This window comes from Patella vulgata, chromosome 6 (assembly GCF_932274485.2).
Source record: "Patella vulgata chromosome 6, xgPatVulg1.2, whole genome shotgun sequence".
Taxonomy (NCBI): Eukaryota; Metazoa; Mollusca; class Gastropoda; family Patellidae; genus Patella; species Patella vulgata.
This window is the reverse complement of record NC_065884.2, coordinates 30,553,970-30,698,148: the sequence shown is the minus strand read 5'-3', so window position 1 is coordinate 30,698,148 and position 144,179 is coordinate 30,553,970. Positions and strand designations below refer to the sequence as shown.

Genomic DNA, 144,179 nt, shown 5'->3' with positions numbered 1-144,179 from the left:
CAGCGGCTGCCAGGCAGGATACGCCCACATTTTCGCGAGATGGATAGAGAACAAGTTAAAAAGGAAGTGATTTTTCCTACAGTTAAGGGCCATAATTCAGAAAATTAAAATTCGATATGCGCAAATATCGCAAAGAACCGAGATCTTTGGGTTATAAACCTACATTTCAAGTTTCAACAAAATCGGATAAAAATTGTGACCTCTATAGGGTCCACAACCTTGATATACCATATTTTTACGCTATTTGAGAACGAAGGGCGGCCATTTTGTCTGTCAGTTTTGGGTCGATTTTCATGAAATTCGAACCCAGCCGTCCTTAGGGTGTAACGGTGATATAATAATACGATTTTTTAAACCGGATAAAAATTATGACCTCTATTGGGTCCACAAGCTAAAAACGCGATTTTTCGTACAACCAGGGGCCATAATTCATTAAGTTACGGTCCGATATGCGCGAATATCGAGAGGAACCGAGATCTTTGGGTTATAAACTTACATTTCAAGTTTCAACAAAATCGGATAAAAATTGTGACCTCTATAGGGTCCACAACCTTGATATACCATATTTTTACGCTATCTGAGAACGAAGGGCGGCCATTTTGTCTGTCAGTTTTGGGCCGATTTTAATGAAATTCGAACTCAACCATCCTTAGGGTGTAACGGTGATATAATAATACGTTTTGTTTTAATCGGATAAAAATTATGACCTCTATAGGGTCCACAAGCTAAAAACGCGATTTTTCGTACAATCAGGGGCCATAATTCAGGAAGTTGCGTTCCGATATGCGCAAATATCGAAAGGAACCGAGATCTTTGGTTATAAGCATACATTTCAAGTTTGAACCAAATCGGATAAAAATTGTGGCCTCTACAGTGTTCACAAGCTAAAAACGTGATTTTTCGTAAAATCAGGGGCCATAATCCATGAAGTTACAGTCCGATACATGCCAATATCGAAAGGAACCGAGATCTTAGGGTGATAACCCTATATTTCAAGTTTCATTGAAATCGGATAAAAATTGTGACCTGTAGACTGTTCACAAACAATTGTGGACGGACGGACGGACAGGGGCGACGACAATATACGTCCACATAAAAATGTGGGCGTATAAAAATGGGCATGCAAAAGGGGAGAAAAGAGAGAGAGAATTGATTTAAATAGACGAACTACGATGGTGAAATTTAATGGTGATCTGCCTCCGTATGTAATGTAAGCATATCCTTGTAGCAAGAATGGAGAACAACGTTGTTGGTTTTCAGTAACTTAAGCCAATATTCAATAATTCTATATTTTCTTATTAAAGATAGAGGTAATCTACCTAGTTCATAATAAATAAGTGTATTAGTTGTAGACAGTTTTACCCCAAGTATTCTTTTACAATATTTAGTATGGACCTTTTCAGTATCATCTCCAGGGCGGTATTCCATGTTTCGCCATAGTTTAATATGGAACCAATATATGTATCAAATAATGAAAGGCTTGTTTTTATATTGAAACTCTTTTCTTTTCTTAGTTTGTACACGATGACATACATTGAAAATTGTCCTAAATAAACAAAAAATCAATAGAATAATTAACGTGGTCTTTCGTGGGTGGTGTCCCATTTATGGGACGCACCTTCCTGGGTTATAGCTTGTGAGCGATTACCCATAAATAAGCTAATTGTTGTGTATTTGATAAAGTAAACAGTACATTAATTTGGCCAATGCAAAAGTTTTATTAATTTATAAATGCACAAAATATTACTCGCGTTCCATTCTTTGTATCTTTGGCGACATTCGTACGGCTTTAGGAAGTTGGCATTTTGGTAAAGGGAGGTAACTCCTTGGAGCTGAATTTGCCTTGGATTTATCAAGAACATATCTAGGCACATTCTTTTGATTAATAACTTCTCATTATATTACTATATTCAATTCATACTTTATGTTTTGGAACCATATCCCAAAGATTGGAAACTGCCCTTTAATGGGAGATAGCTACGCAATTCCTGGAATACGCCCACACAGCAGTTTAGTCTCAACTGTAGCTTATCCGATATTGAGCAAATTTTATAAGGATCTATAATTCTTGAAGAAAACAAATCTCTAGGTTTCATCCTCTTATGATCTATTGCTTCGAACCAAATTTGCTGCGGATTATGAATATCGCTAGGGATCGATGACCCCGATGCTTCAAGCCAAATATAAAAACGATCCATTAAAACTATTACCTTTATCGCGTTCACAAGGTTTTTCGGATAATGGAGCTTATCTCCGGAACACAATGTCGCAGAACAGTGAATATCGATAGAATTCACGCTCTCATGATCCTAAACATACATTATGCAAGAGCAAAATCTGATTATTGCAAGTCTTAATTTAGGCTTCAGATGTTATAGAAATTATAAATTAGATCTTTATTTAAACAACAAGCCCAAAATCAACTCTGTAGACCCACGGATGGCTCGGCTACAGCTCGGATTTAAATAGGATTTCACTTATTGATAAATTAAAATATGGCGCACCCTGGTGAGAATACGTCAGTTAGATCGAGGCTAAATGATAGAGTGTACTTAGCAAGGCCGCTGTAGAGCGTTTCCGCATGCCATTGAAAACTTTACTTGATAATCGAGATATGTAGGTGGAGTTAACGCCTGTCAATCAAACGTTCGGCCAAGGTGAAGGCACATTTCACTACCATTTCTAGTCAAATATTACAACGATGATAACTATGTTCAGAATAAAGTAATTTGACTGAAATTTTCAATATATTCTTCTTTCATCATCTACTTTTGAACTGTTATAGCAAGAATGACCAACTCTCTATACAAATCTCCCATAATGTATCTTTAATGTTTCCCACCAAATTTAAAAGAAATCCGTCAAACAATGTAGCCTCTATCGCGTTCACAAGTGAATTGTTGACGGACGACAGATCGACGGGCGACATAATACGCCCAAAATGAAATGTTGGCGTATAAAGATTTATCACATGGATATCTTTTTGTAAACCATTATTTTATAACTTCAGAAACTTAAATTAAATTAAAAGTTTGAAATAAATAGTTTTCATTCAGATGGGCATAATCTCACCCGGGTGAAAACTGAACATCTAAATAAAATCATTTTTCTTGCATGTGAAAACGTAATCACCTATGTGAAATTCAACTAGGTTACACAATCATAAATAAAGTTAAAATATCACCTAAGATTTTTTTCACAAAACTGAAATGTCGAAAAATATAAAATTAAATTCAAAATATAAATGAAACGATTTCACTCAAATATACTCTCACAGGTGAAAATAGCCTCCTCTCTGGTAAAATACAAATTGAAATGAAATTAAAATGGCTCTTCCCTGGGGAAGCTTTAAATGGTATACTTTTCATTGTAGTCCAGGAGCCAAACTCCAGTTTAAGCCTTACCGTGAAAAAATAGTCCACCTAATGTTTTTTGATGTGTAGATTCAGAATCCGGATGGCCGCCATAAGGCATTTTCAGGTTATTTCGTTGAGTATAATTCGTAACAAATTCTCTTGAACCCCGATTTGAAGGTGGTTTCCATAACAAATCTAACTGCTGAATCCAAAGGTGATGGCTAATTCCGCTAAGGGGGGGGGGGGGCAATTTAAAACGGTGGTTCATTTTGGCGGGGAAATCATAAAATCCGTTATATAGGTGTGTATTATATACTTCAGATATAACCATGCAAATTTGTTCCAACCAAACGGTGTTCCAATATGACGGCTATATTCAAAATGGCGGTCACATTTGGCGGGACATTTCGATGTTAGTAATATGATGGTATAATACGTTAAAACGTGTGTTTTCGGGGTCACCAAATTTATATTTGAATTGTGCTATGACGCAACGTAACACCAATATGGTTCCCAAATTCGACATAATATCTAAGTGTCGGAGACTATAGAAGAAAATAGTATGGTAAAACCATTCGTATCAAAGGACGGCAGAATGCGTGTTAATAAAAACAACTAGATCGATGACACTCTGCTCCCTGTACAAGAACAGTTACAAGAACATAAACTCTTCACAGTCAAACACAATCCACCATCGGATCATAATGACGTGGGCAAATGTTTCTAAATGTTAACTGGGAATTACATACAATTTAATAGCATAGCCATACATTCATTGTGGGGCTGGTGCTGTTTCTGGCTATTTTGGTTGCTCTAAAAAAAAAACAACATCTATCTAAGACTCAACAGTGAAGTCAGAATGTATGGAAAGTGCCATTTGACCCTCCAGCCTGTGGAAAAAATCAGAAACAAATGATTTTTGTTTTTTTGTAAGGAGGTGTGTACCTTGGGCATTTTTTTCTGATGGACGTTTTAGTTTTGGTATCCGACCTGTATATGAATGATGCTTGTAAAATCCCTTATCAAATTGTAAGTAACCATAAACACATTCAACACCATATTGATAAATATATATAAATGATTATATTATTAGCGCAACTATTAAGATCCACATTACTCAACTGATTTGGTAGGATGAACTGCCATTGAATGGATTGGTGATGGATTAGTTTTTGTTGACTTTGTTGTAGTCGGGTAAAGATAAGCCATATGGAGTGGATACTTAGAACAAATTGCAACAGAAATTCTCTCGACGGAATCTGGTAGAGGGGTCCCTGGAGGTCTCCCAAACAAAAAGAGAGGTTTTCAAGTAATTAGCATAAATCCAATATGGCCGCCATTGGCGCCTTAAAACTCCAATATCTCGGGAATGGTTGAGTTTGGAGGGTGTAAATGTATTACGGTTAGATAGGAAAGTGGTACAGATTGCCTAGAAAAACATAGCTAAATGACGTCCCTGTGACGTCACACCGTCATACGGAAAACAATTAGCATAAATCCAATATGACCGCCATTGAAACTTAAAACTCTGATATCTCGGGAATGGTTGAGGATGTAAATGTTTTACGAGTAGATAGGAAGGCGCTACCAATTAACCAGAAAAACAATGCCAGGTGATGTCCTTATGTCATAAGGTCATACGGCCAACAATTAGCATAAATCCAATATGGCTACCATTGGCACCTTAAAACTCCAATATCTCGGGAATGGTTGAGTGTGGAGGATGTAATTGTATTACAAGTAGATAGGAAAGTGCTACCAAAGAACTAGTAAAACAATGCCAGGTGATATCCCATCCCAATTTTTGGCTGCCTGTCTACAGCTAGCCCCGCCTGAGAACAGGCCCTAAGCTAATTACCCGACATTTTAATTCCTAGATCGACGATTTTAGTCATTTTAAGTTCGAGGTATTTATTTCTCTTCTATTGTCATATTGAATGAAATTAACTATGTTTATTTAGCCGCTGTGTGTATGAAAGATTTCAAACTAATCAAAGCCGAATCACAAAATAGTTCTCTAATTATTCAATATGGCGGCGCCCATAAAAGGTAATTTCACAGAGGCGGTTTTGTTTGCGAAGACAAATTTAGGAGTATCTAACCTTGTTTTGAAAGATAAACAGATTGAAACTCTAAAGACAGTTTACAATGGCAAAGAATGTATTGCAATATTACCCACTAGCACATATTATATATCGCTTTTACCGGATTGGCAGAAGTTGGCATTTTGCTAAAGACGTATGTTTACTCTGTTGTGTACACAAAGCTGTGGTGCAGTCGATAAGTCCCGCCCCAAAATGATCACGTGAGCGTTTTAAATGGCGGCTAACTGGGGCAGTGATCATAATGACGTATGACTTAGATGGATCGCTGCGTGCAGTTTGGTGATATCCTTGTGACCGCATAACGTCATACGGCCGACAATTAGCATATCTAACCATTAGTCACGAAATAGTCCCTTGACTCCTTTCCGCAGAGACTGAAAAGATTAATCCAAGTCACATGGGTAAAAGCTGTCGATAATCTGAGTGTCGTCTGCATAAGAATGATGTAATAGACTGTGTTGTGTAGAGAATAAACATAACGGGCCCTAGCGCCGAGCCTTGGGGAACTCCCCAATGCAGTTCAACAGTATCCGACTTAGCATCTGCAATGACATTTGATTTATTTCGATTGTTTAGGTATGAGGCGAACCATTTTAGACAAGGTCCTTGAATACCGTGTTGGGTCTTGAGACTCTCCAACATTAAATCAATGCTGCAGATAAATCCAGTAACACCAGACAAAACACTTTTCCCCAATCTACAGCGCAACGTATACCCTAAGTAATGCTGTTTCTGTACTATGAATTTGACTATATGCAGACTGAAATTTATCAAATAGAGAATTAGAAGATAAATTTTCTCGAAGTTTGAGGTTAACAGCCTTCTCCAATATTTTCGAGAGAAAGGAAAACTCGATACCGGCCGAAAGTTTTTAAGTATATTCGGATCTAAATTTTCTTTCTTCAGCAGAGGTCGAACAACTGCTTGTTTAAAGATGTCAGGAAAGAATCCACTTGTTATACTATTATTTATTATTGTTGTGATAACCGGGAGAAGAATATCTAAATGTTGAATAACTATACGAGTTGGTATAGTATCGTTTTTACAAGTTGTGGGCTTGGAGGAAATAATAATTTCAGAGATCTCCTTTTCGATTAAGGCTGTAAATTCAAGAAGTAGTTCAGCCCAGAAAGTAGTGTTATTATTAAAGGTGACTCACTGACTGCAGTAGAAATTTATAATTCAGATTGAATCTTTTCGATCTTGTTAACGAAAAATTTGTTAAATGAATCAGCCATGACTTTAGAATTTTCAAAGGCTGAACGCTGGTAGCTTTGTGTTGCATTCGTTACCAATCAATGAGAGCACGAATCTGTGAAACGATAATCACGTTTAGCTTGACTAATAACACTGATTGCCTTGTTTCTAGCATCGCCAAATATCTAACGACGAACTTCGTGATTTACGCCACTATCTCTCTGCACAACGAAAAGGCCCCTGAAGAATTTAATCAAACAGTTACAGTTTTATGGGTGGTTGGACCATGCCTCTCAAGAGAGGGTGTCATTATATAAAAGTGTAAGATCGTTTATCTGAGAGATGTACTCGCACACCAGCTTTATTTATTCCTTTCATTAATTAGAATGGAATCTTCATGCATTACAACCCAATCGAAAATGCGCGTAGCTTCAACTACGTGCTGTTTGAGCGACTGTGATTGAAGAAGGGCGATACACCTTTTAACATCTGACTTTGTAGAATTGTATAGAACTTGACCAATATACTCTTGAACATAGTGAGTACATAACAAAGTAGAGATATTGTTGATGGCATGCGCTTATCTAGCTTATGTTTTGGGCGTGGAGCAATATGGACGTCTTGACAATTAGAATGAATGTCTGAGTATGGGACTTGACTCAAATCGGGCAATAATGATTTTGTCTATGGTCTAATAGCGGAAAAGCTTTGTAATGCAACAATATATTCCCAGCATGGGGAAAATGTGATAAAAAGTGAAAAATATTTCCACAAAGGCGAATTTAGGTGTTTTGGGTTGATTTTTTCCCTGAAGTTATACTCAAATAGACCTTTGATCATGTTGTTTTCATGCCCTTGATCTTGTCATGCATGGTTTCTGATTTGTTGTTATTGCTTGTCTATATATAATTGCCCTATACATTTCTTACTGCCCTCCGTGGAAGCAGACGTAAAATACAACTAACTCACACACAATTTCTTACTATACTTGCTTGAAAACGTTGAGAGAATACTCTTCGAAACATCACCTAAAGAAATCAGTAATTGTTCTTCCATAAGTATGTGTTATAGTTTAAAATGTGAGAAGATGCAGCTACATTAGATTTAAATAAGTACCAATAGTAATTTGAAGGAAAAACTTCCGCCACCCTTACATGCGATATGGTGTGTCTTCAATACAATTGCAAAACTTAAACATCTGATTTACTTTTACTTCTTAAAATAAAAAATATAGTTATCTCCCTTTGTACAAGTTGGCTATTGCCAATACCAGATCGTTTGTGTGAATTATGAACTGATAACTGATTTTTCGATTGCAAACTGGTAAACAAGGGCGTAAAAAGTCGAAAATTAATAAGAAATGCAAAACCTAATTAAAGATTAATACAAATAATAAATAGTTGGGTCGTTGAAAAAGAATTCGCGGCTATTATAATAAAGAGTTTGATATAAAAACAGGGAACGAATAGTTCTCATGCATCGGGTGGGGGGGGGGAGGATAGTCTCGTGCAAATATTATCACTGGAGAACTCGGTTGGGTATAACTATGTAAACAGCAGGTCACATGTACATCGAAATTATATCACAGTATGCAATTGTATTTGAGGGTCAATTACACAAAATATAGACAACCCTATGTGCACTGTTTGCAGAGAATACACTATCACTAAGTTGATGGTAAAGTTTTTAGTGTATACTGTTTGGGATTGTGTAATGACTTACCAGAAACAATTGCTTAATTTAATTCTAGTTTTTCTGATTCTTCAAATCGTAGGTACGGATCAGCTATAGCAAAGATCTCTATGTTAAAGCTATATCTGTAATCCATTACCCGATACTATCACACATATAAAATCTAGGGAAGCTAGTGTTGTCCTATGAATACAGGGTAAAGTGATTTGAACGGTTATCTACTTAACCAAGAACATTCAAATTTTGTCTACTTTGTAAATACACAAGGTGTATTTTGTTAGTGGATTGTTTTATTGAATTACAAATGTTTCTGGAAAGCAATATTTATTATTTAATTCTAGCGTTATAACTTTTTACGGCTGAAAATCGTTAAAGAGGCCATCGATCCGGTTCCGATGTCATTGGAGTTAAACAATGGAAAAATAGAAACAACATCGATGGAAACATCGTTTATAATGTTGAAGCCCAAAACATACACAGCTTCATTCACATTGGTGATAGTTTATAGCTTTAACACTGACAGAGGTTTCAAGAGCGTAATTACAATTTCGCGGTGAATACTCAGTTATTACTATTTTATTTGCATTATGTTCTTTTTTAAATCTAAAGTCAAATCTATTTTAAAAAAAATAAATAATTATAATTTGTTTTTAGATTTATTTTTAAGCGAAATAAATATTGATATTTTTATGTTTCATAATGTACGTGTACTATTTAATCATGATCTATATTTTTTGTGTGAATTGTCTTAAAATCCCCTATTGAATCTTTTGTTCTAGCTGTTAGACAAAATAGTCGCTTTAAGCCACGCGAACAAACCCCCTATTAAAATGTAGCAACGAGGTTCCTAATCTAATATATCGCATGAATGACTCTAACGAAAGCATTATTACTTTGTGACATTTCATTGATGTAGTTCTAAACCATTCATTTCATATTGACAATGAATCAGTAGAACTGAAGACCTAGACGCATAAGATATTGAGGTAAAGGCTATTTTTTCACAATACAGGATATAAAAGACATGCATGCGGTAGATGTCTGTCAGAGAGAGAGAGAGAGAGATGGGTTTAACGTCCACTTGACACAAACTAGGTCATTTCGGGACTAACACATGGTTCAATTTTATTTCAAAAATTTACTTGCGCGTAGGGGTCTTTAGCAGTGGGAGGAAACCGGAGAAAACCTACGACATTGGACAGGCGACCCTACTTTCAAAAGAGAGATGGCCATTTCGTCGGACTAACATATGGTTCAGTTTCATTTCATTAATTTTCTTGCAAGTAGGTCTATAGCAGTGGGAGGAAACCGGAGGACCCGGAGAAAAATCACGAGGTTACACCACCGATTCTACTCCATCTCACGTACAAGCGGGGTATCGAAAACACACCACTTGACTCAATGACATACCTTATGATGCAACGCGCATGTGTTCACCCCCCGCCCCCCACCACCATATTTAGATGAAGTGGGTGGATTAAGAATATCTAAATATAAAACGGAATTAAATGTATAACTAGACGGACGGAAACTATAGCCCTATCTATTTACAAGTCTATCGAACATTATACATTTCTCGATGCGAGCATCGAAATTAGGATACGTGTTTAGAAGTTAGACAATGCGGCTAGCTTCATTAGGCCAGTCGGAGCAGATCAGTAGGACGTTAAACCCCATTTCATTCTATTTAATGAATTTTATAAATGCCAGTCAATAGAAGCATATAAATATCGTTCGTGGGATTAATATATGAATTAGTAAACATTATCATGGAATACATATTATCTATCGACTGGATGCCAGTCTAAACTGGTATAGTGACCGAGTCGTTGCGGTGACAATGATTGACACTGATCCCTGTAATAAGGTTAATGAAGTAATCTATGAACGAAAGTTATTAACAAACTGCATTGATAAAAATAAAACAGTAGAACAAAAAGTTGTTAGATAATTAACCCCTTATACGAGAATCACACAAAAAGAAAAAAACACAGCGCACAGACTTTCTATCGTAACTAGTACTAACCCTAAAATCAAATAGTAAGTGCAGATGGACAGCCACTACACACGAACAAAATACAATGGGATACACAAATTACACAGACATTGCAAGCACAAAACAACAGCCGTATATATCATTTTAAAGCTGTAACATTTGTTTGTGGATTATATAAACTTATTTAAAACCCTTTCTCTTGTTTTCAATCAAGAAGTTTATTGTCCCGAACTACGCAGGTATTAATTGGTACCTTTCACACTATTGCAGATGATGGAAGGGATAGGTCTTCAAGGAAAATATTAGTGCCAGTCATTATCACATATGTGATAGTACTGGTTAAACACGTTCCAAATATTATTTTATCACAGAGATCATTGCTACGATAGATGAGTAATCAATGTTTCAACAATCGGAAGTGACGAACGCAAAAAGAAAACACGAGTTATCCCTCTATATAACTGACTGAAGTGACGGGTGATAACAGATAAATGGACGAATTGTTGCTCACTAATAATTCCTTCGAAGATCAAAAGTTGTTGTATGAGACTGTGAAAGGATATCTGACAATTCATAAACAAAATTGACTATCACTAGATAAGAGAACATGAAAGAAAAATAGAAAAAGTCCTTGCATTAAGATGTTTTTAAAAGTATAGAATAAATAAACACCCGTGAATGTACCGACTGTTTCTATTTTTCTCGTGTTCACTTATCTAATGACATTCAATTATTTATTTGAATTGTCAGATATACTCTGAAAATACTTTTATACACGTAGCTTCGCTCTGTTTTGCAGAATATCAGGTATCTTGATCTAAACATTGAAATAGTTCGAGCGCTTAACCTCAGAAATCATAAAAAGACATTAACCACACCAACAAATATTGCAGCTCAAGAGGCCCCAATGTTTACATAGTATAGTACTATGTTTTATAAAATCTGCTCTAAACTGGTAGGTAATTATGTTCTGTTGCGAAACTATCCTGTGCCGCGATACCAAAAAGACATCTATATGACACTACGGCAATAGATGTGACACTACGGCCCGTGACACTATGATCAATTCCGAACTAACTTTGACTTCACGTTGTGCATTATGATCAATTAATTCTGGATCACTGTGTGTTTTTATAACTATGTTAATATATCAAATACAGCAAACTACTGCATATATGATAGTACATTATGAATTATTATAATATCTACAATCTGAGTTTAACAAACCTAGCACTCTGACCTAACGGCTAAAAAAACTACATATTGTCTCTAAAAAACCGTAACATTGGCATCTAAGCCGAAGAAGATGTGGGTATGATGTTCCCCTGAACATGTCTGAAAGGAAATTTATGTGTGTGTGTGTGAAATAGCTTTATTTAACGTCCGCTTCCACCGATGTGATATCGCAGACAATGACATGTTATATATACATAGTGAAAATATTTACAATGTGATTAGTGGAAAAAGGATAGGTCTTTATATATACTGAGCGCCATGGAAAACGCATCACCTTTTTTTCCCAAATATTTTATTACTAGGTGGTTTTGTATGTATAATATTATGCAATACTATGAACTATTGTTTCACACAATGCTCCCAAACGCAAAAACTATCGGCCCGTGTGCCAAAAAAAATTGCACGAGATGCACATGAAAAACCCAATATTCACGTGCAGCATTGTGTGTGAGCCCTTTAAAAGCATGTTTTCAACTTAATGTGCAGTACATGAACTGTGAAACGTCAATCTGTCGTAATTTGTTGCTGGACGTGTGAAGGAATCGAGCTAGAGATGCCGAGACTTACTGAAAATCAACGGAATGAAGCCATGGGAATGTCCAGGGCTGGCATGTCTACTCGTGCTATTCGTTTGGAAGACGCAGCAGTCTGCAAGACGTTCCCCAAGACGTCTCCACACACGTTGACGGCCATCAGCGTGATAAATATGAAAGCGACACTCAGCACTGAAGAGCACACCTTACCAGTCTACTCTTCTCTATGTCTGGTGTCCTTGAGCCCATATCAAACGCCGCTGACGGTGATGATATCTCCAACATAAGGTCATCGTGCGTTTGGGAGCATTGTGTGAAACAATAGTTCATAGTATTGCATAATATTATACATACAAAACCACCTAGTAATAAAATATTTGGGAAAAAAAGTGATGAGTTTTCCATGGCGCTCAGTATATTTAACCCCGCATTCATGACTAATCAAGTGGTGTTTTTAATGAACATATATTTAGCCCCAACTGCAACGGCGTTAAACGCCAAACCTCTTCCGTTTTAAAATTCCTGGCATGACCAGCTTTTAACGCTTCGGTTTAATAGAGATGATTTGTACCCGTGTCAGAGTGTAACAATAATCAATCGGTGTTTTGAAGAAAAAAAATGACAGTTTTCCTTATAGAATTATGAGGTGATTCACGTCTGCTTCATCCAGAAAGAACTATATAGTACCACATCTTATCTCGAGACACGCAGGGTCGAGAGGTGACGTTTCTTATCTAGTTAATGCTATGTTTGCACAAGGCAATAAAAGACAAGAAAGAACATAAATACAAAATAAAGAAACAAATATAAACTAGAACTCCGAAGGAGTACTGATGTGTTTCAGGTCACGTCAGGTCACGTCAACAATTAAGTTACACCATGAACTATTGCGTATAGTAGCATCCAATACCTATTAAAGTGGAAAAAACCTGTTATTTTGAACTCTTACACTCACACTTAAAGACCGAACCTTTTGATATTAATTGTTAGTAGACATCAAGGATTGTTGCCATTTGGAGTAGGTGCAAAACAAACAAAAACAAAAAAGTTTTCGAATATCGGAATCAAAATGACGACTGAATATTGATTTGAAGTTTTTTTTTTTTTAGTAAAAGTCTATTTTTAAAATGGAGAGAAATATTCATGTTCAGGAAAAATCGGAAGGCCTCGGTAATTTTCGGAAGTTTCCGGAAGCCGTCACAAAATGATTTAATACGCCTACCAAGTTTCAACTTGATACCCCAAATAGTGACGGAGAAATGACACCTTGAAAGTCGAACAAAATGACGAAGAAAACTTTCGCAAATCTTTGATGCTAATATTAATTGAGCGATTTTCCGAATTTAGAGCCCATATGGGATTCGTCAAAATAATCCAAAAATAAAAACTCGTTGAGAAATAACCGAGATATGGGCAATCTGAGATTATTTTTTATCCCATCCGTAAAACAGTTCCTGTTTGTGAAAAATGACCCAATTTATTTTTAATAAATAGACGCAAGTTATACTTCAAGACCATACTTTTTGATATTAATTGTTAGTAGACATGAGTGTCATCATATGTGCAAAGGTCGGGGTCATTGAAAGGTTAGGTCACCATCTAGAACGTGAAAAATCGAACAGAATTCAAAGTGAAACCGAAAGTAAACCAAAATCGAAATTCAAAAATCGGCTCCCTAAGGATGGTTGCCATTTCGAGTAGGTCCGAAACACGTAATAAAAACACTTACGAAAACAATACGTGTTTCGTCCGAAAGTCCCAAACACGTAATTATTCCGTAATCAATTGTTTTATTTAATTATGGGATAAGGAATCAGTCAAGCTTTAATGAATATACACGCCGGCTATATATAGGTTATATTAAGGAATAAACATTCCGAATATGCATTCGGTCACTATGACGTCACTGGAGTGGGGGGGAGATTAAAAGTAGTTTTTACGGGAGGTCTCTTTTAGCTGGATTACTTTTAATCAGATTGGTGTGAACTTGCCGTAAAGTGGATATCGTAACCATTAGCAATACGTACCGAAAGGTTTTCTCGCCCATCTTATGTGCAATTTAAACCATGCAAATCTAAGTTCAGGCATGTTCCTGTTGGGGAGCGAGTTCCTTGGTGAAAAGTGGGTCGGTTTAATGTATTTGGTATTTCTAGAGCTAATACATGTAATGCACTTTAACGGTATTTTGGGTGATATGTATCTAATGCAAACTTAATGAGAAATCATCAATGTGAAGTGAAAATATATTTGTTTCGTGATTTTATTGCCTCTATGGACGACAACATCATTTAAATACGTTTACCGAAGATTCGTGTAAAAGACAGCGGATACATCATAGCTGCATCCAAACTATTAGGCGAAATCTCGGTAAAATAGCGTGATTGGCCAATGGACTATCGGTATGCAAAATGCACGTGATGAACAGTGTTAACGATGTAGTAGACAGACATAATCAGGGAGATTGTATACGAGTCAATTAAATATATCTAGAACAATAGCCGAGAGAGACATGTTATATTTACCAATCATGTCAATATGACGCCCATAAAACTTTTTAAAGGTTTTAATAAGTTTAGTTCGCTAGTATCCCTGTAGTTGAAGCTTTGATGACAAATGCCTCGATCTACTTAAAAAATCAGAATAAAATGAACAAGCTCTCGCGTAACGAATTAGTTGAGACACAAACACTCCATAAGCTGGTGATATTGGAATGTTACTACTAATAAATGGAAAGTTAACAATCGGAAAGTCAAAGTCATCACGTTTATCGTACAATTTATTAACACTAAGTTTATGGCAATTGTCAAAATCGAGGCGAAGATCCAAGTAGAAAGCGTAATTTTCACTGACAGTAGTGTTTTTAATTTCGAGCTCATCAGGATATATGAATTCTACATAATTACTAAATTTTGGATTATTCAGTGATAGAACATCATCGATATATCGATAAGTGAAATTAAAATGTCTGACTAATCGTTTATTTGATTTTACGAGTGCCTGTATGTAATCGGCTTCGTAGGAATAGAGAAACAAATCAGCAAGCAAAGGTGCACAGTTGGTGCCCATGGGGATACCTACCACTTGCTGATAAATTTCCCCTCCAAATTCAACAAAGATATTATCAATTAAAAAATCCAACATCTGAATTATCTTGTTGGCGGTGAAAATATTTCTTGAAGATAGTGCGTACTAGCTAAAATCATTATCTAATGTATGGAACAAGAGATGTCATTAATGTAGACTTGGGGGAGGTTGAGAATTCATGTCAAGATGGAATTATATCGGATCTACGTCGGATCATGTTTGGACAAAAGCCATGAATAGAAATAAGATATTTTACTATTTGAATGTGATATATTACCCGCTACTTCAAAAGACGTGAAGTGTTCTAAATACAATCCACCCAAGTATCATAGTGGTATGCAGTAGTTCGAAAATAGCATGGGCATGGTAATTCAATGCCATTTAAATGAACATTAACTTCTCTGCAGATTCGAAAACAAAATCCACCCATCAGTTGTCAAATTCCATACACAGACATACAGTTTTTAACAAAATTCATTATTTCATCAGAGTAAAAGGTTTCCAAAAACACAAATACCTTGACAAAAGCGGAATCTTTCATTCGCAGGTATATCTAGAAAAATTCAAACAAAACAGGTTTTGTTATTCAGAATGAAAGATTGTAATACACAATGCTTAACAAACCAACCTTTTCCTTTGGAATAGGTGATTTCCATACCAAGATCAGCACACGTCTGAAGGTCATTTCCTTTGATTACAGTGTCATTTTGACCTTTCCCCACCTTACAAATGATAATCTATGGTAATCTGGGGTGTTGTCATGATACCTCACCTGAAAAGTTATTTAGTAAATACATAGAGAATCTCCTACCAGTCTTTTTTGATATAAAAAAGACGAGTAGGAGATTTTATTTATCACCCAATCCCTTCTTACATGCACAAATATACTGAAGTCCAAAAGAAAGTATACACACTAAAAATATGACTAAGTTTTGTTAAATCAAAAAAATGTGATAAAACTACACTGAACACGTCTCATGCGTCCAAACTCAATATTTCTCAGCAAATAAACGGCAAAACAAATGGACATTGTACCCAAATACCGCATACAATGGAAAAACGACTTTGTTTGAAACGGGACGAAATGAACAGTGTATACTTTCTTTTGGACTTCAGTATAGATAAATATAATTCTTTGCTGTAGATTTCACTTTTACTGAACATTACGGCGTAGTGATACATCATTTTTTGACAGCAATTCAACCATTGCAAAGTCCTTTATATTGACCCAGTGTTTTCATCAAGGTCAATTGAATAACAATAGTTCATTTTTAATTTTAAAAAATTACTTTTAATAAGAAATGGACTGTTCTTTGAAAAAAAAAAAAAAAGTAGTTCCTTTTCAACTGAACAATCAAATTCATGTAAGCGATATCTCGTCGCAGTAGATTATGAAACAAGCGATATCTACTGTAGAATGTATTATTGGGTGATAAAGTACGATTCCAATAAGAGGTAAAAATTCGTGTGATTGTAATTCCAAGGTCTTCAGAAACAGTCATTCTGTTATCTTGTGATAATAAAGTTAGATGTTTTAGTCAGATAAGAGGGTATAAATACACAGACCTTTGATTCAGGTTAGTGTGCAAATGCACACGGAATACAATCTCTAACTAACTGTTCAATATCATCGTCTAAGCTTGGCCACCATACATGCATTCTGGCGATAGACTTCATTTTAACTATTCCGACATGGACATCGTGTAATGTTTCCAATAGTTTTTCTGGAACGATGACCCTTATACCCCATAACAAACATCCTTCCTCGCTTGTTATTTCGTCCTTTTTTCTGTAATAAGGCAGTAATTCGTCAGGTATCTCTTTTTGATCTGGCCAACCATGTTTAGTAAAATAAAGAATTCGGGAAAACAATTTATCATGGGCGGTCTCTTGACTTAGTTGATTTGCTGTTACAGGTAAGGTGTTAATTTGAACACAATGTAAATTATAAGCTTCTCGACTCCATTGGTCGTTGTGATCTTCACAATTTTCTGTCAATGGCAATCTTGATAATCCATCAGCATTACCATTTTCCTTCGCTGTTCTGTACTTTATATCATACTGATACTTAATAGAGACTTTTGGCAAGCGGAATTTTCCCATCCGTATCACGTATCCGTATCGTATACGTGATACGTTGCGTCAATGTAGTTTTAGAGTTTTGGCAGATTTTCGCGTCGCGTACGTGTGCGTCGATCAGCTGAGCTTAGTTCTATTACAGCATGATGGCAGATATCTACCAAGATTATCATCATTAGAGCCGACAATATCCCGGAGGGAATGAAGTCACTCGACAGTCTCTGAGCTATTAAAAAAAAATAATGTCGAATCTTATTAAAAATCTTCGACTTCGAGTCGACTGTAATTTTTGGTTTCCTTAATGTATCATTTCAGAAAGTTTATACAGATTTGCAAGGTTCTGCCTCCCTAAATTTAACATGTAGATCAACCATCATGGTTAAAATCACATCAAATATACACAAAGATTTTTAAAAACGCTACGATACCATTTCAGTGTTATACGAGCCTTTTCCGTATGAAAGCTGTTCGTTACGTGCTGCCGTATTCGTGTGCCGTATCACGTATGAGAAATGCACACACATTGATGACGTCACACGCAAAATCCATACGGATACGCGATACGGACCAAAAATTTGCGCTTGCCAAAAGTCTCTAATAGCCCACCTCTGGATACGTGATGTAGCTAGAGCTGGTATACCCTTTTTAGGATTTAATAACAGTGAGAGTGGTTTATTATCTGTTAATAATGTAAATCGTAAACCATACACATTTTGATGGAATCTCTGTATACCAAAAATTATAGATAAAGCCTCTCTTTCAATTTGAGAATAATTTCTTTCGACTGCTGTAAGTGAACGTGACGCAAAAGCGACTGGTTTTTCTACACCATCAACTTCATGCGAAATTACTGCTCCAATTCCATATGGAGAAGCGTCTGTTGCTAAAATTATTCTTTTTTCAGGATCAAAGTGAACTAATAAATTGTCTGAAGCAATATTTTTTTTAAAGCTTCAAATGCTTTGGCACAATCTTCATTCCAAACAAACTGTACATTTTTAGTTAAAAGTTTATTAAGTGGAGCTGCAATCGTACTCATATTAGGTAAAAATTTCCGATAATAGTTTATTAAACCTAACCACGACTGTACTTCCGCAACGTTTTTCGGTTCAGGAGCATTCATAATTGCCTTTACTTTATCTGTAGATGGTCTTATACCATTAGCATCAATTTTAAAACCTAAATATTTAATGGAATGTTTCATGAAAACACACTTTTCTCTGTTTAACTTCAATCCATATTCATCTAAGCGTTTTAAAACTTGTCGTAGATTTTCTATATGTTCTTGATCGTTTCGTCCTGTAATAGTAATATCATCCATATAACAAATTGTACCCGGTAGACCTTGTAGTATCTTATCCATTACCTCTTGGAATATTGCTGGTGAAGATGACACTCCAAATGGTAGACGTGTATATTCGTATAGCCCTTTATGTGTACTTATAGTTACCAATTTTCTAGACTCATCATCCAACAAAATTTGTTGATAGGCCTGTGAGAGATCCAATTTTGTGAACTTTTCTCCACCATTTAACTGTGTAAACAGGTCTTCAGGTTTTGGCGTTACATACTCAGGTATTCTAACTTCAGGATTTATGGTAACTTTGAAATCACCGCAAATTCTGACAGTATTATTGGGTTTCAAAACTGGGACTATGGGTGTTCCGTAAGCTGAATACTTAACTTTTTGTAATACACCAATCTCCTCAAGTCGATCTAATTCGTCACTAAGCATCTCTTTTATAGCATAAGCTACCGGTCTAGGTTTAAAATAGGTTGGTCGTGAGTCTTTCATTTCAATATGAGCTTTTACACCTTTAACAGTACCTAATTTACCATTAAATAAAGAACTAAATTCGTCTAAAATTGGTGTTATCATATCTTCAGTATTTACATGTTTGATGGACTTCCAATTTATCATAATATCAACCATCCAATTTCTCCCAAACAATACAGGTCCATTTCCAGGAACAACGTATAAAATTAGACTTTTCTGTTGATTTTCGTACTGGACATTTACATAAATTTCACCAAGAACTTTCAATCTTTCATTTGTATAAGTTTTTAACACAACAGTAGATGGCTTTAACGATAAATCTTTAAAATGTTTTAGATACACAGTTTCAGGAAGTAATGAAACTGATGCTCCAGTATATACTTCCATAATAATATCCTTTCCCTCTATTTTTACAGGTATCTTTATTTCTTCTACTGTGTCATTTCTTACAGACTTTATACTAAATAATGGAAAATCTTCTCTTTCTTCTAGTTCTATGTCAGATTCTTCCATATACCTTATTTTGGAATTCTTCTTTTTCACTGGTATCGATTCTTCTTTCTTTGTTTTAGAATATGTACACATTCTACTTAAATGACCCAACCTTCTACAATTATGACATCGCTGATTTCGGTAATTACATACATTAGCGCTGTGCTTTGGTTTACCACATCTCCAACATTCAACTTGACTGTTTTCCATCTCTTATGGTTTCTTTTCGACACCATGGAAATTTCTCTGTCTAAAAACCTTGTGAATTTCTGATGTACTTTTGGAGCTGGATGATCCAGGAAATAATTCATCAGCTTGTTTTTCAGCAGTTTCCATACCAATAGAAATTTCTAAGGCTCTCTCTAAAGTTAAATCTGCTTCTGTCAACAATTTTCTCTGTACGACCTTTGACCTCAAACCACAAACAAAAATATCTCTTAGAGCTTGTGTCAGGAAATTTCCAAATTCACAAAATTCTGACAGTTTTCTTAGTTCAGCAACAAAACGTTGATATTTTCATCCTCTTTTTGTTTTCTATTGTAGAACTTAAATCTCGCTGCTATGACTAATGGTGTTGGATTGAGATGTCTTCTAACTAAGTCAAATAACTGTAGTAAAGTTTTCTCACTGGGCTTTTGTGGGGCAGATACTTTGCGAATTAAGCTGTATGTTTGAGTACCACATACACTTAAAAATATAGATTTCTTCTTCCTGTTATCTGTTATGTCGTTAGCAGCAAAGTAATGTTCCAATCTTTCAGTGTACTCACACCAGTTTGTTCCAAAACCGTATTCGTCTATGTGTCCAAATGTAGCGGCAGACATGTTTGAAATGTAAATTTACAGTTAATTTTCAGGTGAATTCAGCTTTTCTAAGCACTTTCAGACTGTTACTCTTTAAATAACAGTACCTCACCAGCTTTGATTTGACATTAAATTCCTTTATCCTCGTCGCCAATTTGTTCTATATAGGAATAACAAACTACGTCAGTTCGTTTTCATTGATGTTTTTTAATTCCCGGAAGTAAGGGAGAGGCTCATTGTTACAATAATAATAGGGAGCATTTATGGTTACAAACATTACAGAAACATTTTATAGGCCTATTTGAAATTAAATTTTAATGTCCCGAATTTATTATTATTTCGTAATAAAGGAGTTTGTTAATAACACATCGTAAATCAGAGAAGTTTTATATAGGAGCCAAGGGTATTTTATATTAGGGTAAAATCATTTTAATTTAGTAAGATAGATAGGCATTATCTAATAAGGAGTGTGACACTTTGACATAGTTTAAAAGTTGTATTAGTTTAAAAGTTGTTAAATACTTTTAAAATTCGACAATAATAAACAGTCTAGATTAATCGTTTGAGTCAGAAATATCACATGTTTGTGAAAATTCTCAACAGTTTCTGTTATCCAAAATACCATAAAACTACGAAATTCAAGCGATTTAGTTGGCATTCATGGTTGATGTAACTCCCATTTTTGTGTTATAGGTTTTAATCTTAAGTAGAAAGTTCCATGTGGACACAGTACGAACGGCTAACCGCTAGTTTTTCGGTGTAAAAGTGATGGAAATAGAAAAGGAAGTCGGATCAAACATGATCGCCATTTAGTTTATCGATACGCATTATTTCCATTGAAGCCACCGAATAAATCAAATGCCAGGGTCACGAAAGCGACATGCAAGTTCCTTCATTCGTTTCTTCATGGACCGTGTATAGATGGCCAGCAACGTCCACGAAGCCTTAAGAATTATGTACCGCTGCAGACCTGACAATCGTGACTAAAATAAAATTACCTCCCTTCGCGCAATTACCAGTATTAAGTTTAAAAGCAAAGAAACAGAAATCAATTCATAATATTTTTATTAATCTTGCCACTCTTTTTTTTCAAACTATACATAGATAGACTACTGATGATTGGGATGTGAATGTACCAGAACATCGTCCTTGTGTATTTCGGACACGTCCATGTAAATCAGAAAAAAACATGTCGAGTTTTCGTTAAAAACACTCCTACTAAAACACTCTTTTAATTATTACTTCTGCACAATTAATCATCATTCCGGAGAGTATTATACGTGAACTGTATTTTAATCATTTTAAAATCCTTCATACATACGGGAATTTGGATTATTAAGCAAAACCAAAATGTTTACATAAACTACGATAATATTGAAATGGATCATTTCACAATTTTCAACTGCTGCATTTGGAAATTTAAAAGTTCTAAACTGGAGAAATTCGTCACTACCGCATAGAAATACTTATCGGGTTGAAAAATTACCGTGTAACTATAAGAATACCGTAAAAACTAAGGTGGAGTTCGAGAAATTAATCTGTATAAAATCCAGCAATGTAAAGAATCACTTCGCTTGGTTTACCGTTGACATAGAGATCTCGTCGTGTCTCGCGCGAGTGGCATAGAATCCAACCAAAGGAACTCGGTGCCTGTCCATCTATACACGGCCCATGGTTTCTTTTAAGTTATGCTTGTGAATTAAAATTTTGATTATGGACGGGTCACCCCAACCTTAACAAAATTAAAGTGTTCTATTTTATCCACACGTATATAAACTAACAAATAACATTATTTACTCAGGCATGCTTACTCTTTCTAGAAAACATGGCACCACAGTTCACACAGCTAACCAATCTGATTAAAACACAGATCCTATTTCGTTTCGTTTTTTTATTGGTCTGTACTACACTAAGAGTGTGTGAAAAGCTTTATTTTAACGTCCGTTCCACCGAGGTGATATCGCAGACAATTACACGTTATAGATACATAGTGAAATATTAACAATGTGATTAGTGGAAAAAAGGATAATTAGGTTTCTATATATACGTACAGAAGACAATAGATAACAGGACGAGACATGAGATAACAGGTTCAAAGAATAAAGAAGTACCAGTAGACATTGACAAACAGACGAATTTGTGATAAACCAGACATGAATATGGACGAACATTTAGACAAGGACAAACATTTACATACATGCACGCAATACGGACATTTGACAAAACAGACATAAATTAGGACGAACATTTAGACATAGTATGTACATATATATATTTATGTCGTTTTCGTCGGTCTGGTCGATTTGTGCGGTTGAATGGCAGGGCGGTGCAACTCTTCCTTGGGGCTTGTTGGTGAGTGTATGACCTGGACCATTTTTCCTTCCATTTGGTTTTGTTGTCCGGTATGGTGGTTGATTTCGTCTTTATTTTGTTATTCGATCGTTCCTTTTGTTTATTGGTTCTCTGAAGGAAGAATCCAGCACCTGAAAAGAAAGAAAGAAAAAAAGAGGGTATCTGGTCTTATAATGGTTATGTTTCGTCTAGTAAGGCTTCGGTGAAGGGGGGGGGGAGAAAAAAATGGTAAAGTAAAAATAAAGATTAAAATAGGGTAAAGTAAAGAAAGGTAAAGTAATAAATTCAAAATGGCATTCTTAATCGTGTATTCACACGGCTGATCGTGTACATGTATATTTAAAAATGGTTTTAAAAAAGTTCTATATTTCAATTTCATTTGTAAGTACAATACAACATTATATACGAAATTACATGGATGTACAATCAATCGTTATTTAAGTATATATTTGATATAATAATATGGGGTGCAAGGTGGTCTGCGTTACCCTCTTTTGAGAACATTATTGCGCACCACCCTGCTTAGGTTAATTTAATTGGTTTGTGCAGGGCAGAACGTTTCCCTCGTGGGGACCTTTTTGCGTCCCGCCCTGCTCAATGTTTTAATTAGTTAGTTTAGTTGCCAGATGGGTTACGCTTCTCTCTAGGAGACATTGTTGCGTACGACCAGGTGCGCAGATCGCCAAAAATTAATGGTGGGGACAGACTAAAACGCACTCTGTTTTCATGTATATCATGTCCCCACCACTAAAAATATTGGTGGGGACGCGTCTCGGTGTCCCCACCGGGATCTGCGCCCATGCGTACGACCTTGCTTACGGATATCATTAAATTTGTTTTGTTAAGGTTTGATTAGTAGTGTAGGGCGGCTTACGTTACCCTCTAGGGAACCTTTTTGCGCTCCGCTCTACTGGGTGTATTTTAATTTAGTTTTATCATTATATGTGTTTGGTCATACCTATTTCCCCAATGAAATCCCAGACAAGCTGAGATGTCCAATATCTATCGTCTGGCGGTGGAGAAAGGAGAGAATTGAGACAAAGTGTTCTTCCCCTTCCTGTCAATTTGTCAGTCATTGATTGGCGTTCTTTCTTTAGTTCATCGTAGTCGATTAGTAGATGTGAAGTGGTTGCAATATGTCCACACGGGCATTTAATTGGTGTGTAGGCGTAGTCTCTTACTACATCTCTTGTTTTAAGCCTCGTGATGAGTTTGCATATTTTGATTGAAGGATGATTGATGTAAACCTTGTCTACAAGGCTACACTTAGATCTGGAAGAGTTGTTATATAACCTGCGTTCTGGATGGCGTGAGGGATTAGCCAATGAAACCCACCTGTTACGGTGACTTCTTGGCGTGCGATGCACGGAAATGTATGTAAACCACAAGAAACGTGAACACGGATTGATTAATCAGTGTCTGACGTCATAGGTCAAAAGTCGCTCGTACGACCCCTGGCGTGACCTTCCAGTACAACTGGTCAGATCTGTGTTTTAATCAGATTGCATAGCTAACAGTTATGTAGTACTTCTGTACCCAGTAACATTTGGCTTTCGAAATATAGGTCCAGATCACTGATCCAGTTGGATATAAGAAGTGACGGATGTTAGTACACGAGACAGGGCATGGTTACCGTTTCAACGAATACCGTACTATCTTTTCACCACATGCAGTCCTTCAAGATTTTGATATAAGACAAGATCTCGGAATGACGTTTACTGGGATTAGCTTTGTAAAATATACAAGTTCCCAATCAAATGCTTTGGTAGTGATATTGTATATATGGCAATTAATTCGGTGCATTCTCGTTGTAAAATAGACATCCAAGAACCTATTTTCATGTGTACTTTACCATACAAACTCTAAAGATAAAATTGATATTGTATAAATGATGTTTAATGAGATTCGTATTGTAAAATATGCTAATAATTCCTTTTTTTTAAGTGAAATAAAAAATAACCAACAAAATCTTGAAAATTACAAACGAAGGCAATGACACAGTCACCTGAAATTGTGCTTTTTGGAAATAATTGATATATAGCTACGAAGGTAATGTTACAGTCAACTGAAATTGTGCTCTTTGTAAAATAATTACATCAGATTTCTACAGTTGATTTATAAGGCCAATGAATGTTAAATAAATGACAGTCACTCAATTATCCTACTTTCTAACATCAGTGTTTCAACATTTATCACAGCAGATCTGTAAACAATCAACTATAAATAGTCATGTTGGACTACTCGATTCTAATTCATTAATATTATCGAATATGAGAAAATGTTTGTTTGGTTTTGAATCGTTAAAGTTCCTTGGAGATAAATCTATTACCTGTCTTTAGACTAGACACACATATTAATTATACCAATAAAGATATGCGTCGTTCCAAGTGCGTAATTGACCATTTGTTATACATAAAAGGCTAATAAAACTAGAAGATGTATGTATTATAGACTCTAAGCAAGAATTAAGACGAAGTAAAACAGTCATCAATAAAACCATACCGTAGAGTTGTAGGAAAAGTAAGATGTCAACAAAAAATATATCCACAATTTCGTATTCTTTCAAATTAATGTGTTTTGAGTAAATGAAAGAAATATATATATATATATATATATATATATATATATATATCAGTAGGTAATATATTACCCAGTTCAGTTAAGGTGTTTGAAGGGGACAAATCCTCTTTGATTTTGATCAAAATAAAGTATTCTATTGGACCGACTTGGCACTGGGCAATACAGTTTATATAACACGGGGTTACTAGACCGTGCGAAGCTGGCGACGGTTTAATTATAGTCTTTCAATAGGACACCGGGATTCAAATATGTCATACATCGCCCTTTTGCGTATCCAGTCCTCACTTCCATATATTTTTTTTTTTTTTAAAAAAGAGACACTATTTGCACCGGCTGAAAATAAACTGTAAATGTATTCTATAGATCTACACCTTAGTATCTGGGTAGCGGTATACAAGGTACACTGTACATTCACCCACACTTTCATTCTTTTTTAATTTCTTTTTCTATAGGACATCCACGTCCACGTCTTGATCCCAGTCTTCGACTGAAGATTCATCTAGGTCCAGGACAGGTACGGGATTCGTGGCCACTTCCACCATCTCGTGGTCCCAATTTTCCGCAGGAGCCGCTTCACCCCATTGAACTCGGGTGGGGCCTCTGTAGTAATATGGATGGCAGGAATGTGTGCTAAAGAACACGTATGTAGAATTATATTTTAGTCTTGATTAATTATTCTCCATTGTCAAAATATTAGCTATGGTATAAGTTTATTTTGAAACGCAAATTAAATTGTTTATGAAATATTGTGACAATAACAGAACATGGGATCTAAAGACAAAGAATGGAGAAATATGATGGCTGAAACAATCTTGTTATCTTTCATATTATTGATTCTAAGTTCATAACCAAGAATATAGAAAATATATGTTGGTTATTTTGATACGTTAACAGACCTATAGATTAATGAACATGTTGGTCATTTACATGGGTTCTTTTGTTATAAAACATATATCATATTTGTTGACCAAATTAGGTAAAAACCCTGTCGATATCCATGTAGGGATGCATGGCCATTCCATGTTTGGAATTTAGCTGTTATCAGTCCAGAGCCAATCAACCCTTAGATGATCAAGGGCTGTTCCGAAATATGTAGTAAGAAACGATGCATGGGTATACGCCGGATGTGGCGACCGGTTTAGCATCTGCCGCTCTCCACGTCTGACAAACAACCCATGGTGCTATACCTTTCAAATAATATACAAATTCGCCATGGCTAACCGGGTCTAGATGATTCAATAAAATAACCACGCATCTCCAGTTTATTAAACATACTGGAGAGTTTAGGGGCCGTAACGTGTAGCGGCTTAGCTCGGCCAACCCCCTCAATCTGCAAATTTTCTGGAGAGCCGGGATGTATTAGTTCTCAACTCCGATATATCCGGAAGCTAGGACCACGGGTTAAATAAAATTCACATTCCTATCGGGGTACTTCCCAGATGTTTACACAATGTTTCCAAAGCTTCACCAGAATAGACTTGTCGGCAGTTCTTTCGTCTGCAAAATATGGGGGTACAACGGAACTTTATTTTCCGATCTACGACCGGACATGAAATTAAGGGGCACTTTTGACGGCGGTTTTGCGTTTTCCGTCTGAATATATTACCATCCCCTGTAGAGGCTGTTGTTGTGATGAGTCCGGCTGTCGAGGTAATGGTTATTGTAACATGCTTGAGGGTGAATCTTGCGTTTTGATTAGTTAATTAGACACTGTCGATTGGACAACAACACCCATCTGTTTTAGTAAGGCGAATAACTGCGAATAAAGATTACATTTTTGTGCTCAATCCTCTTCATTAACTCAAATCTTTATTGACAAATATCTTCAAAATATTCTGCTCAAATGACCATCACACTATTTCCAAACTACATCCTTTATACAAACACATCCCTGAAATACATAAAACTGTAGAAAATCAGTCATAGATTAATTAAAATCGTTTTCAGGCATCATAAAATATTCGTATCTAGGAAGGCAATGTCTGAGTGTGGATATTTTTTTTTTTTTTTTTTTTTTTTTTTTGCACTCTGCAATTGGTCAAATTCTGACTAACATGATCCTCCTAATAATAAGTCATTGGTCACAAGAAATCGTTTGAAATTATAATAAGGGTGACGAAATAAAAGCTGAGATGGGCTTAATAACAGGAAATTATGCCAAAATTGACATTGGTTGACAACACGTCAGAAAATTACAGTGAAAAATGTGTAATTTCTTTAACATAACGCTGTAAAAATACCATTGCATGTTTTTATACTATAAATTTACTGTATTAGTGCGGTAACATGGGATTACTGTAAAAAAAATGGTAAATTAACCATAAAAAGTGTAGTTTTACAAGTTAGAACTGTATTTTGTTACATGTAACCGGTATTGATACAACTATGTTTGTTAACGTACATGTATGTTGTATTTTAACTGTTTTTATGGGTAATTCTACTATTCAAACAGATTTAAATACGGGATTTTCGTACAATTTACAGAAAACGTGTAATTGTACATTTCTTTAGAAATTTAACATTGATAGATAGACCTTTTAAGGCTTCATTACTTTTCGTCTATAGTCTACTTATGAGGCCCGGGGGGCTCGGTCGAGGTCGAGTGTTCGATGCCTGCTTTGGCCGAGAAAGTTCATCCAGATTTTCCGGTGTGGTTCTCGTTTGCCAGTGATGCAGGCCGGACAAGGATAGCTGTCTAGTCGTCGGATGGGACGAAACACTGAGGTTCTGTGTACACATTGGCGTGCACGTAAAAGATCCATATTACAACCATATTATGTTAGTTTACATTATGTGAACTGTATATTAACAGAAATGCCATTTGAATGATTGTTTTTACAGCAAATTGTAAATTAACTGTCAAATAGTGACCACATCGGTTATTCCCTCTTTGGCCACATGTAAGATTACATCAAACCTAAAGTAGAAATACAACCATATGTCATTTTACATTATGAGAGCTGTATATTAACAGAAATGCCATTTGAAATAGTATTTTTACAACAAATTGTAAATTTACTGTCAAATAGTGTTCAAATCGGTTATTCCTCTTTGACCAAATATCGAATTTTGTGCAAAATATTTACTGTTATGTCAGTCAGATTAGTCTACTATAGAGAAACAGGTTATTCAAAATCTGAATGCACCTAACAGGCGTATGGAGACAGTGATATGCCATACATTGGGGTGTGTGGGACATTTTGCTTCGTGTCATGCCTCCCGCTCTTCCATTGTAAGAAGCAGAACAGTAGGACGTTAAACAACATTTTATTTAATTTCTTTCTATTATCGAATGAGGTTTTGCATGCTCGGCTGAAAGGTCCGCAAAACTTTATGAGTTCGCCAGGATCGAACCTAGGACTACTTAGCCGAGTGGGGACAAACACATTCCCTTTAATAATGTCACCTTTTCAAAGTATTTTGCATGCTTGGTTGGAAGGTCAGCAACACTTTATGTGTTCGCCAGGATCTAACCTAGGACTACTCAGTCGAGTGGGGACAAACACATTCAAAGTATATTTCAAGTAAATATACACATCAAATTGTATTTTTACCGTAAAATAACTGACAGAAAGTTGCCAGTAAAATCACTGTATTTTAACACTGACTTGTAAATGCACCTCTAAATGGTAGATGTAGATTCACAAACACCACGTAAATTTACAGTGCGTGTAAAATAACTTTGAGGTATATTTACAACCACAATGTAAATTTACAGTGAGTGTAAGATAACTTTAAAGTGTCAGTAAAATCACTGTATTTTAACACTGACTTGTAAATGTACCCCTAAATGTTAGATGTAGATTTACAAACACCACGTAAATTTACAGTGAGTGTAAAATAACTTTGAGGTAAATTTACAACCACAGTGTAAATTTACAGTGAGTGTAAGATAACTTTGAGGTGCCAGTAAAATCACTGTATTTTAACACTGACTTGTAAATGTACCCCTAAATGGTAGATGTAGATTTACAAACACCACATAAATTTACAGTGAGTGTAAAATAACTTTGAGGTAAATTTACAACCACAGTGTAAATTTACAGTGAGTGTAAGATAACTTTGAGGTGAATTAACAACCACAGTGGAAATTTACAGGGAATGTAAATTTACCTCACTTTCTATTTACAAGCACAATGTAAATTTACATCGAAGTTATTTTACACTCTCTGTAAATTTACATGCTGTTTGTAAATCTAAATCTACCACTTAGATGTAAATTTACAAGTCAGTGTTAAAATACAGTCATTTCACTGGCAACTTTCTGCCAGTCAATTTACGGTAAAAATACACAAATATTATTTACAGTGTAGAAACCTAGGCCTCACATATTTTTACAAGGTATTTTTGGGGATGTAAGCAAGAACTGCTTTTCCCTGAACTTTCGACCTAGCAATGAAATTGTGTTGACGGTCTGCAAATAAAGTAATAAAGGCTAAAAACTAACGCGTCTGGGGTCCTAATAATCTCAAGACATGTCTATTGGACAATAACAATAACAATGTGAAACAGAACGTGTTTATCTCCTAAACGGTGACGTCAATATAGGTTGCCGTAAAGGAAAGATGGTTGCCCCCTTATCACAGAAACCCCAGAAGATATCCCACTATTACTTCCTGACGGCCGATAAGAAAGAATTCCATCCCCCAGCCGGTATATAGCGTATATTGCCCGAGCCTTATGCCTCGTTTTACTCTCGGGCCTAAATTAACCACCCCCAGTCTGAACTTGTACACTACTAAGAGTGGAATTCCAAAAATACCCAATTGAATTATACATTTCCTACAATAAACAAAAACTTCCATTGCCTGTTTACGTATATACAAATCGGTAAAGAAACACAGTAACTTATTTTAAAAATATTTTTAATCGCCGGTATCCATCTACGTCGTACAACGGAGGCAAATATATTCTGTGCCATCCCACTCGGAATCGATAGGGGTTCTCATACAATTAAATTGATACCATTCGTTACAGTGATCACAGCAAATCATTCGATTCCCATCGTCAGGTTTCCTACAAACGCAAAATAATTCCATTTCGCCCGGGATTGCAGTTTTATGCAGTTTTCGCCACTTTATTATCGAAGTTGGCAGCTCCTTATCTCCACTTAATGAAATCCTATCATGGTTCAAAACAGATTCGTTTTTCCACGTTTGTATAAGGAATAAATAGGGGTTAATTACTTTTATTATTACCCCTGAACCTTTCCAGGTGGCCGACAATTTTCGACTTTTCCCGCGGTATCTAGATTATACACAGCATCACCTAATGGATATGTTTTACGTTAGACCGTAAATCATAATTTTCTTCATCTTCTCTTGATTCGTATTTAAATTATCTCAAGCAATTTTCTATGTGCCTCGATTAACGCTTGTTCGAGTCTCTCGACAAAGCTACCGGTTCAGCCTTAAAGCGCTTGTGAGTTGTGGGAGATGGGCATCCCAATTGTTCTGATAACCGTCTATATAACACTTAGCGGTTTCCACCAGGTACGGTTGTATCGCTCGACTTGTCCGTAACGAGACAAACAAATTACTCTCGAAGTTTCGCCCCTGATCCGTAAATAACTGGAATGAACAACCGAAACGCGAGAAAAACTCATTCACCGCTGCCTTGGCGGTAATTTCTGCTGTCTGCGACGGTAACTGTACACATTCGACCCACTTCGTGAATTGGTCGACCATCATCAGAACATCCTCGTTTCCTGCCATCGTTCATGGTAACGGACACATAAAATCTAAATGGACCCTTTCCATGGGAGACCCAGCATGGTACCCATTTAATTTAAAACATGCTTTATTCTGTATTCCTTTGTTCTTATGGCAAATCGCGTAAGAGACAACGTAAGCTCGAACATAATCGGTAATTCCATACCAATAAAATTTCAGTTGGATACGGCATTTAGTTTGTGTAATTCCCATATGTCCTGACGACGGAATATCGTGACACAGTCGATAAATGTCTATATTTAATTCCTTGGGAATAACTAATTGTGTTTCATTTAAATCGCTGAGTCGTTTAACCTGAAGAATACCGGCCTTATCGAGGAACAAAATGTTACGATTTATCCGTATACTTTTATGCCGGAGGTGGGGTGGGGGTGTATTTGGCCGAATGGTTAGCACGTGCGCGCTGTATCAGAAAGTCTGTTATTGAGTCAACTGGCGTGGTTTCGATTCCCCGGTTCTACGTGTAGGTTCGTCTGTCCAACCTCGTGAGTTTTCTCTAGTAATATTAATCTGGATGCGTTGTCAACATTTGAGAATAATAGGTCATTGGCTAGATTATCCGGTCTTTATCATAAACAGCTCCCAAGGGAGGTAACTCGTCCTAAAACAAGATGATGACGCCTATAAAATGAATTTAGGAATGTCATTTCAAATAATCCATTTGATTGCATGTCAGTTCAATATCCAACACTCTTAATTTTTTATTGTAAAACTTCTCTCTACATGGGCCGTATCTATGTTTTTAAAATGAATTCTAATTCGTCGTCACGATTCATGTTTGCATAGATCGCATATAATTTCTAGGATGTTTGTTTATATTAATGCAAGAATTATGGGATTTATTGACGGAAGGGGCGCAACTCTTACTTGGCTTGTCCAAAGATACTGGATAATCAACCACATTACGCATGGGCAATGGACTTTACGTCAAATATTGACAACGGTCCCAGACCCTCCGCACGTTGAAGACAATGAGGTTCTGGGTGACCGAGACTACAAACATAGCGAAAATATCACTTGCCCCCCCCCCCTATCGTTAATTAAAATTTAATCAACATGAAAGGTGCGAGCGTAAAACTAAGCTTAAATTGTTTGGAATAATATTAGAAATCATTATCATCAACTTAAGAATGAAATTTCTGGTGGTCAGTGTACTTAAGAAGAGAAGAATGCTGGTTTGCACCGTATGGCCGCTAATTAGAAATTTAATTAACATGGTGACGTCGACATTACTTCCTCTGATGAAGACAATTGCCTCGCCTAAGCTAGGTTCAATTTGATTGGGTCTTGATTGATGTCTGCAATAACATGACATAGATCTATGTTTTAAATGACTATTAGAATGAAGGAAGCGAACATTTGAATTTCGAAAAACCGTCAGTCAGACCCCATATGGAATCTCGTCCAAAGAATCCAAAAATGAAAACGCGAAGACGATCCGTTCAGAAATAACCGACATATGTTTGTCAAAAATGAACCAATTTATATTTAATATTTAGTTGTACGATGGCCAACTTTGCCTACGTTGGCAGAATATTTGCACCATGCACAATTTTGGCTGCAACTTCTGAATAAAATCGTCAATAAACCCCCCCAAAAAAACCTAGAACTCCTAAAGAGTACTAACGTGTTTCGATACGTCAGGACACGCCTTGTCACGTCAACAATCAAGTTCAACCGTGCATTATCGAGTATATAGTATTCTTAAGCAATTGTATTTATATCTTTTACCCACCTTACACCATGGATAATAAGGGATTTTAAAAGTAGTAATACAATATTTACTAATATTATACACACGGGACGTTGTTAAAAGATTTCAATAGCCGTTATCAAGCATACATAATTTGAAATGCGCAGAGATGCGAAAGCTTTATCTCTACAGACAGTTGATAATAACGTGATCCTACAAGAACAAATGGCTATATTAGCGCGACGAATTGTTATTCGCCCGGGGCCCCGGCCGGCCCAATTTGTCCGGAGGTCAAATTCGATGGCCTAAAACATCAACGGGGTTATGCTGGTTATTTTGATACCACATATTAGTCCGATTGGGTTTGTTACATAATTCCCATCCGTCGGCTGTTCGGGTAGAACTCGTGGTATAAGCATTATTTTGAAGGTTTTGATGTTTAATGATATAAAACCAATGTTGACATTTTTTCTGAGTAGGTCTTCATAATTTGAGAGGTCATTATTTGAGGGTAGCCATTTTGCGATAATATTCCAACTTATTTTTTTTTATTTTTACCTTATTTATAATGTTATCGACATATCAACTTTGATTTGGCAATGTATATATATTGACAGGGGTCATGACAATATTTCAGATTTTTTTCGATCACTTTATGAAGATATTTCCAAGATGGCAGCCATTTTTGGCGGGGAAATCGGACGATGTGCTTATTTCGATTAAGTAGTAGTTTTGGTGTCAATAAATATGTTTTCAGGCACAGATTCAATTTCTGCCAGTTACAACTGTGTAAAATGATCACATGTAGATCTATTTTGCATATTTCGAAGACGGTGGCCAATTTTTAGCAGGAAAATGGGACGATGTGTTGATATTGATTAAGTGGTCGTCTTTGGTGTCAATATATATATCTTTTCAGGGGCACAGATTCCATTCTCCCAGTTACTACTGTGTAAAATGATCACTTGTTCATCTATTTTGCATATTTCCTAGACGCTGGCCTTTTTTGGCAGTAAAATAGGACGGTGTTCTGATATTGATTAAGTAGTCGTCTTTGGTATAAATATATCTGCTTTCGGGTCGCAGATTCCATTTCTGCCGTTTACAACTGAGTAATATGATAACATGTTCACATATTTAGCATATTTCTAATATAGCTGCCATTTGTGGCGGGAAAATGGGACGATGTGCTGATTTTGAAACGGTTTCTGAATCCAATTCTGCTATGTATAAGCTTGTAGCATGTTCCTGGAAGACATTGTCGTGTTTTACCCATGTTCACATATTTAGCATATTTCTAATATAGCTGCCATTTGTGGCGGGAAAATGGGACGATGTGCTGATTTTGAAACGGTTTCTGAATCCAATTCTGCTATGTATAAGCTTGTAGCATGTTCCTGGAAGACATTGTCGTGTTTTACCCATTGTGTATATTATCCAACGATGAAAATTTCTCATCCGATTTGACCACTGACTGAGCTAATATCGATTTTCCAGGAAAAAAGTACATTTACTTGGTCAATCAGTCTGATTTTAAGACTTGGTGGCGTCATCGAGACTTTCAGTTTATGTTGTCTGTCAGTTATAGATACAAAATTAACGATGGTTAAAAATGTGAGACTTACAACTTTTGTAGAACAGAAATGCATGATATTAAATATAAAGCGGTATACAAAGAAATAAAAAACAAGGACGACTGCAAATGAAATAGTAACACTTGCTATAAAAAACCTTCGTGGCATAGATTATATTATCAACTGACATAAAGCTGCGTGTGGAAGAAGTCGTCCAAAGGAATGATGTTGCAAACAAACTATATCACAAAGTAAACGACAACGTTACCCGTCATCTATGATATCACTGCCATCACCATTGAAAGAACTGGTGGCAGTGATATAAAAGTAGCCGACCACGTCGTTGTGTAAGTGGTGACATACTTTATGTTTCCAACGCAACAGCATTCCACATGATCATTCCATATTAAGCTTGGAAGTCAGTTGATAACATAATCTATTCACGATGGCTTCTTAGTAAGTATTTCATTTACAGCTACGTCCCCACTACCTTCAACCACGTTGCCGCCAGGCTGGAACGAAGCTCCTAGCAACCACATGCTTCATGCTTGCAACGCTGTTACGACCCTTTTGTATATATAGGGAAGGTACTGAGCCTCGTCCATCAGTCCCAGTCTAGCATTCTAAGAGGAAACATCAAGAAACTAAAAAAATGTTCTTGACTGCTTGGCATTTGGTTGTTCTCTGCTTTGAAAGTGAATGAGTACCGAGTGGGCATGGCGCAGTCACTATAGGCGCGGCGAAAAGTCGACTTTCGCCTAGTAGGCACGTCACGGGAGTGTGGTCAGAACGTATCCCAGTCTGACTGCTAACCGCGAGAGCATGGTGGGAACACGGTGTGCGTAGCCAGAGCTTGGCCATGGGCGTATTAAGATCTTGAGCGCGCTGGGCGTAGAAAGCGCTTGGTGTGGTCGTGGCAGGAGCATGATGGGCGCGTGTCAATGTGGCGCAAGACCCATGCTACCGTTACACTCTCTTCATGCCAGGAGACCAAGTGAATAGCCTTTTCGTTCCCAGGAAAATCAATATCAGCTCAGTGGTCATCTCGGATCAGTAATTTTCATCGTTGGATAATATTCCGAATGGGTCCGACACGGTACCGGCTTTCAGGAATGTGCTACAAGCGCAGAATTGGACACAGAAACGTATAAATAACAACAATTAAATATATGGTAATAATACGTTTAGAAAACGTTCTGTCGACTTGAAAATATGCTAAATTGATCATTAAAACACCTATATTGACACCAAAGACAACTACTTAAACAAAATCAGTACGTGACCATGTGATCATTTTCCAAGGTTGTATATGTCCGAAATGGAATCTACGATCCCGAAAACATATATATTGACACCAAACACTACTACCTAATCAAAATCTTGACATCGTCCCATTTTCCCGCCAAAAATGGCAGCCATCTTGGAAAGATGCTAATTATGTGAACACGTGATCATTTTACAAGTTTGTAAAACATACATTATATATTGACACCAAACACTACTCTTAAACAAAATCTTTACATCGTCCCATTTTCCCACTAAAAATGGCCGCTATCTTGGAAATATCTTCATGAAGTAATGGGAAAAAATCTGAAATATAGTCATGATCCCTGTGAATACTAATACAGTGCCAAATCACAGTTGATATGTCGATAACATTATAAATAGGGTCAAAATAAAAAAAATAAGTTGGAATATTATCGAAAATGGCTACCCTTAGATAATGGCCTCCCATACCATGAAGACCTACTCAGAAACAAATGTCAACATTGTGTTTACTCAATAACCAGGAGTTCTGGTGATCGGCAAGAAAGTTCCTCTTGGATTTTTTTGCCCGGTTTCCCCTCGTTGATGATACAGGACGGATGGATTGCCGATGAAAAACGCCTAGTCCTTCAGTTGGAATAGAAAACTGAGGCCCATGTATATCGTTGGCAGCACGAAAATAAAGAGTAGGATGTAGCGCTGCTGCCCGGGCAAAATTTCACTCATAACCAACAGCATGGCGCATGCCTATCTTCACTAGCAAAGGTACCGACAGAAAAGCAGGGCGTTAAAACCCCTTTTTATTTTATTTTAATGTCGACTAAGGTCAAAGACAAGTTAAGACTAGGCGTTCAAAGATTAAAAACTTAGAGGTTCAACGCTCGTAGTCGCTATCGGACTTTGCTTGCCATACCCCACCCTCACCCCCAACAATTATTCCATTCCACAACAGCAAATACTGCCCGGAAACTATCAAATCATTGCTTAAAAAGTAAGGCCTCTATAAAGAATGATATATGCTGCTTTTTAATTGCCCTATATTTATTTACTTTTTATCTACCTTACAAAATTGATAATAAGGGATTAAGAATAATAATACCATATTACTATTATTCACACAATACGTTTTGACAATAGCCGTTATCAAGCATACACAATTTACAAATGAACAGAGACAGTTGATAATAAGGACATCTCAGAAAAAAAACATGGGCTATACCTGCTACATTCGTGATTAAGTATTTAGATAATTAAAACATGAGTAAAGTAATCATAAGAGAAAAACATTGTGTGTGAATAATACACCGTGAATACAGGGGATAACGGATTACATAACTAAGTTAACTTTTTGAAATTATTTGTCAGTAGACGTCAGGGTCGTCGTATATACAAAGGGCAAGGGTCATTGAACGGCTAGATTACCAGCTATTCGGTAAAACGTCGAACAAAAGTGAAATCGAAAGTAAACAAAACCGAAATTCAAAAATCGGCTCCCTAAGAATTGTTGCCATTTGGAGTAGGTTCAAAACAAAAACAAAAGGTTTTGAAAATCGGAATCAATATGGCGGCTGAATATAAATTTGAAGGGTTTTTGTAAAATCCAATATGGTGGCCAAAGGGTTGAAAATGTAATGTAACAATGTGTCTGAAAATGAAAGATTATATCTGGGGCTAACACCACCATGTGTCATTTTAAGTCTATTTTTAAAATGGAGAGAATTATTTACGTTCGGGAAAAATCGGAAGGCCTCGGAAATTTCCGGAGGTTTCCGTAAGCCGTCACAAATTTATTTGATATGCCATTTTGGAGGCATCGATGTGTTCCTTATTCCTATCACGTTTCAGCTTGATACCTCAAATAGTGACGAGATACGCCATCTTAAATGTCGAAAAAATGATGAAGAAAACTTTCGCAAATCTTTGATGCTAATATTAATCGAGCGAACTTCCAAATTTCGAAAAACCGTCAGTCAGGGCTCATATGGGATTCGTCCAAAGAATCCAAAAAATGAAATCAGAAGAAGATCCGTTGAGAAATAACCGAAATATGGCCAATCTGAGAATATTTTTTGTCCCATCCGTAAAACATTTTCTGTTTGTCAAAAATGACCAATTTTATATTTAATATTTAGTTGCACGGTGACGAACTTTGCACCCTGCACACTTTTGGATGGAACTTCTGACTGAAATCGGCAAAAAATAAATAATACGTTGTCGGGATAAGTTTAACAAGTCGTTTGGATACTGAAATTTTTGTACCAGAAGTTTCAGAAACATTCATTGAGCTGTTTAAAAAAAAATAGAAGGAAAATGGAGGAGCATTTCAGTAACGGTTTTTCATCAAATATCGGATATTCTTTCGACTACTTCCTGTTTTTGGAACATTGTCGGGATAAGTTTAACAAGTTGTTTGGATACTGAAATTTTTGTACCAGAAGTTTCAGAAACATTCATTGAGCTGTTTAAAAAAAAAAGAAGGAAAATGGAGGAGCATTTCAGTAATTTAACGGTTTTTCATCTTTTTTCAAAGTTTGAGTCTCTTTTTGGGCCACTTATATTATTTAAATGCTTTTATTGTTGGGTTCACCCCCTAGACCACCGATAGGACTCTTGAGTAAAAAAAAGTTTAAGAAAAATCGCATGTGTTGTTTTCGAGAAAAGGGCGTCTCAAAAAGCTCCAAAACGGAAGATACTAGATATTAGGCGTACTATAATTTATTTCCTAACCATGGAATTTGTATCATTTAAATATCGTATGCTACCCCGTTAATTTGACTATCTAACGAAACGTTAGTTAATTTGGTCCGCTAATATCTGACGGAGAAATCAAGTTTTTCGCAAGAGCGCTAATTTTTTAAGCTTTTTTTTTCATTTTTGAATACCTCTGGTATGGAGATCATTGTTTGGGCACTTTAATGGTAGCAGGGCTCTATAATGATATATTACATTATCGAATCAGAAGAAATCACTAGGAGAAATCCTATGTTCAAAAGTGTCATAAATGCAAAAATGTCAAAATATCGAAAATTAAATTTCAACAACTCAATACATATTATTCATTATTTAGAATCGCCATTAGATCAGCTATCTAAATATATAAACCTTTTTTGAAAATCGGTAAAAAAAAAAAAATAATAATAGAGGAGCATTTTCCGAAATTTAACGTTTTTTCGACCTTTTTCGATTTTCAGTCCTTTTCTGTCCTATTCCATTTATTTCAAACTCCTATTGAATGTCTTCGTGCACAAGAATACCGAAGGGACTCTCGATAGAGAAAATGTAAGAAAAATCGCTGGAGTAATTTTCGAGATAAAGGCGTCCAAAAAGGCTCTAAATCAGAAAATACTTGATTTTCAGCCTGCCATATTTTGCTGTCTGATGATCGTATCGCACGACAGTCCAATCCTCGTGCCACCCATCTATACCTTAATTTGTTTAATCCGTTGGTATCGGACGAAGAAATCGCGTTTTTCCCCAAAGCATCCATTTTGTTTTCGTTTTTTTTTTCAAAATATCGGACATTTTTTCGATTACGGATCCTTGTCGAGATAGCTTTATCGGTTGGATTGGACTTATGGCGTCATGTTCCAGAAGTTTCAGAAACAGCCATTTGGCCATAAAAACCAAATGAATCTTACAAAATGGACAGAAAATTCCCAAAAAATCGAAAAATAAAGGGCGATAACTCTGAATGAAACTTATATGACTGTGATCGGATTGGCGTTAGCTATCTAAAAATGCAGGTCAAATTTGCAAATTTTGAACAATAACAAAATTGTATTTTCAATTTTCGAATGATGGAAGTCAACGACGAAGTTTAAAAATTGCAAAATGTGAGATTGCTATTGTTTAGGAAAAGGTTGAGGGATTCCGAAAATGTCTTTTGTGTGAAAATAGGAAATTTTCAATTTAGTGGCACCGTACAAAATTCGGTCACTTCCGATCTGAGCAGAATTTTCAAAAATAGTATATCAAGGAACCACCACATGGTTTCCCAATAGAAAATTAGGTCGCAGATCGATATTTGCTTTCGATCATGGAGAAATAGGCTCCCGCGGTAAATAATAAAAATAATAATAATAAACTAGACCTGCATGACAGTGCTGGATCGGCTTTCAAGAAACAGACCGGAAGGAATCATACAAAAATCCATTCACCGGTCTTTCCAACGATACTATAGCTGTTTTGTTTTTTGTTTGGGTTGGGGGGGAGGGGTAATATCCGACGGAGAAATCGCGTTTTTCGCAAAACAAGGCGTCCAAAAAGGCTCCGAATCAGAAAATACTTGATTTTCGACGTGCCATGTTTTGAGATCTAATCATCGTATCTGTATGAATTGGATATTATTCAGTAGTCCAATCACCGGTCGACCCAACGATACCTTCATTTGTTTCACCCGTTGATATCGGAAGGGGAAATTGCGTTTTTCCCCAAATCATCGATTTTTGGCTCCTTTTTTTTCAAAATATCGGACAATATTTCGACTACTTCCTGTTTACGGATCCTTGTCGGAATAGCTTTATCAGTTGGTTTGGGCCCATCGCTTCATGTTCCAGAAGTTCCAGAAACAACCATTTTCCCGTAAAAAAAATAATGAAGCTTACAAAATGGACAGAAAATTTGAACAAAATCGAAAAATAAAGGGCAATGACTCTGAATGAAACTTGTATTGAAAAATAACAAAAATTGTCTCGTAAACAAATCGTTCTCAATTTTCGAACAATAGAAGTTTCGAAATTGCAAAATGTGAAATTGCTATTATTCAGGAAAGGTTCAGGGAACCCGAAAATGTATTTTGTTGGAAAATAGGTAAAGAATTGACAAAACTACGACCGATTTTTAATTTTGGGACATAGTACAAAATTCGAAATTGAAAAATGTGAGATAGCCATTGTCCCGGGAAAGATGTCGGGATTCAAAAAATGTCATTTGTTTGAAAATGGGTAAAGAATTGGCGAAACTACGGCGATTCTTAATTTCTGACCACCGTTCAAAATTCGGCCACTGCCGGTCTGCGCAGATGTTTCAAATATAGTTTAACAGAACATTAGGTCCCAGATCGGTATCTATTACAATCACTGAGAAATAGGCTCCCGGGATAAAAAAAATAATAATACTATTAATAACTAGACCTGCATGGCAGTGCTGAATGATACCTAAAGGAATGATATGAGAGTCCATACACCGCGCTATCAAACGATACTTTAGCTGTTTCGATCTGGTAATATCCGACGGAGAAATCGCGTTTTTCGCAAAAACCTTAATTATTTTGCATTTTTTTCTTCAAAATATCGGATATTTTGTCGACTACTTCCGGTTTACAGATCATTGTCGGGTAGTTTTAACACGTAACGTTGGCACTTAATTTCCTGTTCCAAAGTTTCAGAAACATCCATTAAGCAGTTTAAAGAAAAAAGATAAGAAGAGCATTTTCAGTAATTTCGACAATTTTCAAAGATTGAGACACCTTTTGGACCCTTTAAATCATAATGAGGCTTTTAAATTTGGATTCACACCTTAGATCACCGATAGTAGTTTTCCAGATAAATGCGCCTGAATAGGCTCCAAATAGGACAAATAGGATATTTTTAACAAGTTGCTTGGATACTTAACTTTTTTCAAAGATTAAGACCCTTTTTGGACCCTTTATATCATAATGAGGCTTTTAAATTTGGATTCACACCCTAGACCACCGATAGTAGTTTTCGAGATAAATGCGTCTGAGTAGGCTCCAAATAGGACAATACTAGATTGTATCATTTGGATGTCATAAGATCGTCTATTATTCGGGATATCCAATGACACATTAGTTGTTTTTTGGTTTTGTTTTGATTCGGTAAAATCTGGCGTAGTAATCACTTTTTTCGCAAGATTACAATTTTTTTTTCAAAATATCGGATATTTTTTCGACTACTTCCGGATTTTGGATCATTGTCGGGATAGTTTTAACAAGTTGAGTGGATACTTTTGTACGAGAAGTTACAGAAACACCCATTGAGCTGTTTTCAAAATAAAAAGAAAAATAGAAGAGGACTTTCAGTAATTTAACGATTTTTCAACTTTTTTTTCAAAGATTGAGGCCCTTTTTGGATCACTTATATTATTTCAATGCTTTTATTTTTGAATGCACACCCTAGACCACCGATAGGATTCTGAGTTGGGAAAGGTTTAAGAAAAAGCGGCGAAGGTGTGGTTTTCGGGAAATCAAGTTTTTGGCCAGAGCGCCAACCTTTTAACCTTTTTTTTTCATTTTTGAATACTTCCGGTATGGAGATCATTGTTGGGATAGTTTTAATAACCGGTTTTGGCACTTGAATGGTAGTAGGGCCTAATAATGATATATTACATTATCTGATTAGATGTGATCACCATGAGCAACCCCATTTTAAAGTGTGCCAGAAATGCAAAAATGTCAAAATATCGAAAATTAAATACATATTATACATTATTAGAATCGTCATTAGATCTGCTATCTTAATATATAAACCTTTTCTGAAAATTTGTACAAATAAAAAATTTAACGATTTTTCGACATTTTTTGATTTTAGTCCCTATTTCTCCTATTCCAATTATTTCAAAGTCCTACTGAATGTCTTCATGCACAACACTACCGAAGGGTCTCTCGATAGAGAAAGTTTAATAAAAAACGCGGAAGCAGTTTTCGAGATACAGGCGTCTAAACACGCTCCAAATCAGAAAATACTTGTTTTTCAGCGTGCAATATTTTGCTGCCTGATCACCATATCTCTATGAATTGGATAAGGTTGCCTTAATTGATTTAATCCGGTGATATCAGAGGGAAAAATCGGACATTATTTCGACTACTTCCGGTCTACGGATCATTGTTGAAATGGCTTTATCCCCTGGTGTGGCCATATGACTTCATGCTTCAGAAGTTTCAGAAACATGGATTTGGCCGAAACACATAATAAAACACTCACAGAAATAATACGTGTTTAGACCGAAGGTACGAAACACGTAAAAAGGTCATCTCAGAAAAAAACATGGGCTATACCTGCTACATTCGTGAATAAATATTTAGACAATTAAAATATTAGTAAGGTAATCATAAGAGAAAAAAAAATCGGGTATGAATAATACACCGTGAACACAGGGGATAACGGATTACAGAACTAGGTTAACATGTTTAATAAACGAAGATACACATCGCCCCCGGCACCATATGCACGGACGTCAGAGAGAGCAATATATTTGCGTCTACAGTTGATTCATTTTCAATATCTTTGATGTGTAGGTCTATTAAATTTACTATTTTTACGAGTGAAGAACTTTTTGAAATTATTTGTCAGTAGACGTCAGGTTCATCATATATGCAAAGGTCAAGGGTCATTGAACGGCTAGGTCACCAGCTAGAAGACAAAAAGTCGAACAAAATTTAAAGTGAAACCAGAAGTAAACAAAATCGAAATTAAAAAAATCGGGCCCCTACGAATTGTTGCCATTTGGAGTATCGGAATCAAAATGGCGACTGAATATCGATTTGAAGGTTTTTTGTAAAATCCAATATGGCGGTCAAACGGTTGAAAATGTTATGGAACAAGGTCTCTGAAAATGAAAGATAATTTCTGGGGCTAACCATGTGTCATTTTTAGTTTTTTTTTAAAATGGAGAGAATAATTCACGTTCGGGAAATATCGGAAAATGATGAAGAAAACTTTCGCAAATCTTTGATGCTAATATTAATCGAGCAAACTTACGAATTTCAAAAGACCGTCAGTCTATTTATAGTACGTCCCTTGTTTTCAATTTGAGTTTTTAAGTTTCACGACCGAAATAGGGTTTTATATAAGAGAAATGAAACGAGGTTTAACTATTCAGCACACACTGGCTAATAGGACTAGATTAATATTTTGGAACTTGAATATTCTCAGATTTAACCAATCAAATAATTGTAGCCATTTGTAGTATTAAGTAATGTGTTAATTAGTATATTAATTGTTTTATATTAATTGAGATAAATTAAACTCGCGTACTTGTTAAAAAAAATTACAAGCTGTATGTCGTTAAGGTATGAGAAATATTTTAAAAAGTAAAAACATGACTAGATAATTATAGCCATTATCGTATTAATTAATATGTCAGTTAGTATATGAATTGTTTTAAAAAGTAAAAAATGACATTATCGTATTAATTAATATGTTAATTAGCATTGTAATTCTTTTATATTAATTGTGGTTAGTTAAACCCCAAAATATTTCAGTAAGATTTTTTTTTCTCTTTATTTTCCGGTTTCATTCCTTAAAGAAAAGGAAATACTCGCTGTATAATATTCATAAAATATAGTTTTTAAAACATGTTAGAATAAAATATAGTTTTTCCTTGATAGGCAATCTATATAAACAATTATCATATAATACAACGATAATTTCCTTTCCATTAATGAATGTAATGAAACCCGTTTTGATATTTTAAACTAGATAAAACAAAATATCTTGCAGTAAAACATTCCATCCACATATATGTGTGTTACATATAGATGTGATCATGTGTTCTTTTTAAAGAAAGGGTGCCTTATTTAAAAAGATGATGACGAAGCATCATTCCTTTGTTCAAGGCCAATCTTTCAGTCTTTCGCGTGGTGGATGACCTTTTGACCGATATAATAAACATAACATGGAACTATTTCAAATATGTCTATGGACTTTTGTAAACTTTTCTATTGACCGGAAGGTATATTCATCTAATACATTTCCCATACCTTAACGACATACAGCTTGTAATTATTTAACAAGTACGCGAGTTTAATTAATCTCAATTAATATAAAACAATTAATATACTAATTAACATATTACTTAATATTACAAAATTCTAAACGCACATTGTAATAAAACTTCGTTTAATTGATATTTTTAAACAAGAATGCCATAAATAAGAAATATATATGTGAAATAACAAGAATAAGACTTTCTAGCCACAATTTACATATCGAGAAAGCCAGGTATGTTCAGATCGTTAGGAAAGACAGATTATGTATTTTGTGCAATAAACTAGATGTCGAGGACGAGTATCATTTTATTCTTATTTGTGCCAGATACGAAGACCTGCGAAATAAATTTATAAAGCAATATTATAGTAAAAACCCAAGTGCCTATAAACAACTTCTTGCCGCTAAGAACAGCACAGAATCAAAGAATCTGGGTCGGTTTCTATTTCTAGCAAATAAGAGAAGATCTGAACTTTTCATTAAAATATAATCACCTCTTTAACTTATCTTATAAACATACTCTCCTTGTACATTCTGTATATATTTTCATTGTATGTTCGTTTTGTATGCATTGTTGTATGTGTGTTTTATCCGATGGGTTTTTGACCTAAGGGAATAAAGAACTAGAACTAGACTACAATTATTTGATTGCCTAAATCTGAGAATATTCAAGTGCCAAAATAATGAATCTAGTCCCTATTAGCCAGTATGTGCTGAATATTCAAACCTCGTTTCATTTATCTTATATAAAACCCTATTTCGGTCGTGAAATTTAAAAACTCAAATCGAAAACTGCCACCAGATCGGTAAATAATTTCACCAAATTTAAATAAATCAAAATAAATTTTTAAAAAAAGAAAGAAAAAAAATAATTAATAAAACAAATCAATTAATGGAAAAAAAATTAATGAAAAAAAAATAATTAATGAAAAAAAAATAATTAATGAAAAAAACAATAATTAATGAAAAAAATAAATAACTGAATTATGAATAATTCATGAAAAAGAATTCATGATAAATTATAAATAATAAACTAAATGAGGAAATAAGAAAACTAAATGAACAAATACAATTAACTATAGAATTGACTGGAGAGATTTTAGGACATGTGATAGTCTTTGGGGCGAGCCGACGACGAAAACGACACGGGTGCCATGCGCAGTACAGATAAAACAATTCGCGGACCCCGCATCAACAAGTGCAACCGATGACCTATTACGTAATTGTTACATGATCATTGTAAAACGCCTGAAGTGCCTCATACCTCAAAGTGTCTCGAGCTCAAAGTGTCCCGAGCACAATACCTCAACGTGCGCCGAGCTCAAACTGCCCCAAAAGCTTCAAAGTGCCCTCTAAACTACAAGCTCATCTACTCTCTAGTTTATTATACCGGCGATCTGACAGTATCATGACCTGTGATCCTGTATCAATAATAGAAGAAGCTGGTTGTCCTTGAACGTTTAGTTTGATTTTATACATTGAATCCGATTGTATACGTCGAATAAATGGGATATTCGAACCAGTAAACTCCAACACCAACGATATCTATTCCTGCTACGCACAGTAGACCAGGGGTTCTCGTAACCGTAGGTAACGGTATTAAAGTTATGGACACCGTTGGTTACGGTATCAACCCCCTCATTGACAATACTTTATTTATCACCTAACGAATTTTTAGTAATCGAAATTGGCGAAAGAATTGGTTGTTCTGGGATCGACCGCTCGCCTACTCGCTCGATCCTGTGATGTTTAACAACTTATTATCACTGCTTACGAAACTCACGTGTCGGCCTTGTCCATTTCAAGTTCTTACCCGCGGCAAAAGCGAACTATGCTTTTGGCCAGGGGGACCAGGGCAATCCCGTTTATAATGGCCTCGTTTGTTACAGTTAAAACAAGTAGGTGGCTCCCGTGACGGGGACCTAGACGATAACAGTAACCGGTTAAATGCCAGCGCATCGATCGTAGTGACCATAGTATCCATTTTAAATTCCAATTTAGCAGTACACGTACACTTTTCGGTACTCTGAAACCGCGCAAATACATCGGGTGATGTTAGAGAAGAGCATTTTTGGGATCGGGGAGTGGTTACTGCCCACACTCTTGTCGCCTCATATTACCTGTTAGGACTGTTGTCTCGTTTTACGCCTCACAGAACGTCCATAAATAGCGGTGATGTTGTGCCTAAACCATGTTATTGTATCGACAACCGTATCCAACGTTTTCGGGCACATATTAAATGCATATTGACTGGCTTCCTTATCTTGACAAACTTAACAAAATTTCATGATTACTTGACGGTTTATATAGTCATCTGAACAATCATTAAAGGCCCGCAAGGCTAAAACTAACACACGATCGGCCCAATCAAAGAGACCTTTTTCACAGCCTTGGCGCAAATTCTGAAATTGCATCATAGCGGTTTTAGGTAACTCCTGGTTTCCAAACCGTTTCTTCATTTTCAACTTTAATTCAAAGAAAGTTAAATTTGCACCTCTTTCTGTAATATTAGTACAAACAAAAACATAATTGGTCCCTACTTTCTAGATCGGACCAAACTTGTAAAGTTGCGAATCGAGTAAATTTGTAAGAGAAAGCCTGCCAGCTTGAATTACCATCGAAGGATAAAGACTACTACTATGTACTACTACTACTCTCCCTTCATCATTTGTACAAGTGATGCCTGGAACTTGTAACAACTCAGAAGATTTTAATTTGTCTCAAGAACTTGCGACTGCTGCATATATACGTACATTCCGCGGTGTTTGAGTTAACACATATATCCAATAACTCCTCGATGGTGCATTTATTAACATCCAACTTATACGCCATAGTACGCAACGAAATATCTATAAATTCAATTTTTTTCTAAATTTAATTAAAAACATACATCAAAACAAAACAAAAAAACAATAATAGCTACCGGGTATGTAATATTGTTGAATAATAAACATGTATCCTATAATACTTCAAGATAATAACCACGTTCAGATATACACGTGTGAATACACGTGAGGGAGCGGGATTAAGCGCACGTGCGTTAACCTATAATAGAGGTTTTTGGCAAGCGGATTTTTTTCACATTCGTATCACGTATTCGTATCGTTAATGTTGTTTTAGAATTTTGGCAGATTTTCGCGCCACATACGTATGGTTAGCTGAGCTGAGCTTAGTTCTATTACAGTATGATGGCAGTTATCTGGTGTCTAGCCTACAAATTCCTGGAGGGAGTAAAGTCGTTGGACAGTCGCTGAGCTATTAAATAAAATTTAATGTCGAATCTTATTTTAAAAAAATTAGACTGGCCAATACAATTCATAGAACACGGGGTTACTGAGCCCAACTAAGAGGAATAACTTACTTTGATAACTGTCTAAAACATACTAGACCGTGTGGAGTTCGTTCCTGTGGTTTTACGTCCACTTTTACCTAGGGTGATATCGCAGACAAGCTGTGTGAATTGTGTGTGAAATAGCTTAACTAGCGACGGTTTATTTATAGTCTTGCAAGAGGACACCGGGATTGAAATACTTATACATCGTCGTCTTGCATCTCCAGTCCGTAATCAAGAACGGTGGGGTTAATTTTATTTCCGTTGATTAAGTAAGAGTAGATTTGTTCACTTATTAACTAACACAAAATCAGTTATACCTCAACATTAGCCCTGTTTGAGGACGTACATTTTCATATTTCTCAAAATAAATAGACACATATTTAATCAAATCGAGATCTTCGCTTTACTTGCAAGCAGTGCCTCAAACTGTATGGAAGTATAACGTTGCCAATATCATTTCATTGTTCACGGTGCAAACTGCAAATGTCAGTAGTTCAAAATACGTATTTTAGTTTTACAATTTGCAATTTCCATTGCTCAACAATACCAATGCCACGGTGTTAAAATACAGAATACACTTTTCAATAATACAAAATACAGTAGAATAGTTATTTTGCACATTACACTTCTGCATTCTGCATTTTGCATAATAGACAAATGCATAATAGAACCTTGCATAGTAGAACATATACCTTATATGGGATCTACGACGAAAGTTCATTTGCATGCGGAAAAAATGACGGAAATTAATGATTTACGCGATAAAGCCATAAGGTGGCCTGGATACGAAATGAAGTTAGCACATATTCCTACCGCCAATAAAAACCTAGATATAATTATCACGAAGATAATTGTTACCTTTATATTAGAAAACGACATATTAATGCAAAGTATATATGTAATAGACCCCTCCCCCCCACATGAAAAAAAATACTATTACCTTAAACATACTAAAATATCGCACACTAGGCTAACTGAGCACGCAGTTCGCGGGTGCAATAAACAAAGGGTACGTCCACTAAAAAGTCCTCCAAACTGGCCTTGGTGGCAAAATGTTTTGTATTTCACAGAGTCAAGGGATGAATAAACTACTGGAATACAAAAATCCAGAAGCCTCCTATGCTGGCTTTTAGAGATATATTACCGTAGACATACTAAATATGTGATGGAATCGGGATAGGGTAGGCTCGCTGCGCACACAATAATTTCTAAATTAGCTTTGGTGGCTCAAAGATCTTTATTTCACCAAATCGACAAATGCATAAGGTGTGAACATGCCAAATTTCATTAACCTTCTATGTTGGCGTATCGAGATATACCATCGCAAAGTACCTAGCACCCGGATTCGAGACGGGTTTCGTGGGTTCAATAAATAAGGGGTACGTCCACGCTGCATCAAAAAGCACTCAAACCAGCTTTGGTGGCAAACTGTTTTGTATTTCACAGAGTCAAGGGTTGAATAAACTACTAGAATCCAGAAGCCTCCCATGCTGGCTTTTTGAGATATATTACCGTAAACATACTAAAAATATGGGGGAATCGTGTTAGGGTAGACTCACTGCGCACGCAATAACTTCTAAACCAGCTTTGGTGACTCCAAGATCTTTATTTCATCCAATTGACAGGTCCATAAGGTATGAACATGCCAAATTTCATTAACTTTCTATGTTGGCGTATCGAGTTATACCACCAAAAAGTTCTTAGCATCAGGATTCGAGGCGAGGTCCGTGGGTACAATAAACAAGGGGTACGCCCACGCTGCATCAAAAAGCCCCCAAACCAGCTTTAGTGGCAAAATGTTTTTTGTTTCACAGAATCAAGGGATGAATAAACTACTAGACTGCACAATTTCAGAAGCCTCCTATGTACTAAACGTACTAAATATGTGGGGGAATCGGGTAAGGGTAGGCTCACTGCGCACGCAATGACTTCTAAACTAGCTTTGTTGGCTCCAAGATCTTTATTTCACCAAATCGATAGATGCAATGACTTCTAAACTAGCTTTGTTGGCTCCAAGATCTTTATTTCACCAAATCGATAGATGCATAAGGTGTGAACATGCCAAATTTCATTAACTTTCTATGTTGGGGTATCGAGTTATACCACCGAAAAGTTCCCAGCACCGGATTCGAGGCGGGGTTTGTGGGTACAATAAACAAGGGGTACGCCCACCTTTCATCAAAAAGCATCCGAACCAGCTTTGGTGGCAACATGTTTTGTATTTCAGAGTCAAGGGAGGAATAAACTACGAGAATACAAAAATCCAGAAGCCTTCTGTGCTGGCTTTTGGAGATATATTACCGTAAACGTACTAAATATGTGGGGAATCGAGTTAGGGTAGACTCACTGCGCACTCAATAACTTCTAAACTAGCTTTGGTGGCTCCAAGATCTTTATTTCAGCAAATTTCTTTGGGGGGAGGGGGGGTCTATTACATATTATTATATACTTTGCATTAATATGTCTTAAAATGTTATTTTCTAATATAAAGGTAACAATTATTTTCGTGATAATTATATCTAGGTTTTTATTGGCGCTAGGATTATGTGTGCTAACTTCATTTCGAATCCGAGTGCTGGAATACGGGTGAGAGATTCCGCTCGGTTACTATAAGATTCTTTAACCTTACCCCCAAAAAAGGGTTTTAAAGACCTGTCAATTAAATAAGATATTCAATTTAATTTTTAACAAGAAATTGATTCACTTGAAATATCTGTTTTTTACCGATGAGAACAAATAAGAATAGTCTCGTTAAACCAGACTATTATCTTTCAGAATCCTCTAATCGTCGAACTGATTACATTATAGAGCCTGGACGTTGAAGACTAACGAAATCGAGTACTGCCCCTACTAATGACCTCGGCTTTATGGCTTTATCGCGTAAATCATTAATTTCCGTCATAGTCCGAATTTTTTTCCGTATGCAAATGACGTACGTCGTACATCCCATATAAGGTATATGTTCTACTATGCAAGGTTCTATTATGCATGTGTCTATTATGCAAAATGCAGAATGCAGAAGTGTAATGTGCAAAATAACTATCATACTGTATTTTGTATTATTGAAAAGTGTATTCTGTATTTTAACACTGTGACATTGGTATTTTAGAGCAATGGAAATTGTAAATTGTAAAACTAAAGAGTAAAATACGTATTGTGAACTACTGACATTTGCAGTTTGCACCGTGAACAATGAAATAATATTGGCAACGTTATCCTTCCATACAAATTGGAGTTTGAAAGACAGAACGGCTATTTTTACCGTTCATTAAAAAGCCGGAACTGTGTATGAATAGAGCGGGTAAAAAGAACAACTAAGTTTCCTCATGCCTATAACTTTATTCCCTTTGTCATATCTGCCTCCTAGGGTAAATATCGACTAACATATTTGTAGCCATTAAAACCCAAATCTTCCTTTTGAGCCACGGTGGCTCTGTAAGTATGGCACAGGGAGGGGTTCCTCGCGATTTCCATCCTGGTTTCCCCTTATCAGTGACGCGATTAGGAAAATTCTTCTAGTGGTTTGGATCGCACTCATTGACATACGTTTACAATAACCTATGGCAGAAAAGTAAAATGTTAAAACCCCACATCAATTTATTTCATTTCAATTATTCGTTTTCATAGATTTATAACACATCTCTTCGGTAATATTCTATAAGGTTTACAAGTAGGAAGGTTTGCCAAACTTGTATCTTTGATTTTATCTATCTTCTATCTATCTATATATATATTTGTGACCGTCGTTTGTCTGTCTGTCTGTCTGTCTGTTCGGGGTTGGCGGCTACACTAGGTCTGCCCCGAGTCTGAAATTTGGGGTAGAGGGGTAGCTCGGACCGGGGAGTAACATAGGCCAGGTGGCGTTAGTCTACCACTTCCGGTTTCGGAGTTATGACCCCCGAGCGAAGTCGGGTATCCTGCTAGTCATTTACCTATTTTTGTCTGTTTAAATATGTTTTATCAAAAACAGCTTCTGCTAATTTGTTGCTGAAAAGAATATCCTAAAAAATCGGACTCCACATTATTTACATAATTGATCCAAACTTTGATCCACTCTACGCTCGGCGTAATAACCACGCACCCCAGTGGTCTAATTCCGTTCTACTCGACTATACCATGATCTATCCATAGGGTTTCCACTATTTCAAATTATCTGCCCTGGCCGAACCAATCAAAAACAGTTTACAAACCAGTCTTATTAATTAATAACACGGCCTTCGTTTCGCGTTCGGTTGTATAAGGGTATATAACCATATTCATGTCCATTTATAGGATGCCCCACCCTAAATAAATATCTCCAAATAGCTCGACAATTACACCACCATATTTATATATATATATATATATATCAGTTTCGCAGATTTATAGTCACTAAATAAATGGCCATGCTGTTCTTAATAACCTATGACCATTTAACCATCCGGGCACTTTTGAGTGAAAAATAAGTTACGTGCCCTTGTTTTGAAATTAGTCTCGCTTAACCAGTCTACTGACCATTCCCCGTCTGATTGACAGGCCGGGATAATCATAACATAACAGAAGGCTGAAACAAGGAATTGAATTTAGAAACACGCACGTTAGGCAGCTCAACAATTGTTTTAAGAACCTTGTAAAAGTAAAATGAAAACTACTGATAGTATCATGTTCTTGTCTAACCCGAGTGTTTCAGAGATATTATTTGTACTAAACCAAAAGATGCCGCTCCTAACGGTATTGTTAATGATAAAGAAATTTAAAAAATAAAATGACCCTAATTTCTAAAGCTGCTGTAATAACCAAAAAGTTAAATATTACTACTATTCAGAATCTATCAACTACTAGTATTACGGCTGTAATGTAATAGTTGATATATGTGTAGGGAATTTCACGTGCGATGGCTATTTATAGACTCATAGACTCGTAGACTCTTGGGCGTTATCGCACCGCCTAACTAGCCAGAAATCACTTCGAGACAAGCCACTGGAGTTCAACTTTCAGTAGGGAAAATTTTCGCTGCATGGAACACCCTACCATTTATTGAATGATTTATGTAAATAATGTATATATTTCTAATTCATTTATATTTAATTGTATTATCAAAATCTGTAGTTTGTTTCACTGATTTCAAATAGGTATATAACATCAATATGTTTGACTTTTGTTATTATTATTACTATTCGTTCTTTGTCTGAAATGTTTCATTCTGTTATATGTATTATTACATGTATTATTGAACTTATACTTGGCAATTTGATTCTCAATAAAACTCTTGGACCTACATATCATATATAACCACCTGGCAGGTCTTCATTAATATATTATATTATAATTGTAATTTTTTGTGAAACATACATTATGCAAGAGGTAAATCTGCCTATTGCAGGTCTTTCTTTAGGCCTGAAATGTTATCTAAATTATTGATTAGACACTAATTAACTTATCCAGACCATAATCAACTCTCGATGTCAACGCTAGCCTGCGATATATATTGGATTATGATCCGATTTGCTGCTCAACTTTCATTCATAATTTTATCATGAACTGGATAATCGAGACTATGTTTTTATCGTACCGACTTTAGTAATGATGATCGAGGCTAGGCCGAAATTTCAATGGCTTAATTCTTTGTTCATAATTAATCAATTTGACTGAAATTTTCAGCAAATTGCCTTTACATTATCTAGTTTTTGATTATTATAGTGAGAACTGCCAGCTCTTTATCTAATCGCCCATAATGTATCTTTAATGAACACACATTTAGTATAATTTGGACTTCTCTCATTTAGGCTACCTTCTGGATAATTCCTAACCTTGTCTCTTGAAGGGGAGCCTTTGGGTTTTGCTTACTTTACCCGATGAGAGTTACTTCCCTTTGCCAACTTCCTTTGTAATTAACAAAGTATGGGATTGGTCGATAAAAAAATAGCCCAATCATTAAGGGCAGATAACTTGAAAACGTGTCCCCTCATAGATTAACCCAGTGGTTAGTGAAGTAGAACGGAATGAGACCACTGGGGATACCGAGGATGCCTGTCTCTACCCAATTACATCGCTTCCCTCCACCCATATTCTCCGTATTACCCATTTTGTCATTGTAACCCAGCCCGCATGCCTCTGTGGTCACATCTTTGAAGATCCTGATCACTACCTCTTGCAATGCTCTTTATATTCAAATGCATGAAAGGAAGCCATTGACAAACTACAATACGATCTCAAAAACATTAACTGCCTTCTGTTCGGGTCCTCAACCCACAATATTTTTAACCAAGTCCACAAGTTTTTTGATATGTCAAACAGATTTTAATCTTGCTTACTAGTTGTTTAAATTACAATATTAATTTTAAATTTACGTAACGATGTAACATATAGTATAGTATATCTTATTATATATGTATTTACACTTGCATGTGTTTGTCATTTTAACTGTGTATATACACCCATTTTGTTCCTTTGTTTTAATACTATGTATGTACATTATCTAGCGAGAGGGGTTTTACATAGGCTAAGCCTGTTCCCCAATCCCATTCAGACATCCTGAATAAAAATATTGTTTATATAAAAAAAACTGCCAGTAAACTATTATTCCCTCCGACTCACTCGCTCCCGTGCTGAAAACTTTGTATATACCAATTGGAGCCCCGAAGTCTTCAAGAGGTGGGGGGGGGGAACTCTTTGCACTGCGAAATTCTCATTTAGACTTCCAGACATTGGCTGTCTTTATTATATTATATAGTGATAGGTTGTAAAGTAATTCAAACTTGATATAGTTGTTTCATCTGAAAGCCATACGAATCTAGTAAATAAATAGAATATAATTAAATCAAGGTTCTTCCTTGTGGTTAAGAAGTCGACCCAATCTCATGGATCATACACAGTGTAGCAGTAATGTTTATACGGCGACTGGGAGCCTTTCCCATGGGGTAAAACACTTCCAATAGAATCAGCAGAGTAAACAAAAGAAGCGATGGTGTGGCTGAACATTTGCACAGCTTTTCACTACTACATTATAAAGGAGTGGGACGTTGAATCAACAAAGATACTAAAGACGGAAGAATCTGATTGGTTATAAAGTTTTCTGTGTGGTCTTAGACAGTGGTATAATATACAGGTGAACAGCGAGTTATTGGCTGTGACGAGAACTATCTGTATTCATACACACAGAGCAAGTTGGAAGAATTGGCAACATAGTACAGATACGTACCTTGGTACCAAGTACAGAACTAGAAGAATATCGGTGGAAGGAACGGGAACTGATTTTTATTTAAAGAAGAAAGTTAATACATAAAGGGTAAGTAACTATTATTATCTTGTAATACAGTACCGTACCAGACAAGAATTAACTAGGTTATTCGATAGCGTATGGTTGTGAACTTTTCAAGCAAAATAAACATTCATAAATATAATAAATGTCTGTCTTTGACATGACATATCAAGTTATATCTGATCTTGACGAAGTAATAATTGGCTCGAAGTTAAAATAATTGCAACTAAATTTATCAATGTTGGTGATTAGATAAAAGTATCCCTTTTGGTAATGCATTAAATTCTTAGGTTATTCGATAGCGTATGGTTGTGAACTTTTCAAGCAAAATAAACATCCATAAATATAATAAATACCTGTCTTTGAGATGACATATAAAGTTATATCTGATATAAATAAAATAAAACCAAGTACGAACAATCCAAACCATTACACAAAATTTGAAGTCCTAAAAAACGGTATAGGCAAAATGGTGTAATCAGAAAATGGACTGTTGACGAAGTAATAATTGGTTCGAAGTTAAAATAAATGCAACTAAATGTATCAATGTTGGTGATTAGATAAAAATATCCTCGTTTGGCAATACATTAAATTCTTAAAGGTGCTGGATCTCTTTGATTTAGGTCCTGTAACCCACTTCTGATTTGAGGCCAAATTCTCCAACACTAAGTCTAAATAGATAGTAGAGAATATGCATAATTACTGTTTTACACTTTTTACAAGGTCAATAATTGTCCGAAATATCACAGCTAAAATTCTTGTCTCAACACTTTTAACTTGGTGTCGACACTTGTCTTAAGGCAATGATCGACGGTGGATTGAGTTTTGTCTGTGTCTGTTGTCTTAGGTATGTTTTCAATTTTTGATCGACACCCGATGATACGTGACAGGGCGAAAATTGTTGAAATAAAGAATAAGCACTTGTTATGTTAAACACCCATTCCTTGGCTTATATCCGCCATTACTTCGCATATGCATGTACATGTATAATGGAACAATTTGCGTTATTGTAGTATTGATAAGATATTCGTAAAATATCAAACATACATACATATCGACAACACATCGTCAAATATTTATTTTAACTAATCTTCTCTTTGATGCTCATTTCTCTATCAGTTCAAGATAAATAGTTAACAAAGTTAAAAAAAATCGTTTTCAAATACACGTAGATACATATATTTGTGCTATAGAACTCCGATACCATTGCGGATAATTATTTTAAGAAATTAGTATTGTGGTTGTCTATGGATCCATAACTCCTATATGGTGCACATTACGTTTCCCATAAATTCATTATAATCGTTCCTTGCTTTTTTACTAATTAAAATTAGCTGCTACACGTAGAGTCTTATGACGTTACAAAGGTCAGTATTCTGTCGCGTTATTGTTGACATTTATTTACAAGGGGTAAATCTATCAGTAGTTAATACTAATCTCACAGACAACATTTAATTAATTAATGAGATTCAAGATAAGAAAACGACGAATGTATTATTTGGTGATTAATAAGCTGGACTATTCAAAATGGAGCGGTAAACTAGGCCGTACCTTAAGGCTTTAAACAGCCGAATTAATTTCTAGATTTTCTGGGCTAGATAATGTTGTTATATAATTTATGGAACTATTAACTAAAACCGCACGTAAAAACGAGACAAGTTGTTATTTTGTTTTGGGGCATCGCTTCACATTCGAAATACCAGTAATTTCTATAAATTGTGTAATTAGTGGGTACCAAATAAATAGTGATATTGTAGCGTCTTAACCGTAATTTTTATGTATTCTTTGTACGGTTTGTAAGTATACCAGATTTCTCCCACTTTACTTCATGTCATAACACAAAACAATAACTATGCGAAACCGTTTAATGAGAAGTGGTATCGGGTGTTCTAGAACGGCCATGGATTGTCTGCATCTCGCACAATACCGTCTTTACCTATAGCTAAGCATATTTCAGACGCCAAAAACCACTGCCTAAAATATAACCTCGTTAATATTATTACCTACTACGTGCAGTTTGGATCCGTTACTATCATGCCTGGTTAAAGAACAACGCGATATATTCGCACCATTAAACCGTGATATTATCAATACCTCCCTCTCGTTGGGTGGTTTCATTCAGACAGGAAAAGAGCTATCATAAAACCGCTTTTAAAGAAGACAAATTTAGACCACATCAAAATGAATTACCGTCCAGTTAACAACCTTGTCCTTTTTGTCCAAACTGGTCGAAAAAGCTTCTCTGATCAGCTTTACTAAGCACATGCACAGCCATCGTATCCTACCATCACACCAGAGCGCATATCGTAAAAACTATAGTACAGAAACATTAATCCTTAAAATATATGACGACATCTTACACAATATGGAACATCAATTATTAGTGCCGCGTTTGATACCGTGAACCATGAACTGCTGCTTGAAATCCTTCAAAAGTGCTTTTGCGTTTATGAAACCACAAATGACACGAATGGGTAGCTTCCTATCTCTCTGGCAGAAGCTTTAACGTTAACATCAACCAAACTAATTCGACACCAGCCGATATAAATTGTTGTTCCTCAAGGTAGTATAAACGGTCCCGTTTTCTTCACGTGTTATTCTAGCACATTGCAGTACAGTGTTAAGGGTGACCTTAATCTCGTTGGGTATGCCGATGACCATAACATTTACGGTAGTTTTAAAGCTGGCGAGATTTCATCGGAATTGGAAACGATCTCGCGTTTGTCTTCCACGATGGATGACATTAAACACTGGATACTTAGCAACCGACTTAAAATGAATGATGATAAATCAGAATGTATAGTTTTTGGTAGTAACAGAACTCTACAAAAATGTACAACAGAGATTAAAGTTGGAGATGTGTCTGTCACACGATCAAACCGTGTTAAAATTCTCGGTGGCTCAATGGATGAAAACCTCAGTCTCAAAAAACGTATCACAATAAAATTTCGAACCGCTGCAATATCACTATTCAATGTCAATCTGCCAAAAAATACCTTGTTACCGCTACAAAGAATTCAAAACCTCACAGCAAAAATGATCCTTGGACAGTAAAAATATTAAAGTTCAACAGATGCTCTGAAAGAGCTTCACATTTTGCCTATACATGCTCGTGCAGAATATAAACTATTGCTTCTAGTATATAAGTGCTTAAATAACCTTGCTCCCCAGTACTTGATAGATTTACTTAAACCCAACCCCAACCAATATTCGACACGATTTATATTTATATTCTTGTACATACTAAATTATTTATTTTAATTGTACAGTGCCACTGAATGCATGTATTGCAGTAATGAGCGCTATATTAAATGTAATAAACTTAAACCTATTAAACCCGGTACATATCTATGATCGCAATGGAAGTAGTTCATTCATTAATATAGATTCATGCTGATGCTAAAGAAGAGAGAGAGAGAGAGAGAGAGATGGGGGTTAACGTCCACTCGACACAAACTAGGTCATTTCGGTACTAATGAACATATGGTTTTTAATTTTATTTCAATAATTCGCTTGCGCGTAGGGGTCTTTAGCAGTAGGAGGAAACTGGAGGACCCGGAGAAAACCCACGAGGTTGGGCAGGCGACCCTACTCCTTGTCACGTACAACCGGGGATTCGAAACCACGCCAGTTGACTCAATGACAAAACGTGCTAACCATTCGGCCATCCACCCCACCCCCCCCCCTGATGCTAAAGAAGGTGTGAGTTATTATTTATAAGTTCTTTGACAATAAATCAATTACAGTGTGTTTTATATGTAATGCTGAAATATATTACGGTTATTGCGAATATAAATATAGATTTTATGTAAATAGCTCCAAAATCTTCTGTGAGCTCTTTGCCAACCGACGAGAAATGTAATGTCCAATTTAAAAAAAAATGGGTGATAAGTTCTAAATGGATTATAGACCAAAAACTAAAGAGAGAGAGAGAGAGAAATGGGGTTAAACGTCCACTCGACACAAACTAGGTCATTTCGGGACTAACACATGGTTCAATTTTATTTCAATAATTCGCTTGCGCGTAGGGGTCTTTAGCAGTGGGTGGAAACCGGAGGGGTCTTTAGCAGTAGGAGGAAACTGGAGGACCCGGAGAAAACCCACGAGGTTGGACAGGCGACCCTACTCCTTGTCACGTACAACCGGGGAATCGAAACCCCGCCAGTTGACTCAATGACAGACCGTATGACACAGCGCGCGCGTGCTAATCATTCGGCCATCCACCCCACCCCCCTGCCAAAACTAAAGAATACGTGTGTAGTGTAGTTGTAGTATCTTGGTGCTTTAACATCTGCTTCCACAGAAGTGATATCGCAGACAAGACATAGGAGTGTAGTGTGTTATAAACTTTAGTTCTGTAGACCACACAAAACCTAAGATTGCGATCTACAGTACTACACAAAACCAGGACCCTGTTTCACAAAAACTTAAATCTCCTTAAAGTCGTCTTAAACTAAAATTTTATCCTAACTTAAAGATACATTATGGGAGATTAGATACAGAGCTGGTAGTTCTTACTATAATAGTTAAAAACTAGATAATGTAAAGAGAATTTGCTGAAAATTTCAGACAAATTGATCCACTCTGAACCGAGAATTTAGTGACTGAATGTTAGGCCTAGCCTCGATCATCATTATTAAAGTCAGTACGATAAAATATATAGTCTCGATTATCCACTTTTTGGATTTAATCATCAATGAGCGTTGAGCAGCAGATTGGATTCTAATCCAGTAAATATCGATAGTTGATTATGGTCTGGATAAGTTAATTAATGTATAATTAATAATTTAGATAACGGCCTAAAGAAAGACCTGCAATAGGCAGATTTAGTTCTTGCATAATGTATGTTTAAGATAGATGAGTTTCACAAAACGATTTTAAGCCTTTTAGATAAAATCCACTAAAATAATATTGTAAGTTAAAATTTTATCTTAACTTAAAATAGTGGCGTTTAACAATACTATTTTAGGGGCAATTTTAACTAAAATCAGTTTTACCTTTAGACAATCGCCACCCGCTCCTAACTTAAAATCACGACATTTACAAATATTGATTATGGCTACGTTGTTAGATCTATTGCGACATATAGATAGACTTGGAATAACGGTAATATTGCCAATGGCCCGGGTCACATAATTTGAACATACCATCATCCACAAAAGCGATTCTCATTCAGTTTCTTTCAATAGCATGGGAAATTTTTTTATAAGGTATTTTAAGCAACTTGATGACGCCCCAAATTAGAACCCCAAGAACTAAAACACTAAAAACCTCTGTAAACAAAACTTGTTGTTACTGTTTTATACATTACCATATGAGTCAAGTATAATTTATCCTATTTTTAAATAATTAATAGACCCCCCACCCCCCCAAAAAAATATAAAAAATAACTAAATAAATAAAAAAAAAAAAATAACTAAAAGACAATTTTGGTTCACTTCATATTCAATGTCATGGAAAGAGCACAATATAAAAAACAAATTTTTCGTGTAGGCCTACAATGGTCTAAGATGGCCAATGTCTTTGTATTAGAAGGCATGCCATATGCAAAGTATTTACTCATATGGTTTTGGGGTTATGATATTTGTAAACAGATATATCAATAATCTCAAAAGTGTTTATAACACAGCGTAAATCAGAGAAGTTATAGTAGCCAAAAGTATTTTATCATGAGCGGGATCACTTTAATTAAGATAGATAGGCATTATCCAATAAGGAGTTGTAGGCGTAGGACTTTGTCATTTTCAAATTATCATTCAAAGGGTCTATAGGGCTGACATATCAAATCTAGGCATAGGAACGTTGGCTATTTGGTGATTAGTTTAAGAGCGTGTCCGCGAGAGCACCATGCAGAGGGTGATAAGTCTTGGGTCGGGGATTTGGACCAATTTTTTTCTGTGAGCTGGGTTAGTACCCAAACACACCCCCAGTCCCCACAAAATATTCCAAAAATGGGCTAATTTGGAACTAAATTTTGATGATCTGTTATTCGGACAATAATTGATTTGGACAGACGAAATTGTGGGCTTTAGTAGGACCACCCAGGCTCCTCCTACACAGAGAGTTTTAAGTTTTTACTGCCAATGATATCTTGATACTAGCCAGATACTAAACTCTCTCTGAAAATTAAATTTAATGAAAACCAAAGTTTGAGAGGCTATAGTTCTTTCTTGACAGAGACTAGGATCAAAGTTGAATGTTACCAACAACTAGCAACCCTCCTACTAATAAAATAAAAAAATAAAAATGTCCGACACATGCATAATATAAAAAGAGAAGAAATAAATTAATAACTCCAAAAATTGGGATAAAATGTTTCGTTTATCAATACCCTAGATGAAGAATACGTGTGGATATCTTCACAAATTTAATATATTGCACTTAATCATTAGCAAGGATGATTTAGACTTGAGAGGGAGAAAAAAATTGGTTTAACGTCCTTTGGACACAAACTATGATTTTGAATTGAGAGAGAAATGAGGATTAAGGTCCACTCGACAAAAACTAGGTAATTTTGGGACTAACAGATGGTACAGTTTTATTTCAATAATTCGCGCGTGCGAAAAGAGAGATTATGTGAGATTTGGACAGACAAAACAAGACCATGTTACCTACAAGCTTGTAATGGAAACCACGAAACTTAACTCTATAACATACCGTATGGTCTAAAGCACATGTGTTAGATCACTTTTGACTAAACCAAGAAACAAGTTTACGAATGTCCAATGATATTTAAACAGAATAAATCTTTATGAATATGATATCGTAATCAAATGAAACACATTTCAGCCCTCGGATTAAAGATCACTACGTTGTCAATAGCTGCAGGGGGTAGGCAGTAGCATCTCAAGTACGTTCTCCTGGCTGAAAATTTTCCGTAGCGAACCGGGTTTTCCGTAGGACGCGGGGGTGGGGGTGGTTGTTGATGATCGAGTGGCATTGAGCCATAAATACATGATCTGCATGACTATACACATGCTAAAATTGATTACCATTATATCTTTCAAATTAACAATGGATGGATTGTTAGAATTGCATATGTACACATATTATGTAGTGACATTGCTCGACGGATGTGTCTCTCCACTGTCGACTATCTTTAAATGACCGCTGATTATAACCTTTTCTTCCATGGTTGGTTACTTGAACGTGCCAAATAGGTTATGTTTGTCAAAAATATTTTAGGAATTACACCGCGCTTATTCCCATCTGTATTTAGAAGCCGATCAATGTATAGAACATTGGAAGTTTTATTGGAGAGTGACTGAAAATCAGGAGACAACATACATTCCATATTGAAATCTACTGAAGGAGAAGATGAAATATATAGGACAAAACATCATTACAATAATGGGGTCCCAAAACTAAGAAAATAGGAAGGCAGGTCAGAATCGTAAGTGAACACTTCTGCTTGAACATAGGTATATGCCGGAGTGCCATGAAACCTGTTGTGAACTATGCCATCTTCCCCTTCGGGGATTTCAATATGGAAAGCATGACGGTTTCCTAAACCCATCAATCTATATGATGATCTGCTTCTAAATACAGATCTTAATAACCATGGTCTGATCATTACAAAAATATGCACGACTTATGGCCTTCCTTTCGGCTATCCAGCGAGCGTGAAAGCCTGATTTTGTCACGAAAACGTTATGATTTTTGATCAAAATACCGAATTTAACAGGCATGTTCAAATAACGAAACATATAGTAGTAATAGTGATGAGCAGTGGGCATTTGAAAATAATCGTTGGTTATTGGTGAAAAAGCGCTGCTTTGGTTAGATTGTGCCGATATAAAAGCTTGTCATGTCAACCCATACATTTATACAATTACCTGCTACTAACTACAGAATACAACTGAGAATAATCGGTGTCTGATTCTGCAAAATTATACACCAGTTCACCCCTTCCTTACGGTGATCGTGAACGTCCGAATTTGTCACAAAAACATTATGATTTTTAACCAAAATAATATATTTGGCACGAGGGGGGCTCAAATAACAAAATATAGTACTAATGTTGATAATCAATGTTCATTTGAACTCTTGAAGATAGTCGTCGGTCATCAGTAAAAGAAGAATCGCATGGAAAATACTGATTTTTACACATTTTCAGAATATTGTAGCACACTAGTGGGTTTAGTGCCGGTCAGTATTTTCGTCTGCTTCTGACATACACTTGGACAAATGCCCTTCATAACCACACTCAACAGTTCTAGGTCCGACCCGCCAAGAAGCAGCTACATACGTTTTAGGGTGACATAGTTTTCAACATACGTAAAATGACCACTTCATCTCTCATCTCTCTCATCTTCACTTCATCTCTCTGCGACTGCCTGACGATGTGCAAACATTGCTACAACGTATAAAACTATCCCCTTTGGTATGTAACCGTTAGTTCAACCTGTCGACAGTTTTCAGTACCGAAGCGTATTTGCTTACACCTTAGGTGTCAGCACTGGAAATGTGCACTGCGCGAGCGCAAACAATGTTAACTAAAATCTATTAAATTGGCATTTTAAGTTGCAATCGATCTTCGTGAAATGCAAAAAAAATTACAATTTCATTTTGATTTTAGTTTTCATTGCATCGCATGCTTTCTGTCGCCTATTTTAGTGATATTAGCTAGTTTTTGGAAAACAGGGCCCAGAAAATTATGTTGAGCTGTTTTGAACGAAAGACGGTTGCGTTTTATTTTTACCTTATATGGACAAGGTTGAATGTAAAAAGAACCCACAAAATGAAATGGGGTTTAACGTCCTACGTTTTTGCACCAACCGGGTTAATGAAGACGGGCTTACGAACGCCTTGTAGTGTGCTATGCGAGACATTCTGGGGAACAGTGGCATTTCCACCCGCTCTTCGTCGAATTCCAACTGCCAAAGAATCTTTTACTAGCACGGATGTAGAAAGAACACTGCATTGTTTAGCAAGGACAACGCCGTGGGGTTTTGCAGATTTATAAAGTCCCGTTTACAAACTACCCTTCGACAGAAATGAGAATTTGCAAGTAACTTATCTCTTTCTGTGAATATTGCAACCATAGCTAAAGGTTTCAGTGTAAAAATGACAAAGGACACGCATGGTAAAATAGACTGTCAAAACAATGTAAATGCATGTTTTTCATTTGTTATTCAAATTTAATAAACTGAATTAGTTCTGCCATTTTGTTCCCACTTGTACCCTTGATACCCTGTCATTTTTACTTAAATTTAATACTATGTTAACAACAATAAAAGAAACAACCCCTACCAATACAAATAACACAACCACCGGACTGTTAAAATCGAATGTTAAACTTAAAGCAATTGTCTAACTATTAATCGTGCCTTTAAAGCATAGTGTCTAATTATTTTTCTAAAATTTGTTTACCTTAGATTTTCGTGATTTCTTAAAAAAAAAACTAAACTTGATTACTTATCCTTTTAATGAGAATGCAATACCATAATAGCTTTCATCGATATTCATTTCATTTTTCATAAGCAGCTCCCCAATGATCGTTTAATGCACCTTCCAAATATATCTTAATATAATACAGTGTACACAATAGTTCATTCTCTTAAAAAAATTCTTCAAATTATTTTATTTGAGAGAACACGTTAACTAGTGCACCGTATAGAATATTCTAAAAATATACATAGTGTAAAAAAGAATTCATTCAGTGAAATAATGCTTCGAATCCCTTAAGAGAACAACTTAATGCTTTAATATTCAGGGAAGAAAACATATTACTTGTACTTGTTTCCTTTCTTTTAAAGATTCTCTTTTGTTTAATATCTACACGTATGGTTTTTGAAAATAATAGTATACTTGAGATACATCCTGTCTTTTGTCAGGAACATAAATACTTTGCGGTGACACAATGAAAGTTCTCTTACAATATATATGCATATACAATATATTATGATAAAACAGAAGGGTGTGTTTAATCCATAATGGAGATTTCGATCTACACTTTAATTTTATTTCTCGTGGTTTCTTTAGATAGCTTAAATATCTGATGGCTGCTATTCAGTGCATTTGCAGTATATAAAGCTCTGAACAAAGCTTTAAACAAAATGCCCTCGGATGGACCAAAACTTCATCATTTTGTCACTTTAAGACACGATTAGTCATGTCTTTAACTGAACATTTCAGAATGAGTTCGTGTGATTAATATACATGTTCGCTATTCTATTTACTGAAGAACAATCTTTATGGCTGAAATGGGAATTAGTTTAACCTAATTAATCTCAAATCTCCAGCCCACGTATTTATCTGAAATTTTCTTAATCTCATCAGGCACAGTCTATAACCATGAACGGGTGTCGCGCAAGTGATATCTTTCACTTAAAATAAAGCTTCTCATTTAAAGTGCAAAAACCTAATAAACTTTTGTTTTACGTTTGGATCTCTATAGTTTTTGTCAGTGTATCAACTGTACTAAATTTGACATCATGTCAATTTTTGTCAAAATATTAAAATTCAAACGCATTATATGTTAATTCTGTCATAACTGCTGCCCCCAACATGATTTAATGTAAGATTTTGATTATTTTCTTTTAAAAAAAAACAAATGGTATGTATTCCTGCACTGAATACAAAATCCTACCAAATAGGACTAATCATACGAGCGTATGTTTCTAAATGACACAAACATTGTGTTGTGGAGACATTAATTAACACGTATTCTATTCCTTTGTTATTAGGACTGCTATCTGAGAAATATTTTTGAAAATGTTAAAAATATTATTTCCTATTGAAGTCTTCATTCAAATCATTTCTATAATTTAGATAGTAGACTACTGTTGTCATTTATTAATGTATGAGGTAACGCCGAATCATTGTCGCATGATGTAGATATGGTATTCCGGAAACTGTAAGATGGTACCTACTCTATTAATGGACAAGTCAATACAGTATATCTATACTCTGACCTTCTCTTTCTAACCGTAATGAAGTCTTTGTTATATGTAATTAATATTATATAAGCTATACATAATTAAAGAACTGGAGAAAATTTACGTACATGTTATCCAAAACGGCGAAAAGTAGCGTGAATAAATTTGGTATCGACTTCCACAACTATGATAAGTGTGTGTGTGTGTGTAGGGGGAGGGGGAGCGAGGAACAGAGAGATACTAACCAAGTTATTTTATTTTGGGATAAACATATATTTTTTTTTTTTTTGAACAATTCGGCTGTGCGCAAGGCTCTATTAAAAAAATATACTTATTTCTGGATTGGACGCTACCTTCTAAAAATTAAAGAAAGCGTATAACACAAATATTACATTAAAACATTACATAATAATGTATACTGGATAACCAGCCCTCCAGTCAACTGGATACTAGATTTTGTTTTGGAAAGTTGGAGACCGCCTCGTTTTTGTAGTTTTGCATAAAGTCTCTTAAGGGGCCCACCGTATTTAAAGCAATGAAACATAAATACAGCTAGCATAGTTTGCTATTTTAAGAGCTGAGAGTTGCCGTTTCAATAGTTTCGTCATCTGATTTAGTTGATTTCCAAACTCAGATATATGCTAACTACATGCCTATGGTATCCGTCTGTTAAACCAATGATCGTTGAATGCAACAATTCATCATGCATTAACATAAGCTACTCTAAACTATTATTAATTGCAGAAATTGATTCATCGCGTGTATTTGTTTTTAAATAAGGTAATGAACCATCTGTGTGTCATTTTTATATAGCATTATATGTGTATCATATTATACATTTTACAAGGGTGGTTGGATGGCCGAATGGTTAGCTTGTGTGCGCTGAATCATAAGGTCTGTCATTGAGTCAATTGGCGTGGTTTCGATTCCCTGGTGGTACGTGATAAGGAGTAGGGTCGCATGTCCATCCTCGTGGGTTTTCTCCTGGTCCTCCGCTTTCCTCTCACTGCTATAGACCCCTACGCGTAAGCGAAGTATTTAGATGAAATTGAACCGTATGTTGGTCCCGAAATGGCTTCAATATAAACTGTAAGAAGATAACGGTGATATTGCAGAACACAAGGTCTTGGTCAAAATCCAACTCCTATTTAGATTATTTTTTACGAGGGTTATGTAGCAGAAACTTATAAAGTCGAGCAAATTAAAGAAACATTTAGATAAAAAGCTGTTCGTATTTGCTTTAATAGTTCACAAACAGTTATTGAAGAATGAATTTATTGAAAATTTCATTCAAATTATTTTATTCTTGAGTGTTGGAAGAGGTAGCAGCGTAGATTATTTATTATTTAGTCTCGTTTATCAATTTTATCCTTAAATCTCGCGGGCGTTCTAATCCATTTAAATCTCTGTCACCCGATGTTCTAGAAGTTGATTATTTACGTGTCATGTTAATAGATAATAATTAGTTTATATAACATTTGAAGCAGTAATAAAGACCTGCAATAGGCAGGTTATCCTTGACATTATCTAGATATAAACTATTATTACGACAGCAGTTCAATAACAAGCTTCTCCTATTCATTAAAATACAATAAGCATGAGCAAAATTCTTCCTTTTGTCGAACTTTCAAACCGCAGTAGTAAAGAAAAGCAGAAGTTGTTTATACACAAATACTTTGTATCTCAGTAAAATGGCCAAGCCAAAGTAATTGAAGCCTCGATTTATATCAGAAAATTGCCCCATGTTTTTAATGTCTTTCGGTCTATTTTTATGAGATTGCATTGCTATTTCGTGGAATTAGAGGACACGGCATTCATTGGCTCCATTGACAAGTTATTTACAGAGAGACATTATCTAATATAAAATGATTTGATTCCCTGTTAAGTGGAGAACAATGTTATTAGATAAACAGTGCTAGTACACTCATCTGGTTAGTGGTTTCTTCTCAGGCTGAAAACCCATTCACAATGATTAGACGATCATTTGTTCAACAAATCAAATTATCCGATATTTTACATAAGCAGGTGTTGAATGTGAAACAGCATTTCTTTCGGAGGCACTTCGTATATCGACGATCTTACTTTTTACGGACCAGTGGATAACCCTACGTCAGTCGGATATAACTCGAGGTGCTACAAGTCTGTTGTGATCGACCAAAGTCCCTAGTTCTCACCCTTTGGTAAACCCAAAGGTAATGAACCAGTGGCCAAATCATTCATTCGAATTTCGTCGGCAATTTTATTTGGTTAAATATAAATGATTTCCAAGAATATACCTGGGTAACGGAGTACATTATTCACCCGTGCTAACACTTCTGGGTTTCATTCTATAGTTAAGTATGACCCTACTAGAACAATAAAACTCAAGCACAATCGATCCGAAACAATGATCAAATATAATCAAAAATTGAAAAGATGTACCATGGAATTAATAAAAGTGTAAACAGCATGCGAAAACCATCACTGCTGTACGGTGGACGTTTATGTGGGACACAGGGCATACGAGGCAAATACCCTTCATTTGAGAGGAAAAATCAAAATGTGCATGTTAAGGATGTGGTTCTCCACATCAGTTAAATATTTGATTTGAGGAAAATACGTGTTTTGGTCAACATATGTGCAATGTAACATAATTAGAATATGTGTTTACAAATGGAATGAAATAAATGGGGTTCCTCTTGACAGCAGCGTTACGGGCTATACCCATATTTAGATTTAAAACTGTCAGAGGACTTTTAATAGAATACATGGTTGGATCTGAACGAACAGTCGTTTTTCCTTTTGACCTGCCACCCTCTGTCCTGCAGCACTGCACTGAGATAAGGCAAGATATTTGACCGAAATCAAAGCAGGTTTCTTCCTTTCAGTCAAGCCAGAGTGGATTGTTGTTTCAATCAAAATACACTTAAAATTCATTAATTCATTCATCACTGGTGAAAAAGAATAACATGTCAAGTTTTTAAATTACAAATTCTTTAAATATTTGCAATGCACTATAAAATAAATGCAAATTGCATAAGATAAATGAATAAAAGATTTCAAGGAACATAAAAAAGAATATAAAACGATTTTCAAGAGTATTTAAATCCTCTTGGTTTATGAAATGAATAATACCAATCTCCGTTTTGATATTCTATATCATATAATTCACAATACTTAAACACGTGCTACATTCTCATCGTTAATAATTGTATTTTAACCCCTTGATGGTATTCACTAGCAATACAGTAATATATCCTAGATTTAATCAATAATTTTTGTGTCGATATTTTGACAGAAAAGTAATTTATTTCTGTGAATAAATTATATGAAAAAAAAACCGAATGAAGAATAGAGAAACAATAGACATGTTTCTTAGAAAGGACCAGATTATATTACCTGTTTCTTAGAGAGGACCAGATTATATTACCTGTAAACAAAAAATGTCACTTTTGTTTTCATAGCCAGAAATTCGATCATATTCCTACACTTTTACTATTAAGCCATATTATTTTCTTTTGTGGCTTTTGGTAAACGATTCTTTTTTTCTCATTTAGATACCCTATGGGAATGACTGGACTATCAACCTACCTTTCTTTGAATCATAAAGAGAACAAGCTTCTTAAAATTTACTATGGTGTCAGTCATTTATAGGTTCTATTGTCTGGTTTTGAAATGGTTTATATGTTATTAACCTGACCAGACTATGTATGATCTGTACTTTCCTTCATTTCCTTTCATTTTGGAATTCTCCAGTGACCAATTCCTAGGTATTTGATATATATATTATGCTTTACGCCAGTCTTTCCCCCAACCCCTTTTCACTCGTAGATCCTTTAGAACATTTTACAAAACACCGAAGATCCCTACATTTGAAATTATTCTGTTTAGTCATATTTCCCATTATCTAGGCTTTAGAACTGCGCACCACAGCTTTTTACACATACCTGTGATACACCCTAACATCTGAATGCTAAGATATGAAACAAATGCATAGAAATGTACTATTTAGAACACATCATGCATTCCCTTGTCTACACACTCACTCTTCAGTAACTTGTCATGTTTGATGTTAGGTTCTGTGTTACCGCGGGCCTTAAATCTTTATTTACAGGGGTCGGGATGTAAGAAGATAGGGGAAAAACTATTTCGGGGCCCTTTCTAGTGATTTTCCGAAAAAAAAGCCACGACAAAGCATGCAGTTATCTAGAAAAGCATTTCAAATATAGTCACGTCACAATCTGGGGGTATCATTCTTTCTCTTTATATTAATTACACGTATATTCCAATACGCTTGTGGCGATTTCTGAAAATAATCTCAGATTCCTCGTAAGCCCCATATAATGATCATTTGCATATTCCCCTTTCAGAAGTTCTGGGAAGGGGAGTGGGTAGGTGGTATAAAACTATTTGTACGTTGTGAAATTTTCTACATAAAGGATATCACAAAAATAATATATCTATTAATATATCTATTTATGCCATTAAAGAGATAATGTCTCTGAGGTTGGTGAATTTTTTTTTTTCATTTTTGTTTTTAAACAAATATCTTCACCTTTGGCTTGTTCTTCAGGCGTGTCATCCAAACTGTCGTGCATAATAAATTTTACATTATTAACGGCTTTCACACATAGAAGTCATTGGATCTAGTACGTAAATATCTATTCTCTTCGGATGTTCTTAAGACAAAAGACATGAATATTTGATTAATGTATGGTCCCTTAAACATGAAGTTACAATAACAAAACCTATGTGCTTTTCCTGAGATTAATAACGCGAACATGCGCGACTGTCTTGTATTATTTTCATTGGCTCAAAGCAACAAGTAAAGCGCCCATCTCTGTCTAAGAATCAATACTTTATAAATTTCTAATTGAGAAACTTGTTTGGTTTGGTGCCCCCAACAACAAACCCACACAGAAGCCGTTGTAATAAAAGTAACACGTTTAGTATAAACATATATGGTTACTGAGTCATTAAAGTCATTATTTGTTTTCAACATTTAGAAACGGTAGCAGACATTTTTACCAGAATACGTGATAAGCAATTAGTACTGGAATTTGCAGTTTCTAAAAGTTTGGTAAGTAACACTTTAAAACAGAGTACATTTACACAGAGCTTGAAACGCCTTACAAAGTTGTTAAACTTTAATAGCGAAGCTGTCTAGATCGTTGCATGATGTTGAACGGTATCATAATTGGAGAATACCTCATGGCGAAATGGCGAGAAGGTTTTTAATCATTTTAAACACTCGCCAGATATTTGGAAAATGGATCTTTTCAAGTAATCGAAACCGTATCACAATTGGAAGTTGAATACTGATTTTGTTTTTTCACTTTTGCACGAATTACGGAACGAAAGTTTTGTTTAAGAATGAAGGTCTGGATACACTTATTAGTTTTTAGATCTTTAATTACATTTTTTATATTTACTGTACAATCTTTATCCTGCAACACCTGGCTAAAAGTCGGTCTTAATCAGTTACAATACAACGGGATAAGGCGAATTAATATTTTCGTCCCATCTAAACGACTACACGATGTGCCACCCGAATCCGTCCGTCCCGTAACATTGACGAGGAAAAACAGACTGGGGGCTTTCTCGGTCAACACCGGGATCGAACTAGGGATCGCCTGGTTAGTCAGCCAGTGCCTTGATTAGTGTGGCTCCAGATTTTGTTGCGATGAAAGGGGTTTAATATATCACCAGCTTTTACACCAGTTGCTACTTTTTATTCGTATAGTTCCAAATGCATGTTGCCATTTATCGTAGATACATGTTGACCAATCTGAATAACAGCTCAATTGGATAACATTGCTTAAATATAAACTTAACTACACAGATCATCCAGTCGTGTTTATACACTTCCCGGTTAAAAAGACAATACATGTATATACATGTAATTGACTATACTGAACACGTCATAAAGCTTTATCAAGATGTACTGTCAGAAGTACGATAAATCAAAGAGTTTGCTTTTCCCATTTAAACAGGAGATTACAGTTATCTAGAATGGTCTTCGGTTAACATTTTGATGTTATAGACGAGGCCCATGAGGATCTTGCTGGAAAATAAGAACTTTTAACTCTGAAATATCCATTATATAAATACTCCCTGTACATCCTCGCAGGTTGCAAAGTAAAGGGCCCGTTAGTCTGGAATTAACAACTCCTCTCTAATAATAGTTTTGTCGAACACAATTATTCATCTAAAGCTTAAAGTGCACATAATATGGACGAGAAATTTTTCGGTATGTATAGCCAATGGTTACTATATCCACTTTGCGGCAAGTTCACACCAATCTGATTATAATTAATTCAGCTATCTTCACTCAAAGTCGCAAAAAGAGACCTCCCGTAAAAACGACTTTGCCAATTATTGAAAACATCAGACGCCAGTGACGTCTATATACAGCCGGCGTGTGTATTCATTAACGCCGGACTTATTCCTTAATCCCCTAATTAAATAAAACACTTGACTGCGGAATAATTTGTTTTGTGATTTATTTTAATTTATGATCCAATTTAGAATTTCTTTCATAATGACCCTCGCTCTCTTCTCACGACAGCGATTCTAAAACTGTGTTTTAAAGCGAATTTTTGATAGAGTCTCTATACCATCGTGTGCAGTCTAAACGATTCGAGATACATTTCCGTCAGAAGAGTATTGTGGTTCTAATTTCCCCGAGTAAAAGAGTACAGGAGTATAAAGATGTGATCATGTAAAATGTATCATAAAAATCAAACATGATTGAAAAACGATTTGTATATCAGAGTAGCCAACTGTATCTCGTTTTTCTGTAGCCATCGTACGGCGCCTTTCTTTCAGCACGTGGATTTACTTCATTACTCTGAAATAGACCGTAAACATGAAATACGAAAACATATCTCAATATACCTTAGAATTAACAGTACAAATAAATTTTGTTCGTAACCATCTAAATCAAATAACAGATTGAGAAGGGTCATCTAACAATCTTTGTGTATTAATAATATGTCAAGTGTAGTGATTATTTGTCATTAATCAATCCGACTAAAGTTGCACAGACATGGGGTCATAAATTAATTTACACCTCGATGTGGGATTTCGAATGCTGATTAGGTAATTATCTTTTTTTACGCAGGCCAGATCAAAGCCGAAGGTGTGCGGAATACCGCACGAACGAACGAAAAATGTTACTGGGGAACTTTTCTACAAACAATTCTACACACCACAACTAATCGTTGAATCGAACACACGATAATTGTATAGAATAATTAAATTTTAAGTTTATAATTATTTACCCTATAATCAATTAGCTTTGTTCACCGATGTTTTTGTATTATTTGTTGATGGGCGTTTAGACAACATTTAATTGACTTGATATGAAATCTGAATATAAATTATTCGATGGATAAACGTTTGTGATAAGATTAGGTTATAGTGTCTAACATCGTTTAACTTCTTTATAAAAAGGGTATTTCAAAATTACATTGACAGTTTAATCACTCACCAAACGGCATCAGGAACTCCACGTATGATCACGTGTATTTGATATTCATGTCCATGCATCCCGTGCATTTTTCGCGCCAAAATTTAATTTCAGTCACTACACCCGTAGTATGCGTGGAACCGTATATGGTAATAAGATTCCCAGCGTTGATTGGTTGAGAAAGGAGGGAGATCTATTGTTATGCTTACCCATCGGAAAATTCCATATTCGCTGTGAATTTTAAATGGAGTTACGGTAAATGTTGTTGTGAACTTGCCGTTAAATGGATATAGTAACCATTGACTATTCGTACCGAAAAGTTTTTTAAAGTTTGTGCTATCTGTTACATTCAAAACCATGCACACATTTACGGCGATTGTATAACTTTCAAAGTATTCTAAAATTTACACCGTATTTAATTTTAACAGCGGCTTCTTGTTCATTAACCTTCGTACATGTTTGATGTTGCACAGGGTAATATTTTTCTAATACAGTCTTTACCATTGTAAACTGTCTTTACAGTTTCAATATGTTTATCTTTCAAAACAAGGTTAGATACTCCTAAATTTGTCTTCGCCATATTGAATAATTAATGGACTATTTCGTGATTCCGCTATTATCAGTTTGGCAAATTTCCTACTCACAACGGCTAAATTAATCATATTTAATTTCATTCAGTATGAAAATAGAAAAGAAATAAATACTTCTAAAAATTTCTAAAAGCATACTCAGTGTTTTCGACTAAAATCGTCGATGTCGGAATTAAAATGTCGGTTAATTAGCTAAGGGCCTGTTCTCAGGCGGAGCTATATGTAGACATATATGTTGTTATGCCAAGAAATAGTTTTGGAGAAGGGAGCATTAACCCATGGAATAATATGTGTAATTTATAGAACAAGGTTCCGAAGATTATGCAAATGAATGAAAGTCTATTTAACGTTAATAAAAAAAAACCTCGTATTTATATGTCGTCTATTGGACTGACGTTTGATAAAATACGTCTATAATTGTGAAACGTCGCTTTAGTTTTTTTTTATGATAGTTGTTTAATATTTGTTCAGTTACTTGGCGTTTCATATTTGGTTACCGTGGCCCCATTCCCTGACCTTTTTGATAAACGTTTATGTGAAGTTAAATTAAGATAAAATAACTTTTTCTAACCTTTTTTGTTAAAAATGGATATGGTGATTTCTCTTTAAGTTTCCAGTTGCGATAAAGTTGCTTTGATCATTAAAGACCACTGCATGGTGGTTTAGATATATTAAACCATATTCCACCGTTGATAACTCCTATTGATACAAGACATCGGGGAGAATGTTCTGGCTTTGATGAAATGCGATTATGTTAAGAATTTTAAGGGGTGTTTCTCGCGGCTGTTTTAGCTGAATGCGAATGTCTTTTATCTTCACCGCACACTTAGTTTCTATATCCCCTTAATTAAATATAAGATATCAATTCCTTCTCATGATCAGTGCACGTCTGGTATTTACAATCAATTACAACACAGTTATAGGGAATTGTTAGAGGGCTTTGTTTTGCAACCAGTGTGATGTAAGTCGGCGCCACGCCACTGTGATCTTCTTTCACAAGATTAAATTAATGAATTTCGTAAAATGAAACGGGGTTAATCTGCTACTTTTCTGCACCAACTGGGATAATAAAACGGGCAACTGAACGACTGGTAAGTGAGCCGACGCCCTTGTGTGTTTTAATTATCTATTACACGGGGCGGGGCATATTCCCTTTGGATTGACCAAATTGGCCACCTGTTTTCTACTGGCGTTAAAAAACGATAATCACATTGCCCCCTTTTTGTTATGGTTTGGTACTATCATGATTCTGCATGTGTACGATTTTTAGATCTTCCCGGTTTCCAGCTGTAAAATAAAAGTACCATTACTACGTCTGATTAGCAGCTAAGTCGTACGGGAAGTCAACAGGGGTTGTCACATTTTTTCCCTTTGCAGCAATGAAAACATTTACAACACACTAAAAGCTGATGAAGAGTAACAACCCATTAACCAATTATCAGAAATCATTCGAATTGGTTTCGATTGTTTGTCTTGCAACCTTAAACACCGTGTGTAAATTTAAAGTCAATCGGATATTAGCTTTGGCCTCTAGAGCGTCCTAGGGAATTTTCAAAGTGATCAAGGGCCATAATTCTGGCAGTAATTACCTGAAATCATTTAAAATATATAGCCGTCTTCGTCTCATGACCTTAAACACCCAGTATTAATTTAAAGAAAAAATAGGGTTATTCGTCTCATCACAGTAAACACTGTAAACAAAGTAAAGACGAAGCAGACACGATTTGACAAGATGCCCACAAGATGGCCTTATGAAGGGCAAAATGAAAACACGAAAACGAACCTTCGCAAGGTCTTTCGGCAATTTTTAAGCATGGCATACGATGGCTTAAGATGCCCTCACGAATGTCCCGATGTTGTTACGATCAGAGCCGAATTTCGACATTTACTTTATCGCGTGTGACCATCTAGTGCCAATTTCGGGACATTGTGACTCCCGCAAAAGCATCTTTTTGAGTCAACCCTGAGTAACCATACAGAGCCATCGTGTTGCCTTCGTTTGTCCTGCGGGTATAAACTACTATACAAAAGTCACAACTTATTATTATCTTAGTGTGTGGTTTGGGTTCCATCGCGTGACCTTTTGTAGGCATCGTCCTTGCTTTGGCTGTTGATTGGCTGTTGAAAAAGTTCGGGGCCATCTTCGCACCAAATTAAAAATTCCATATTCGTATGGTCATTTGATGTCAATTTCGGGACAGTGTGACGCCCGCATCAACTACTCCACCTCGGATCAATAGAATGTGGATTTTGAAACACACTAATGCAAAAAGGGACATGTTCGGCCCACCCTATCGCTATGTCTCAAATCTGCAGTACTGAACATACACTATTTTATGACCTTAAAGAACATACTTATTCCAACAACCTTGAAAATCCATTACAATCCGCCAACAAACAATACCACAGCACAGAAACTGTTTTACTCAAAATCACACAGTAATGTGTTATGTCGATACTTCTAGATCTCTCAGCCGCGTTTGATAACGCGCGATACCGATGATGTCATTGATTCATTATGGTGTGAAATTGGCTTGTGTGGTTTTGTTTTTAACTAGTTTGAGTCATATCTAACCAATCACACCCAAGCTGTCGGGATTAGAGATTCAACATCCGACGATAATACAATGCTTTGTGATGTACCGCAAGGTTCTGTACTCGGACCTGTACTTTTTATTATCTCCACAAAGCCTATCACTAAGATTGCTGAATGCTATGGGCTAAATATTCGTTTGTTTGCCGACGACACCCATCTTTATATTGAATTTGACGCAGACTCTCAACATTCCACTCACCAACTCTCCCGTCAAAAGGCAACACCTAGTAACTCATGTTTTTCTTATTTTGAGAAAACAAAAGAACATGTAATGAATGAATATTAAACGCCAGCTTATCCATTGTTATAACTCAGCCAGTTTTCGCCGATTTTTTGTCAAGAGACGTCATAAAATTTTTTCGCACGATTATGTTGGTCATATGGTGCTTATTTTGAAAGTTTTATCAAAATGGGTTGGTAAACAAAGGTTCTGTGCAACTTTTTAAAATGGGATATTTTCCCGGATGGAATATTTAACGTTATAACTTAGTTAATGATTCTTTTTTCTTAAAGATTCTTGACAAAATCAGTAACATCTGACGGGAAGTGATACCTGGTTCAAACATTTACGTCATGTCGATTTGATTCGTAATATCTAACGGGAAAACTTTGCCCTGTTGAAATGTTTCTGGTTATAACTCTGTTAGTATTTGGCCGATTTCAATCATTCCCTTTCCTTTTTAATATTCTTGATAAAATACCCGACCTGTGACCGGAAATGACCATGAATATGAAAGCTTTATTATGTGTGTGTGTTCTGCAAATTGGATTTTTCATAATCTAACCATAGGATCTTTCTGAAACTTTGACCTACCCCCCCCCCCCCTCCCAAGAATTGATGGTGAGATTTGATTAAATATATTTTCAAAACTTCTTACGAATCTAAAATCACCGAATTTTACTGACGAAAACATTGACCTACATAGCTGTCACTTTGTGACTTTTTGATCTATTTTACTAATTCGTTTTTCTTCGAGAACCTTGAAATGTTTACCTTCAATCTGCTATTTCCGGTTTTCGAATTTTGAAAATTACGTCCTTGACATCACATTCCGGAAGTAAAAACCAACTTGACAACTTCTCTAATATTGTCACGATTTCATGAAATTTCAAAAAATCGAAAAAAAAGTAGGTCAGATTGCCTTGATACGTATACAAAATGTAAAGTTTGTCGATCGAACCGGAAGTGCCACTAGCTTGAGACGTGGAAAATCCCCCAGGCTTTTAGGGTATTTTACTTACAGACATGAGAGTTACATTTTCTGAATCTTTGAAGGAATGCCTAAAAAAATACCAGATTGGAATTTTGATTTCTGTCAATTGATGGCTGTCATTTTGAATTGAATCGGAAAAATAGTTGAAAATCCACGTTAACGGGATTGAAAAGAAACACAATAGACCTTAGTTTGGAGAATTCGTTTCCTAATCCTATTTATGAAATTAATATATTTCAGGATAGTCTGGCTCAGTGTCGACATTTTGGTATTTGGAAGTTTTTCGTGCAGACAAAGTTGTTTGCAGGACAATTGTTTCCCTTAATTTTAAAAATTTACAAATTTGACCTAAATATTCGAACAGCTAAGGCCAATCCGATCAAAAAAATATATGTTTCATTCAAAGTTATCTCATTTTATTTTTCGATATTTCCCCGCCATTTTTAAGTTCTTTCCCGCTTATTTCGTTTCATTTCTGATGCTTGGCCGTTTTTTCTGAAAATTCTCAAGGGGAATTCAATACTATTCCAGCAATATAATTCCCAATTATCTCCCTTTATTTTTCAGATTATTTTTTTCGCCCTGATGAAATGTCTCTAGTTATAGTTTTGCTGATAACTTTGCCTGGCAGATCTAGTTTTTATTATTATTATTATTATATATTAAATTATAAATCCCTCAATGCCACTATTCAGTCTGTGTATAGGTAGTAGGTGTTTTATCTAAAGGTATTACCAGACCACACTGCACCTTTGATTTCTCCCTTGACTTTGATTTTACTTATCGTCTCTTTGACCGGCTCTACCTTTGCTCCTGGCAACGTCTTGCTAAAAAGGATGTATGGGGTTCAGTATGGAACTCTCAAAATACTACAATTGAACGTAACCATCTTAACTGTTATTCTTCCGCCTGTGTGGTGTATGTGTAGGTAATTCTTACCACAAGTAAATCTTAGAATATATAGCTAGAATCATGGCCCATTAGCCTTAAAATGTACATACAGCATGATGAAGAATAAACTACAGATAGCGGTATTTTACTTTCTCACATTCAAATTCCGATCTTAAAAAAGTGAATGATTAAAGGTCTATTTGATCAAAATTATGTCGCGACATCATTGGTTTCTGAGGTTGGAGTTAATAAAATAACACAACTCCACAATAAAAATGTGCGTTAATGCAGATAAAAAGTATCAAACCTATTTATCAGTAATACAACCAAATAAAGCTGTTACCAATAAATAACATAATTTAATGATAAGAATGAAATACGAATACAATGCTGCCATTTCACTGATTGTGTACGACTTTGACTTAATGAACTTGAATAAATATAAGCAGACATCTAACACGCCAAAAATTTAATGAGAATTCAGATGAAGGATTTCTCTGTATTTGTCTAGGTTTAGCCACAAACCCAGGATATATCTACACTCAAAGACAAGCATAATTAAACATAGAAAAAAACAACAATAGTCAATAAGATCGAATAGCCAATAAGGTTTACGTGGCTACAACTGTATGTCTTATTGTTTGTTTGAGAAACATCGATAACACATTTGTCGTAATTAAAATTAAAATATAATAGAGTAGTTGAAAAATAAACAATTGTCAGTGGAACGTGCATCACATGGTGTGGAATTAACAGTAGTTTCTCGACCAATAGACAACACTATATGATTACAATGACGATTGTCACATCCACCACATGATGTTGAACTAATCTTGGTTCATGGATCTAGATGAGTTCAATATTTCTAAAATGCTCTTCGGTTATGTCGTTTCACCGTCTTTTAACAATAGCGTGCGTGTCTTTTTTCTCATGTACTCGACCTTCTATACGCCGCAATGAAGTCAAGGAGAAGCTTCCCAGATTGAAAAATTCGGCGATCACGAAAATGTTTGCAATCTAACTTGTCCTCTAACTTGAATTGTGACCATAATATGACATCTTTCAATTGTAAAAGGTTTTGCACATCCAATATGTTCACTGTTATCAACTGGAGATGTCAACGACTCATTAAGAAAGACCGGAACATCTTTATATTGGAAAGAGAATCGTTATATTGTTACAAAACAATTGGATGGGTTTCTTTCTTTTTATTTCGATGGCTCAATATTGGCAGAGCAAAAGATCAGTAAAATATTCGTGTCGGCTATGTGAGCCACGTGACACTTTTATCACATAAAATATTAGTAAATTGTAAAGTAAACGTACCAAGCAAGATTAATGGTTAAATATTTTTAAGAATACAAGTTATCTGTAAATACTAAAGCTGTTTGACGCGAACTATAGAATTGAATACAATCCAAATGAATGGAAATAAACAAGAACATGGAAGATGCGTCTTTAATATTGTTATCTTAAAATTATCAAGTTATTTATGGCATATCATTCATAGTCAGCAAATAGCGATTTCAGTAAATTAAGCCAATCATCGACTCTTTTAGATATATCGTAAGTTATCTAAGGCACAGCCCTATATATACTGAACAAATGATATAACGAAACGGTTGTAAATTTCAGTGAGCAGAAAAACACTTTTGCGTCGGATCGAACAATTTATTGTAGTTCTTGTTTCATTAATTTACCAGAAAGCATGAATTAATGGACTGTTATTTGAGAATTACCAAGTTAAATTAAATTAATGGTTAAATATTTTGTTCAATACCACCTTCTATCTACCAGACCACAAAGCAGAAGCTTTGATGTCTATTCCTCGGATATTAAATGTTATATTCTTTAATTAATTAGATGCCTGAATAATAGAAGACGGATACCTAAATCTATTCTGTTAATGATACATATCAGTTTCTAGAAATAAAGTTATTACTGAAAGAATACATGTCTTTAATTTTAAAACAAAAAATCACTGAGGGATGGATTTAAATAAGCGTTGTCTGTTCACCAAAACCTGTTTAGAACAAAAAAAAAACGTGAATAAAATGTTTTTTAGAAAGAAGAAAAACAAAGTGTAACTCATCGTAATTTCTTAACAGATTGATTCAAAGTATGATGATGGTGTTCAAAGTACAATGTAGTAGTATAGTATTTCTTTGCCACATCCTTATGTCAGTATCAAGAAGAGAACATTCTTATAGCTGAGCTGGAACACATGTTGACGACTATTTTAGTACATTGCAAGATATCAAAATAGGATTAGTTCCTTATACTTTAAAGGACACTGTTGTTTCCTTAGCTACTTTTTTATGAAGACGAGGCCACGTCTAGAAGACGTAATCATTACTTTCAAAATGTATAGCTGATTATATAATATTAAGTAATATACTCTTCAAAAAAAAAAATGGGGATATTGAAATGCAAATACCTATGCAGGTTGTGATATGATAATAAGTCATGGACACTTGACATGTTTTGAGAGTATGTTCACAGATGAAGAACTTATCGCCCCAACAGAACCACTGAGCTGCATGTGCGACACGCAATAGCGCCATACACGTGGGAGGGGTTCATTGTCAAATTTGACACTTCAAGGAAGGGTTGATGAAAACTGCCGCTTGCTGGTTTATCCTATCCATGTTTGCTTTCCTATTGGTTCTTGCATAAGATTTACTGTTCAGCGCATCTTTGCTTTAACGTGTTACGTTTAATTTGATCGGGAGACGTGTTCGTCAACGTTAACCGACAACACTGCAAGAATTGGCACTGCAAGAGGAGTGGGTCATATTGCCCCAAATCGTGATTGGAGCATTAGGAGCATGCCACGACAAATTGCTGAATGTCTGAGGATTGGTGGAGCAATTACTCATTCATTATTAAGACAAAAATCAAAAACATCCATTTTCACTTTTGACAGTGTATCTCTTTGCGAGTGAAATGAGGCCGTCAGATAAGCCGCCCATATATGAACTGTTTATGTTCATGTGTAGGCAATTGGCCTGTTATTAATATACACTGGTTACCTCTATTAAAAACAGCAGTGCATTTCCGCAGTTTTGTATTGTTTCTGAATATTCCCTACTTTTTTGAAGAATATATATTATAAGTAGGAAGTGACGTCGTTCTACAATAGAAAATATGGCGGCACCTATTGGCCAGATGTACGACTTTTATTGTTTAAACGTAAGGTACGAGGTAATTAAATTTTGAAAAAAATAAATATATGATTGTCTGTGTGACTTGAGCTGGAACGCATGTGGTTTCTATTAGTGTGGGAGTCATTATTGGGTCACGGTTGCTGCAGTCGATAGTTTAGGGAGGTGGACTCAGAATCGAATCCCGGCGTGGACCGAGAATATGGGGATTATTAAAACCCGGTTTTCTATTTTTCAGGGATACATTGCCGTGCACATAAAGCACCCTTCCTTCGATAGTTAGAATTTGATATAAAGTTGGTGGAGAAGTTGTTGTCAGACCCAAATTCTCCAAATTAACAATCAGACATTGCCGTTCTTTTTTATATGGCATTGTCTATTAGACAAAGAACATAATCCCAATTTCTGCACTTTTTAAAACCAATACTATAGAACACAACATTGTAATGGATCAATCTTTAAGTATTGTTTATAACTAATAGTTCGGGCAAAATTTGAGATTCTCCAAAATTGTATTTTACGGGGTTGTTCTGTACGTTAAATTGTTCAGTTGAAGACCGGATTCTACATGGATTTTACACTTGACCAGAACAATGTTTTTATAACGTTCTTCCTTACCGAACTACCCGTGTTAATAGTTCCTGTCATTCCCCAGAAACCGGAATTACAGGCACTGCTACCTATTAGTAAAGAATCGAACACCGGCACATTAACAGCATACTCGAGTAATTACCACAATATCGCATTTTTTTTTTTTTTTCATTTTTAAACAAAAAAATAAGAGTATAACGCTTACCATAACAGTAAGCATAGATTCTTTCTATCGTAATATGCCTGTAGTAAAAAAATAATCACGGCTAGGATAAAGTCTCCAGCACAGAATTAACCTGTTTCATTCACTGAATTATTTCTGGGATTTCTCATTTAAGCATAAACATATACGTAAGTATATCGGATCGAGTATAAAGTAAATCGATCTCCAGAACACATATTATTATCATTCAACTCCGAGATAGAAAAGTTTCATATTAATACAACATATTTTGGTAAGTATGTTAGTATATGCGAACTCAGAACTTTCATTTTAACGATATTACAAAACATGCCAAACCCAATCCCCATGTTATGGTTGTGGAGTTAATTAATACAATACTTTAAGACACGAATACAAATATTTAATAACATTTAAGCACATTTGTTTTGGACTTGAGCCGGAAATAACGTACACTTATTCATGTAAATCTATAAGCGCATGTTTCAGATTAGACATCAATCATTTTTAAACTTTACTCCAATAAAAATCAATAGCCCAGCACGTCTCCTCCATTTTGTCACTTGACACTAGACACAATATGCTCACAGGTATGGATTGAACATAAATGTAAATAGGCTTTCTTGACATCTTTTGTCGTTTACTAACGAGATTTTGCATATAATATATTTAATTAGAATCTTAGCTTTGTAGTTTACCAGAAAGATGTCTTTTATCTTATTAATTGATTAGAGATAAGGCTATTAGCTAAATGAAGCATGTCGTTGTATAAATTAGCTAAACATAGGCTTAGGAGTGTTTGGATAGAAAAATGTGTATTTTATTGCTTCAACGTATTCAATGCTTCAATTTGAAATATCCTAATTGGTACAGTTTATTCAAAAGTAATTTTTCTGAAAATATGTATGCACAGATACATACTGAAAACGAATTTGAATTCCTTAACTTTAAAGATACGTTTCCATGATTCCCCCCCCCCCCCCACTTCACCAACGCAAACACACGCCACCACCACCAATTCATTTCTAAAGACTTATATAACTCGTTATGGCGGTATTTATTAATTTGTTTTCCATATAGTTTAGATATAGTCATCTATCGATGATTACATAAGAATCCAAGGAATAGTCGTGGTTTACCACACTAATCCTATAAAACATATCATAGCTCCATCTACACAGTTTCCGGAGTAAAGTGGTGTCACAAATTGAATCTGACCAGGAATGAGCGCATGGGGCTATACTATATACAGGAAAACACCATGTTATACTGAATATATATCCATTGGGGTTCTCTTATTCTATTAAGTTGATGTTACTTTTAAACAAATCGCTGTGTAAAGGTGGGTCGGCTCATTGAGCATGCATTGTAAAAGAGAGTATGTAATTTCTCGATTAATTAACATTATTATATTTAGAAATTACATTCGTAATAAACCCAACTCACTGAAAGCAAATGATTGTCTATAATTATATTTTTGGTAGTTCTAATTTCGGAAAAAACAAATCCTTTTCTATCCCCAGTATCCAAGGAATCGTTCTCCCTTTAAATTTACATTTGTAAATCTGGCTTAATGTAAAAGGTGGACTAACACGTTTTTCATTGGTACCAGATTAGAAAGACCCTTCAATCAGAAAGCATATATCCGATGGTTTTAGCTTACCTCATTGGTTGTTATTTTTAGTGTGAACTTTGATTGGGTAGCCGACTTAGCTTGTCAGCCAATCGGCGGACAACAAAATTTTGGTTCAAAACAGAGAAGGTTCAAATGAGAAAATTATATTTACCCTTTTATTTAGGTCAAAGAAGTAATCATTATGAAACGACATACTTAACAACAATAAAAAATACCACTATCGTCGTTAAACAAATATATAAATTGTTGGAATTGGCAAAGTTTGCCTGAAGAAGCTTAATAAAGCGGAAAGTACTCGCAAAAACCTAGTTTCCTTTCCTAAAACATCTTTATTTCGAATATATATATTGCGTCTTGGATCTAAAGCAAAAACATTTGTTTCTAACAATTTTATTTAATGTGTATACATTGTTTACGCACCGTAAAGGACATTCTTCCGAGTTATGGCTATATTGAGATATACTCTTTAATTACGTATTGAAAAAGCAAAATAACTAGAGAGTAGACTTAAGTTTCTTCAATCACTTCAGTTCCATACAAAACATAGTATTCAGTCGTCTACGTGTAAAATACAGAAAATATATTAGGTAATTATTGTTTCTGTGGTTCGAGTAATGGTCTTGTAGTAGTAAGGAGATGTCAATTTATCTATGGACCACTGTGTGTGTTTAAGAGCTTGGCCTTTCAGCTGTGGACAATTTAAATTTATAGAACTGTAATATATACAGTATTAGAAAGATCGAATTTCATGCGTCACGAAAACTATTGACTCGCATCGCATTTTATCCGAAACGCCCAACTGTACACGTTTGATGAAAATATTGTAGCACTTCCCGGCTGCGCCTAGATAAGAAACCTTATCTCGAGATAAGATATGGTACTATGCAGTTCTTTCTGAAGGATTCAGTTGTGAATCACATCGGGTTGTGGTAAGCAAAGCTGTCAGTTTTTAATTGATTGATTATTGTTATTTATTACAATTAAGCATATAATCCTGCCTGACGCGGGTATAAACCATCTGTTAAATCGAAACGTTGAAGAGGTTTGATGTCTTAAAGATACTTTCCTAGAAATAGTTTTTGTCGGGTATGGCAATTTTGGTATATATGGAAAGTAGAAAACTTGACACAAACATGACTTCTTTTAATAGATTTTTTTATAGCAGGGGTATTCCCTGGCGAATACAATGTTTTGAGAAAGATTTGAAGCAAACTCAAAATATATCACCAAATCAACCAGTTTCTACGCGGAAAGTTATATTTAACGCCATGAAGGCGAGACTTAATATATGCCGTGTACAGAAGCCAATCAAAATGCACGACTTAGACAAAAGGAAAATCGCAAGTAGAGAACCTGTACAAATTGGTAACATAGGAATAGCAACTAAACGTAAAACAGTGATTCCAATGAAAATTGGTTCGCTACAGACGCAAAGAATGTTAAACTGTGAAACGTTCGATACTTGGGATGACGCTCATTTGGATAAAATAAAACGTGAGCGGGTAGTATTTACAGACCTAAACTGTGATTTGTAAATTTTGACATGGCACTTCGGGAAGTGCGCAATGCCGTTTCGAGATTATAAGAAATGATACTTGTGTTAAGCTTTTATATCCGTGGTTAAAAGGGATTATTAAGCCCACCGCAGAGTCTGATGTGGTGGGGTGGGGGGCAGGTAGATCCCCTGTCCTACAGGGGCATAACACTGATAGCAATTCTTTGTAAAGTATATGCTGATGTACTGATCTACTTGGTTAGAAAATAATGACATTTTAGCAGAAGAACAAAATAGTTTTTGTTAGGACAAAATTGTGTGGATCATATATGTCTTGAATAATATCATAAAGAATCCATTTGCTTGTTTTGTTGATACTCGACACGCTTTCGATTCCGTTAACAGAGAATGTCTCATGTATAAAGTTTTGTCAGTAGGGGTGTCTGGTAAATTTCTGAAAAGTATATTGTCCTTGTACGATAACATCACGTGCTCGGTCAGATTGAATAGTCACATGACCGAATGTTCTAAATGATGCAAATTGTGGTACTAATATTGACATACTATGATATCAACATTACTCTATGCTGATGACATTGTTCTATTAGCTCCTGATGAAATTAAGCTACACAAACTTTTAGATATTCTCAATGTCTGGTGTAGTATATGGAGAATACTAATCAATCAAGCTATGGCGAAGGTTGTTCATTTTAGAAACCCTGGCATCAGCAGGAGTAATGCTATCTTTACATGCGGTAATATTATGTGCGATTACTGTAGTTGTTACAAATATTTGGTTGTGTGGTTAAATGAACATTGTGATTATGCTTTCAGTGCAAAAGAATTGGCTAAGTCTGCTAATCGAGCTCTTGAGGTAATTAAAACAAAGTTTATAAAATGTTGAGGATTTAGTCATGAAGCATATACACATTTATACGAATCTCTTGTGGGGCCTATATTTACATATGCGCCAGGAATTTGAGGTATTAATGTACATAAGTGTATTAATAATTTACATATTAATGCATGTCAATTTTTTTATCGGATTAAGTAAAAGAAGTAGTAATATAGCCGCAAGGGGCGATATGGGCTGGCTCCAAGGGTCGTCATAATTAAAACAGAAGTTTTTAGATTGTGGAATAGAATCAATTCTAATTCCATCAATGCTTTGTGTAAAGTTGTCCATAAATGATCAATAAAGAGGAAATCATCATGGGATTATCGCACATTTAGTCCAGGTAAAAAGAAACTTGGCATTCTACAAGATAAGGAAGATTTGTGTTCACTCTGGGATAGAGCGAAGGGCACGTGGAACTCTTAATTTGTGGAATGACAAGACTAATGCAAATGTAAATAAATTAAGGTCATATAGAATGTATAAAACGGAAATATGCACTGAAATTTATGTGTGTAAACTTAGAAATAGGTCACATAGGAAAGTACTGCCCATGCTAAGATGTGGATCATTACAATTGAGAATAGATAAAAAAAAAACGAAAATGTATGTGAACGTATTTGTATTTATTGTGATAGAGGTGAAGTTGAGGACGAAGAACACTTTATTTTTAACTGTGATAAATACTCATCAATTAGATACGATCTTTGTACCAAAGCCTGTCATTATAACCCTGATTTTAATCATGTATCAAACCAACATAAGCTTTTATTTTTGATGACAAATGAACAGATGTTACCCTTTTTTTGCCTCTTGTATTTTTAAGATGTTTGAATTGAGAAACGTTAGTAGTAGTAATGCACCGTAATTTTGAATGATCTTCGATATTTGCAGTTAATCGAAAGTTATGTCATTACACTGGACCGGGTATGTCTAATTAGTCCTAAAAGTCTAAAAATATATTATTTTTTTAAGATGTTACATGCATTAATAAAGACATAAAGTTTGCAAGGCGAAACTAGACATCCAATCATAGCTAATAACAAACACATCAGTATATTATCTCTACGTTTTAGCCACTTTCTGGTAGCCGAGCTGTGCCCTGGGCGCCACCGATCCTTGCGCTACGCCCTCCACATGCCACATAATGATGTACAATCTTCATGTTTTTGTGGCCACATATCTGATAATGTATCATGCATGATGCTTTGTTATCACCAGTAATATTATAGGTTACAGATGTGTGGCAATTGGTGTGATTTATATCAAAATTTTAAAGATATATTCGACACATTTGAAAAAATAATATGAATAAAAAAGAAGTGTTGGACGCAAGAGTTTGGCAACAGCTTTGAACGAGTGTTACTTAAAAAACTCAAATGTCATTTTAAGCGGAAGAGGCCGTACGTGTTTATAGCATCCTTACAAATTGACCAGTTCTTGTTTGTAATATAAATCTGAAATACGACAAGGAATCCAACAAATATACCATCTAATGTATTTTCATCAGAATAAGTGGCAGGGGTGTCCCTTTAATGAGAACTGCGCTACAAACTTGAGTTAATAAATTGGTATTGTATTTTCAATTTAGGTATTTATTTGACAGAAAAAAAAACATATCAGCGCATTAGAAAATGTCAAATATGGGCTTCCTATAGTTCATGTTGTTAAAGGTCTTTAACAGTAACAAATCGTTTCGAGATAGATTGATTATGCTGTTGTCTAAAAAAATGTCGAAGTTAAAGAAATATAAAAGTCTCATTATTTTTTTGGTTAATATTAATTGGCGAGCAGGGCATGAAATATAGTTTTTATAACCTATTTAATAATAACCTTTCAGAAAAAAAATTCTATATATTAGGCACAATTAGAATTGGAGATGTGCAATTATGTCATTGTAAGACCGTGATGCAGGGAATACTCAATACGTTTAAAGCGTGTCTGAATGGTTAGCTTACTTTATTTGCATCCAAGAGTTAAGTAACAGGACTCGACTTTGGAAGGGGGGGGGGAATCATCGGTACTTCGTGTAATTTGCTTTCCGTGACGTGGTGCAGTCGTGATTTTGATGGAGTGATAATATACCGAGTGAGCTCTTCTATAAACACTTATTTTGATATCCGTATTACAGATGATGCTAGTCTAAACAACTTACAGTTTCATATTTCAAAGTAAGACGGAGATACAGGCCCACTTCCAACATAAAAGCTCTAAATACACACTTGTTCAAAATTCTCTTTGACATCTTTTATAAAGACAATTTTACGAAAATTCTTAACCAAAATGCCATTATTGAAGTATTAGCAATAATATTTACATTAGCATTAAAGGTCTTTGGTAAAAAAACAAGGTTAAAATTGAGACCGGAAACTGCACCCATCAAGCAACCATTAATGGCTATGTGTCTCCCAGGACACCGGAAGTTAAAAAATGTCTATTATTCTTTTCATTGATTTATAAATTTCACTTCTAATGAATAAAGTTCCTAAGCTGCCTTAAATGAATTTGGTTTAGTATATGGAAATGTGTGGGAAAACTATTTGTTTAATTTGCTATCTTGAAATATTTTATTGATTTAGACTTTCAGTTTGTTTTCCATTTCACATGGTTGTATTTGGAGTAGGCCTACTATACATTTTGTGATTCTGCTTCTTAAATAACACAAGTTCATGCTTACATAACCTGTGTTTGCCAAGGGCTTTTACAGAAAAAATAAAGGGCAATCGCATCTACGAAATACAAATCAGAAGAGATAGAAAACAATTATAGAGTTAGGCATGTTGTAAAAAATACGATTATGTTCCCAATAATGTGAATTTATGTCAACCAAAAATTCGAATTCTTAATTATTGCTGCAGAAAATATGTACACTCTGCTCCCAGAAAAATACAAACCCAAGCTTAATATGTTAGTTTAAAGGGTTTCTTGTCGAATTTGGCGACCTTGGGACATTTTACATAAGCTTAATATCAGAAGTTATAAATTAAAGATTTAACTAGTGTGTAAACAGTATGTTAATTTGGTCTTTCATATATTTGCTTTTTAAACAGTATTTCTAGTTAGGATATCTGAATGGGATTTGGGAACAGGCTAGCCTGTGTAAAAAAAAAACCCGCCCTGTCATATTAATATTACACATTGCCTACAAAACGATGCTATATTATTTTATTTCAACGAAATGTGTTTATTAAACGCGAACAAGATTAGCAAAGTTAACCAGCTTATTCAGTCGTGTGGATATGCCAGATTATCAGAGTGAAGATGAGAACACAAAATACAATGTTTCGGTGTACTGATACAGTGTTAGCAATTGCCAGCTTTATCCCCATGTCATGGATACGTTGTAAGGAACTGGACTTGGCCATTCACATTCCAAGTAATCAGTGGCTAAGTATAGCATGTCTGTGACATTTGCGCTGTCTCATTTTTGGAAATTTTTATTCTGATACTTGAATGTCAGTCTCTTTACAATTTACCCGATTTAACTTTTTGCACACCAGGTTTTGCACTTAACTACAATATTGCCATAGGTTGGATTGTTAAGTAACCAATTACTATATTTTTTAAATTATTATTATTTTTTTTTTTGTTGTTTTTTTTTTTGATTTTTGCGGGTTGTTTTTGTTTGTTTTTTTGGGTTTTTTTTTTTTGCATTCTAAGAGATAGCCTTTGTATTAATTGATTGCATTTAGAACAATAATTGCTCTGTGTCTATGGTGTCTACCACGACACTATATATTAGTACGTATTATTGATTGTTAAACAAGGATCATTTTACAACTTTCTGGTAATGACTTTTATCATGTGGCACCAAGAAATGAAATGAAATAAAATAGTGTTTAGCGCCCTACTGTTTTACACCGATGGCCATACGCCATACATAGTGTTATTAGGGAAATCTTGCCCAGACAGCGGCACGTCGGCCTACTCGAACATGTACACACGTGACCTCGGTTTTCCATCCCTCCTGCACCACTGACAAGGATGGTGCAAAGGACCGTTTATGCAATTACTTAGAACGTGCGGGCAATGTGGACTTTGTTTAATGCTATTAATTTTGCAGCATCCTAATTTAGCGTGGCCAGTGTGCAGAATTTCCGGGAATTAAGCGTTTTATGATCTATTGGTCCAGTACTAACCCTCCATGGAGTTACTCATCTTTACCCCTTGTAGAAACTATCTGGCGCCATTTTGAATAATTCCGGCTTCGCCCAATCACGTACGAGAGCACTCATTCCTAAACAACGTGTAAATATTGACCTCCAAACCCAGCCAGTATGGTGTCTACCCTTAGGAAATCAATACCACAGATTTCAAAAATCCTATCACTATGGCATGAAATTCGAAATGGTGTCCAAGATGGCCACCAGTCAATATAACTGAGCATAAAGCTCTTACTATTCACTTTAGGGGAATAAGTTTGGTGTCTATACCTGGGTTTAGGGTAAAGCGATCCATTACAACCACCGCTGAATGGAAAACGCAAGACGTCTTTGTGAAATCCAAGATGGTCTCCACCAAACTATATAAACTGTCACAATGAGCATCCTAGAACGTTGATTTTGGTGTCTATACAAATCCAATGAATTCTGCGTTATGACCCCAGAAGGGGAGTCCTGTGTGCATTTATATATCCCCCTATTTGATTCTTGAATCGTGTTGACCCCCGTGGGAGTAAAAAAAAACATGGGTTGTCACTCTGAATCATGGGGAAGGTGGGTAAATTTCAAAATGGCGTCGTAGATGACCACCATTTCATATAACATACCACAATTACTCCCCTATTCATGTTAGGGGACAATTTAAATGTCTATACCTAGTTTTTAGGGGCCAAGCAATCCATTAAATCCTACCGCCAGTTAGAAAACGTGAAATCCATTATGGTCGCCAGATAGCCACCAAACCATGTTTGGTCTCTATACATATGTTATATTGGCCAATCTATCCATAAAACTATTCGCAATGTTAAAAACGTAAGACCTTATTGTCAAATCTGAGATGGCCAGCGTAATGGTCATTGTCAAATCTAAGTTGGCCACCATAATGATCATGGTCAAATGAATTACAAAATACCCGAAAATGAAACTCTTTATCCGGCGTTGTTTCGAAAATCCGGTTATTTTTGTTTGCTAATGGTAATACAGGTGCGCGTCAATGTTTCATTGAAAGTTAGATGTCAAACAAGAGAAACCGGAAAATCCTCTGTCATGCAAATTCACACCAAACAATCAAAACAAGCGTTTTCGCTAAACAATCCATTAAATTATGGAACAGGTGTTAATCCTTCTTTTTGTTGTTGTGTTAAATTTTGAAATTCTGGTTTTTTTTTAAATATTTTGTAGTTAATATATTCATAAATTTTATAATCAGTAAATAGAAAGTGGGAGCGGACTTTCAAAAGCCAAATATAGCTTTCAATGATCGTAGACTAGAAACCAGATTACAGAATACAGTCATTTGTGAGAAACACTTTAATCTTGCATTTCTGAATGTAACAACGTCAGATCACGACAGCATAAGAACAGGGTGTTTTCGCGATCGCGTAAGCGCCCCAGAGATCAATTTTCTCAACATAAAGAATTAAAATCACGAATTTATGGTGCAGACGTGGGGTATAAAGGAGAGTGGAGAAGGGTCCCATAAACAAACAGCTATTTAGAGTCCTATCGCATCCATGCGTCGACGTCACCAGATATGTTCTTACTTTTGATTTTTACCCCTTGTGCCTATTTTTTTCCCCTAAAGTAAAGATGTGATGACCCCCGTGGGTTATCGTTGATTTCCCGGTTAGCTCCATTATATCTGCGCCAGTACTTAAATCATTACAGTGGGTGTTTTCATTGTCAGTGTATTATTATTGTTATGTTTATTTCTTTTTTGCAGATTACCGGTGACATCGGGAAGCAATAATTGTAAAACATGGCTAAACTTATCTTACTTTCCATATTACTGTTTACTGTAACCATAACAACGATTTCTGGAGCAGAAAACAACAAATACACAGAATTAAGTAAAAGGTAAGAAAGAAAACACTTCTCAAATATTACCTGTATCGACACTGTCGTGAAAATAACAACAGTAAGGCAACTGAAGACATCGCCCAAAACACCAATTGGCAGGATTCAGATCGACAAAGTGCTTTTTAAAATTTTCCGGAACCACTGGACAGATATTTTCTCATAGTATTATTAATATTTAATGATAATATTTATATCACTAATTAAGATTATTACCCCCCACACGATGTTATAATTATTATTTAAATGTCATCATCTCTTTAACACTTTTAACAAATTAATTACGCTAATAAATGTTATCTTTATTTAATTTAACCTTTAAGATTTATTCAATTCCCTCATTGTTTTATGTGTCCATTATCAGGTCCAAATATTACTATCACAGCTAGATTTTTACTACTAAATCATAATCTGGTTATCTATTTATACATTTGCTTTAAAAAAATTAATAATCTGTATTTACTCTGGAGGCTTTGGGCCTATGGTACACATATACATTATTGCAAATAAAAACAACAAACAACCAGAAATGACATACATGAGCGACATCAACTAGTCTAAGTTTGTGCTAATGAATTCCGTACAATAGGGAAGTAATATTTATTTTGTTAGAAACAAATTTCATGACAAGGTTAAAGGGACTATCCCGATTAGAACAGTCTCAAAAATTTAAGCACCAACATATATAGGAATGGTGTATTGACCTTGTCTCAAAATTTCAGCTCAAAATATTGAGTCGTTTGGACGTGAACGTCAAAACTGCTTATCCGGACACGTAACCCTTTTAACATTTCGGGTCAATTTTTTCGTTGGGTGACCTGTTAATCAATTCCCGTTTCTTGAGAGGTCTATACAGTGAATGACCCATGTGCTGTACTTGATAGCGGACGGTAAATGTCACCTACACATTATTTTTTATAAAAAAAGGTCTGGTTTTATCCAGACGCCGTATAATACAGTTTGGGACACCGGTCTCCATTTCCAGATGAAGACTGACGGGTTTAAGTTGTTTGCAAACGTACCACAAATATTGAGTTACTTGCTCGGCCCATAGGTAGAGGGTTTTAAGGCATTTTGACACAAAATTAAGCTGTTTTATTCTCCCAAAAATTATCGGGATTGGCCCTTTAACAACGTGGCTCTGCAGAGACTAGCTTTTTTTTTTACCTAACTTCCTCAAATGGAATTTTATATTAGCATCAAAGTTGTTACTTAACATTAAGCAATTAAGTTTACAAGAGAAACTAGATCCATGATACTTAAAGTAACTAACAATATCAATTCTATTGCATTTATAGATCTACCTTTCCTTTATCGAAATGCAATACAATGATTATAGTTATATCTAGATTTACATATTGCTGGGATTAATTTTTTAAAAATCCAAATGATTGATATGTATCTGCAGTTAAACAACCAAAGCTGTTAATAGGCTATCTGCAAACTGTAGTAAAAATATATGACATAATCCTGGCATACAAAAATACCTCTATTACCAAACTCAATAGCGCACATACCAACAGCTGTAGGGTTATGGGACATCCCTGTTGTAAATATCTCTATTAATATATAGGATATGATATGTAGCATAATACAGGTCTAAGTTTAATTTGTATCTGGGTTTTATGATAGTGTTATGATAATTAGTGAAACAGTGTGGTATATCGATACATGCATATCATCCTTAATTTTCGTTAGTTCAACTGACTTGTTTTATATACGTTTCTATAAAGTAAACAGAAAAAATTCCGGCACCTGGTTTACTGGATATTTTTTTCTGTTATATTTATTCTGTGTGGGTTTTTAACATACAATTTCTGTCAAAGGAGCTAAATCGCTGTTCTTTGGCACCTAGAATGTATTATGAATGTATATAAACTGATTTACATTCAATCGTTTCTGTTTTTACTGTAATTTCCAATCAGTTATGTTCGGCAAAATATGCGAAGAGTCCAAATTGAATGGCAATCTTTGGCGCCTGGTTATTCCATTCTACACCGGTAGTATTCTCCTGTTGTGTATGTTTAGCCTCGTTCATCGATTCGATTCATTACAAATGGCACTGGAAATTAAATATTGGGTATCAGAAGCTCATCTTTTCACGGTAAGATAACAACATCAATGTTGATTTAAATTGACCAATAAGCGTGTTTGCAATGTCTAAGACTGGATGATATTGGGTTATCGACTTGCCTCCTTTAAGTCACAATTGCATGTTTCTGTAAATCTGCTGCCATAATATTTGTAGTTCTTTGGTTAAGTATAAAACAAAATCATTTTCTGTAAAAATAATTTAATTTCTGTAAATGTAATGTTTCAGTTATGAATTTACAAAAATAGTAAAAATGAATAGAAAAACAAGAGCAAGAAATCTGACGTGGCTTCAAATTTTGTGATTTCTGAAGGTTTATTACTTTCTCCTGTGTCTTCTTCTTATATTTTTTAAAATTTTCAATACAACCCTAATACAAAATGATGAATCACATACAGAAACTTCCCTGCATATGCCGCGGAGTATCCTATCAGCGACATATTGCTGTTTAGGGCTAACGGTTCTTTAACATGTACTGTCAATAGCCCAGTGCCCCAGTTGTTAATCTGCATTAACAGTTCAACTTTGTGGATTAACAGAACAGTGCCGTTAATATACAAGTTATTCCGGAATATTACAGGTTTTTTGTTTAATAATACAATTTTTAATGTTAATAAACATATTCTATCAGTTAATATACTGAAAAGTATGTACAAATACCGACGTTTCTGTCCAAAGACAGAAATGCAACTAAGACAACAGATTTTATGGTAAATATAGGAGTTGTTTATTTCAAATCACAGATAGTTCTGTGACAATACGGATAATTTCCTTCAAATAAAAAACAGTATAGGGATTTAAAAAAAAATAGATATGTATTTTACAGTTTACATCGTCGTTTTGGTAGGATTGAACAAATATTACAATTCTTGTTGTATACAGCAGAATTACTATATTTACCTTGATTTAAAGGCCCAATATCACTCTTGTTGTAACTGAATAATATGTCCCAATCTTTATTCTGGTCAACAAATTGTACTATTTTAGAATATTTCAATTAATTGAGGATACAAATTTCATCTTAACACACCTTATTTAAAAAATTTGAAAAATTCAACATAATGGTTTGAAACGTCTAACGTAAACCTTTTCAAATGAAACTTCGATTTAAAAATATTTTCGAACCCTCTGGACAAGTAAAATATGATGTAATGGATAATTTACACAACAGGTAGGACACTTAAACATCTAGTACTTAGATAGAGATATTATTTATTTTCTGGAGCTTTCAAGCCAGCAAGAGTGTTATTGTCCCTTTAAGATTTTATAATTAGTTCTCTATTCATTACACGGGGAGTTTAAATCTGTATTCAAATAAAGTAACTAGCAAAAGGGTATAGAGCTTTCGTTTTACGGAATTTATTTAGTGGACCTGACACTTAACCGAACTGAGGACTGTTTATGTTATGACTAATTGAAACTTATCGAGGGTATCTATACACAGCCTATAAATACAGATTTACTAGAATTTCATCATAGTTTTGTAATTGCCAATTCAGATGTATGTGAAACACCCACAAATTCGTTCAATTTGCTTTACTTTCCAAGTAAAAATGATTTGTATCAGATTGGACTTTATTATGAGAACTTGATCAACTGTTATTATTATGAAGTTGGTATTCTCAGATGTTTTCGCATGACGAGAATCAACTGTTATCATCTCCATCATAATTAAAAATTAGTTAATCTAGGGCACCTTCAAGATAACTAGTAAAATGTCTCTTATTGGTATAGGTTTATTTATTGGTTTACTAGGTTTCAGCGAAGTATATGGTAATACAGAATGCAATGTTGATATTGTTGTGTACATGTATATACCATAATGTACCATCATTTTTTTATAATTGTATACATATTTGTCGGAAGATTTCTTTATGTTTGAATTTATGTATACAATCATAAACCAGATCACAACATATTATTCTTTATTCACAGAACAAAAGAAGTTTTAAGAGACTCAGATTTTGATTCAGCTCTAAAATATTTGCTAAGTAGTCTAAAAAATAAAGTTTTAAGGTAAGTTGAAACTACTTAAAACTTAATGGAATTCCACTTAAACGTTTTGTATATACTCGTATAGATCTTCTTGATATTTTTAAAAAGTAAATACACATCCAAATGAAAATTACTTGCTGTACGTCTGGCCTTTTATCTCGTCCTTTTTATTAGTTATAATCGTATCTTCAAAGGGATAGTATATTTAAAATGTTCTTAATAACCTCAAATATACTAAGCAGCAAAAGAAACGTCAGGTTGGTATGTTACTCTGAATAGACGCATTGTGAATCATCCATTTTTAATTACTTCCGCGTTGTCTTCTGGGATATGTTTTCATATGTTTTCCTTTTATCATATCAAATGGCACCCGAAACCTTTATATTCGTAGAATATACGACTTGTGTAGTGGTTACTCATATAGTTGATATGAGGATCCCATATTTTCATGGTAAGATAACAACATCAATATCGATTGAAATGGGCCAAAATTGAATTCTAATTCGTGTTTTAATTTCAAATATACTCTTCAAAAAAAGTGGGAGATATTGAAATGCAAATACCTATACAGGTTGTGATATGATAAATAGTCATGGACATTTGACATGCTTTGAGAGTATGTTCACAGATGAAGAACTTATCGCCCCAACAGAACCACTGAGCTGCACATGCGACACGCAATAGCGCCATACACGTGGGAGGGGTTCATTTTCAAATTTGACACTTCAAGAAAGGGTTGATGAAATCTGCCGCGTGCTAGTTTATCCTATACATGTTTGCTTTCCTATCGGTTCTTGCATAAGATTTACTGTTTAGCGTATCTATGCTTTAGTGTGTTACATTTAATTTGCAATAAGACGTCTTCAACATGACGTCAGCGTAGAAATTGGGGTATTCGTCGACGGGCGCGTGTAATGTTCTCAGATGAGTTCAGATTTACTCTGGAATTCACCGATAGGCGTGCTCGCGTTTGGAGGCATGTAAATGAGTGTCATGCTAACGTTAACGCCAGACAGCATGACAGATTCGGGCGTGGGTCTGTTATGGTGTGGGGAGGAATCACCATGACTGGCAGAACGGACTTGCATACTTTTCAATGGAGGGTCACTGGTGTGTACTACCGTGACCACCTCCTGGCACCGATAGTTCTGCAAAATGACCACCTAAAATGAAATTTAGGTTGTAATCTAATAGATGTATTGGCATAAGCCAACACCATACTTTATTTTATTCTTCAGAACAGAAATGCATACTATAATCACTGCAACTGGTGATGGGTTACAATCAGCACATTCATTTCATGCTCTCACTAATGTCATTCATTAATTTCATGCTCCCATTATTACCTACGTAATTCATTAATTTTATGCCCACTCTCCATCAAATTCCAATTATCATGGGTTCTTTTACGTGCATACCAATGGGTACCTCTGTCTTGCCAATCCCACTATTTCTCACCACTGAAAAGGGGAAAACAGATCGGAAACCCCCGAGGGACACCGCAATCGAACCTGATTCCTGATGGGTAGTACGCGAGATATATATTCACCGTAGCTCCGATTGAACTATGAAGGTATTTCACTATTCTAACGAGATCATACGGGTCTTGACATGGTCTTGTTTTATAGTATAACCGTTGTCTTTAATTTTTTCAGAGACCGAAGAGGTTCTGTAGATTTTGGACTGATGTCACGTCATCTAGCTGGATCAGACTATGCTCGTGTAGCTGAGAGTAAGTTGTTTTAATCATTATTTAGCTGTTTGAAATGACACATGTCCTTAGTGTAGTGATTCTTAAGCTTTTTTTCCGGCTTAGAGATGCATTATGTAAGATTTGGCTAAAGTGTTGGTAGCTCTCGCTATAATAGTGTAAAAATAGATAATGAAAAATGAATATATTGAAAATTGAAAATTTCAGTCAAATTAATTCATTCTCAGCGAAGTTATAGCTATTTGGAGAATAGCGGAGTCTCGATTGTCATTGCTATCTTTGTTACGATAGTAAACAAAGTCTCGATTATCCAATTTTAAATTAAATTATTAAAACGACGATCTGGTTTCAATTCATTGAAAATTGCGAAAATGGTTAGAGAGTTGATTATGGTCTTGTCATGTTAATAAATGACTAATTAATTATTTATATAACACTAAGGAGATATTTCAGTATACGCATAGATTATTATGAATTAATGATCAACAAAAAATTCCCAACCTTGGTCGAGAGAAGATAAAAACAAGAATATAATAGAGCGACGTGGATGTCAGTCACGATAGCAAAGATAAATGAACTAGAATTAAGGCTGTTAAATCACTATTTCTGATTTCTGAATGGAGGCTCGGTTTCAATACTCAAGGCCAACATTTGTGAGAAAAATCAAGAACATCTCGAGGTTGCGTTCTATTTATAAGCTACGGCTTCTGAAATCCACGTACGCTCTCCCTTGGGACAACCCATATTGCATTACCCTTTACCTTTTACATAACTAAAAAAAAACATACAGAGACCTACCCCGATGTGTACTGCTACTCCACAGGAGACTAAAAATTTATAGGAAATCTATATTTCTGCATCAGTCGCAAATAAACTGTACCCTTGGGTATCTTTGTTTTGCCATAAATATATTATAATATATCAACACGCATGCAATCACATTGACCTATGCCAATCTGTTGTGTATCCCTATGGAATTGGTATCAGTATATAGCGTAGATTCTATCTTTGGCCCTGTTATCATTTATAAAGAAAAGGTATTAATAATACATAAAGATATCTATGCGTGAAGACAATTAAAGTTATGCGTCAGTGGTGTTGTCGGTTTCATTGTTAAGGGGATTATATATTATGTATATTCAAATAATTGTCCTTTGGTGAATATACTTTCACCGGGACTTCATGCCAATTTAAATGAACAGTTCATGATCGTAGAGATGAGAATGAATTAGGTGGATCAGGTGTATTAATTCGATAAATGATGAGGCAAGCTCTGTGCGGTTTCATTTTATATATGAAAGATTAAGCGGAAGTCAGTTGACGATATTTAGATTCGTTTTTGCAAAAAAATGGCGACTGTTGAACACATAATCAGTTATCGTTAACTTTGAAACGAAGATAGGCAAATGAGTTGCAGCTTACATTCAGCCTGTATTCGCTGGCAAAGCCATAACTACACTGCAATCTTCATAGAATTTTTATTTTGGTGGAGACTTCTACTATCTATGATAATAAAACTTTCGTGATTTGGTAAGAAAATGTCCCTCAAGCTAACTGCATACAACCGCAGTGCACTGTATATAGTAAAGCATAAAACAGATTTACCGACGGCAACTCAGTGTTCTTAATTCTTAGCTCTTAATTCATAGTCCCTAATACATATTTTTTGTTTTATCGTTTGGTAGAGCCGTTTGACAGCCTACCACTAGCGTCCTCTGCCATCACAATATAGAGGTTAGATGATTTTGGAAAAATGTTTTTTTGATAATGGTATTTGGAGATTTGTATTTCGAAATTTTTTCTTCGAGATTTGTATTTTGTTGTATGTTTCTGATGAAATGTAAATGTAATTGTTTGATTTTCTAAAAGAAATTTTATCATCATATTAAAATACAATTAAATTAAACAAAAATACAATTCACAAATTTGTTATGACAAGTGTCTGATTTGTAAAACAAATATTGATTTTTAAGATACAAATGTTAATTTTAGTATACAGATGTCGAAATACGACAACAAATGAAGAAATGAGAATTAAGGACCATGAATTAAGAACTAAGAAGTAAGAACACTGAATAAAGAGCTGTTTGGTCTTCTGGTGTCTATGGTTATTGAATTCTGTAGTGGACGATTTTGTGCCCGTTTCTGTTACTGTTTTTATTTATCCTTTTTTTCGATAAACCGTGTCTTCACCGATATAATTATATAAAATTCAGTATAACATCACAGGTCGAAAGTTTAAAATATCCTTGTGTGTGCTCTTTTTGTTAAGAAATTCAATTTATTTATCGCTTCGGGTTAGGATATGTGATTTACCAGATAATTGTGTAGGTGTAGTGTCGTAAGCGTTGTGGTGTTTTACAAATAGTAACTATTGTAATTATGAAGTTGAATTTGATTGACGTTCAATCATGGTAATATTCTATTGTTATAATAATTTTGACGTGCGTGTCGGATATTAATATAATTAAAATTTTAATTTCAGCTCGTCACCACATCCTTGACCCATATGGACCTGGAAAACGAAAGCGGACTTTGTAAAGCTCTAATACCTTCGTTGCTGAAGACCAAACCAACATTCTGAAATTACTGACAAATGCAATTCTAGAATTTGTAAAAAAAAGTTACCTATTATAAGAAATCAAATTAATGTCTCGTAAAATAGACATTATGGAGGAATGTAACAAAACTTATTGAACCAGAGACTGAAGCTGTTATATATCATACAATTGATTTTGTATTATAAATATGTACATTAACACAAAATAGTTGTGCCACAAAATATGGTCATTAATGTTTGAAATATAGGAAAATGTGTGTGCTTAACTAGCCTCTGTGCACTTAACACTCTTTATTTCTAATAAAAGAGAATATTGCTGAACCTTCTAAATAAATAAAAACGATCAACCAAAACTGCAAACTCTGACAAATGTATTATTTAATTCATTGTATTATTAACTACCGAATCTAAACCACTACTCTGTATTCCAGGCAATATTAATGTACAAATATAATTTTTTTAATAGTCATTATGTGAAATTTAGACCTTAAAAATTATTATTAGTTGAGATTCTCGATATATTTATTATCTAAAATATGTTATCTAATGTACATAATGAAAATAGTATCCAGCACTATTTTATCACCAAGTGAACTAATGTTTTTCTTTGCATAGCATTTGTTTGTAATCAATTGCAATTTTGTTCATTTGATGAAAATACCCAAGAGAATAAAATGAACATACCCGATGTATAAGTTTTCAATTAGGGATATAATTACTTGCCCAAAGTTTGTCACAGAATTAAAAAGAGAAACCCATAGATATGCACCCCGCCTAGTTAGACGTTCAATTTAATCCTAATTTTCCAACCTTTATTTTTAAACGTTAAGAGCGAATTTAGGTCATTGGGTTTTGTTCTAACCAACGCAGATTTGGATCGTTTGTTTTCAAATAACAACGGTGATATTTCAACCGTAGATTAATTTCAAATTTTAATGTTCATCATTTGTTTGTTATTTAGTCAATCTGATTAAAATACAGATATAAATTTCTATTTGCTTTTTTTTGGGTGCTTTCTGATGACAAAACCCATCGAAATGTGATCAGTAAAATACGGAACGAAATGAGATTTGGTTTTTTTATCAGATTGGTGAACGAATTGTAAGCACATATAATTTATTATACTGCCGCGTGGTCCTTTAACATACCATATTAATGGGGAGAGAGCCCTCCGATGGAATCCATGAACATGGGATAGAAATGAACTTCTAGTGTACTTTAACTTATCAGTATCACGATGTTGTTTTGAGAATGAACAAATGTATGCATCTACGCACAATACTTACTTGTAGCACTTTGGGGCGTTTCAATTGACGATGAGGATAATTGAAGAATAAAATCTAAAAAACATATGCTTAATGCTCGCTTTAGTTGTAAATTAATAAGTTTTTTGATTTAGCATTATTATAACAACATGGCGGATGGAAATACGGAAAACGCGGAAAGCACCTTATAACAGTTAAGGACCGGAAATTAAAACCTTATGCCTGGTTTTCATGTGGGCTACGCATACCACGAATCCTCCCTAATAGTGCCGAATCGGCAAAAAAAAAATCGTGGAGAATCGGGAGTAGTTACGAAGCAGTTACAAATAGTGTATGGTTTAATTCGTGGGTAATTGGGTGTAAAATATGTCGAATGTCCAGATAGGCTTACGAGAAAGGTACAAACTGAAAGAATTATCTACGAATTGTAACGATTCAGTTAAGAATAAGCCAGTTTCTTTGCGAATATACCAAATTCAATTACGAATACACTACGATCTCCACGAATAATGTCGATAAAGCTAGAAAAAGTTTACGATATTTGGCCCTATCCGTGGCAATTCGGCAAAAAAAACGTTCGTGGTCGAGCTACAAACTGCTACGAACAATACGAATGTGTAAGAACCAAATAAGAATCATTCACGAACTTCAAGACCCGTCTAGGATTTATCTACGAGTCAGAAAAAGTTTGGATTCGGAACGATTCGTGACATTCCAAGCCAATGTGAAAGCCAGGCATTGCCAGACAAAAAATACGTTTGGGTTGAATTAAAGTGATAAATAGAGAATCTCGTACGAGTCTTTTTTTTATATAAAAAAATATCAACACAAGTTGATAAAGTAAACGAGAGCATTGCTAACGCTGCAATATACGTCCACATTTCAGCTTTAATTGATATGGTACTTCTAAAAATGAAGAGAATGAAATATGAAATGGCTGTAATATGATAAGAGGCAAAGAAGGCTAGGCGATGTGTTTGTTTTGCCAAATTTACATACAAACTACTAACAAAAAGTGGGTATGACTGCCCCAGGAGATCGGGACAAGCATCAAAATAAATAGTTGCTGTCTTTACAGGATAAGGAATAAATATGCAAAGTTCCAAGATGATCCATTCAGAATTGCAGCCTGTAGACGATAAATACAAAAAATGGGTGCGGCTTTGCCCCTTGGGGTTGGATATGGAACAATATAAATAGGTACCACCCTGTTATTGAAATGAAAACATCAATAGTTGCTGTCCTTAGGGTATAAGGAATAAGTATACCAAGTTCCAAGATAATCCATTCAGAATTGTGGCCTTCGGGCGCTAAAGGCAAAAATTGGGTGTGGCTCTGCCCCTGAGGGTCGTGAAATTCACCAAAATCAATAGTTGACGCCCTTAGGCTATAAGGAATACATAAGCCAAGTACCAAGTTGATTCATTCAGAGTTCCAGTCTGTAAACGATAAACACAAAAATTGGGCGTGGCTCTGTCCATGGGGATCGGGACATGCAGTTGTCGTCCTTAGGCTATAAGGAATACATATCCCAGGGGGTCAGGCATAACCCAAAAATAATAGAGGTCAGGCTTAGGGTATAAGGAATAAGTATAAAAAAGGTTTCAAGACGATCGATTAAGCATTGCAGGCTGTAAGTGACATACAGACACACAAAAAGAAAATGGGCGTGGCTCTGTCCCTGAGGGTTGGGCATTCACCACAATAGGGATGTTCCTTAGGATCGAAGGAATAAGTATGCAAAGTTTTAAGGTGATACGTTAAGAAATGCGGTCTGTAGATGACAAACAAATATATACAAAAATGGGCGTGGCTCTGCCACTGGAAGTCGGGCATGCACCAAAAGCAATAGGGATCATCCTTAGGGTGTAAGGCATTCATATGAAATTTTTTCAAGACGATCGAATACAAAGAATAAGAATGCAAAGTTTCGAGATGATAAGTTAAGAAATGAGGCCTGTAGACGACAAACACACAAATACAAGAAATGGGGGTGGCTCTGCCCCTTGGGATTGGGTATACACCAAAAACAATAGGGATCATCCTTAGGGTATAAAGAATAAGTATGTAAAATTTCAAGTTGATCACTTAAGAATTGTGGCCTGTAGGCGACACACAGTCACCCCCCCCCGCCCACACACACCCACACACACACACACACACCCACACACACACACACACACACACAGGGGCGACGGCAATATACGTCCACGTATAAAAAAAAGAAAAAAGCAAAATAAAAACGATTATAAAATTATTATAAAAAAAAATTACTTTTAATAATAAATGAACTGTTCTTTTAAAATACAAAAATATAGTCCCTTTTTAAGGAGATATCGCAGTAGATTATGAAATTTATCACACAAACGATATCTACTGTAGAATTATTATTGGGTGATATAAATTGATTTGTATATGAGTTCGTATTTATGAATACAATAGTCATTGGTTAAAACATTCATTGTTAAATGTAATATATTCAATAAATTTCTACCATACATATTTTTATAATCCCCACCATGTATGTACATATGTAACGGATGATTACAAATGGGTGCAATTCAAGATATAAAACAAAATGCTTTGGTCGCGTACCGAAGTCAGAGCCATTTTAATTTTCCTAAAACTGTCTTATCTTGGCGTATTACTCTGAGCTTTGTTATAATAGACCAGAGGCTCAGCGCGCGAGGGGTGCTAAGACCCCCTAAAGACTAAAGATAAACTTTAAATATTCCTATTATTAATTAGAACCCCCTAAAGATAAACTTTAAATATTCCTATCGTTAATTAGAACAGGTTTCGCTTTAGTTTTTATATTTTACGTTGTTCCGTGCTAAGACCCTTTAAATATCCCTATTATTAATTAAAACAGGTTTCGCTTTAGTTTTTATATTTTACGCTGACATTTATTACTTTAAATCTTCCTAGTGCTAAAACGGAAAAAAATGTGACCTTTTGACCCCTGGGGTCACAAAGAACAAAACTGAATTTAGCAAGTTTACATTTTTATTGAAAGAGTGATTACTTTCGATCATTTTCAGCTTATGTTCATGATACAAGAATGACTGCGCATTCATTTTAAGTGCAAATGAACCCGGACTGATTACCATTCGGCATCGTATTCTACGCAAAATTTTACTCTAAAAAAGTAGGGTCTGGTTTTGTGCCCATTTGATGCCCCCCCCCCCCCCGCACTGAGCCTCCAGATTATAAAGAAATAAACTGACACAGCTTCACAAAACTTGTTTTATTGTATTTGTCCTAATAACGAGAAGCGAGATATCGTACTTCTACATTTCATGGTCCGTTTCACGAAGAGTACGTGAAGTTACCTACACCCGAGTTCAATAGAATCTGTCGATCAATGTAAAATAGGAAATACAAAATATAATCAATATGTTCATTTTCACATATTAAATTAACCAGGGAGGTAGAATGAAAAGCAAATAAACACTTTCAAATTATCTAGTTCTCCCGTATAAGATCGTTTCATCCCCATTTTGCTCTCCACGTTCACAGCCAATATGTTAAAAAATAATGCCTGCAAACGCATTGTCTGAATCAATGACCACACAAGTGACATTTGGCCTGAAGGAAAATGCAAGTTTAACTGCTTAATACAACATAAAACAGTAGAAAACTACAGAGAAATTTCAAAATATCAAAGACAATTCAGTCTAATTTTAATTAGACTATAATTTCGTTTCTTTTATCTTTTCGAATGCTAACACTACGTTGAAGTCTAGGCCATTATGTTCTGCCACGAGTGTTCTTTTTAACCGTGGAGCTTAACGTCTGCTTCGAGCTAGGATGATATCACAGACAAATGTTTCCTGGGAAACTTGTCAGGCGAGCAGTCGTGTTTGAGTGACCAGTGCAGCAAGGATGAGAATGGGATCTTCGTCGCAGGTGAAATTGTTTCTTTTTGTTTTGATTAAGATTGACCAGGAAATGAAAAGATACTATAATCTATTGAGTACTTTGTCTAACAATATCAAAATATAATCATGCGGCTAGCGATACACGCAAACAATATATACACATAAAACAGTGTAGCGTTTTGTTTGACCTCACAGAATAATCTTGGGGTCTGAAAAGAATATGACAAAACGTTGTATTTATTGAACCACCAGTCGTATCATACCCTTTTCATTAGACTATCACAATAACACGAGCAAGACCTGAGAACAAACTAGGTCATTTCGGGACTAACACATGGTTTAATTTTATTTCAATAATTCGCTTGTGCGTAGGGATCTTTAGCAGTGGGAGGAAACCGGGATACCATAGAAAACCTACGAGGTTGGACAGTCGATCCTACTCCTTGTCACGCACAACCGGAGAATCGAAACCACGCCAGTTGACTCAATGATAGACCTTACGATACAGCTCGCACGTGCTAACCATTCGCCCCCCGCGCCCCCACGACGTCTGGACAAGATTTCACTGGTCGTTATCGAACATACAAGATTTCACTGCTCGTTATGAAGCATTCAATCGCTAAATGTCATTCAAAGATTAAATTTCTATTTGTTTACATCTGCAACGCGTTTAAGGAACTTGACTTCAGTTCCTATTTCAAATCAGCCGGCAAATCGGGGCTAACATAATATGGTTCAATTTTATTTCAGCAATGGAAGGAAGCCGGAGGACCCGGAGACAACCCGCGAGGACGGACAGACAATCCCACTCCTTTTTTGCATATTAGTGGGGAATCGAAAACACGTCACTTGACTAAATGGCAGACGTTGTGATCTAACGCGCACGTGTTAAACAAACGGTCACCCAACCCCCCACCAAAAATAGAACACTGGGCATTTAGGTATATCACTATTGGCATTCGTTGGAATAAATATTCTAGTAATACAAGTAGATGAGAGAAATGGGTTATATGTTAATGATAATCAAAAAAATAGTTGGCTAGAATACAATAATCATACGCAGTAAACATGGATACTGTGTGCGATTTCATAAAGAATATCATCACGCCATATGGTTGTATTCTCAACGTAATTAATAATATTCTACTACAATATAAACAGGTTAATCAGATTAAATTACTATCTTGGTACCATGCAACGTCTTCTTGTGAGGATCAAATATCTATCAAGAAGCTATTGAAGCCTCACTTATGGGCCTGTCACACTATAACGTTTTAGACAGCTTATTCCGACGTATGAAATAATAGTTCCAACACGCTGGCGTACGCTGAAACTGAATTTAAAAATTAAGAGGACGCTCTTTTTGGACGCATATATAACGTACTTCGAACGCCCTGAACGATTTACATAACCTATGTTTAACACATGAGTAACTTATTCATAATTTAGGGGGGTTGGATGGCTGAATGGTTAGCGTGCGCGCGCTGTATCATAAAGTCTGTCATTGAGTCGACTGACGTGGTTTCGAATCCCGGTTGTAGGGTCGCCTGTCCAACCTCGTGGGTTTTCTCCGGTTTCCCCCCACTGCTAAAGACCCCTACGCGCAAGCGAATTATTGAAATAAAATTAAACCATATGTTAGTCCCGAAATGACCTAGTTTGTGTCGAGTGGACGTTAAACCCATTTCTCTCTTTCTCTCTATTCATAACTTATCCCCAACGTAAACATAACTTATACAAGTATATGACAGCGTGTGCCCAACGAATTTTTAGCGTTCTTGACTTATGCGGAACTCATGCACAACGTTAGTCTAACTTATGCCTAACTTATACATAACGTGTTGTGGCGTACTTCGGCAACCACGTGAGGTCAGATATAAAAGCTCAGGCTCGCTAGAACCACAAGTCATTATATGGGGCTGTCACACATTGACGTATAGCATCAGCGTATGCCGACGTATGAGAAATTTAGCGAACACGCTGGTGTACGTTGAATACGTTATGGGTACTTTTTTAACAAGTTACGAGCACGCTGAAATACGATGGTATAAGTTGTACGCCGAACGCGGCCCGTATGCCTACGTATTGCTTACACTTTAGGCGTTAGTTAGAAGTACAGGTAAGTTGTGCACGCGTTCATGCACGTTACATGTAAGTTTCTCATAAACTGACATACACGTCGGCTACCAGCAGGGCAATTGAGCAGCGTACGCGTAACCTATTTCTAACCTATAGGCAACGTACTTCTGACGTCTTTAGAACTTACTGAACTTTATGGCGAACAATATGTTTATCAATCTTATTTCAAAACGGTTTTAAATAATCAGTAATAGGTGTCTTTCGTCCGTAAAAGTTTGTAAGAAATGTTTAAATTGCTTTTTGAGTTTAAACATTAACAGATTAGCATTGTCTAATGAATACACTGATTGATAAGTTGCACTCAAGTCAAAAGGAACCCGATGCATCATATCATAAAACGTAATACGCCAATTCTTCGCAATGAATTTAAACATAATTGAAAGAAGTAATATGAAAGAATCTCATACTTATTGACGTGATACGTATTTTATAAGTCATTATTATTATATTGACAACTGTTTTTAATGAAATGATTGACACCTTGATAAACTATTATCCAATATGACTTTGATAAAGGTTGGCATGGTAACCAAACAATGCTTTTCAAAGATAAGAATACCTTTGGTCTTGCCAAACAATGGCTTTGTGTATTCCTTTAATGCATTAGATGTGCTTAGTGGAATCCTCAGGGGAGATATGGTTCATTTGACATACAATCAAATAAATTTTTTCTTCCGATCTGATTCGATAAATCCCTCAAGTATTTGTTGAAGAAAAATTATAATATATTGTTTGGCAGACAATTGAAGATATGAGATAATGGAGCTCTAAAAGACTTATTTTTTATGCTGTTTTAATAGTTTAAAGTTGGCATTCTTAACGATAAACGATGACGTTTAAGGTACCAAGGAAATATTAACTGTAATATGTAGTGGGAACAAAACTGTGGCTATCATGCGTTCCAAATTTACCTCATGTATTATACTCAGCCAAATTAAAAACTTGACACTCGGGATTTTTGGGACTAGATTTTTAATATTTGGTTTAAGGCAACTATTTTAGTGTTATGTTGTGCACAGACGACCTTGACATCAACAGAAAGCAAGAATACGTCTCGCCGAAAGTCCTTGACATTGATAACGTTCGTGATGTCACAGTACCCCCCAAAATGAAATTCACAGACTTGGAGAACAATCGGAATAAAGTGTTTAGTAACGGTTGTGGCCTCCTCTAGCGTTTCGTACTGCCACACAACGTCTTCTCATGGATCTCAGAACATTAGTAAACACTACCCGAGGAAGACGTCGCCATTGCTCAGCAAGAGCATGTTGAAGGTCCTGCAATGTCAGTGGTGGATTCACTTGCTGACGAACACGTCGACCCAGTTCGTCCCAGATGTGTTCAATAGGATTAAGGTCGGAGCTAAGCGACGGCCAATCCTGGACTTGGACACCGGCATTTCTTAAAAAAAAATTCTGGGTAGCAATTGCTGTATGGGGTCGAGCATTGTCTTGTTGAAACGTTAGTCCAGGCCCATGTCTCTGCATAAACGGGAGAAGAACAGGTTGCAAAATCTGATCCCTGTACTGGACAGCATTTAAGTTCCCTTGGACAACAACAAGAGGAGAACGTCCATGTGCACAAAAAGAACCCCAAACCATGACGCTGCCGCCACCAAATCGGTCAACTTCTCTGACGCATACTTGAGCGTAACGTTCACCTCGTCTGCAGTACACTCGGACCCTGTCTTTGAGTAAATCTTATGTGTCTTGTGGCCCACACAAGTCGGTTACGGCGATGAAGAGGTGTCAATATTGGTCCATTATAGGGCCTCCGAGCTCGAAGACCAGCAGCCTGCAAGCGATTTCGAACAGTTTGTGCAGTTACCCTTCCCCCAAAAATCTCTCTACTTGTGGAGGTTGCAGTGACAAATCTGTTTCTAAGATGACGTAATCGTATTGCTTGATCTTCCTGGAGTGACGTCACACAACTATAGAACAGTAATTTTCGTTAAGGAGTAATCCTACTGGAACATTACTGGACTCGTATGTGGGTGAGATGGTGCCCTAATATTCATTATTTTTTAAATATCAAATTATCTGTTTTCTATTATTATCATCGTAAAGCCATCTAGAACTTTGTGTCACACAAGATATAATTTATAAAATATAACCCTGATTTAATACATTCGTAGGTAATTAAGATTTATGTTCGGCTTGTATAATGCAATAGCCTATATTATATTTTCGCTGTTAATATATCTTTTGACAAGATCGTGCGTTCATTATGTGTGTGGGGGGGGGGGATATAACGCGTGCGCGTTAGAGCATAAGGTCCTTCATCGAGTCATGTGGCGTGGTTTAGATTCACTGCATGTACGTGTCAAGGAGTAGGATCGACTGTCCATCCTCGTGCGTTTTCTCTTGGTCCTGGCCCTCCGGTTTCCTACCACAACTAAAGACCACTACACGCTAATGAATTATTGAAATGATGAAATAAAATTTAAACGTATGTTATTCCTGAGATGACCTAGTCTGTATCCAGTGGACGTTAACACGGCTTCTTTCTTATTATGCCAAGGGATATAACTCTATTTTTCAACGTATCTTGTAGTGGTGTAGTGAAATGGCATCTAAGGTCTGGATTAAACACAATAAATCGTCCGTGCGTAAGGGTCTATAGTATTATGTGTGTCAGACACAAAGGTGGTGTCGAAACCACTACACTTACATCGATGACAGACCCCCTCTCTCTCTCTTCTCTCTCTCTCTCTCTCTCTCTCTCTTTCCGGAGTTTCAACTGCCCAACCCTTCTGTTATAGAGCGGAACATTGGTGTCTTGTAATTCGGAAACAATGAAAATCCATTGTTATGTTTATCTTGTAATTCGGAAACAATGAAAATCCATTGTTATGTTTACCCCTTTACAATGGTAATTATAATGCTGGTGTCTTGCAAAGTCATTCTTCAAACCATGAACCTGATCAGTGAGCAAGTTCCATGCTCACCGCCCTTATTCATTTTCGTTTCGGTTACGAAGTTATAGTAACCGAAACGAAATAAACGTCCAATTTTCTAGTTTTGAGCGACGGAAGTATGTCAATAAAGCATCAAGACAAGTTAACATAATTCTTTATTTCAACCGATTCGAATAACTATTACAACAAAACATGCTTAATTTAAAATTTCGATAAAGAGCCGACAGTTGTCGCTATAATAGTTAAAAATAGATAAAGGGATTATATTGGAAATGTCAGTTAAATGACCTCATTCTAAGAGAAGTTATGGCCGTTTGAAGAATAGTGTAGTCTTGATTGTCATTGCTACCGAAGTTACGATTATCCAATTTTAAATTTTTGTGACGATCGTGTTTCAGTCCGTTGAAAATCTCAACCATCAGTTGATCTAGAGATTAGATTATGGACTTTGCATGTGAATAAATGTCTAATTAATGATTTATATAACATTGGACGCCATATGAAAGATCTTCAATAGGCAGATTAGCTCTTACGCAATGCATCTTTACATGCACATTCCATACACGGCAAGACCGTATAGCTAAATATAAATGGCGGATTGCATGGGGATTTAAATAAGGTGCACATATCCGTCATGGCTGTAAAACTTTATAAACATTCTAAGTCAGTTGTATGAGAAACATAAACCATTATAAACTTTGTTAGAGACAAAGAAAATTTGAAAACTACTTAGATATCTAAACAAATAATATTGTGATGGCTCAAAATACAATTTCAGTTTAAATGAATGAAAGCTATTAAAATATAACAATACGCACATTACAATAAATTATCATACATCAATTACATAAATATTGATCCTTGGTTTCAGCTGTTTCACTTTAATTATTACACAGATGCACAGATAGCTGAAAGCAAACACACAAGAAATAAACAGTATTTTCAAGAATCATGTTCGTAAACAAGATTATCAAATTCAGCGGCAAATAGCACGCTGGAAAACGTTTGTCTACGAAGGTGAGAAACACAATGACACAACGTAATAGACTTTAGACATAAAATTTAGTCACAGTTTTAAATGTTATTTTTGAAAGATTTTTGCATGTTACAGGCTCCTGTGAATCCCACCTGATTTATGTATCTCTATCTAGATGTGACAATCTTTAGGGAAAAAAGAAAGTAGATTCTGGATCTGGGCCCTGTTTCACAAAAACTTAAACTAAAATCACTAAAATAGATTTTAATTAAAATCAAAATGAAATTTTAAATTTTATGCGTTTCACGAAGATCGGTTGTAACTTAAAATGCAATTTTAATAGATTTTAGTTAAAATTGCTTGCGCTCGCGCAGTGTTCAATTCCGGTGAGGGCACTTAGGGTGTAAGCATAAACGCTTCGGAACTGAAAACTGTTGCCCGATTGAATGAACCGCTACAATACCAATGAGGAGAGTTACATACGTTGTAACAATGTCTGCACATGGCCAGACAGTCGTAGAGAAATGAAATAAATAAGTTTATTGCGTATTATTCGTATTGAAATGTATCAGTTGGTTGGCCTTGAACTTGGAGGTCACGAAAGCGACCTTGGCATTTGATTTACTCGCAGGCTTCAATGGAAATACTGCGTAACTAAATCGCTTTAATTTCGTAGTTTTATGGTATTTTGGATAACAGAAACTATTGAGAATTGTCACAAACATGTGTTATTTCTGACTCAAAGGATTAATCTAGACTAAAGTATTGTCGAATTTTAAAAGTATTTAACAACTTTTAAACTAATACACAAAATAACCAATGTTCCGATGCCTAGATTTGAAAAGTCAGTCCCATGGACCCTTTCAATAATACTATGAAAGTGCCAAAGTGCCACACTCCTTATTGGGTAATGTCCTTGGCTCCTATATAGAAATGGAATGAAGACGGGCATACGCCATACAGTGTGCTATGAGGGAAATTTTGCCTGAGTAGGAAATATCGCCTACTCTTATATCGAATTCCAACTGCCAAGGGATCTTTTACGTGCATTCCAATGTATACACGGGGCCTCGGTTTTTCGTATCATCTGAAGGACTAGACAGCTGTCCTTGTCAGGCCCTCCGTCCTGCATCACTGACAAGGGGGGACCACGCCGGAAAATCTGGATGAACTTTCTCGGCCAATGCAGAGATCGAACACCCAACCTCCAGACTAGCGAGCCAGCGTCTTACCCACTTAGCCACGTGATCCCCCGGCTCCTATATAAATCATCATAACCCCAAAACCATAAATACTTTGTATATGGCGTATCTAGTATTATAGGACTGACGGGGTTTCGATTCCCCGGTTGTACGTGACAGGGAATAGGGTCGCCCGTCCAACTTCTTGGATTTTCTCAAATAAAATTGAACCATGTGTTAGTCCCGAAATGACCTAGTTTGTGTCTAGTGTACTAATTATTTGAAAATAGTATAATTTATACTTGAATCTTATGGTAATATATAAAATAGTAACAAAGAGTTTTGTTTACTGGGGTTTTGAGGGGTTTTTTTTCTTGGGGTTTTCATTTGGGCGTCATCTAATTGCTTATATTGCCTTACAATAAAATAAACGGGTAGGCTGCATCTATATTTCCCATGCAATGAAAAGAATTTGAATGAAAATTATTTTTGTGAATGATAGTATGTTTAAATTATATTACCCGGGCCATTGGCAATATTATCATTATTCCAAATATATCTATATGTCGCAATAGATCTCACAACGTAGCTCTAATTATTAATGTTTGTTAGTGTAATGATTTTAAGTTAGGAGAGGGTGACGGCTGTCCTAAGTTAAAATTGATTTTAGTTAAAATTGTCCCTAAAATAGTTTCGTGAAACGCCACTGTTTTAAGTTAAGATACAATTTTAACTTACAATATTATTTAAAAAGCGGATAATGTACATGGGAGATAACAGTGTTAGTTGAAAGTTCTTTCTATAATAGGGGTGTATCAATAAAGTATTTTAAGTCTGTTTAGTCCTAGAAATAGTCAATCTTTAAATGCCAGGGATTAGGTAAATTTGGAGTTGAAGGGTATTTAAAATATGACATGGATATTTAATATTAATGAAACAGGATGAATAAATCGATGTAGTTTATTACTTCACTTTTCACGGTCCAATTATAATTTCCATTGATGCTTTGAAAGTATATACTCTAAATAATAGTAAATATTACTTACATCATCTAACTCTCCTCTATAACCTGGTATAAGACCACCAATACCTACACCAAAACCACACTCTAATATCTTCGTCATCGGTGCTGTTAATCACAGAAAAATAAAATATAACTAGTAGTTAATGTTTTCTGAAAAAAACCTGAACTAATAATATTAAACATTGTTCATTTTCCAAGTGAAAACATTATTAGTTATAATAATACAATATAGAATACAACTGGTTAATTCCTAGCTGAAGGCTATTTGAAGGCTTTATTCTAGTCCTACACAACTATCTGTAGCTCTGCGATAAATATTATTCTCACACTGTTTCCCTTTGTCCCTTATCCATCAAATAATCCAATGCTATCAGTTATGATCAGTTGAAACAAGCGGTTGTCATGCAAGATACACCCACATTTGCAAGAAATGTATGGGGAAGAGGTAAAATTAATAGGGATCATCCTCTCATTCAAGATCTTTTGATCCTTAACATATTTGTTAAGTTTCCCTAGAATGGGACAACAATCGTAGGCCCTCCAGAGGACCTACAAAATCCATACACATTTCACATTTTGCGTAAAGAAAACAGGGGCTATAGCTCTAGTCTGTAAGGTTTGATGCGTATCAAAGTCGAACTCATCCAAGAACGTTTGATTCTTAACACATAGTTTAAATTTAATCTCGTTCGACTGGGACAAAAATCTAGATCCCATGTACACTTTGGCGTACACTTAAAACAACGCTTGTTAGTTGGAATTTGAAATAAGATTAGGCTGTAGCACAGCTGTTCGACAAAATGTCCCTTATGTTTTCATAAGGCTTGAATGAACAGAAAAGTAAAACGTTAAACCACATTTCATTTCATGATGATTGACAAATATGCAGCTGGAGTAGGCTGATAGCTGAAAAGACTGGACATCGCTCGAGTACTATTCGTGCTTACAAGAGAACAAGTGGCAATCAACAGTCCGATTTAAGTAATATTCTTTGCGGTGAAAAACGTCCTAAATTAGAAGTATCAAGACTACAAAAAACGGAATTAAAGGAAAATATTGGTGTCAGTCATTATCACATATGTGATAGAACTGGTTAAACACGTTCCAAATATAATTTTAACACTGGACATTGCTACGATAGATGTGTAATACAGGTGTCATGAATCGGAAGTGACGAACGCCAAATGAAAACACGAGTTGTCCCTCTATATAACTGACTGAAGTGACGAGTGATAACAGATATACGGCCGAATTTCTGCTCACTAATAATTCATTCGAAGACCAAAAGTTGTTATATGGGACTGTAAGAGGATATCTGACAATTCAATAAAGTAATTGAATGAGTTCATGTCGATTTAAATGATGATTTTCTTAGAGCTTGGCACATCTCTAAATATGTTTGTAAGATTCCCTTTGTGTGGGGTGGGTGCCCGTTGGGGGTGAGAGTGGAGGCAACACGAGTTTCTATTTTGTACAGAAATTATTTGGTTCAAAATTGCCCTTAAAAGTGATTTCTCGTTAGCTTTTTCGTTCACTCATTCAAGATATTAAATGACAATGGTACTTTTCAATTGATCTGAAGATGTACACAAAAAAAACCCCACAGTAAATCAGAGACATGTTTAGATATAAGTTTATTCTTAGTCTTCATCAGAAGATTCAAAATCAAAGTTCATGATAGGAGCGGGATAAATATCTTCTTGGTTTGCTGACCAACAACTCGTATATATCCTTTGGATATGCTTCATACCCATTGCCATTGTAAATCTGTATTCCAGCCATGCAGCAAAAGACCACTACGGCAAGTTGGTAATAAAGAAAGGTCTGTTATTTTTTCACCGAGAAAATAAAATCTTTCTTCTAGCGTCATCTACTGATGTAAATTGCCTTCCGCGATATTTTCTACCTTTGTCAATTTCAGTATCGATCCAAATGTATATTTGGATCACTGTTTGCGAGCAGAATGATTGGGATGTCTATTTCGCCCGAGCAAGAACGCAAAATACAATTTGTTTCAGCGCCTCCATTAATTTGCAATGCGTGGAGTAGGCAACCTATTTTGGTGTCCTCGTGGTTTGTTGTCAGGTCTAGGATATTCTCGACACTTTCTTCAATACTAATCATGATATATTTTTGATCCAATCAAGATTAGTATTGAAAAGTGTCGAGAATATCGCGGCCTACATGCTTTCAGTGGTAATGACTATCTGTCTTTCTTTTATCAACTTTCTAACAAAGGGCTGGGACAGACAAATGATGTTTCTGATGACGTAATTGCTCGTTTAGAAAAAAAATGTTTGTACCATCGACTGAGAAAGGCGACTTACATCAGCAGATGACACTAGAAGAAAGATTTTCTGGAGGAATTTTAATTGTGATGAAAAATAACAAACCCTTCTTACTTGAGTCAACTGGCGTGGTTTCGATTCCCCGGTTGTACTTGACAAGGAGTAGGGTCGCCTGTCCAACCTCGTGGGTTTTCTCGGGGTCCTCCGGTTTCTTCCCTCTGCTAAAGACCCCTACGCGCAAGCGAATTATTGAAATAAAATTAAACCATATGTTTGTCCCGAAATGACCTAGTTTGTGTCGAGTGGACGTTAAACCCCATTTCTCTCTCTCTCTTCTTTATTACCATCTTGCCCGAGTAGTCTTTTGCTGCACATTAAACGCAACAATTAAGTTGCAACAATATGGAGAAAGGCTGCAAAATCAATTATCGAACAAGATGACCCTGCGATACAAGGCTTGAATGAAGATTTACAATGTGAATGGGTATCTGAAGCATTCCCAAAGGCCATATGCAAGCTGTTGATTAGCCATCAAGAAGATATTTATCCCGCTCATATTAAGAACTTTGATTTTGAATATTCTGATGAAGACTAGAATAAACTAATATCTAAACATGTCTGTGTTTTTTATGTACATTTCCAGATCTCTCGAAAAGTACCATTATAATTAAATATTTGGAATGACGAAATTGTTACTGAACAAAAAGCAATCTGATTAAAATATAAATGTATATTTCCTTTCGTTTTTTTATACTTTCGATGGCCTACACTACATGAATTTACACAAACATAAAAACATGGACAAGACATAATACTCAGAAACCACAAATGAACAAACAATTCAAAAAGAGTGAATGGATCCGGGGGCTAGCCGTAAGCGTCCACTGCACTGTACAGTCCCGGGCCTGTAGTGACTTCACTCAAATTTGAAAACAATCAGATCAGGAATACGACCCAAAGAAAACGTAGTGTAATGCCTGCATGAGTCATGATCTGCTATCTATATGTTACAAGAAATACGAATGTAAGCATATTGTAGTAAAATTCAACTATACAAGTAACCACATCGGTGAAATGTATAAAAAATAGTCTAAAAACTAAATCAATCAAGAAACGTTTAAGTATTCAATGGAATCGAGGTATATTCAATACTATAGGTGTTAGCTTCTATAGTCAAATCTGTATTTCAACTTAATCTTTTTGGACATACTCGATCACCTTACGATTACAAACCAAGAGCTGATACAAGGAACAATTTATTATCGTTCTCATACCCGCATTTTCAACTTCCACCACATATGAGATTTTCACCGAAAGATACTAGATCAACTTACAACTTCAAACCAAAATATGATTTTAGGAGTAAAGTATCAAGAAAGGTCTTCACATAGGACATTTAAATGTCCGTCATTTTATAAACAAAACAGTGGAAATCAAATTACTTCTTGAAGAATTTGATATTTTTGGTTTCACAGAAACACATTTATCAGATTCTGTAAATGATGGTTCTATTATTTTTCCTGGTTTTCATTCGCCATTTAGAAGAGATGATAGTACATTTAATTCTTCTGACACTCTGTTATATGTAAGAGAATCTATTAATTGTAAATGGAGAACTGATTTGGAACGCGATACTCTTGAAGTCATTTGGATTGAAATTACTATGCAAAAGACATCACCTATTTTAATATGTTGTTTATACAGAAATCCGGCATCTAATGTTAAATGGCATGATGAATTTAAATTAAAGATTGATTCTGTGTGGAATCAAGGAGTGAACTTATCATTTTTGGTAACATAAATATCGATCTGTTAGGCAACAACAATTCTTATTGGACGGATTCACTCAATTTTTACAATTTAACGCATATCATTTCTTCTCCAACCTGTGTTACAAATTCAAATTCTACATTAATTGATCATGACATTGTATCTGCCCCAAACCATATTATTGAAACTAAAGTGCTATGTTATTCTTTATCAGACCACTTTCCAACTTGATTTACTTGGTCCAAAAGAGGAGTAAATATCTCCAAAACAAAACATATATATGTTGCATACAGATCTTTTCGAAATTTCGTTAAAGATAATTACATGCATGACTTACGCTTAATTAACTTTGAAAATATTTATCTGATAAATAACCCAACAGATGCTCTTCAAATTTGGTATGAATTAGTAACTCCAATAATTGATCACCATGCTCCTATCAGAACTAGACGTGTCAAGAGTGCTATCAAACCTCGATGGCTCACTAGTGAAATTTTGAATTTAATGCGACAGCGTGATTTCCATAAAAGTAGTAAGAAAAACGATACCGAATATAAAAAATGTTGAAATCTTTTAAAAACAATGATTCCTCAATCTAAATCAAAGTACCTCCAGGATCTGGTCGGAGATAACAAAAATTCTAAACAAATATGGAATGCATTAAACTCAGCAGCTAACAAAAGTAACATCAGTCCCCACGTACCACTGGACAGCAATATAGTTAATGACTTCTTCTTTAACGTAGCCGGGGTGCACGGTGGCTAAGTTGGTAAGACGCTGGCTCGCTAGCCTGGAAGTTGGGTGTTCGATCCATCTTTTCGGCGTGGTTCCCCCTTGTAAGTGATGCAGGGACGAAATACCGAGGTCTCGTGTACACATTGGCATGCACGCAAAATATCCCTTGGCAGTTGGAATTCGATATAAGAGTAGGCCGTAGTGCCGCTGTCCGGGCAAAATTTCCCTCATAGCAGAACAGTAGGACGTTAAACCCCATTGCATTTCATTTCATTTTAACGTAGCCGATAAAATACTCAATGCCCATACAGATGATACCCCTAGTAATATAAGGCTTGACGATAATGATTTAAAAACCTATGGAAACTCTAAAGTACCCGATGGCGTATCTTTCAAAATTATGTTTATGAAAATAACTGATGTGGTTAATTCCCTACAAAAGTTAGATGTTTCCAAGGCAGTCGGTCTTGATTCAATAAATCCACCTTTTCTCCGCTTAGGCGCTATTCAACCTTTTGCTAGTTTCACGCACATTTTTAACTTGTCAATAAATTATAACACGTACCCTTCTTTATTTAAACAAGGGGTACCAACGATGACCCCAATAATTATAGGCCGATATTAAGTCTTCCAAATATATCAAAAATTCTTGAAAGACATGTTCAAAAACATCTTAACAATTATTTAAATAAATATCTACGTTTATATAGTAATCAATCAGGTTTCCGTTCATCTAGCTCTTGTCAAACAGCCTTAACACCTATACTGAAAACATGTATGATTATGTTAAAACAACAATCTCCTTTGTGGAGATTCTCTTTCTAGAATCATACTTAAAAAAACAGAAGTCAGTGCACATCTGTTAATGGCATATTATCTGAGAATAAACCTATTATCACTGTGTATCCCAAGGATCAATATTAGGACCCATATTGTTTAATATCTTTATAAATAATTTACCTTTTATACCTATCCGCTAAAACTGACCTCTTTGCGGATGACACAACCATCTAAACCTCTGGTTCTACTGTCAAAGAGTTAGAACAGAAACTTCAACTTGACGCCAATATAGTATTAGCCTGATGTGATAAAAACCATTTGAGATTAGTATAGGTCATACATTTTTAACCCACATTTTTATATTAAAGCGAGAGCCTCAACTAGAATGTGAACACAAATTAAAACAACTTTTACCTATTAAATTTCAGTCTATGTTTTACAAATCAAATATCAAACCCTATTTTGATTACTGTTCACCTATATGGGACAGCTGTGGTAAACATTTTTCAGACTTCCTTTAACACTAGTAATATTCAGCTCTTAAACTTATTCTTGATGTCTCGACACACTACCGAAAATTCTGATGCAGCCAATAATAACAATATCAATGTTTTGAATGTGGAAAACCGCCAACTATTAAATAAATACATGCTCTTGCACAAAATTATAAACCAGCAATGCCCAAACTACCTTGCTAAAACGCTGTTATATAATTCCACTACTTACTCTAACATTAATAAACGACTGATTGTACTAAGACCAAATCTTAGTGTAGTCAAAAGTAGTATTAAATTATGTGGATCACGCATATGGAATACATTGCCATGTTTTCTCAAACATTTGAAATCCGGTAATGCCTTCCGCGCCCAACATATTAAATATCTAAATGAAAATTAATTATACTGTCTTTCACCCGATTTGATTAACCTTATATTCATACATTGTTGCATGTATTAATTATGAACTTGTCACAGCCAATCTTCTTTAGAGTCATGTTGCACCTTTTATGTGCCAAAAATGTACATCTGTAAATACATGTTCAACTTGTTTTGTTTCTTGTTTTTTTTTTGTTGGTTTTTTTTTTGTGGTTGTTTCTTTTTTTTGTTTATATATATATATTATATTTATAATATATATTTTATTTTAATGTATAAATTTCTATCTTTTCTATCTATTAATGTACATATGTTCCCATTGTTTAAAGGGCAAAATGTATGAAAAGCCATTGGCCTTATTTTCAACCCTTTTGACATAAAGTAATTATTATTATTAACACTGTCATGTTCCGTTGACAGTTAAGCACATTCTGATTGAGTGCAAGCATCTCTCAAAGATGTAAAATCGCATTTTTACCGTTGTCAATCATTACACACACATACCCCCCTATATTTCTTATTACATGTATTTATACATGTATTCTGTATATCTCCATATTATAAGCATGTACATATTGTACATTTGTTGATACATGATATATCTATTTATTCAAACTTTCTGTTTTATCAACTCGCATATATACTTCAATTAATCTTTTAAGTGACTTGTATATTATTTTCTCTATTGTAAATTGGTGTGTTATTTAATGCATCAGTCTATATCTTTTGTAATATATTTTCTATGAAGGGCAGGATGTCAGAAAGTCATTATTATTATTATTATTTTTAAATCATCATTTAAATCAACGCGAACTCATTTCCCGCCAATTCACCCCCACCCCCACCCACCCCCACCCCCGCCCAAGTCAATAAGTCATTTAACGTGAAGTCCAAGATTTGGGAGCTGGAAGTCGAACCTCGACGATCATATCATATCTACATTACGTGTCTGTAACTCGTGCGTCTACACACGGACGACTACCTACTATATTTTAATATTTTGTTGTTTTCGTGAAAGTAAAAGCATATTACAGGTCATAGCTGCGTTAATTACCTTGGCGAAATTTACAAACGGTATCGAATATTCGCGTGTATCAAGTCACCCAATTTGTACGTAAGCGATGTAAATGATTTATGTATCCCCTACATAGCCTTAATACTCTATAAGTATACGTTATCTCCACATCTGAACGTTCGGAAACCCGGCGAAATCTGGGACCTCTCTTTTAAATTGTGTATACATATAATATTATATAGTTACGTACCTGGTAATTTAGATACCTGTAGTAGATTTCCAGCTCTGACGTGAGTTTCCACCATTTCACCATCATACACAAACATCACATCCTTCCAGGCATAAGGCGGGAACTCCTACAAACATAATGCGTATTACAAAGAACGAAATGTTCCAAGCAAATGACAAGGATATTTCTCTGTGGTGAAACATTCAAGGGCATCCTAATCTGTTCGCTCGTCCCTATTTTCAATAACCCAGTCTTTTCAATACTCCAAACCTAACGCTTGTTGTTGTTATTGTCCTTAGTGTTTTAACGTCCGCTTCCACCGAAGGTGATATCGCAGACAAGTTGTCTTATTTTCATTTTTACAATCTTAGCGCACGCGCAGGGGTCTTTCATGTGGGAGGAAACTAGGGTACCCTGGAGTAAACCCACTAGATTGAGAAGGCCAAGCCACATACGCTCACACCAGGGATAGAAACCAAACCTGCAAGCCAGAGGTGACCGGCCAGCTAGAGGTCGAAGCGCGACACTTTAAACCACTAGGCCATCTCAACCCCCCTAAAAACCTAACGCTCATTCTCATACCTTTTAAACTGGATGTTTTTGTAACCAAATAGTTGTGTGTGTATGTATTTAAACTGATTTTCTATTTAAAAATTAGAATACAATTTGATCAAAAACTATCAGACAGTATGAACCTTCCAACTATTGGTGGTGAGTCTGAAAAAGAATTGAGCAACTTATGAATTAAAAAAGCACAAAATCAAAAGACTTACACTTGTTGCAATAGTTATATTAGTATAGGCACCATATTTGGATTCAACTTTGAAGTATATTGCTGTTGCATCATGGGTGATATACATTCTTCCACCTTTTCCGCAGTCACCCGTGCTGAAGATTACCCGCATTCGATCTACAGGTAAGGTTTCCCTGTATCTAAATGAAATTGATAATCTGTGTTTTGTCTCTGATAGCATGTTGTTGCTATTATTCATCATTATATCGTATCGTAAATAACTATCTCCAGTAAATTGAGCAGCACCGAAATGAACAGTAACATTATTCGCCATCATACCCATTCCTGTATTATTTTGAAGCTGGTTGGCATCGGTAAAATTCAACTTTATCTTTGCTTTACATGCTAAAAAACATCCAAGATAATAAATCTTAAATTAATGTATGTTAATATAATGCGTACATAATACGGTACGTAATAGGAAGTGCAGGCGGAGCGTACAACACAGAAACAAAACCGGGGTCAAGACACACAATAACAAATCATGAAAATGAATCTGGAGGCCAGCTGCAAAGGGCAGGACGATTTACCAAATACTACCCAGTACCACTCAATATTAATTAAACACTACCAAATACTTCCACATACTACCTAATTATTGTAAAACTTACATAATACTTCAATTTATTTTTTAAAAAATAGAGTTAATTCGTTAAAACGTACGACAAATGTGATTATCAATGTCTCGCTATTCCAATTATCTCCCGTGATCACCAAACACTTACAAATAATATTAACCCATGCTATCAAAAATCAATCCATTTCTGTAAAATAATTATGGACCAATATTACCAAAATATGAGATAAAGGTACAATATATTTGTTTGTGGAAAATAAATTAATTATTCAATGTTTAGTCGTTCCATTTATCATTAGAAATAGATAGTTCAAATGTTTACACTTTTTACAGGAATTAACTCATTGATATTGAAGTAATTGAAGAATTCTATCAGTTTTGGATAATAATAAGGTAATGTGATTGTATTACGTAGTATTGGGTTAGAATTGGTAGATATTTGGTATTATTTGACTAGTCTTTCAGACGCTTGCGCGACGGGGGTTGGATGGCCGAATGGTTAGCACGCGCGTGCTGTATCATAAAGCCTGTCATTGAGTCGCCTATCCAATCTCGTGGGTTTTCTCCGGGTCCTCCGGTTTCCTCCCACTGCTAAAGACCCCTACCCACAAGCGAATTATTGAAATAAAATCAAACCATATGTTAGTCCCGAAATGACCTAGTTTGTGTCGAGTGGACGTTAAACCCCATTTCTCTCTCTCTCTCGCTTGCGCGACCGGGTACTGATATTATAAATAGACCCTTCCAGTTTATTCCACTAATTAACTCCCTTTTTATTGTATAATTTAACAACTGTGATAGTTTCATAAATAATGAGGTAGTATGTGGTGGTATTTGGTGGTATTTAATTAGTATTGGGTGTAATTGGGTAAATCGTCCTGCCGGCTGTAAGCGACCATTGTGTTCTTACTGGCTTCACTCAAGATGAAAACAAACTCACAATAATGGAGATAATGCACGAAAAGGGGAATATAGTGTCTTGGGTTAGTCAGGTTCGGTTGTGTGTTAGAAGATAATATTTCTAAATACCAGCAAATTGAAGAAAACGGTTTACGTAACTACTTTAAACAGTAAGGGTTAGGGTTTAAAAAGTGCCATTTTTTACTGCTGAAAGTGCCTTTTCTCAAACCCAAAATATGCCCGTTCCCAACCCGTTGCAGGAATCCCAAATGACTCAAACCATCGACTTAAACACACCAGTCTTGTCTTATTAATGCTTCCACTTTCAAACGAATTCTTGTTGTTTAGCTGACGGTGCCCTATAGAATGACTATAGACAGACATCAATGATAGCATCTTGTGGAATCGGCGGCGTATACTACTATACACTCATGCCCATCACCGACGCGCATTAGTGCAACTTGATGTAGCATTGTTTCATGTGTGGACAGTACATGTTACAAGGCTTAAATAGTGAAGTGGCTAGGGAATAGATTCGTCTTTTTTCCCCATCATAATGCCTTGCTCGCCTTGACAATTTTCGAGTCGCGTGTTCAACTGGCTTTTTTGCTCGATTTTAAGGCTCCTTTTCAACGATTTCCGAACGTTTACTTAGACGAAAATATCAGGCAAATAGCTCTTGGAATTGCTACAGATGCAGGAAATGACGGATAAGGTTCTTGGGGGACCCCCCCCCCCCCATATCTCAGCGGCGTGCCGCGTCTCCGCGGTGAGTGCCCTCATTTTGCGGCGCCCCCCCCCCCTTTTCAAAATTCCTAGATCCGCCCCTGATCAGCGCGATTTTTTACTTACTTGTCTTCTGTGTTTTAGAGTAAGAACAACCACATTCAGCCACATCAAAATAACCAGGTTTACAACTCATGGGCATATATCCTATCATACCCATATACATCCTGTAATCCATCATATTATTCCAGTCTGGTTTCTTATCACAGGGTTCTACAAAACCAAGGTACAAGATAGTTGCTAAACGCCTGTCCCTGATAATCTACATTAAACATACATTATGCAAGAGCTAAATCTGCCTATTGCAAGTCTTCATTTAGGCTTCAGATGTTATAGAAATTATTCATTAGACCTTTATTTACACAAGCCCAACTCTGTAGACCCACGGATGGCTTGGATACAGTTTGGATATAAACAGTCGTCCATTTAAAATTAAATCAATAAATGGCGGACCAGGCTAACGTTTACCGTTAGTCGCTGATGTTACTACCGGAAACTGGTGATGAAAAGCCTGCCAAGCGAGGCTACCATAGCCACTGAGCATGTTACTTGATAATCGAAAATATGTGGATGGAGTTATCGTCTGTCAATCAAACGAACGCCAATTCTCATAGACGGTGCAGACACAATTGATGCCTATTTCTAGTGCAAACTTCCAACACTGACAATTCCGTTCAGAACAAAGTAATTTGACTGAAATTTTCAACATTTTCTTTTTTTATAATCTATTTTTGAATTATTATAGCAAGAATGGCCAACTCTTTATAAAACTCTTACCTAATGTATCTTTAATTATGCTAGTATTTTAGATAGTCACACTAAATCGCTATTTAATGTAACGATGCGTGATTTGCAATTTCACGCTAATATGTACTCAGATTGATTATTTAAAGTACCTAAGTCTCTAACTTAATATCATCCAAATTTGTACACGTTGAAAACACGAACTATTTGTCAATTAAAATCAACGTTGATGTTGTGATCTTGCCGGGAAAAGGTAGGCACCTGATATCCAATATTTAAGACAAAATAAACATTTTACCATTGGTACACGAATTGTGTACCATAGTGCGTTTCAGCGTCCTTTGTAACAAGTGACCAGAAAGAACGGGGCTAGACATATTTCACAACTCATGTCAAATGGTGACGCCATATCTTTTCTGGGGAGCATGCGCAATAGACTGGAATAACCAGACGCTAGAAATTGCCATTTGGTTTAGATTCATGCCGTATTTCGCTGGACATAACTGATTTGAAATTAGAGACAAGACGGAAACAATTTAATGTAAATCAGTTTATATACAATCAGACTACATTATTTTATGCTTTGCGACCCATTTGGGTCAATTTCTAGGTCCCAAATATTAGCGATTTAGCTCCTTTAATATTTAATTAAGAAAGCAAATCAAGATATCGACCCTAGATATTCCGGATTCGCTAACACGTTAAGATGGCGGCGGGCGTATTATTATATCATGACGTTATTCGACGAATTGGCAGTAAATTCAACTTCGAAGAAATATACACTTGTTTTGTCGACAGTCTGTCAAGAAAACAAATGAGAGATAGAATAAAAAAACAAAAATCTACCATTTATGTAAAGCGCAGCATAGATCGATGGAATTTCGCTTCATCATATTGTTGTAAATACTGAACGGATTAGAACCATAGCTGATATTGCTATTTGAAATTCAACTTTTATTATAATACAGTTTGCAAAGGATTCGTATATCACCCCGTTATGGCCAGAAAACCTTAAAGGTAATTTTTATTGTTCATTTTAATTTTAACATTATTTTTCATTTTTCGTCTCATTATTTATTATATTCATGATTTTTTGATTAACCAAAGAGTCACGTGACTCTCATTTTCCCGCTAAAAGAAAACCGCACCATGCAATTGTAACTTTGGCAGTCATTTTGGTCTCGTGGTTGTCAGTTTATATTGTTGTCATTCGAGTGCCAACCAGTATGGTTTTGTCAGTATATTGTCATTGTCAGCCAGTGTTAGAGAGTATAGGGACATAAAAACACGGTATTTGTATCATTTGTATTATTTAATTGATATTGTATGTCAGGCTTGTCAGTCGCATCTCTGTTGCATTTTGTCATGGCATGGAAGCATTGGTTACACTGATCAGTTAAAGCTAGTTGTCTCCCTTTAATTACTTTTTGAACTGTCAGTCTTCTTATTAAGAGTTGAATGATTTATGTAATTATATTCTTTGTATGCTATTTTCCATTTATATTTCATTAACCTGGTGGTTCCGTACTAAGTAAAGCCTTTATAGCAAATATTTCCCATGTCTTTGCATCTTGAACCCCATCCCTTTGGCTTGAACAGTTTATTACCTGCCAGTGTTAGTTGGAATTAGAATATTTATCAGTGGTAGTCTATTACCTGAAATTTAATGTTATTTTGAGAGAATTTATATTTGTATTTTTCAGTTAATCGTTAGATAACATTAGACAACTTTACTCATCATATTACACCCTCATCATCATCATATTTTGTATAACCTTTTCATTAAAGAACACTTATATTAACATTTAGATCTTCATTTGTCTGACTGTCAATGCATTATGTGATGCAGTATCCCGAATGGCAGTTTACTCCCTACACACCCAAATCACGCACATGGACTATAATTAGTATCGGAGGCTACACCCCGGAAAAACTCCACTAAACAAACATTGACTCAGCACGCAAAATCTGGAATCAAAAGCGTACTTAGCTTAATGTGCTATAGATATATAGAGCTTCAAATGGGCAATAATTACCCTCTTTAATAACAGGTGTAATTCAACGATCCCAAGTTTGTTTTAAATATAAAGAAATAAATCACGTTTAATTTACAACAATTCTAGAAGTGATTCTGGAAATTTACCTGGTTGTGAGCATTTTCCAGGACATGGATCTCTACAATAGAAGTCAGGTTTGCAGCCAAAACCTTGAACAAAGATAAACCCCATTGGACAGCATTTTGGTTGTTGTTTACCACCAATACATTCCCAATAAGATCTACAGCTACCATCCATCTTCGTTTTTATATCACAAGTTGATGTACATGTTTCTGAAATAAATATTTGTTGTAAAGATCAGTTTAGTGGCAATGCTTACAAAATAACTTTTACCAGAATTATACCAGCATGGTTTTTTTTATATAAATAGATATGGGCAGTTATTATTGTGTTATACATTATAAACACCGTTCGGATCAATGTCTTTTATATGTCTATGCAAACAGAGTGTCTTTTGACAGGAAGATTAACAACCTGTAGCAAAAGTTCAACTACATTAATTACTCACTATAAGGGCAGGTGACATCGTTAACATAGTTACATTTCTTGTTGTTATCATCCCAGAATTGACCAAAAGGACATTGTCTGTAGACAGCTATGATACCACCAGTAGTATTAGCATAACATTGTACATATTTATCACATTCTGTAGGATGAGGACCAACACCCATATCCACACCAGTTAGTAGTATATCACTACAGATTCCACCTATAAATACAAAATATATAAACTATTTATTTCTACACAGTAAATATGTTGAATTGACGAAGACTCGGATATCCTAATATCGACTGTTACTTTAATTACTTAATGGGCCGGTCACACAGGCTTCCGCGAGTTGATCACGTGTAATTTTGCTATAAATTTTGCAAATTTTTTCTACACGCGGTGAAAATCAACCAATTTGTCTCAGACATGCTGGACACGCGAATGACAAGTGGACCACACGCGCGCGTGTGCATCGCGTGTCCACCACGAGTCCTCCGTGTGTGAGCGCTTGTGGTCAGAAAATGGGGTCACACGCAGCGCGTGTGTATCACTTGTGCTCCACATGTGCTCCGCGTGTGAATCACGTGCCGATCACTTGTGCTCCGCTTGCCGCCCGCGTGTATAAAAGCCGCCGCGTCCGGTGTTCTGGATCAGTATCGATCAATATTCCGTAGAGTAAAGATCAAAATCATGGCACCGAAATCAAAGAAGGGCAACTCCACGCCCAAGAAGATGAAGAGGCAAGCAAGGCCCAGGCCGAAGGCAAAAGTCTCGGAGCCTGAAACTGCTACCGAGGAGGTGGAGAGCAGCACCCCCGAGCCCCCCCAGGGGAGCAAGAACAGGCAGTCCAAGAAGATGGGCATAAAGGTGACGGCTCGTGTACATGCTGCTGCTGCCGCTGCTGGTGTCCCTGGTTCCAATGGCAGTGGAGAAGAGGACGAGCTTCTTCCTGATGGTAAGTACAATTTATGTAACATGTTTTTGATTTTTTATTTGGAAATACTCGTTACTAGTATAACGTGACGTGTTCAAAATTTATTTTATTTAAATATTCGTTTACGTGGCTGTCAGAAAGTATTCAAATTTATTTATTTCAATTTTATTTATGCTGAAGTGTTCATTTGATATGTATGTTTTTCAACATTCCTTACTATTTATTAAAAATACCTTTATTTTCTCTTTTCATTTTGTACAACAGTTGCAAACACTCCAGTCAGCACGAGTGGTCCTTCTAAGAGCACTGCCACTATGCCCGTCGCCACTCAGGCTGAGCCACAGCTTGTGCCACTGGAGAACCCTGCCTCACCTTCGTCACCTGCGTCACATGACCCCACACCCGAAGTTCTGGTGCGAGAGGAGCCTGTGGAGGAGCAGAAAGAGGCTGATGGTCATGCCAAGGGCAAGGGCAAGAAGCCGAGAAAGCCAAGAGGTCCCAAGAAGGAGTGGAAGTTGCCACCTGACACAGAACAGGATCTGGTTGAGTGGATGCGAGACAGAAGTTACTTGTGGATGCGCAGTCAACGTGACTACAAGAAAAAGACAGAAGCCTGGGAAGCTAAAGCAAAAGAAATTGGTATCTCGACTGACTACCTCGGGCACTGGTGGAAGAACTTGAAGGACTGGTACGTCAGGCTGATCAAGGTTGCCAGTGGCCAGGAGCGCAAGCTTCTCACCGACAGGGACAAGTGGGTGCTGAATAATATTTCCTTCTACAAAGGTCAGTACATATGTTGATAATTATTTCAAACATTTCCATTTTTCAAAAGCATTTTTGTACATTTAATTTTAAAATTTAAAACATAATAATTACTACGATTTAGTGTAATGATTATTCAGAAATTCACTTGTCCCTAATAACAGTCCTTTAATATTGTTCAGAAAAATTTGAATGCAAAACACTTAACAAACGTTTACCTTCTTTCAGCTGCCATACCTGATGAAGAATCTGACACTGTCATGCAGATCCGACGTACTGCTGCTGCTGGCTCTACTACTGGTTCTGCCGCTGGTTCTGCCTCCACGTCCACAGCAAGACCCCCTCTGCTATCCTTGGATGACCCAGCTGAGACGGAGAGACAGTCAGGCAATGTGCTCGAAGACCTCGAGAGGGAGGCAGCAGAGCTCGGATCAGTCAACTCTAGTTTCCAGCACAGGAAGAGGAGGAGGAAGGAGGACGAGGCGGAGAGCTGGATGCCCGAACTTCGTAAAAATCTTCAGACCAACCAAACACTCCTTGCAAAGCTGATGGAAAAAATGCTCGAGGACAAGGAGAGGGAGAAGAGCCAGCGTGAACCCTTCATAAGCTATGTCACCCAGACTCTCAGGTCTTGCAGTCTTCAAGACTTCAACAATGTCAAAGAGCTCATATCGGATATACTGAAACAGATAAAGGCTCAATCTGAAAGACCCTCAGCTTCCACTTCGGCTCCTCCAACTTGCACAGCCGCCTCCTTTGGGCAGTATCATCAGTACCATCAACAGTACCCTCAGCATCAGCAGTACTTCCAGACACAGCCCAACTATTATGCCTGGCAGCATGGTGTAGGGGGAGGAGGGGGAGGATACCAACAGCAGCAGCAGTACCCTGGGCAGCAAGAGCTTCAACAACCCAACCTCAGTACTCCTCGTCAACACACAGCATCTTCAGAATCGATGCCCAGAGCACAGAGCACTGCCCTAGGTGGGGATTGGTCGTTCAACATGGAGCAGAGCAACTTCGGCCGTGTTTCACAAGACAGTATGAACACCCCACCATTCTCGACAGTGTCACCAGCAACTCACCGACCTCCCATTCTGGCATCTGCAGCTTTGGGTGCACCACCATCCTTGTCAACACCACCAGCCGTGGAACCAACAGCAGTTGAGAGTGACACTCAGTCTGTGGCTACTCAGGGAACTCGTGACAGTTACAGTGAGGATGAGGATGCATGAAGGTTTCATGTTACACTGACAGTTGTATTTTGTTGTGTTGGGATGTGGTGCATGGTGCTACAGTGACATTCCTTGAACTGATGTATTTTGTATTTTGTTTTTGCCATAGCATGGATTGCTAGCAGTGACTTTCTTTTATTTCACTTGTTATACACGTGATACGTGATAATAAAATTGTTGAACTGTTACTAATTGTTTTTCGTGAATAAATTGAACTTTGTGAAATGGTTTAAGAAATGAAATTAAAATTTGTCGAGTTTACGGCGTGATGAACGTCGGGGAAAAGTGCACTTATTTGTATAACGCACGCCGTAAACTCGACAAATTTAATTTCATTTCTTGTAATTACAACTCAACAAATTTCATTTGATTTTATCGATTTATAGCGAACAAAACTAGTAAAATTACTCCGTAGAAAAGTAGTCCGTTTGCAAAACCTTGTTCATCGCCCAATGAACTTGGATTGTATGTTGCATCTCAGTCAATCAGAAAATAGTATTTGCACCATGTGACTTAGAAGTTGTAATTATAATAAAATGAAAGTGGGAGAATATTGCAACAAAAATGTATTTCAAATGTCAAAAATAAAAGTTGAATAAATACTTTATGTAACTTCTTTTCTTTGTCATTTCAAATATTTTTATTCCAATAATCTTTCATTTTTATTTTATAACCATATTATTGAATGGCAACAAATGTAACAATACATTGAAAATAATAAATTTTAAAATTATTGCAATAAAATAAAATTACATCTCAAATGAAAAGAAATAAAAGTGAGTTTAGGACTAAAGGTCCTAAGCTTACTTTTATTTTTTTCAAATTTGAAATGTACTTTATTTTATTGCAGGATTTTTTTCATTTATTTTATTATATAATAGTTTTATCAAAGTTTTATTGCCACAAATGCTGCCCCCCCCCCCCAAACACATACTGCCACAATGCCCCCAAACACTATCATTTGTCCACACTGTCACTTCCACAAGAACTAGTCAAGGAGCATGTTGTCTTGCCATGCAACACTCCCAGCAGGGGATGAACACCATTCCATTATGAGATTCCTCTGAGCCTTGGCCAATTTGTAGTCTCTGTTGGTTCCTGGTAGGTTCTCAGGTCTTGTGTCATCCAGATTCTTTCCTCGACGCCATTCACCAGGCACCAGGGCTCCATCAGGGCGTTCAATGTCAACAAGTCTGTTTTGCATGACAGGATACCTCGTGCGCATCAGGTTGTGGAGGACCACACATGCCTTGACAATGAGCCTAACCGTGTCTGGTTGGTGCATCATTGTTGTTAGTAACACCTGGAATCTGTTGGCAAGAATGCCAAAGGCATTTTCCACCACCCGTCTTGCTCTTGACAATCTGTAGTTGAAGATTCTTTGTTTTCTTGATAGCTGTCTGTTCCCAAAGGGCTTCATCATAAAGCTTCTCAATCCAAATGCATCGTCACCCACCAGGAAGTAAGGTAGATCTTCTGTGTCCCCTGGGAGGGGAGTAGGCTGAGGGAATCCAAGAATGTCACCGTTCTGTAAGCCTTCTTTAAACTCACTGGCATTGTAGATATGCGCGTCTGATGAGGCCCCCTTGCCACTCACGTCCACCCATAAGAACTTGTAATCACTGGTCACCACAGCCAAGAGAATAATGCTGAAAAAACCCTTGTAATTGTAGAATTCAGAGCCAGAGTTGGGAGGGGCCTTGCATGCTATGTGTTTGCCGTCTATAGCTCCAATCACGTGAGGGAAATTCCACCTGTTCAGCCAATCGTCTGTAATTTGTTGCCACTGTTCGGGGGTTTCTGGAGGTGACAGCATCTCCTCACGATATACATGCACGATTGCCTCACAAACTTCACGAACAATGAGGCTTATGGTGTTGTGTGGGACACGCCAGCCATACTGCATCTCCCTGTATTTCGAGCCTGATGCAAGGTGCCTCAAGGTGATGGCCACCTTTAAGCCTGGGTCCAAGGGAGCTCGCCAATTGGTTGTCTCCTTCGTCAGTGTTGGTGTCAGCCTTTCCACCAGTTCATCATACATCACCGGAGGCATTCTCATAAAGTTCTTGAAGGCACGGGGGTCCTCGTTCCTCAGCTCCACCATCAGCCTGTCATACAGCCCCAGCTGTGGCCTGCGGTTGATCCATTGGCGCACCCATATGGCTCTGACTCTTCTTTGTCTTCTCCTCACTCTTCTTCTGACATCCAGGGCTTGCTGAACCTGAAGTAGCTGGTTCTGATGTTGCTGGAACAGCATAACCAAAGCATTACGATGCGCCGGATCCATGTTGCCTCTTCAACGTCTTGATCACAACTGATGAAAAATGGCCCACACGCGATCTTTTTATAGCAGAAATAACTAGTGGTACAAACGAGATTGGGTCGTGGACGACACGCGAATCAGTCGTGGTTCAATCGCGATTCAACGCGAAAACACGCGAATGGCCCGCGGATGACTCGTGACACAATCCCTGAGGAAGCCTTTTACACGTGGAGCACACGCTATCACAGGTGGTAGGAACGCTGTAGACACGCGGATCACAAGTGGATGACAAGTGCTACACACGCAGTCACACGAAGAAATTTTGCGTTTGCCCGCGAGTGACCACTTGTCGTCCACTTGTGATCCGCGAGTGTACCACGTGTTATCGCGTTTGGCCCGCGTTTGTACAGCGTTTACACCACGTGTGCGACACGCGGTGGCCGTTGCGCCTAATTTTTGTGCTGCTCAAAAATAAAATCGGACTCCGTGCGCGTGTAAAATTTTTCGCGCGTGTGCGCACTTGTTATTCGCGAGTCCACCACGTTTCATTCACGTGTCATTCACTTGTGACCGCGCTTACTTCGCGTTTGACAGTTCTTCCTCGCGATACACTCGTGATCAACTCGCGGAAGCCTGTGTGACCGGCCCTTAAAATTTACAAACCATTTCAAGAGATATAAATTGTTGTGAACAAGGACCAGAAATTATAAATATCAAATCCGAGTATTGAATGTAACTAAATTTAACAAATACAATACAAAACACTATACATAAAAATATTGATTTATTGCAATTTTTAACATTTAACAGAAAGCAGCAAATACATGTATAAACTATTAATGCAGGGAAGAAGCCGAATTAAAAAGTCTACGAATAACTGGGGCTTGCGTTTGATCTTCTGTTCAGTATTTATCAACTACATTATCAACCATTCCATTCAGCTGATTCGAATATATTATGGTGATGATATTGTTTTGTTCGAACGCTATTAACTTTAATTCATCTGTATGCTACTGAATGCTAACATCAATGGCAAACACATCCTTGGTAATTCCCTTGGGGCTGTTGGGTTTCAACTAGCATCCTATAGACCAATACTCATCTTTCGGGAACCTGTTCTAGTGAAAGCTGACAAAAGGTTGTTTGTTGCCCAGGATGGACGTTTCAGCTGTATCACATTTGCGGTCGTTAAAGGACAATATTGGTGCCAGTCATTATCACATATGTGTTAGAGCTGGTTAAACACATTCCAAATTTATTTTTAACACAGAGATCATTGCTACGATAGCTGAGTAATACAGGTTTCCCGTATCGGAAGTGACGAACGTCAAAGGAAAACACGAGTCGCTGCTCTATATAACTGACTGAAGTGAAGAGTGATAACAGATACACGGCCGAATTTCTACTCACTAATAATTCCTTCCAAGACCAAAAGTTGTTATATGGGACAGTAAGTGGATATCTGACAGTTCAATAAAGTAATTGAATGTCATTAGATAAGAGAACAGGAGAAAAATAGAAATAGTCCGTACATTTCCTTGTTTATATTCATTCTATACCTTATAAAAACATGGTAATGCACGGACTTTTTCTGTTTTTATTACGTGTTCTCTTATCTAGTGGCAGTCAATTCTTTTTATGAATTGTCAGATATCTTCTCGCAGTCTCACACAACAACTTTTGGTCTTCGAATGAATTATCAGTGAGCAGAAATTCGGCCGTGTATATGTTATCACTCGTCGCTTCAGTCAGTTATATAGAGCGGTGACTCGTGTTTTCCTTTGGCGTTCGTCACTTCCGATACGGGAAACCTGTATTACTCAGCTATCGTAGCAATGATCTCTGTGTTAAAAAAAATATATTTGGAATGTGTTTAACTAGCTCTAACACATATGTGATAATGACTGGCACCAATATTGTCCTTTAAAGTAACATTTCCCATTCGAAGCTCTGCAGCCGATATAGCTCTGACCAGCACAAACGTCTTCAGGGCTGGAGAAAAGTGAGCAAAGAGGTCATCTACCTATATCTGCCGAACATACTGAAATGAGTAATATAATATCTTTGTTTATAATATATACCCAGCTTACGTAGTACAATCAAAGCTGATGCTCCCTCCCCCCTCCCGGACCTCAATCACAAACTAAACAGATGATACATATCATTTACTTGTATATATACCTTTTTGTAAAACATCCAGCAATCACACTGCTGGTCTATACTTAGTCTAAGCAGACAATAGTGCAGCACATAACTGCACAAGAACAATAATGGCGAGCATTTAGACTTTGAGGCAACCAAATTTTCCTATTTTATCAATCTTTGACATATGTTTTAAGTTTCATCTAAATCGGACAAGAATTGAGATACAAACTTTGTACAATTCACATTTTGCGTGAAAGGCATCGGCCGTAACCCCAGAAGTTGCTGCCTTGTGCCTACCAAAATCGAACTTCATAAAGATCTTTTGATCCTTAACAAATATATTAGGTTCTAAATAAATAATTAACCTTTTGCATAAACGGCAAGGACCATAACCCCAGAAGTTGAGGCCTGATGCGCACCGAAATCCGAGATATGTGAGGCATAAAGGTATATTTTATCAAAATCGGATAAAAATTGTGGCCCCTAGATTGTCTACAAACAAATGTGAACAAAAATAAGGTGTTTAAAATTTTACAACTTATTGTTGAGTGCATTGGATAATTTTATTATGAACGCAACTAAGCTCTTACTGTTTATAGATCTTTACCTGTACCGTGGGTGGGTCAGAGAGATTCCGATCAGTCCAAATGTCCGTTTAATTCCTTACATGTTGATGTCTGGAATCCAGCGCCACAGCAAAACCATAAAATCTGTATGGCAAAACCATAACACCCACAACTACAAGAATGATGTAATACATCTTCTGAAAGAAAATTGCCGGCATATAGAGTAGTCAAGATGTTTATATTCAAATTTTAGTTTAATATTGTCAGATATGTAGATTGTAACTGCTTGGTAAGTAATTAACTGAATTTTATAAATTTGATTCCCTTTTAGGAGAGAACAAGAAAGTATTACACACATATTCCTGAAGCAATGGCCCGAGGAATCCCTCTCTGGCCATTGCTGGATTGGCTTCTGATACTTGAGCTTTTGAGGGAGTGTGCCTATTCTTCCCGTTCAATCAAATCTATCCCAAGTACATCAAGATAACAACCCTTCGTTTACTTTGGACAGTGATTTAAGGTATTTAAAACGACGAAAGTATTGTTCATCTCCAAACAGTATTGTTTACATTGTATTCGTTTTGATAGCCCCGTTTGTCAATATTCTGCTATGAACTGGTTAATTGGGCATAATAAAATCGTGAGTCATGACGTAACGTTATGTAAACATATTTGGAGCTCTGTTTAAAGCGTAATGATATTGTTACACAGTTAGCTATTGTTTGTTAATCGGACTATTGACCAGTCATGATTTGCTTCCTTTACAGCAGTGTTAAGTGGAATTAGGTATAATCAAACGAAACACTGCGAGGAGTATGAATTACGCGTAGATAAACAAAAATATGGTCGTCTGGATTGAATGCATTTGCTATTTAATTGTGTATATGTAGATCCCATAAATGCAAAAATAAACACAAATTAATTGAGGAATAATGGAAACTACACTATTTTAATATTATGTACTAACCAAAATCTCTGTCTTGTGTACTGCAATCTCAGAATTTCCAGAAAAAGTAAGCGAAATGTGCACGACGTTTAAATTTATTAAGACATAAAATAAGGCAAGCTACCTTTAATCTATAATGTAATTAGATTTACACAAGTTTGGCTGAAACAAGCCAACAGTGAGGCTGATGTCCCCAGCCAAAATCCCAAAAATAAATGGATGACACATATTAATTAATTGCACATTTATCTTTTTGAAAAGTATCAAGCAATCAAACTGATTATCTATAATTAGTCCATATCAAGTGTTTGAAATATCTGGGGTAATGAAACTATGCATTAAGTATCATCACTCTCCATTAGTGAGAACCAAAGTTATCTTATCCTAAAGTATCGACCAATGAAATTGCTTAGCTCTGCTTAGCTTTAACGGGAAATGTTAATCATTGAACTCAGCCAAGACATTCACCCAATGAACATCAAGTTTAAACACGCTACATCAATTAAAGGCAGAGTTATTATCTCCCAAAGTCTTGCCCAATCAAATTGCTCATCGCTACTTAGCCTGAGCACCAAATTCTCATCATCGAACTTATTCAAGGTATTGCTATTTATGAATCTTTACTCGGAGTTTCATTGCTCTTACCCAATTAAAACCAAGGTTATCATGTTCCAAAGTCTCAAACAATGAAATTGCATATCTTTGCTTAGCCTTAGTGGAAAATGCGCATGATCGAACTATGTCAAGGCATTCATCTAATAGACACCTACATCACTATCAAACAATTAGAATCAATGTTGTTGAGCCCTTACGTCTCAACCATTCAAATTACTTATCGCCCTGCTTACCCCGAGCAGAAAATGTTCATTATCGAACTTAGTCAAGGTATTGATGTAATGAAACTATACACCAAGTTTCACCACTCTCACTTAATTGCTTACCCCGAGCAGAAACTGCTCATTATCGAACTTAGTCAAGGTATTGATGTAATGAAACTATACACCAAGTTTCACCACTCTCACTTAATTGCTTATCGCCCAGATTACCCCGAGCAGAAACTGCTCATTATCCAACTTAGTCAAGGTATTGATGTAATGAAACTATACACCAAGTCATCGTGTCCCAAAGCATCAACCAATCAAATTGCTTATCTCTCCTTACCCTAAGCAGTAAATGCTCATCTTCGTACTCCATCAAGGCATTCACCCAATAAACACCTACACCAACCTTGGCCATTCTAGCTCGAATAGAAGGAAAGTTATTGTGTCCTAAAATGTGCGACGGGTAGGCAGACAGACCGACGGAAAGACCCATTCTAATAGTCCCCTGCTTTCTTCCAAATGCGGGGGGCAATAATAATTGCGAATATTTGGATATGACTACAAGATCCATCCCATTTGTATCTTTCAAATTATAAGAAATTGTCATGCCCGGATACTTGACTCGATATTTCATTTTGTACGAGAAATGTGATTGGATAACCTGTCGTATTTTTTTCTGTTGTTCTGTCAGCTTCAGGTTGAAAACTAGTTTACAATTCATAATAGACAATAATGGACATTATATGGACTATAACGTCGGAGGGGAGATGGGCAACTCAAAATTGGTTTCTTGATGTGAGATAACGCCGCAAACAGTTATATTCAGTTTAATTGTTGGATTGTCTGCGCATTAGCAATTCACTGTTTGTTGTATGGTTAGCTGTGCTGTCTATTAAATTGGATGTTTGTAATGTTTTCATTATTCACATTCGACCCCCTGCATCTATGTACATCATACGTATTGTGTCACTATATACGTTCTAAACTCTGACCAGCTGCAACCCCACAGCTAATTATATTGTTGAGATAACACTTCTTATTTTTATAAACCATTGGACCAGTGACTCGGCCGGTGGCTTTTGGTCCAGACCCAAACATTTTCTGCAGTTACCCATAATTAGTGACATATGATACCCATTCGCGTTCAAGAATTCGGCCTATGTATGTGCTGATACCATTAACGGGATTACGCGTCTATTCAAGAAGTGTAATCTCGATTCGGTTCATTGTTTGAATCTGTAAGGTTGTATTACATAATTAGTCCAGGAGCTATTAAAGATTTAATTAGCATCTCGAGTACTAAAGGTTTGAGGCCTGGAATTAGTAGATGTATGATCGCCCCCTCCCCCCTTTAAGTTATGCTTTTATGGACATCACTAGGGGGCTGTGTTCATTATTCCGCCAAAATTGGTTTTGTAACACATCTCATCAACGAATTCAGTGTGGAAATGTTCCTTAGGTCCCCCAATGGCAATATAAGTATAAATCCTTCTGAGTAGTCAATATCAGGGATTAACCTACTTTTGAGTAGGTCAAAGGTTACCATGGTCGACCACACCCGATCCACCCTAAATGCACATATCAGTACATACCCAAATTACATGCACAAAATGGGTATCAAACTGTTCCTTGGGAACCCTTGGGACAACATCAATCCTTCTGATTATTCAATTTTGGGGATTAACCCACTTCTGAGTAAATCAAAGGCCACAATTGGTCTACAATTGGTCTGCAAATCTTAGTACATACCTTCAGCACACAATGGGTATCAAACCCCCTGGGTTAACATAAATCCTCCTGATTAGTCAATTTGGGGGATAAGCCCAGTTCTGAGCCGACCAAAGGGCACCCTTGATCGACAATGCCCAATAAATGCATAGTTCAGTACATGCCTTCGATACAGACACACAATATGTATCTAACCGTTTCTTGCGACACCCTGAGTATTCAATTGTGGGGATTAACCCACTTCTGAGCAGGTCAAATGATACCATGAATTCTTCTGAATTGTCAGTTTTAGAGATTAACTTTATGCTGAGTAGGTCAAAGGGTACCATGGGTCGGTTCTGCCAAGTTGCACATTCCATGCAACATACAGCTGCCAAACTATTCCTTGGGACCCACTGGGGGAAATATGAATACAATTTGGTTATATTGTATAAATGCCAGTCCTTCTTAGTTCTCAATTTAGAGGATTATTAAGTATAGACACGTCCATGTTCTGCGGGCATAACAGCTGAAACAAAGGTACTGCACTGAGCTTTGGTCCCCAATTACAGATTTAAAAAATGACAAAATACCAAGACTGGGAACATGTGGCAGGTATTGGGGAATACCCCAGTATCCGGTATTCAAAGAAAACCCTTTAAATAGGAAACCTGCCCGGAGTTATTATTCCCCGAAATTGACAACTCCGAGAGATTCATATTTCCCCAGACAGAGCCAACCCATGGTAATCAGTGCGGGGTTAATCTGTAAAACTGACAACTCAGAAGAATTCATATTGTTTGACTTTGTGCTTGTACTGAAGAGGTGCATTAAAGGTCGAATGGGCAGGGCCGACGAATAGGGTCCCCACATTTTACAGCTCAGGAGGATTCATGCATGTACTGAAGGTATGTACTGAGATATGCATTTAAGGTGGATTGGACGTTGCCGATCAATTGTACCTTTTGACCTACTCAGTGGTGGGTCAATCCTCAAAATTAATTACTCGGGAAGATTCATATTGATACGTATTTTGTGTTTGTACTACTGAAAGTATGTACTGACCTATGCATTTAGGTGGATTGGGCGAAGTACCCTTTGACATACCCAGAAGTGGGTTAAATCTTAAAATTGACTACTCAGGCGGGGGGGGGGGGGGTATTATTCCCAGGGGGTACCAAATAACAGTCCAGTCCCCATTTTGTGCTTGTACTGAAAGTTTGTACCGAGATGTACATTTAAGGTGAATTGGACGCAGCCGACCAATGGTGACCATTGATCTACACAGAAGTGGGTTAATCCCCAAAATTGACAGCTGTCTAGTCGTTCCGGTGGTACGAAAACCCGAGGTCCCGTGTATACATTGGCGTGCACGTAAAGGGTCCCTTGACAGTTGGAATCCTATATAAGAGTAGGCCATGGTGCTGCTGTCGGGCAAAATTTCCCTCATAGTACACTGTATGGCGTATGCCCGTCTTCATTAGCCCAGTTCGGAGCAGAACTGTAAGACGTTAAACCATTTCATTTAACTGATTACTCAGAAAGATTTATAATATTGTTATTGGGGATCCTAATTTTGGCGGAATTGTGAACAGCGACCCATGGTGGCGTCCTAAAAAGCACAACCTAAGCGTTGCTTTATTTGGGGGTCCCGATCACACATTTACTAATTCCAGGCCCCAAACCTTTTGTACTCGAGATGCTAATAAAATCTTTACTAGCTCCTGGACTAAATGACTGTTTCATTGAAAATTTCAAGAAGTGTGTCTTGCACAGTAACTTGGACATACATGCATTTTCCAATCAATGGTGATATATTATATCTAAGAAATATGTCCCTAAATAGTTTTTTTAAGTAATATGTGTGGGGATACTAAACATAAACCCCAAATTGGGCTACAGATGAAGTGGTGACCAATAAATGCATAAAGAGTTAGTTTTCACTCATTTATCAAGTCTTAAATCTTATAGGGGAATATCTTCGCCTACCTGCTTAATAACCCCCCGTCTGCATGATATCCAGGAATAAATTCAGATACGTCGGAAAGTACCGGAATTTATCGAGGAATGACGGTTGGAACTTGTATAATTAGAAAGCAAAATTAAAAAAATAATAATCGGCGCTAAACTTACTAGCAAATGATGGTGTTGGGGCTGTAGTAGTTGTGATATAGGTAGGTGGGCTGGTAACTATAACTATTGACAAAATATTAAACAATAGAAAGGACCAATGAATATACACATCAACAAAAAGTCAGAAACAGAAGATTTGTTATTTGATGAAGGGTACATAATTAGACAATAGTGAGCATTATATAAAATAATAAGTAAAGGGTAAAAGCACGTGGGTGCCGAACATATGTATTAAAATTATAAGAAGGTTACGTACTATTTGATATAAAATATAAAAGCACCCGCCATTTACTATGTATATGATTATTTTTATAGTTTCCTTTTATTAGTTGTGAATGCCCTAAATTGCGTGTATAAATATATCTGACAAAATGCATACCTGGTGAACAAAGTATCCTTCTAAAATTATCTAGACTGACAGGAATGTTATTAAAGTCTGACGCATAGAAAATCCTAGAATTATCACCCGCTATATTTTCTAGGTCCATTAATAAAACACGCCTTCCCACTCCCATGGCGTATGTATTTATACTGATGTTTCGTGTAATATCAGCGACAATTGACGTAAGGTTCATGTTTTCAGACTGGCCTGTGGTGATTACTAAGATATGTTGTTCAACATTGCGGGAACTAGCCGTCAAAATGGACACTGCAGTTTGAAGTCCTTTATCAACTGAAACTGGCCCAGCTAAAAATGGCAAAGAAGCAACTATGTCATTGATGGCACTGGTGTCTTCAAGTAGAGGACTACCCTGTGCTCTACTACCAAATACCGTAACACTTATTTTGATACCAACATTGGTAGGAATAGAGGATATGAAATCTTGGACAGCCCCCTTAATAGTTGTAAAACCAGAAGCGGTAGCTGCAGATGAACTGTCTATGACAATCATTAGGTCAAATGCACTGGAGCCGCAAGCTGAAATAGTAAACGGTGCAAAGGCATTTGCTGTCAATGAAAATCATCAGGTCAAATAATAAATGGCCCATAGATATAAAAGATTAAAGGAGCTAAATTTCTATTCTTAGAACTATAAATTAGACGAAAATGGGTCGAAAAGTACACAATAATGTAATCGCACATGCATATGAATTGATTTACATTCAAGTTTTTATTTTAATTTCTAATCGGTTACGTTTGGCGAAATACGCGAGCAGTCCAAATGTAATGACAGTCGTTTGCGCCCGGTTAGTCCAGTACTGTTTGACATGTCATGTCCGTACATACAATTTGCCTCGTTCAGCAAAGCATACAAAAAACGACGCTGCAAACTGATTTTAAAAGGTTTATTGTGCCTTAAATTGGATACGAGGAGCCCATATTTTCACGGTAAAATAACATCAATATTTATTAATATGGGTCAATGATATTAATGTTTTGAATGTCGAAGATTATGGATAATATTTAGTTAGAGATTTAGCTACTTTAACCTGCTTGTTATGAAAATCGTCGGATTAAAAAATAATTGTTGCAAATAAATTAGCTGTCTGTGACAGTTATGTCATTGAAATGATAAAGCCGAGTTTCTAAATAACCTGAATTATTAAAGGGGCCATATACAATTACAGCATATCGCAAAAAAAGGAAAATAAATATTGATTTGATTTTACATTTCCCCCTAATTCTATCTTTCCATAAAAGTAAAAGCAATTTTCACAAACCCTTTGGCCTTGTCGTTGTCATACTTGGTGTTGTTTGTGGTGGTGGTGTAGTAGTTACTGTTGTCGACGGTACCGGGGCTATAAAATAAGCAGTAAAGTTGGTTTAAAAAAAAACAATCCTGTGCACCATTGAGGCATGTGGTCCTTCCAAATTGGGAAAATATATATCATTTGAAAAATTGCATCCGTTTTTTTGGGGGGGGGGGGGGTTTTGGGGGGGGGGAGAAAAGGTAAGTATATCCTGTCGTGTTCAGTTTTTTAAATATAGCAAAAGCTTCAGCTGGTGAGTTGAACACTTGAAGTCTTCTTGGCAAGAGGTAAATTGTTAACATTTCCTGACACAAGATTATACACCATCTAGGATATTATTAGGATATATAATATTATGTCTCAGTTTTTTGGGATAGTTGTGCTATTGGGATTCTGAGGAACTTTTGACATAAAAAACCGGGTTTATGAAATATCATTTGTTATAATCTAATGAGCTAAACAAGAGTAATTTTGGTCATAGAAAAGGGCCGAAAACTGGATGGTCCAGTGTAATTAAAGTAGTGCACAACCATACCAGTGGGAATTGGAATAAAAGGAAAGAATGATGGCCATTGTGAGTATAATACTAAATGGGAATTAGTATCAAACACAATGTAATGATAAATGTATTTTTATAAAACTAGGAAATATCACGAACTAAATTTTCATCATCCTAGATCAGTGCCTATGTGGAGACTTAACCGATCCCGCAAATTCTTAAACCTAACATACAATCTCACCAACAATC

At 36.0% G+C, this 144,179-nt stretch overlaps 1 protein-coding gene and 2 long non-coding RNA genes across 5 annotated transcripts; 2 read left to right on the top strand and 1 right to left on the bottom strand.

The window, feature by feature from the left end:
• The first annotated feature begins 54,659 nt into the window (after positions 1-54,659).
• LOC126825430 (uncharacterized) lies at positions 54,660-102,858 on the top strand. 2 transcript variants are annotated; one of them, XR_008788613.1, is made up of 6 exons: positions 54,660-54,874; positions 70,713-70,786; positions 92,314-92,447; positions 96,475-96,555; positions 98,190-98,266; positions 100,731-102,858. It is a non-coding gene; the product is annotated as an uncharacterized LOC126825430 (long non-coding RNA). The 2 variants fall into 2 exon arrangements; XR_007681942.2 differs by lacking the exon at positions 70,713-70,786 and having other exon boundaries at positions 54,669-54,874.
• A 9,009-nt stretch (positions 102,859-111,867) lies between these two features.
• LOC126825476 (uncharacterized) lies at positions 111,868-122,852 on the bottom strand. Its single transcript, XR_007682001.2, has 4 exons — positions 122,654-122,852; positions 121,902-122,007; positions 114,211-114,293; positions 111,868-111,915 (listed from the first exon to the last, which is right to left on the bottom strand). It is a non-coding gene; the product is annotated as an uncharacterized LOC126825476 (long non-coding RNA).
• Positions 122,853-128,553: 5,701 nt separating this feature from the next.
• On the top strand, positions 128,554-131,774 carry LOC126825391 (uncharacterized). Of its 2 annotated transcripts, XM_050555028.2 has the most exons (3): positions 128,554-129,182; positions 129,426-129,944; positions 130,152-131,774. In XM_050555028.2, the coding sequence occupies exons 1-3, from the start codon at positions 128,918-128,920 to the stop codon at positions 131,156-131,158; spliced, it is 1,791 nt and encodes a 596-aa protein (XP_050410985.1). In that variant the 5' UTR covers positions 128,554-128,917; the 3' UTR covers positions 131,159-131,774. The 2 variants fall into 2 exon arrangements, with proteins under 2 accessions (XP_050410985.1, XP_050410986.1); XM_050555029.2 differs by having other exon boundaries at positions 128,554-129,944.
• Positions 131,775-144,179: the final 12,405 nt, after the last annotated feature.

Excerpts from the sequence above, each read along its gene's own strand:
- LOC126825391 (XM_050555028.2), top strand. The coding sequence starts at position 128,918 with ATGGCACCGAAATCAAAGAAGGGCAACTCCACGCCCAAGAAGATGAAG. Across the intron at positions 129,183-129,425 it reads GGACGAGCTTCTTCCTGATG|TTGCAAACACTCCAGTCAGC; the intron begins GTAAGTACAATT and ends TTTGTACAACAG. Across the intron at positions 129,945-130,151 it reads TAATATTTCCTTCTACAAAG|CTGCCATACCTGATGAAGAA; the intron begins GTCAGTACATAT and ends ACCTTCTTTCAG.